The 144,179-nt window shown below is 36.3% G+C and overlaps 2 protein-coding genes across 2 annotated transcripts; both read left to right on the forward strand.

The window, feature by feature from the left end:
• Positions 1-109,420: 109,420 nt before the first annotated feature.
• LOC149265962 (uncharacterized) lies at positions 109,421-110,665 on the forward strand. The gene has a single exon (XM_089406666.1). It carries the CDS (start codon positions 109,421-109,423, stop codon positions 110,663-110,665), a length of 1,245 nt encoding a protein of 414 aa, XP_089262792.1.
• LOC149265963 (uncharacterized) lies at positions 110,662-113,433 on the forward strand. Its single transcript, XM_089406668.1, has one exon. The coding sequence runs from the start codon at positions 110,662-110,664 to the stop codon at positions 113,431-113,433; it is 2,772 nt and encodes a 923-aa protein (XP_089262794.1).
• The last annotated feature ends 30,746 nt before the right edge of the window (positions 113,434-144,179 follow it).

Consider the following 144,179-nt stretch of genomic DNA (forward strand, 5'->3'; position numbering starts at 1 on the left):
TATATCGGAGTCTATGTCTTTCTAGTTTTTGTCGAACTGTTGCTTTTTCTGAAGCAACATATGTATATCCTGTCTATTTTGTACCATGCAGACTCTTTTATATCTCTTATATAAATAATATTACGCTTTTTCTGCCCTGAAAAAAAGGATGTAACCTTGTCATACTATCACACAAATTTCATGTAACCTTCTAGTGTTAGTCGACAAATTTCTCATCAAATACACGTGAAATTTTCATGATTTATAAACTTTTAAACATAAATCTGTTACAACAAGATTTTAGGCATACATGTACCAAAATCTAACAAGGTTAGAAGAGAGATATTGTGTTGAAGGTTTGTCCACATATATGAATTTCTACCACTCAATTGTATGCACTCACTAGAAGTGTAAGTTTTTTGAGAGATGCACATTACCTAAAACATTAAATCAACCTTCTGCACCCATGAGGAGAGTAACACTGTGCCAATAAAGCTTATGCACCTAGGAGAAATGTAAGCTTTTTGCTAGATGAGCACACGTACCTGCCAAGAGTTTTAAGATTTTGAGTGTTTTATGTTTTTGGTGGTGCTGAATCTATTTCCACCGTCAAACACAAGATTCGAACATTCTTATTATCAGATTTTTTTCAAAATCCCCTCGTTACTGTCTTCCAATCAATTTACTCTATAAGTAGAGAAATTTGTATGTATGTATCTCCATGGTGGCTGGATAAGATGAATATGACTTTATTCTTGTTCAAAAAAGTAAAAACAAGTGAATCAACTATTGAATTACTTAATTGTACTTAATATTTACCACTATAACTACCCTATAAAATGATGTATATGTAACATTTAAATTGGATGTTATTAGGTGATTTGCTTATTAATAGTAAAAAAATTTCTTATCACTATTTTTAATAAAATGATAAAAACAAACATAAAAGTCCTAAAAATCTATCAAATTTAACAAGTGTTTCAAATTTGATGAGTGCTTCAATTAGAAATTCCTACCAAGCCTATTTGGATTGTGTACATTTATAGAAAGGTTACATTTCCCATCAATAACCATCCCAAGCAGATCAGCCACAATGGCATAAAATGAATATGAATTTATTCTCATTAAAAGAATAATAAAGACAGGTGAATCAATCATTAACTTACTTCATGGTACTTAATATTTACCTATTACAACTACTACATAAAATGATGTATATGTAACGTTATGATATATATGTAGCATTCAAAATACCTATTGTTGGGTGATGATTTGCTCATCAGTAATAAAAAAACTTCTTATCACCATTTTGTAATAAAATGATAGAAACTCGTAAAAATCAATCAAATTTGACCAATATTTCAAATTTGATGAGTGCTTCAATTAGAAATTCCTATTCCTACCCGGACCTAATTGGATTGTTTACATTTATAGAAAGCTTACACTTCCCTATGATCAATAACCATCCCAAGCAGAGCAGGAGATCAGTCACCATCCATGGTCGAGCATACCACCCGAGACTTAATGCTCTGCCGTGGATTGTTATTGATGTCAAGTTTAAGCTGCCTGATAGACTTAAAGCATTGAAGTAACATATTTATGGTAAGAAATTTGAACTTGTTATTTTAATATTAATTTTTGGATTTAAAGGGGGGTTAGTCCCCTGAAGAAGCTTTATCTTAGGCTCATTTTACCATATTTACATATATACAAGTCACATCAATCACACATACAATCCATATTAATTTTGGGATTTCTTGTTTATATTTTAGAGTAGTTTAATAAGGTTACAAATTAGTTTAGAAAATTGTGGAAATTTTGGCATGATTTTTGTTAAAATTAAGTAGAAATTTTGGGAAATCTTGGTTACAGTTGTAAAACTTCAAGATTTTGAGTGCCTATGTCTATGATTAGAATTTAAAAAACAAAAAAAAAAAACAAACAAACAGAGAAAAAAAACTTTCTAAGCCAAGTTGTGGCCTCTATAGACAAGGCCTATATTTCTGTATTACACTTCAACCTATAATGTGAAATAGATCGCTTAAGATCAACTGAAGTATCTGCTGCTGGTGTGCTAGAATTGGAATTTCAAAATAAACCCATCTGTCAAATTTGATAGTTTTCACACCCATCTGTCAAATTTGACAACTTTCACATCTCTCCATCTTGTTGTCACAATTTCAATATAAAACCTTGATGATTTTATAAAATTTTAAACAATATTTGGTAAAATCACCCAAAAAAACCAATTTGCCCATCAAATTCTATCCCTAATTGGTCCCTTCACCGTACACTTTAAACAGTGAAGCAACCGATTCAAAGTAAGAAACTTGAATGTGTCATCTCAATATCAAACCAGACTTATTGCCTAAAATTTGTAATGTCATGCTTTATTCCTCTATTACAATCATGGATCTAAATCACACTCACAATGGTGTTTTTTACAATTTTCAATTATTTAACTTTATTCCTATCTGTTTGTTAAATTTTAAAATTATATCAAAATGTGTAATGAAAAATTTAACTTCACCCTCATTAATCTTATTATTAAAGCTAGCATAGATCCAAGCATGGATCTAACATGAGCCGAGAAGGATCAAATTTCTTTACATGCAAACTTCTTTAGAGTGCAAAATACAATGTGTAATTTTTTCATCTATATCTATATATATATATATATATATATATATATATATATATATATATATGTGTGTGATATACTATGTATACATAATTGACATTAAAATATTTTACATAACATGTTAATATAGATTTTAAATAGTTTATGTAAATCTTCTATTAAAATGCAATTTAATTAGCATAGATCTTATATAGTTTATTTAAATCTCTTATTGAATGCAAATTAGTTAACATAGATCTTAAATAGTTTATTCAAATCTCCTATTAAAATATTTTTGAAAAATATAAAGTTTATACATCTCATTCACTTTTTTTACTTCTAATTACTTTAGAGCATATTCATTTTTATTATTATTATAATCGACATCATTTTTCTATTTAAAACACATGTCAATTTTATAGATGAACAAACTTGCACATCTACTCATACTAAACTATACTAGACCTTTCAAATTAATTAAAAATATTATAAAACTATTAAATATAAACCATCAAGATTCACCGTGGGTTGCCTCATATTGACGTAGTCAATTATTATTAGTGAATCGAATATTTGGAATTTATTGCACGCTGACAGGCCTTGATGCCACCTCTACCTAAAACATCTTTAACTAACCAAACGTGTTCATGTATTATACATGTGTTGCTCCTAATTGAGCGCTCACTCTAAGACTTAAAATTCAGAGGATTTTATTGTAAAATTATTTTTAAGAATGACTTATCTAAAAATATACATAAGCAAATTTAATCTCTTCAAATATGGTAAGTTATATATACATATATATTTAATTTTTTTATTTTAGAAAAATATTATATTTTTTCTAAATAAATATAAGATTAGTTTGTTTATATATAACTAGTAAAATTTATGCTCAATTTTATATATAGATATATATATATATTTTATTATTATTTTATATAAAGTTAATAGTGAAATATCCAAATTCTATGTGAATTACATATCTATCTTCTTAACAACACACCATCTAAATAAAGAATTTAACTTGTAATTGTTTTATAGAGGTAACCACTTAATATTAAAATAAGTTTGAAAAACATTACGCGTCTTCGTAAATTCATATGTCTTCCTAACAACACACCATCTAAATAAAGAATTTAAATTTTATTTATTTTAAAAGATAACCACTTAATATTAAAATTTGAAAAAATTTACGCGTCTTCGTACAGTGTATTACACGTGGTATCTAAAACAGAATATTAATAACAAAAATAATAATATTAAAAATCAATATATATATATATATATATATATATATATATATATATATATTATTTTTTTATTAAATACCGATGAAATTACATATTTTGGAAATAAGTACATAATTTTAACATAATTTTAACATAATGGTTTCGAAAAAGCAGGAGAGTATTAATAATAAAAATAACAATATTAAAGAATATTCGTATTTTTCCATTTTGAGAGAGAAAATATTAATAACAAAAATAATAATATTAAAAAATAATAATAATATTATTTTTAAATTTTTTCTCTTTGTGTATATGTATAGTTAATTCTTATACATTTTATCTAAAGAAGACATTGAGGTATTTTATTTAAAGTTCATAAAACACTCACAAAAAGTTTATAGTCCCAAAAGTGGAAACTGAGTGCATAGAAACATGTTCATATAGGAGCATGTGCACCTTCTTAGAAACACGTGTTCTTAATCCTATAGACTCAGTGCTCCTCAAACTGCCATGCATGCTTGCTACTTTGGATCTTTCAAGAACATGACTCGTAACTAAAAGAGTGCATGCATGCTCTTATGTCTATAATACTTGGGAGGGAGGAGGGAGGAAAGAAAAAAGGCTTAGAGGGTTTGTTGTGAAGGAGGGACTAAGAGAGGGATAAAGAAAGAGAGGAAGAGAGGGTGGAGAAGGAGGGGAAGAGATGTGTGAGAGAAAGAGAGAGAGAGAGTGATCTAGGTTGTTAGGACTTCGAGTTGGGAGCACCCAGGGGAGTCGAAAAAACTGAAGCCGTAGTACGAGCACGCCTAGATGTGCGCCAGGTGCTCGCGTTCGATTAAAGGCTATTCGAGTGGAGTGTTTGATTAAAGGCGACTTGGAGGCGAGATGTTCGGTTTTGTACGACCCATTGTAGGTTAAAGGCGACTTGGGTGTAGCAGTTAGTTATGTGTGACAAGTGAGAAAGCATGTATAGCAGGCACGTCGTGATGGGTAAGCACCTGCGCGACGAAATGAGAAACCGATGTTTGATGGGAAATTCGTGTGCGACAGGCGACCGATGTGCGATGAATGAGTTTTGTGTGATGAGCGACCAATTTGCGATGGGTGAGTCGTGTGTGGCAGGAAACCAATGTGCGATGGGTGAGTTGTCTGTGGTGAGCGAGTTGTAGGTCGATTGGGCATTTGGGCGAGCCGACCTGTGAACGAACATGCCAATTCATGAATAGGTGTGTCGGGTGCAAGTCAGTTGCACACATTTGTGGATGGGCTGACCCATGGGTAGAGCTAACCAACATATTCGTTGGAGGAATGCATTCGACGGAAGGTGTATAAGTATAACATGAGGTGATGGAGTGGAGGCATCATTGCAGAGTTCGATTATCAACAGAGAACAAAGCAAAGTGGAGTTAACACAGTCATAAGGCAAGGGCCAAGTCGAGGAGGCAAGGCAGACTGCAACGTGGAAGGAAGTGCGGAAGTCTAGGTAGTTCGGGCGGACGACAGTTTAGGTAGAAATGGGTTGTCTGCTAGGTGCGATAGGGCACAGGTAGGCAAGGTGCAACAACACTGTGGCTGGGCAATGTGCCCACCCTGCGAGCAATAACAGTGAACATTGCATGAAATGTTTTGGCAGACTGAAACTTGGGGTTCCCAACGACAAAACGAGTCAGTGCGAGCAACGCAATGCAGATAGTGGCAGCGACAGTGCGACAGGCACAAGTTGAACGACCGATGCATGACCATCAGTGACTTGGGAAAAGTGTGCAGGCTGACTTTGGGTGGATGCACGATTTTGTAAAACTTGTATTTGTAAAGTATTTGCAAATTTATATATTATTGGGCAGACTTGACAGGGAGTTTCCCCTCCCATATAAATGTGTGTAATTGTGTTATGATGATGATTTTATTCTGCTGCATATAATTGAAGATAAATAAATGAATGTTATTTCAGATGCATTGTGAACACTTAGAGAAAATCGGTTAAGTGTTGAGTAGGCGTAGTCTGTGTACTTGAGTAGTGGTCAAATGAAAAAGTTCAGAGGTGTCTCTCCTGCCTATGTGTGGTTGGAAGACTAGCACCGGGTAAGGTTATGATAGTTGGTATCAAAGCTTGGTTTAGGGTGAGCCGAGCTGATTTCAAATTGTGAAGCAGTGATACACCTGCCACTTCATGACAGGTGGTATCAGATATTGTTTTGCAGAAAGTGGGATTTTTTTATTAAAGTTATGAAGAAGTGATACAACTTCCACTTTGTGATAGTTGGTATCAAAGGTTGGTTCAAGGAGAGCCGAGCTGACTTAGGATTTGGTTGCAGTGCGACATAGTTGAGCATGGGCAAACGAATGAGCTTGGGCCCAGCTGAAAGAAGGAATATGGTAGATGTAAGGGTTGTTCGAAAGCTTGAAGACATGACAGATTATTGGAAGGACAAGAGGCAACAACACTATGAAGCTCTTGTGCAAGAGTGGGAACTCTTGGGGCACATTGGAGATGGAATAGTGGATATACAGAAGGCCTTGAACAATCTTCATGGGAGGTCTGCTGAACTTGAGGAGCTTGACGAGAAGATACAATAGGGCGACCGAAGACTCCAAGAACTCATGGATGAATGAGTTCACTTAAGGGAGAAGAGTTCCGTGTTGCAGGATTAAGTCAAGGGATTTGAGTAAGAGATCAAGAGGGACTTTCTTGATTGTAAACCCATTTTTATAGGAGAAGCTAAGATTTAATACATTGAAAAGCTTGGAGCTTACTGCTGGGCCATGTAGGATGACTTGCAGATGGTTGGAGCACTCCGAGTGGGGAGATTGATGTGTGCCAAGTAGGTTCAATTGAGCAGCATGTGAAGAAGGAGAAGCTTGATGGAACTCAAGCTAGACCAGGATTGAATTACTCAAATGAATCGAAAGAAGAAGTTTCTTACCTTAAGAGGATAGTCAATTCGAGGCATAAGTCGAAAGACAACTCTGAGGTGGAATTATTGAAGAATTTTGTTAAGATAAGATGCAAGACAAAGCCTATGGAGGATGGAGATGCATTGAGCTTGAGTTTTGTGCAGGTGATCGTATGTGGGAAGATGTTTGCTGCATTGGTTGATATAGGGGCTACACATAGTTTCCTTAGTAGGAAGGCAACAACATCCTTGGAGAAGAAAGCTGAAATGGAAAGGGAGTTGAGTGATTTCAAAGCTATTAACTCAACCATGAAAGTCGTGACAGGGGTTTTGAGGAACACACAAGAGTGGGCTCCTGGTTTGGAAAGTTGGATTTGAGGGTGATTGAGATGGATGATCATGCTATGGTCTTGGGGCAGGATTTCTTGGTAGCTACACAAGCCATACCGATGGTGGACCATGACATTTTCTTGATTACAGTTGGTGGGAAAACCATGAAGGTTCTGATGACAAGGAAGAGTCGCTTGGTGTATAGGCTAAGGATTGCTTCGATGACTTTGTATGAGAAGGACCCGAATGTGAAGCATGATTATGTGGAGCAAAGGGAACTTGGATGTGTGACTCAAGTAACGAAGGAGAAGAGGATGGTCGACTTTGTTGCGAGAGCCATGAAGCAAAAGAAGGATGGAGGTGGAAAGGAAGTTCCACCCATCATGGAGAAAGTGACAGGTGCATTTTCTACTATGAGACTTCACCATGAGGTTGCTGATGAGAGAGGAAATCCGAGAACTTCTTCAAAGGCAAAGAATGGAGGGGAGTATGCAAGTATAGATACAATTGACATTGTGGACTATTGTAGGTATGTTATGGGCATATATGAATTTTAGTTGACGGAGGAAAATCTTGGGAAACTCGGTTGTATACATGAGGAGATTGTTGTTGTGAATGAGTACATGAGGACACAACATCAATCTGATACATGGGTGGATGAGATTCAAGGAGGCAACTTCCTGGCCCTTGTCATGCACTAGAACTTTGGAGATGGGTGGGTGCAGTACCTTGATGTGGATATAGGTGACTGCACCACCATGACAAAGGGGCCTTTGGGGAAGTGATTTGAATTTGAAACTACTTGTAATTTGTTTGCAAGGTATTCAATTCATAATTATACATGTTTAAAAGATTTCCATGTCTTGCAAAAAGAAAACAAATGAAATTTTCAGCTGTTCATGACCCATTTAAGCATAGCAGATTTATTTCCTTTTACTGTTTAACACACTAAAACTAATTTGTTCTGCAAAATAACTCAACCATAGATGCAAAAGAATTTGATAAATTAGTTCACCCCTCCTGGGCTATGTCTACTGGGTCCAAAGCTCCCAACTGGGCTTGTCCTTGTTTTCATTAAATGCTCAAATTGAAAATACAGCTGAATAGAAGCATCTACAGGTGAAATAGATGGTAAAAATGGATTCAGAACACTTGAATCCTTCAGGATTGACTATTGGATCACCTCCAATGGATACCTGCAACCCTATACAGTCTTCACAAAACTGGGCCCTAGTGGCTCCTAGAATTTTCACGGCTCCAAAACCTCTGCAAATGACCTCAGATGGCTGTAAGACCTGCACCAATGGCTTCAGAAGGTCGAAAATACCCAAAAAAAAAAAAAAATCGTCCAAAACCGCCTTTCCTAGCCAAAGTTATGGCCATTTAATGATCCCCTCCAGTTTAGCCTAAAAGAACTCCAGCTAACTTTAGTTAATGTCCAATTAGGCCCGCCAAATATGGTGGGCCCACAAATTTTGGCACTCCTGCCAGAATTTCCGCCAAAAGTTGCAGTTACATTTATTGATGTGGTTTATCTCGGAGTTCGTGCTGGCGGTTGGGGCTTAAGCCCTCGGTTCTGGGTCGCGGTCATATGAAAGGGGGGCTGGCCCCCTTTGGTTTCCGCCCCAACCAACTTTAACGTTAAAGTATCATTTGTTTCACCCATTCAACAACAACTGACCGTGTGGACTAACAGTAAAGTGCTTGGCTAATAGGTTGGAGGTTGCGGGATCAAACCTCACCACCACCCAAAAGTTTTAACATGCGCCATTGAGCTTGCTGACGTCATCTGGGGGCCACGTGGCGGCCTCCAGGCCTGCCACGTGGAAGCCTGTGATTGGTTGCTAAAAAGGAAATATTCCCTAGAATATTCCAAGGAATATTCTACAGAATATTCCTTTTTTAATTTTTTTTTTCAAAAATTAAAATTTCCAATGTTATTGACAAATTCTTCTTTTTGCCATAACTTCCTCATACGGCGACCGTTTTTCGAACCGTTTGTGGCACCGGAATCAGGAAGACGAGCACTTTCCGATCGTTCAACTTTGAACCAGTTCTGAGCACTTTAAATTTTGAGCATTTTACGACACTTAGGACATGAGCACCTGATCACGCCTCCCCATTGGGAAGCTTTTGGACCCCAAAAGCCTTCAACTACCTGTTAAAGAGGTGAGGGTACAGCTCCCTCACTCTGTCCACCTCCATCCACTTTGCCTTGTTCGGTTTGCTACCTTTGAAACCAACCCGAACATAATCTACACCGCCCCTTCTTGAAGTGCGTGTCCTTCTATCAAGGATTGTATCTTCTTTCAGCTCATCTAAGAATTCTGGCGAGAAATCTTCTATAGATGGTAGTTGAACATCACTTTCATGATTAGCAATCAAAGGAGGTTCATACAAACGTAAGTTCTCCACATTGACAACAGAATACATTTGCATGTAGGAAGGCAAAGCTAATTGAAAAGCATTATTTCCAACCTTCTTGAGGATTTTGAATGGACCATAACGAATAGGCTTCAGCTTTTTACCTTCTCCTTGCCTCCTTTCCTTACTAATGTACAGCCATACCTCATCCCCTTCTTGAAACTTGTGATCGACTCTATGCTTGTCGTGTCTTTCCTTGTACTTGTCTTGACTCTTCTCAAGCTGTTCTAGAATTTGCTGAATTCTTTCAATGAATGAACGAGCTTTGTCAATATCACTATGTCCCTCAATGGCAACATCTTTCTCAAGAATGAAATCAAGAGGTGATTTTGGCAAGTAACCAAAACAAGCTTCAAACGGTGAGGTGTTTGTGGAAGAGTGCTTGGCACGATTGTAAGCATGTTGTATGTAGTGCAAATGTTCATCCCAAAGCTTGGGATGCTTGCTGCAATAACCTCTCAAGAGGTGCACAATGGTTCTGTTCACAACTTCGGTTTGTCCATCTGTTTGCGGATGGAAAGCAGTACTTTTCTTCAACTTTGTGTCCATCATCTCCCATAGGTTGGACCAAAAATTCCCCACAAATTTGGAATCCCTATCACTAATAATGGAAGTAGGCAAACCAAAGTGAATCCATACATGATGAAAAAATAATTCATCAGTTTGTTCAGCAGTTATAGTTTTCTTACAAGGCATACGTGTACACATTTTGCTGAAATGATCAACTACTACATATAAATAATCATGCTGCTTTCTAGATTTTGGCAAACCTCCTACAAAATCCATAGAGATGCTCTCCCATGTTCTAGAAGGTACCGGAAAAGGAGTATACAAACCAAGCTTCCTATTTCTAGGCTTGCTTGTAGCACATAATGAACATCCTCTTATGAACCTTGAAACAGAATCTACCATACGAGGCCAATAGCAATACCTCTGTAGATGTGCAACTGTTTTGCTCACACCAAAATGGCCAGCAATAAGAGAAGAATGAGCTTCTCTTATGACATTTATCCTCTCCCCGTGTGGTATACACAACTTGCCCAAATGAAACAGCAAATTTTTATGCATGTGATAGTCATTTTCCTCTACATGATTCCCTTTACTCAAGTTAGCATACACATCTTTAAAGTCATCATCAAATGCATATTGTTCTATGTAACTATCATGTACAATGGAATCATTCTTAAGTAAAGTAACAACACCAATAATAGGCCTTGAAAGCATATCAGCAACCTTATTCAAAGTACCTTTCTTACCAAATGGAACTGTTGCAAGAAGCCCATCCATCTAAAGTGTCGTGACTGTTGTAACTTGCTTTGTGATTGCAAGTACTGTAAGGGTTGATGGTCGGTATGTATAACAGTTTCTTTGCCCATCAAATAGTGTTTCCACTTTTTGACGCTTTGTATAACCAACGCATACAACTCCTTATCATATGTAGGATAATTTACAACAGCACCATTAAAAGTTTCAGAATGAAAAGCAATAGGCTTACCATGCTGTAGAAGAACTGCACCCATAGCATAATCACTAGCATCAGTTTGTATCTCAAAGGGCTGTCTCAAATCCGGTAATGCAAGGACTGGAGCTGAACTAATCTTCTCTTTCAAATATTCGAAATCTTTTTGCTGCTTGCCTCCCCATTGGAAAGCATGCTTCACATTTGTCACTGCATGCATAGGAGCTGCTATAGAAGAGAAGTTAGAGATAAACTTCCTCCAATATTGAGCTACACCCAAAAAACTTCTTACCTCTGTTATGGATTTGGGAGTAGGCCACTTCACAATAGCCTCAATCTTAGCAGGATCAATTCTCAAAGCACCTCCTCCTACTATGTGTCCCAAATAAACCAAAGAAGTCTTTCCAAATTCACACTTTGACATTTTAAGAAATAACCGATTCTTCTTCAAAACATCAAGTACTTTCTTAACATGCATGACATGATCTTCTCTAGACTTGCTGAAAATTAAGATGTCATCTAAGTAGACAATAACGAAATCATCAAGAAAAGGACGCAAGACATCATCCATTACCCGCATGAAAGTTGCAGGTGCATTGCACAAACCAAACGGCATCACAAGCCACTCAAAGAGTCCTTGTTTGGTTTTAAAGGCTGTCTTCCAAATGTCACTTTCTTCAATTCTTACTTGATGATATCCACTGCGCAAGTCTAGCTTAGTGAAATATCGAGCATCTTTCAGTTGGTCTAGCAAATCATCTATCCTTGGGAGTGGGTAACGATTCTTTACCGTTATCTTGTTCAAGGCCCTGAAATCAACACACATACGCCAAGTGCCATCTTTCTTTGGAATCAATACAATCGGTGACCCACATGGCGAAGTACTTGGACTTATGAAACCCTTGTCCAACAAGTCCTTGATTTGCTCCTTTATTTCAACATTCTCCATAATAGACATGCGGTACATGCCTATGTTTGGAAGAGGACAATCTGGATGCAAATGGATTTCATGTTGAATCTCCCTCTTAGGAGGCAAACTTGTTGGCTCCTGAAACATCTCATGATATGCATCAACTACATCATATAGATCTGATTTAAGTTTTGGATCACAATTGTCAAATGACTCATGATTCACATCAACCTTGGGCTTAATCATAAGAAGAAAAAAATTCTTACTTGAATTGACCAGCCTTTTTACCTGTCCTGCATTCACCATCGCTATATTTGTCTTCTTGCGATGAGCTCTAACAATGAACTCCTTGCCATCTTTGAAAAGATGATATTTGTTTTCATGGCGATGAAAGATAGCTTTCCTGTCAAACAAGTAAGGACTTCCCAAAACAATTCCTGCTATATCAAAAGGTACCACATCAAGTTCAACTGTGTCAATAAAATGTGCAGTAATTGCAAAGCACAATGTGCACTTTCTTGAAACTTGTAAATTTGCATCCTTGCAAATCCATCCAAGTGGATATGGCTTCGGATGTGGAACGGTCTCAAGTTTAAGCTGCTTGACCAAGTCCTCTGATATAAGGTTTGCTTGTGACCCGCTATCAAAAAGTGTGTCAATTTTAGTATGTTTTGAAATCACCCTCACATGAAACAGTTCAATTCTTTCTTCCTCATTAGGAGCTTGTACATGGCAGTTTGAGGTACTAGTGCTGGCTTGAGTTTCAATTTCTTTTCCCTTCAAGTTTTTCAAACCCATGGCTGCAATTTTGGTTTCATCACCTAATCTTCCCCTAAATCCTGTGGTGTAGATGTAGTAGCAACAGTTTTCTGTTTGCCTTTGGATTTGTTAGATTGAGGTCTTTTTTCAGGATGTAATTTCCAACAGTTTTTCTCCTCATGGCCTGGTTTAGAACAGTGTTTACAGATCACTTTCTCACTCTCCTGTTTGACAGATGCATTCTTTTTTCCCTTTCCCTTGGAGGTTTTCTCTTTGTTTTTCCCCTTGGGGGGCTTGTTTCTACCCTCTTCAAATGTGTTTTTTCCCCTTGCCTCTAAATGGGTAGCTTGGACACAAACCTCGTCCAGGCTAGTAGGGTTAAACATCAAGATGGTGTGTCTAAGGTAGCTATGCAAGCCACCAATGTACTTCAGCAAGGTTTCCTGGGTCTATAAATCTACCCCTAACAAGATAGCTCTTCTCCTGAATTCTTGGGTGTAGTCTTGGACACTCTGACCCTTAAGTTGTCTGAAATTTTGCCAATTCATAATGGCTTTCTGCATGTGAGCTAGAGGATAAAACTGTTTTTTAATGGCTAACAGAAATTCAGGCCATGTTAAGGTAACCTTACCAAATTTCTTGATCTCCTCTTTAGTCTTGGCCTCCCACCAGACCAATGCTGCTCCATCCATTCTCAAAGAAGCCAACTGAATCTTTATGGCATCATCATGCATATTTTGGATCCTCAAGTAAACTTCCAACTACCTAATCCAGTTGTCAAGCTTTTCTGCATTCACTTCACCATTAAACATAGGTAATTCGAATTTTACATCAAGCTTCAAAAAAGGACTTTTTCCAGAGGATCTATGCTTATGAACAGAAGAAGACGAGGATGAAGAGGAAGAAGGTGAAGATGGGGGTGGTGGATCACCATTTCCTCCATGTCCTTTCTTGGAATGATCATCATCCTTCTTACCTCCTGAAGAGCCCTCTCCTTCATGTGGATGTTTGGACCCTTCTCCAGCCAATTTCTCATTTCTTTCTTGGTACAATATCCTCACCATTTCAGTGAGGTCCAAGAAAGCCTTTCTGAAGACTCTTTCTTCTTCTTTTGGATCCATGTCTGCAGGAATTTCTCCTTCATGTGCAGACATTCTTGAAGCTTCTGCTGAGACTCTTGAGGGTGAAATTGAAGGTGGAGGTGATGGCTCTCTGGCCTTCCTTGACTGAGGATTCTCTCGTTCTCTAGTCAACTGTCCTTCCCCTCTTTTAAGTTTCAACCTAGTAAGCATCAATACTTTGCAAGACAGTTAGAAGATCTTTTCACAAAACCCTGAGCTCTGATACCAACTTGATCTGAATTTGAAACTACTTGTAATTTGTTTGCAAGATATTCAATTCAGAAAATGAAATTTTCAGCTCTTCATGACCCATTTAAGCATAGCAGATTTATTTCCTTTTACTGTTTAACACACTAAAACGAATTTGTTCTGCAAAATAACTCAACCACAGATGCAAAAGAAGTTGATAAAGCAGTTCACCCCTCCTGGGCTACGTCTGCTGGGTCCAAAGCTCCCAACTGGGCTTGTCCTTGTTTTCATTAAATGCTCAAATTGAAAATACAGCTGAATAGAAGCATCTACAGGTGAAATAGATGGTAAAAATGGATTCAGAACACTTGAATCCTTCAGGATTGACTATTGGATCACCTCCAATGGATACCTGCAACCCTATACAGTCTTCACAAAACTGGGCCCTAGTGGCTCCTAGAATTTTCATGGCTCCAAAACCTCTGCAAATGACCTCAGATGGCTGTAAGACCTGCACCAATGGCTTCAAAAGGTCGAAAATACCCAAAATAAAAAAAAAAAATTCGTCCAAAACCGCCTTTCCTAGCCAAAGTTATGGCCATTTAATGATCCCCTCCAGTTTAGCCCAAAAGAACTCCAGCTAACTTTAGTTAATGTCCAGTTAGGCCCGCCAATTTTGGTGCTCCTACCAGAATTTCCGCCAAAAGCTGTAGTTACATTTATTGCTGTGGTTTATCTCGGAGTTCGTGCTGGCGGTTGGGGCTTAAGCCCTCGGTTCTGGGTCGCGGTCATATGAAAGGGGGGCTGGCCCTTAGGGGCTGGCCCCCTTTGGTTTCCGCCCCAACCAACTTTAACGTTCAAGTATCATTTGTTTCACCCATTCAACAACAACTGACCACGTGGCCTAACGGTAAAGTGCTTGGCTAATAGGTTGGAGGTTGTGGGATCAAACCTCACTGCCACCCAAAAGTTTTAACATGCGCCATTGAGCTTGCTGATGTCATCTGGGGGCCACGTGGCGGCCTCCGGGCCTGCCACGTGGCAGCCTGTGATTGGTTGCTGAAAAGGGAATATTCCAAGGAATATTCTGCAGAATATTCCTTTTTTAATTATTTTTTTCAAAAATTAAAATTTCCAATGTTATTGACAAATTCTTCTTTTTGCCATAACTTCCTCATACGGCGACCATTTTTCGAACCGTTTGTGGCGCCGGAATCAAGAAGACGAGAAATTTCCGGTCGTTCAACTTTAAACCAGTTCTAAGCACTTTAAATTTTGAGCATTTTACGACACTTAGGACATGAGCACTTGATCAGGAAGGGCCTCTCACACATATAGAGATGATGATTGGATGTATGTGGTTGATTGGTAGATCACCATGGGCAACACATGGATAATAAAATTGATGGAAAACATATTGTAGATGAGATGGAGACTACTTCATAGACCTACATATGACTTAATTAGATAATTTTGATAGAGATGGGATGGATTCTTGATCGAGTTGATGGATGTGACATGATGAAAGAGAAATGACCAACAGTGGCATGAGGAGGAGCATTCTCATGGATTGGATGTGACAGTTGGACTAATCACCCGACTAGTTCGAGCCATGGGGGCATGTAGTGCACCGAGCTATGTCTGAGATATGTCGAGGTTTTATCGAGATGTATTTTGTTGGGATGGAGTATCATGGCAAAGATTCACTTTCTGATGATACATGGTGGATTAACATGATATATGTTCCAGTAAGAGCATGTAGTCGAGTTGGAAGGATCAACTTTCCATATGATGAGGTAAAATGAGGGGATTGCGACAAATGTGGTTGATGACCATGGATTGAGGAAACTTACCCATTTATCGAGTTATGATCCTTGGTGAAGGTTTATGCGATGGAAGCAGGGAGTTAGGTAGCATAAACACTTGTGTTGAGCTAGTGACACTTTGCAACATTTTGGTCTTTGTGATGGAGTTGTCGAGGATGACAACCTTATTTAGAGTGGGGGAGGATGTCAGGAATTTGATTTGGGAGCACCCAAGGGATTCGAAAAACTAAAGTCATAGTACGAGCACACCTAGATGTGTGACAAGCACCCGCGTTCAATTAAAGGCGACTTAGGTGGAGCATTTGATTAAAGGTGACTTGGAGGCAATACATTTAGTTATGTGCAACCCATAGTCAGTTAAATGTGACTCAGGTGTAGAGGTCAATTATGTGAGATGGATGGGAAAGTATGTATAACGGGCATGTCGTGATGGGCGGGCACCTACTCGAAGAGACGAGCGACCAATTTGCGATGGGTGAGTCGTGTGCGATAGGCGATCGATGTGCGATGGACGAGTCATGTGCAATGGGGAGACCAGTGTGTGATGGGCGATTCATGTGCAGTGAGAGAGCCGTGTGCGATGTGAGGGTCATGTCGTGTAGGTTAGATAGGTGTTTGGGTGAGCCGACATGGGAACAGACATGACGGTTAATGAATGGGTGTGTCGGGTGGCAGGTCAGTTGCACACATCTGTGGATGGGTCGACCCATGGGTAAACCCAAACAACACGTTTGTTGGAGGAATGTGTTCGACATAAGGCATAAAAGTATAACATGAGGTGATGGAGTGGAGGGATCATCACAAAGTTCGGTTATCAACACAGAACAGAGTGAAGTGCGAGTTAACACAATCGGAAGGCAAGGGCTGAGTAGAGGAGGCAAGGTAGACTACAACGCTAAAGGAAGTGCAAAAGTCAGGGTAGTTCGGGAAGAGGCGGGTTATTCGCTGGGTGCAGTAGCGTGCGGGTAGGCTAGGTGCAGCAGCACTACAGTTGGGCAATGCACCCACCTTGCGGGCAGAAACGGTGAACATTGGACGATGTGTTTTGGCAGACTGAAACTTGGGGTTCCTAGCGGTAGAAAATGTCGGGGCGGGCAAGTCAGTGCGGACGGTGGTAGCCGCAGTGTGACGAGCACAAGCTGAACGATTAGTGTACGACCACCGAGTGACTTGGGAAAAGTGTGCAGGCTGACTTTGGGTGGCTACATGGTTTTGTAAAACTTGTATTTGTAAAGTATTTGCAGATTTATATATTATTGGGCAGGCTTGAAAATGATTTTCCCCTCCCATATAAATGTGCGTAATTGTGTTATGATGATGATTTTATTCCATTACATATAATTGAAGATAAATGAATGAATGTTATATCCACTACATTGTGAACACTTAGAGAAAATTGGTTAAGTATTGAGTAGGCGTAGTCTGTATGCTTGATTAGTGGTGAAACAAAAAAGTTCGGCAGTTCCTCACCCACCTATGTGTGGTTGGAAGACTACCACTAGAGAGGGGCATGACACAAGTGGCTCTAGAAACACTCAGAGATCAAAAAGGGCTTAGAAAAGGATAAAAAAATTAAAGTTATTAGAATGTCATGAAACCATAGTCATATCAAATATCTCATCGCAATCTTTCAAACGATGCAAATGACACCTCAATCCTACATCTTATGTGAAAGTTATGGCCAGTCAAATTTTTGGTCAAACTAAGACCCTTGGCTAAATTAGGCAGAGTGCCAACTAAGTTTGGAAGTTGGTTAAATCTAGTGTAGCCAGCTAAATTTGGAAGCCATTAACAAGGAAAAAATTTGGCACTTATCGGGGACGGATTTCGGTGGTTGGAACGGGTGAATTTGTCACCTCTTAAAAATTTCGGTGACCCCAAATTTCGCTGATAGTTTTTTAACTAAATTGTTAAAAAAAAAAAAAAATCAAAATTTAAAAAAAATGGGTGGTAGGCCCGACGAACCCACCGCCCTTCCACAAGTAATTATATATATATATATATATATATATATATATATATATATATATATATATATATATATATATATATATATATATATTACCGACCCAAGTGGGTTGACCGTTTAACAACGACCCTAACCATTATTTTGATTGCTAAATTAAGGGGGTCGTTGGGACTTGAACCTATGCCGACCAGTGGCCAACCCACCCCACGAGGCAACCGAAAAATTATACCGCCAAACTAATAAAATCTGCCACCATTAATTCGAGTGCAATCAGTTTGAACCATTGACCTCCCATAAACCAATGCCTTAAAATAATTCTTCCAACCGTGTGGCCAATGGGCACAACTTGGTAAAGTTTCCTTGAGTTTTGTTATATAAACCGGTTTAGTCATGTGCTCGGGGACCAATGGAGGAGGAGCTTCCAACGAAACCTTGAGTCGGCATGGAAACCGAGGAGGTGAAACCTTGACACAAGGATATGCCACAAATCTAAAAGATTCCCTTAATGCCAAATTTTCATAGTAACATAATTATTTCAACTTTATACTCGTACGAACCAAAATTTCGCAATGAGTCTAATGGCGTGATCAGATTTCTAATATGAGTAGTGTAATTTAAGTGAACTCACTGTCTAGTCAATTTAACGTCTTAAATTGCTCTACATAAATTATCAATCCGGGTATCATAAACTGATGAAGTGTAGTGCACCATATGTGCTTAGTTAACCTTTCTCTTACTTCGTTGTTTTATAGTTTATGTTGTTTTTGGGGTTTTGTTCTTGTTGGTTTTTTAAAGTGTTTAATGCAAATGGAAATCTTATTCTAAGGTCTTAAGAATACTTTTAAAGGACAAGTATGGATAAAGATTTCAAAACAAGGCCTATGTCCCTAATGGTAACTTCCAAAACTTAGCACTTCAAAAGAACTTAAAACATGTTATTGATGGAATTAGTATTTAAACAAAAGTGTAAATATACATCTAGTTCAATCAAAATCAAATGCAATAACCAAACAATGAGCTAGTGACTATGAGACCCAGTATCCTTGTTGCTTCAGCAGAAGGACAAGATGATTCTATCATGTCATTAGTCATTAAAAGGCTATGTGCATCACTAATCTACAATCAACCGGTTGAACACACTTGCATGAATTAAAATTGCATGAATGAAAAATCTAATCTATCAAACTTGAAAGCAATTTATGTACAGCTAATATACAGAAGCATAACAAAATTAATGTAAAACAACAGTAATCAAAACAGCTTGTTATGTACAGCTAATGTACAGAAGCATAACAAAATTAAATGCAGAATTAAATGAAAACTATACAAGGCTTTAGTGTGCAGGGGCCCTCTGCCACTTGCATGAATTAAAATTGCATGAATGAAAAATCTAATCTATCAAACTTCAAAGCAATTAAATAACATAATGAAATCAAAGCAATATTTACAAAATGAAATCTACTCTACCTTACATTCTACAAAGCAATATTTACAAAATGAAATCTACTCTACCTTACATTCTACAAAGCAATATTTACAAAATGAAATCTACTCTACCTTACATTCTAATATGCTCCATGACATCTACTTCACATCTCCTTCCATGTTGAGAATATCAAAGCTTTATTCAAATTCTTCAAAAGTACAAAGTACAACAAAGCTCTCCAAAGCTTTCAAAAGCCATCAAGGAAGAACTACAAACTTAAGAACTAGGGACTAAAAAGCTTAAGCTAAATAGACCAACAAATGAAGAAGAGAGATCTCCTATTTATACAAAAAGATGAGAAGCCATCTCATTAATGAGAGTCCATGAATCTCTCCCTCTACCTCTAGAGTCCTAATCAAAATAGGAACTGATAAGACACGTCTTCTTAGAGTTACAATACAATTAGGAGATGTGACACATATCCTCATGATCCCATGATTCTTTCCAACCAAATTCGAATTTGGCCTTAAAGTGCCACATAAGGGTCTTCTAGAAGTCTCCTTTCAACCTACACATATCAACAACCTCAACCCATTTGTTAGGTATAAGCATATGCACATTATTTTCTCATTTTTAACCACAAATTCACTTAAAAGACTTAGAATTAATAAATATTGGAAAAACATAAATGTGGCCCAATGATAATGAAAGTGGGATGAATGTGGTGACATAGTAGTGAAAAGGAGGTGAAATGGAGGTGATATAATGGACATAATAGTGAAAGTGTAATGGAAATGGATGACATTTTCAAGACTCAACATACCCCCCAACTGAAGCTATTGCATGTCCTCATGCAATATATATTACATCAACTCTTTGATCCTTGAGCTTTGGCTTAACTTTGCATGATATTGTTTGATAACTTCATATTTCTACAAAGTGTTTCACTTGAATTGCAACATGGTTGGTTCTTGTGTTACAACCATTTTTTTTTTTTTTTTTTTTTTTTGTTGTTGCCTTCTATTTTGATCTTTGAACTTTGCATAATGATATTTTGATTATTGTTGAAAAGTATATCTTTATTGGATTGCATGATGGTTGGTTCTTGTGTGACAACCATGATTTTGTTTGTATCCAATTTATCCTTTAAGCACTTTTTTTTTCAAAAGCCATTGTATGCTCATAATAGCAATGTAATAATTAATATATGTTGGAAGTATGTGAGCTCCTGAATATGATATGGACATGGCAAGATATGAATATGAATGTATTCCCCTCCCCCCAACTGATGGTATTGGCAATTTTATGAAATGAGGAAGAGAAATGTTTTTCCAACAATTATCATTCTAGCTTTTTATGGAATTCTATGGTCAAAAGTTAGAAAATGACGTACCTTCACTTACCCTTTGGAATGGATGAGTTGTATGTGTGGTGGCTAAAAATTCTGATCATATTCTTCTTCAAGTGGCTGAACAAGAGGAGTCATGGATAGAGAGATAAGATGACTTTTATTGCTTCTACTAAAACTTGCTGAATCTGCTCCAAAATGCTGAAAATAATAGTCTTCATGTCTTCAAAACTCATTGGCACAATTCCTACTATGTGAAAAGATGTTCTGATGTCGAACATAGTAGGAAATTGTTGGCTTAGTGGCCATTAATGGATGCCACTAGTCAACACGAGAACTCTCACCATTGATGACAATGAGAGTCAAGATGCCCAAACACATCTTGCTAGGTACGAATGAATTTGCTGATGTCGAGTCATCTAGAAGATCTAACGAACAAGGGACATTAATGTATTCCCATTGTTTGTCAGCATGAGGACTTGCCATTAAGGCATGCAAGCCTCAAGGTGTTTTTACAAAGAACTTAGACTCAAAGGACTATGGACTCAATAATTTGCATTGAAGCAGGGCTTATTTGCGGAATGAAAATGACAAGGAATGGAAGATGAAAATGGAAGATGGCAATGGAAAATAGAAATGGTAATGGGCAATAAGCATATGAATGAGCCTCTTGCTTTTATTTGTGGGTTATGAATGGACAAAAAGAGATAGAAAGTGTATGTGAATGTAAATGGAAAATATGGAGGAAAATGAGATGAATGGTTTATTATGAAGTATGGATGTGATGGATGGATGTGATGGAGACAATAGTATCTGAAAGTTTTTCAAGTGTTTGGATCTGATTTTGCATCAGCATATTTCCTCTTTGTTGCTGATCATCCTCTTATGAAACAAATTGGTCTCTTAGAGAGACACCATTCTCTTGCAGTCATTTGTCCTTCCTCCTGGAACCTGCAAAAAAACTAATACTTCTTCTGCAATGGAATGTAAGATTATCAAAGGAGAGAGGTGATCAATCTCTCTAGTTATGATATTTACACACAAAACAAAGAATTTGTATTAATGAAACAAGTTCTCAAAGGAAAAATCAAAATAATTTATACCTGCTTCGAAATTGGTGCCCCAAGTTGAATGTTGCTTTCTTTCAGCAATTTATTTCATTATTTGCCATTTCAAACTCTAATGATATATTTCTCATTGTGTATATCTTGTTGAGATCTTTCCAATGGTACTTAAATCATCAAAATATGATTTTGTATGAGAAAGATAGGCTGATTTGAACAATGAGGTTTTCTAGCTGCGGAATTGGAGAACAGCTGCGGAATTGGACTTTAGCTGCGAAATGTGCACAGTTTCTGTAGCTAAAAATCTTGAATAAAAAGTTAGCCATTCATCTTTCATCATCAATCCAAAATTAATCAATACTTTCAGAAAAGTGAGAAAATAACTTATTCATTTCATTGATTCAAAATTATTATTTTTTCTTGACATGCAGCGACTTAGTGTGGCGACTCTGTGTGGCGACTCTGTGATAACACTCAACTTGACTTCCCTTTGACCAGGGTCTTTTTCATCAAATTTGACCAAATGAATAGGACACCATCCATGTACTAACATTCCCCCAGCTACCCATGTGGCTTGTTTTGCTTCATGACACCTGCAACCTAGAGTTTAACAAAACAGCTGTGGAAAGTTGAGCCAACTGCGGAAAGTGGCTTGTTTTCGCAGCTAATGAAAACAAAGTGTAGAAAGTACTGTGAAATGGAGTGGTTGTGTGCGTGGAAGAGAAAAAAATGTGGAGGAGTGAAGGTTGTAACAAATTGCTGTCCAACCTCAATAGATACTTCATATCCAACAAGATCTTGCAATCATTCCAAAACTTGTGATGACTTTGTCTATTCTATAAATATCTGCACCAAGAATTGCCAACATATGAGCTGATTGAGTGTATGGAAAGAACATTTGATTGACAGCAAAGCCGATGCAATTTCCCACCACTATAGGGACTTTCTTTATATTCTTTCCAACATTTATAAGGTCAACAATAATCTGTGGTGAAGTTTTCTCTGTTCAAACAATTTCAAGGAGTGGCATCACATGTGCAGGACTGAAAAGAAAATGTGCCCCTACTATACGGTCTTGAACATATGTTTTTGCACTAATGGGATTGAGATCAATCGTGGACGTATTAGAGGCTAAGATGCAGTGTGCAGGACAAATCTTTTCCAGGTCAATAAATATTTCTCGCTTCAATGGAAATTTTCTCTCTTACAACCTCTATCACCATATCAACATTCCTAAATTCTGCATAATCTACAACTCCCGTGCATTTAAATTCTTGAAATCATTTACTATTGTCATCTCCCATTGATGGAACCAACCGACAAACTTCCCTCTTGCTTGGCGGAGTTTTATGGACACGTCATTGCTGTGAAGAGCCGTATGTAATGGAGTTAGACAGTGCCGTATTCAATTCAGATTGTTGTTAAACAGGTGTTGGATTGCAAACGGGTGGCATAAGGGCAGAAGACCTAGTGGCAAAGGGTGGAAGACGTGGTAGAGGTAGAGTAGGTGCCAGCACAGAGCCGAATTAAATCACTGTCCGCTCATTTAATTGAAAATTTCGTTTTTTTTTCACGCGGCAGTCAAAAATGCGCTCCAAAGAACTGCAAATTTCTCCCAAACCGCCACAAATATCTTCAAACAATTTCTGGGTTATCTAACTGACCCACCTGGAAACAAAACCCATGTTTTATTTTCTTGAAATTCGTCTCTGTTTGGGAAAATCGAGCATTTTAAATTTGACGTTTTTATGTTGTTTACGTTTTTTTGAGTTATCAGTTCTGCATTCGGCCTGTAAAATTTTGGAATTAGTGGTTGGATGATACAAATTTGTGCATTCTTATACATGTCAAGCTGTCCACCACAATTTTCACCTTTTCACAGCAATGAAAAGAAGAGTGAATCCTCAAAAAGAGTTCGAGTACTTGCCTGTTAAGCCTCTGCTGTTTACGCATTTTTCTGAGTTTTTCTTTCAATGTATTTACTAATCTTTTTTGACAGAGGTTGATAATCCTCCTCTATGGATTGCTCGGGGGATGGATAGACTTCTTGAATGGTTCTTTTGCCTTTTTCTTTCTTCTGTTTCTTATTTTTAGCTCTATCTTCTCCTTCTTTTTGGACAGTTTCTTGAATTTCTATTGCAGGGGAGTCTTGGACTGTAATGTTCTTTTCTTTCTTCCTAGTTTTCCTTGGAATTTTTGGTGGACTGCTAGACGGCTCTGGGAAGTGGTTTCTTGTCAAGAATTGCTCCCAAGTATCCTTAGTTTTCTTCAACTGGTCCTTAATAAGGATTTTTATGAATCCATGATGGTAGAGATGAGATTCAATGTTGCCTACGTGTTTTTGAACTGTAAAACTCATCTTTTTCAAACTCAATAGCAGAAAATGAGGCAAATTGAGAGTGTGACCCTCTGTTTCTAATTGATAATGTAGCTATCCAAAGGTGAAATCAACTCAGAAATCTGCCACTAAATGATGAATGCCTCCTACAGGAATCAACCTCCAAAAATGCACAATTCGGTCCTCAAACAAGGAGCACAATCCACCTGAACAATAATAAATTTCAGCCTCTAAAAAGAAATTTCGAGGCCCCTTGATTTCATTCACCTCCTCGTTGTTACCCAATCATTTTAACATTCAATCCCCTTTTTTTTCTCACATATACAGTGCATTTTTTTATGTTGCAGGTTTATTTCAGGCCAAAGCTTGCTCAAGGAGGCATATTTTTTTGTTAAGCCCATAGTGGAAGCTAGGGTTGTTTTTCTCTTTTCTTCTTCTCTGAAATTGTAAAATTTTATAAAAAAGATTAATGATTTTCAATTTCAGGCAGCAAATACTTCAAGAAAAACATGTTAAAAACAGGACTTTGACTGAAGTCTTAGGCTGGTTTTTCATTGATCTGAGCAGGGTGACTAGGATAGGATTCATGTCGGGATAATTCCAGAGATGCCCATGTGGTCGGTTTTTTCATTGGATGCCTGTAACCTGCTAAACCTTGAAACAGCGGCGGAATTCTCAGCTAGCTGCGGAATCAGGGCAGTTTCCGCAGCTAAGTTCCAAAACCTTATTAAAACAAGATACAGTGTTTTGAAAACCACTACAAAGCATAACCAGACAATTTTGGACAATTTGAACCTATCAAAGCAGTTGAGTTTCATTTTTTTTTTCATTTTTTTTTTATTGAATCAATTGAAGTGATGAAGTTTATTTTGTCTCCCTTTTTTTTTCTTTTCTTTTTTACATAACAATTCTTTTTCTGATCATCCAGATCACACAAAGTGCAAGAGGAGAGCATACTCAAGAATTGTTAATTTTTTTTTAGATGTAAGAAATAAGGTCTCCTAATTACACTTCCCCGGCAACGGCGCCAAAATGTCTAGTCAATTTAACGTCTTAAATTGCTCTACATAAATTATCAATCCGGGTATCGTAAACTGATGAAGTGTAGTGCACCATATGTGCTTAGTTAACCTTTCTCTTACTTCGTTGTTTTATAGTTTATGTTGTTTTTGGGGTTTTGTTCTTGTTTGTTTTCTAAAGTGTTTAATGCAAATGGAAATCCTATTCTAAGGTCTTAAGAATACTTTTAAAGGACAAGTATGGATAAAGATTTCAAGACAAGGCCTATGTCCCTAATGGTAACTTCCAAAACTTAGCACTTCAAAAGAACTTAAAACATGTTATTGATGGAATTAGTATTTAAACAAAAGTGTAAATATACAGCTAGTTCAATCAAAATAAAATGCAATAACCAAACAATGAGCTAGTGACTATGAGACCCAGTATCCTTGCTGCTTCAGCAGAAGGACAAGATGATTCTATCATGTCATTAGTCATTAAAAGGCTATGTGCATCACTAATCTACAATCAACCGGTTGAACACACTTGCATGAATTAAAATTGCATGAATGAAAAATCTAATCTATCAAACTTGAAAGCAATTTATGTACAGCTAATATACAGAAGCATAACAAAATTAATGTAAAACAGCAGTAATCAAAATAGCTTGTTATGTACAGCTAATGTACAGAAGCATAACAAAATTAAATGCAGAATTAAATGACAACTATACAAGGCTTTAGTGTGCAGGGGCCCTCTGCCACTTGCATGAATTAAAATTGCATGAATGAAAAATCTAATCTATCAAACTTGAAAGCAATTAAATAACATAATGAAATCAAAGCAATATTTACAAAATGAAATCTACTCTACCTTACATTCTACAAAGCAATATTTACAAAATGAAATCTACTCTACCTTACATTCTAATATGCTCCATGACATCTACTTCACATCTCCTTCCATGTTGAGAACATCAAAGCTTTATTCAAATTCTTCAAAAGTACAAAGTACAACAAAGCTCTCCAAAGCTTTCAAAAGCCATCAAGGAAGAACTACAAACTTAAGAACTAGGGACTAAAAAGCTTAAGCTAAATAGACCAACAAATGAAGAAGAGAGATCTCCTATTTATACAAAAAGATGAGAAGCCATCTCATTAATGAGAGTCCATGAATCTCTCCCTCTACCTCTAGAGTCCTAATCAAAATAGGAACTGATAAGACACATGTCTTCTTAGAGTTACAATACAATTAGGAGATGTGACACATATCCTCATGATCCCATGATTCTTTCCAACCAAATTCGAATTTGGTCTTAGAGTGCCACATAAGGGTATTCTAGAAGTCTCCTTTCAACCTACACATGTCAACAACCTCAACCCATTTGTTAGGTATAAGCATATGCACATTATTTTCTCATTTTTAACCACAAATTCACTTAAAAGACTTAGAATTAATAAATATTGGAAAAACATAAATGTGGCCCAATGATAATGAAAGTGGGATGAATGTGGTGACATAGTAGTGAAATGGAGGTGATATAATGGATATAATAGTGAAAGTGTAATGGAAATGGATGACATTTTCAAGACTCAACACTCATAGAGAAGAATCTTTGAGGAATCACGAGGAATCTAAAAGATTCCCTAAGGGCCAAATTTTGGCAATTTTAGAACCAGACCGACTTTATACTCATTTTACTCAGTTTTTCACAAAGAGTGCAGTGGTGAAATTAGATTTGTCATCTAAGCAACATAATTTTAGTCAACTAGTGAGAAGGCATCTTTGGGGAATCTTTAAGATTCCCGAGGGTCCATATTTTGACAGTGTCAGAAAGGGGTTGAGTTTACAGTAATTTTTCACGATTTTTCGCTAGCAAGTCAATGTTGCAGCCCATTTATTCAACATAGTAGTGCATTTTTAGGCCATACTTGGAAGTGGAGGTATAAGATGTATTTTACACATGCATGTAATTTGATTTTTGCTGAAGATTAATGAAAGCGACCTCCCCACTTTGAGCATAGTCGGGAGATGTAGCCCACACTGGGTGAATTCCATTAACAACCTGCTATATCTTTGCTTCTCATGGTTGCCTTTCATTTTCGCTTACGTTATGTGTATGCATTTTATGGTTACATGCGATTTTGAATGCATCAATGAAGTAAAAAGATATGGAGCAAGTTTGGTATCATATCAAGTCTTCTGTTGATGTGAATTGTAAGTGTATGATAACTAGGGGAAAGCTCCAAAGATGTGAAGGAAAAATCAATTCCTTTGATTTAAAAGTGGGGCGTGCAACAAGAAGAAGGAAAATGGCAAAGAAGATGTGTGGTTGAAGGAAGAGCGGAATTATCGCAAGGCCTTCTACACGATGGCAGAAAAATTAGAAAATTTGTTTGCGGAATATGAGAAGACAATGAAGCAAGAAAAAAAAGAATTGCATGATCATGCCTTAGTGAATCATGAAGGAGGAGGAGAAGAGCCTCTTGAACCTCCTCTCCATCTTCCAGCGAAAGTTATTTTTCTTCCTCTTCTCGTCATTCTAAAGGTAGAAAAACTCATAAGAAATGCTTTTTCAAGCTATATGTCAAGTTTTATTTACCTATGTTTGGTGGAGAATTTAGTGCAGAAAAGCTAGATAACTGGATCAGACAGGTTGAAGTATATTGTCATAGACAATGAATCAAAAAGGATGAAGCCAAGATCCAGCTAACATCCCTTTGATTGAGTGTCACTGCTCTCACTGGTGGGAGTGAAAACTACAGAAAGGTGGTAAGAGTAGTCGTAAACTTCTTTCATCTTGGTCTGAGTTCGTTTTTATTTTAAGAGGACAATTTTACCCATTGTGTTACAAACAGAAGACCATGATGGAATTGGAAACATTTGAAACAAAATAAAGGTCAAATTGTTTAGAATTTTATAGACGAATTTAGGAAACAAGCATTAGCATTGAATGTTCCACTAGACACTATTGAGATGTTGATGAAATATATTGGCTCTTTGCATAGTTATTTGCGTCAATAATTGTTATTATTTGAACCTAAAACTCTTGATAAAGCTAGTGCGAAGGTTTTACATCATGAAAGCAGGGGGAAGCTTGACCAAGAAAATCACCCAAAGAGGACAACGACAACTAAGATAAAGGAAGAAAATCCCTCTTTCCCTCATTGTGAGAAAGAAGGGCATGATGAGGAGCATTGCTGGAAATTGCATTTAGAATTGAGGCCAAAGAGGAACGATAGAAAAGAGAAGTAGAAGACAGTTGCAAATGTGCAACAAGACCAAGAATCTGAATTAGAGGATGATGAGAAGATCACAACTATAGGATTTGCAAGTGTTGGACCAATTGAATTGGGATCGGACTTAGGTGATGAAATGAAGATTGCAACTCTTGGGATTGCATAAGGTGGACCTATTGAATTGGGTTTTGATTAAGGCGATGAGACAAAATTTTAGCAGACATTGTTCCAAAGTTGAGAAGGGAACCAAAGAAAGCATGGCTCCAAGAACTCGAAGAGATCAACCAAAGAATTAAAGCGAAGAATTATGAACTAAAGATACTCCTACAAGAAGCAGAGAAAGAGAAACAAAAGTTGCAACATCAACTACAAGCCAAAGATGAGGCCTTGGAAAATTTGTAGCATAACAAGCCCAAGGTAAAAAGTGATTCTTCAATTTCATGTTCTTTTTATGATGATGATTTCACTGCTTTTGAGAAACATACTACAAGAATTGGATCAAAATTGTTGAAGAAGATGGGGTATCAAGGGAAGGGCCTCAACATTAATGGATAGGGCATTGTGAATCCCATCAAAGTGGAGGAATTGCCTCATTATGCAGGACTTGGGTATGTCAAAAAATAGGTTGGAGAATGCTCCAAGAGAACTAGTGACTAACCAATGATGGATGATGGGAGTACCTCATCACATTCTAGTGATAATGAGGATTGCATTGGCACTTATCAAAGGTGCGCCAGGAATAAGCGTTCCAAGATGATCCAACAATTTTGTAGGAGAAAGAATCATTGTAGTTACTGCAACGAGGATGGACACTAGAGAGCCACATGTCATATACTCTATGCCCAGAAAGCACCTATGAAGAAACCAACTGGTAAATATGTTCGACAAACAACTTAGCCACAAGGAGATGACCCATTCACTTTGTTGAGTGAGAGGTGGTTTTATTAGTTATGTAGCTCGTCATGGCCATATTATTGTAAATCATATGTTGTGAAATGATTATAAAAGTGATGATGTGTTTTCCATCACTTATGAAAACAACATAACGATGTTTTGGCATCTTTTTATTGATAGTTGGCGTATTGGTTTCTACTATGATGTACACTTAACTAAAGAGTGTGTGTGTTATAAACTCTTGGAAAGTATGGGGATGCTTGGGTCATGATTGGTCTTTTAATTGAACATGAATTTTTCAAGTATGTACTGCAGGTTTGTAGAGGACATAGGTGTCGGTTCATCACTTATGGCTCCGAAGAACAAAGGTGAAGGAGAAGTAAGTGTGGCCTTTCAGGGAAATCGTTGTGCAGAAAAGGGAGTACAAAAGATTGCAGATTATGTTCATGCTTTTGGAGGACCAAAATATCCTCAGTGGGGAGGAATGATCTAGGTGGCTCCTGAAACACTCATAGATCAAAGAGGGCTCATGAAAGGCTCAAAAATCAATGTTTTTGTATTGTCATGAAACCAAGTTCAAATCTACGATCTCATTGCAATATTTTCAATGCTACAAATGACACCTCAATCTGGCATCATATGTGAAAATTATGGCCAGTCAAAGTTTTGGTCAAACTATCCCCCCTGGCTAAGTTTAGAAAAGCACCAACTAAGTTTGGAGGTCGGCTAAATCTGGAGGATTCGCTAAATTTGGTGGCCCCTAACGAGGCAACAATTTGGCACTTATCAGTGACAATTTCCGGTAGTTGGAACAGGCAAATTTGTTGACTGTTTAAAATTTTTGGTGACCCCAAATTTAGCTGACAACTTTTTAAACTAAATTGTTTTAAAAAACAATAAAAAAAAATGGGCGGTAGGCCCACTAGACCCGTCGTTCTTCCACAAGTCATTATATATATATAGATATATATATATATATATATGTGTGTGTGTGTGTGTGTGTGTGTGTCTCTATGTATATATGTGTGTGTGTGTTGTGTGTGTGTGTGTGTATTATTAGCCTAAGTGGGTTGACCATTTAACAACGACCCAAACCATTATTTCGACCACTGAATTAAGGGGCCCAACGGGACTTGAACCCACGCTGGCTGAGTGGTCGGCCCGCCTCACGTGGCAGCCCCAAAAACACATCGCCAAAAAATGAAATGTACCACCATTAATTCGAGTGTGACCCATTTGAACCACCGACCTCTCATAAACCAACACCTTAAAATAATTCCACCAACCGTGTGCCCAATGGGCACAACTTTGTAAAGTCCACCCAAGTTTTATTATATAAACCGGTTTAGTCATTTGCCCGGGGACCAAGGGAGGAGGAGCAACCAAACATAACCTTGAGCTGATACGAAAACCAAGGAGGTAGAACCTTGACGAAGGGAATATGCTAAGAATCCACGATATAAACTTTAAAATGAGAACTGTATTGAGTTTCCATTTTTTTGAGGTAGCAAAAAATCATCTGAGTTTGAAAAGCGTTGATTCAGAATACACCAATTTTTTTTTGGAGCATATTTTTGGCACTTTAAATTTTATGATGTATCAAATATGAACATTTTTTTTTTAAATGTTAATGATTTTCATGTTGATTTTGAAAAGTGTTGATGAGACATCAACCCCTTTTTTTAGAGGGCTTATTTTTTACACTTAATTTTTATTTTTTTTGTTAAGCTTGGTAGATCCTCCTTTCATTAATATAAAGCAAATTAACACCACATATAACTGGATAAGTGGCCTCAAATTTCCAGTGGGAAACCAAGTCTATTGGCCACCTATACACATAAATGCCATCCAGTAGCAAAAAATATTAAGTCTCTCTATCCAAGCAATATAAGTTTCAGTTTCCTGTCCACTTCCATACTCTAGAGTTCTACATACATATGTAAATGCATAGACAAATTTAAAATCTAGCCGCATATATAAACAAAATTATCAGTAAGTAGGCATGCTAATCATGTTGTTCAGCTGACATTGATTCAATCGGTGTTGGATCTTTGGCATTCAATCTGGGCAACTCTGTCTGAACCAAAATGCATGGCAGGTGCTGCTCAATTCGACCAAGGCATATGTCTTGTTTGTGTAGTTGAAACTGCACCTTTTGAAATTCCTGCTTGTAGTTTGACATTCCCTAGACCGTGACTTCCATGCCTACCGAGATTTTCTCCATCGCCTTTCCCAACAGGCTTTTCATCAACTAGTACAAGTAGAGGGTCTGTTTGAACTGGGTGATTCTCCCTCTTGTGTTCCCAGGATCCGAGACGAGGACTCTCCAGTCCTCCAACTTCGTATCCGTCTCACTCTCCTACTTCACTTCTGCCTCCCATTCTTCTAACAATTTCTAATTTCTTCATTGGTTCCCTCCCGGTAGGCAGTTTTCGCCTCGCTGATTAAATGCTTAACATACTTCCAACCTCGTTGGCCACCCAAGGAGCCAGGGTATATGTTGTGCTTAGCCTCCTGTGGCCTCTTACCTCGACCTTGGTTCTTTGCTAGTCAAGCCATGATCTCTCTAACCCAACCCTTTGTAATGCAAGGTGAATAAGTCAGCTTACGAGCTGTAACCTAGTCAGTCCTGTAATTTCCTTGTGTCGGGGTGGCTTTACCATGCAACGAAGGACTATGGTAGGATTGTGCTGCTCTATCCCCCCAACTTCAAACCCCCCCTGACGCTTGCAGTTGCATGCCCCTCATGGCCCCAGGCAGGATACGCGAAGATGCCTTGCTCATGCCCTGCACATGTGGGTCCAAGTCCCAATTGAATCCCCTCCTTAGCATCGCTCATGCATGCATTATCCCTCCAGTCCCAGTTACAGTGACCCAACTGCCTTCCATCCAACAACCCAACCTGTTTGAATTTCCCTTTGTCGTCAGCCCGGGAAGAAAAATGGGTACCCAACATAGGCAACCAGCCATCCCCGAGCCTTGTAACACAACCATCGTCTCCCCTCTTTCCCATTCTACCATAGCCAGTCTCAATTCCCTACTAGGTTTCATGCCCACGACATTTCTCCTCCTTCTCCACAATTCCCAGGTCCCTACAATCTGCCCTCCAGTTGTGCATGGCCAAAAGACAAAGGTTTCCTCCTAGAATGTGGGTGTACAGGCAGACATTATCCCCATAGCCAAACCCCTAGGCTTTTCCAGCGACGCGAGTGCATGCTCCTACACTATGTTTCCTACCTAAAACCAACATACATCTCATACGGGCTAGGAGAATCTCGAAACATAGTGAGATGGTTAGGATACCCAACAGATTACAAAGGCGGAAGCAGGCTACCACTACCAGCCTATGCCCCCAACCCCTATCATCCCTACACCCCTTCCCCAATTTTCTTTCCATCTCCCACAGACGAAACCAGAAATAGGGTAGCATAAAGAGATGAGAGAGGTTGCCAATTACATACTCAGTTTCCTTCGCTTGCAGATGATGGGTTCTCTGCTACTCATGGAGCCGTTGCACCAGCTTGCTGCTCCAGTCTCCTTGTACTCGGTCGTTCTGGTGCTCACTACACTTCTCTCCAGGGTGATTACAGACTAAAACTCTTCCCCTCCTCTCACTACCACCTTTCCTTAATACTCTGTCCATCATCATGCAAAGGGCCACCGCACCCATCGCCTCAAGCATGTGGGGGGTGGTGGTTTTGTACCTCATAGTACATTCCATTAGCATTGCCTTAATGAGGTGATCCGCCGGCTCGCACCCTGATCGAGGGTTTGGCCTACTGGTTGGCCATTCTGAAAGCTTTGTCTTTGATCTTGCTCTAGTTTTTCTTCCAGGTACTGGTAATGTTCGTCCAGAGATTGAATTGGCCATATTTTCTTGACATGGTCGTTTTGGTGGTTGCATCCCCAATTGGCTAGGAAATCCACCGCTTTCTTTCCCTCATGTCTAACATGATTGACCATTATGTAGTCAAAATTGTGAATCACCTCTCCTATTTCTTGGATTAGTCTGGTAGTTCTGCAACTGTGGCTGAGCTTATCCCATTTGGTACCGTGGTTCAATTTTGTCATCGTGTTAATGACCAGGCTGGAATCCCCCTCGACCAAGATTTTTCTATATCCCATTCGAATAGCTATTTGTAGGCCTTGTTTGATAGCAGAAAATTCAGCTTCATTATTACTAGCATACCCACAGTAGTCAGCATAAATTAGTCAGGTGTTGGTCTGTGGATCCTTGAAGATACCACCCAGTGCCGCCAACCCTGGGTTTCCCTTTGAGGCACCATCGAAACTCAACTTTATGAACCCCTCCACTGGAGCTGTGAAGTGGTCAAGTGATGTCATTCCCAACCTGATTTTTTTCCAAGATGAGGGGGCTATCATCGCCGGTGATAGATTCAGCCTCTGCAAGATTCGTGCTTCCTGGGGAGGTACCTGCCAGTCCTCCTGATGCCATTGTTCCGCTAGGATTGTTTCCCGGATGTTCTGGATGACTCCTTCCCAGACTTTCTCTTGGGGCAAAGGTTGGTTCTTAAAGATTCGGTGATTTCACTCCTTCCATATGGCCCATAGAGTTAGTCCCAAAGCCAACCCCCATGCTCTATTTACCACAGGGCTGGAGAATATGTTGGCTCTCCATAGGAGTATTTTTTCGTGAATGTTGTGGTTATCCCGGTCCATTCTTCCAAATACTTCTTGCAACTATCACCATTTTTGTTCTGCAAATGGATAGGAGTTGAGCATGTGTTCAAGGTATTCGTTGTGTTGTTTGCACAACAAGAAGAACGATGGACCATGGAACCTACTTCTTTGGATTAGTCCCATGTTAAAATGTGACCCTTACTTAGCAACCATAAGAAGTGTGTCACCTTTGGCCACCACCCTCCCTTTCATATCTTTTTCCAGATCAAGTTTTGTTGGGTTGTGTTATATTCTTTCCATGACTAGCCCACGTAGTTAACCGGGGGGTTAGAATGGGGGCATTCCACGACCAGCCCACGTAGTTAACCGGGGGGTTAGAAGGGGGGCAGAGCCCCCCCTTCATTGCGTTGATTGCGTATTTAGTGGGGGGGCTCACAGGGGGTTTGAGGGGTGCAGGTAACCCCACTCTATGGTTTTGTGCATGATTTTTTGCACATGGTTTTGGACGCGATGGTTTTCGGTCCATGGTATTGGATGCTTCAGCATGTATAAATATGTATTATAACATTGATAGGAAAATAATGAAAAATCAAGCTGGTAGTCCCGGTTTTGGGATCCAAGGGAAAATCTCTGTGTATATGTGTTTTATGGGTTATGCTGTTGCATTGTTTATTTTTTGTGTTTTAGAATTCGTATGCAGGGAATTTCTGTATGGGGTTAAAACCTACATTTGGTATTAGAGCTGTTTTCGCTTCAAGGGGACGCCTTTGTAGCTGAGGGGTTTCGCTCAGGCCTGTGGTAGACCCTATTCAGTGGGAGATCTGTGGGATTGATTCTGGCGGTGAAAGAAGATGGCAAGCAGTGGAAAGATAGAGATCAAGAAATTTAATGGTCAGAGTTTTGAGTTATGGAAACTCAAGATGGAGGATATGTTGGTGGATAAAGATCAGTGGATCGCGGTAGATCTAGGTACTAAACCAACGGGAATGTCCGATGAAGAATGGAAGAAGTTGGATTGGAAGGCAAAGAGCACAATACAATTGTGTGTCTTAGATTCAGTATTGTTGAATCTATCAGGGGAAGCTACGACGAAGGCTTTGTGGGACAAGTTAGGGACTTTGTACCAATCTAAGTCTCTGGTGAATAAATTGTTCCTAAGGAAAAAGTTGTATAAACTGAGGATGAAATATGGAGACTCGATGACAAAGCATCTGAATGCATTTAATACTGTGGTAAGTCAGTTATTGTCTGTTGATACTAAAATTTCAGATGAAGATAAGTGCATTAGTTTGTTGTGTTCTCTACCAGATTCATGGGATAGTCTGGTTATTGCAATAGGTAGAAATGCAACTGCCTTGCAGTTTGATGAAATAGTCTCATCCTCGTTGATGGAGGAGATGAGACAGAAAAATATGGAGAGCCAGAATGGTGATTCCTTGTCTGTACGAGGACGGTCCCAGAACAGAAACAAAAATAAGTCATCGAGTGGGAGATCTAAATCTAGAGGTAGATCTAAATCTCTAGGAAAACCTGTAAAGGTGGTGTGCTGGAAATGCAGAAAGGAAGGGCGCTACAAAAGGGACTGTAAATCTAAAGCTCCTGAAAAAGGAAAGGGATCTGATGATGCTCCTTCTGTAGAGGCGAAAACCACCTCAGATGAAGGTGGGGATGTGTACTTGGCTTCTTCAAGTACACATGTAGATCATGAGGCATGGTTGATTGACTCAGGTGCATCCTTTCACTTCACTCCCCATAGAGAGTGGTTCTGCGAGTATGAGAAATACGATGGTGGTGACGTCTTCTTAGGGGATGATAGGAAGGCTAGAATCGTTGGTTGCGGAAAAGTAAAGTTGAAGCTCTAAGGTGGAAGGGTTAGAACACTTCTGGGTGTTCTGCATATTCCTACATTGGCCAGAAATCTGATTTCTGTAAGCAAGCTGGATGATGTAGGTGTAAAAACAATGTTCGATAAGGATATCTGCAAGATGGTTTGGGGAGCACTGGTATTGATGCGGGGAGTTCGGATTGGAACTCTGTACAAGCTGCAAGGTAGCACTGTTGTTGATGGGTGCAACAATTTTGTGGTTTCTAAAAGTGGAGCAAAAAATATAGTGGTCTCTGGAGAGAAGACCATGTTGTGGCATTAAAGGCTTGGACATATTCGAAAGAAGAGCCTTCGAATACTTCATGGTAAAGGTATGGTAGAAGGTACGAGTAATAGCTCTCTGGATTTTGATTTTTGTGAAAATTGTGTATATGGGAAGCAGAATCGGGTGAGTTTGCCCTTTGGTGGTAAGAGGGCGAAACAGATATTATAGCTTGTGCATAGGGATGTGTTTGGACCTGTGAAGGTTCCATCACTAGGTAACTCTGTGTACTATGTATCAATTATAGATGACTTCTCAAGGAATACATAGATATATTTCCTTAAGAAGAAATCTAAAGTCTTTGACAGGTTTAAAGAATTTAAGGCTCTGGTGGAAGACCAAACAGAGAAGAAGATAAAGGTGCTGAGGACAAATAACGGTGGAGAGTTTTGCAGTAAGGAATTTGAAGAATTTTATAAGAAGTGTGGTATAGCACGGCAGAAGACTACTCCATATACACCTCAGCAAAATGGAGTTGCAGAAAGAATGAACAAGACATTGATGGAAAGGGCAAGAAGCATGCTCAGTGGTGCCGGGCTAGGACAAGAATTTTGGGTAGAGGCGGCAGAGACTGCATGTTACCTGGCCAAAAAAATCACCTTCATCAGCATTGGAGGATAAGACTCCACAAGAGATATGGACTAGTAAGAAACCCTCTCTTTCACATCTGAGGGTATTTGGATGTGATGCATATGTACATGTTCCAAAGAAGAAAAGAACCAAGTTGGATAGTAAATCTGAAAAGTGCATCTTTATTGGGTATAAGGATGGTTTAAAGGGTTATAAGCTTTGGAACCCAGTAACAAGGAAGGTTGTGTACAGTCGAGATGTGGTGTTCAGAGAGGTGAAAGATGTTATTAAACATGAAGTCCAACCAAAGGAACCTAAGAAGATAGAGTTTGAGCTAAAGGTGGAAGAATCAAACTCTACAGTAGAGGAGGAATCAAAAGGTGAAGAGCCACAAACACGGGTGTGAGAAGATAAGTTCAAGAAAGAAGGCAGCCAGAAAGATATAGTCCATTTGCTTTCTGTTCAAATTTTTCTTTATCTATTACTGATGATGATCCCAGAACTGTGAAGGAAGCAGTAGATTCAGAGGATGGAAAACTCTTGAAAGAGGCCATGGTTGATGAAATAGCATCTTTGCACAAAAATGAGGCATGGGATCTGGTGGAGTTGCCGGCTGGAAGGAAACCCATTGGTAGCAAATGGGTGTTCAAGAAGAAGACAAATGTAGAAGAAAAGGTGGAGAAATACAAAGCTCGGTTGGTAGAAAAAGGTTATTCCCAGCTGCCAGGAATTGATTTTGGTGATATTTTTTCTCCTGTTGCCAACGTAACTTCTATTAGATTACTTTTATCTGTTGTTGCTGCTTTTGATTTTGAGGTAGAATAGATGGAAGTGAAGAAAACATTTCTTCATGGGGATCTGAAAGAGGAGATCTACATGAAGCAACCTGAAGGTTTTGTGGTGAAGGGTAAGAAAGAACTGGTATGCAAGTTAAAGAAGTCTATGTATGGGTTAAAACAATAACTAAGGATGTGGTATCAGAAATTTGATACATTTATACGGGGACTTGGCTTCACCAGAAGCAAAGCAGATCATTGTGTGTATTTTAAATTAATTGGTGACCGTGTTATTTATTTGGTCTTGTATGTGGATGATATGTTGCTGGTTGGAAATGACAAAGAAATTATCTAGGATTTGAAGACCCAATTGTCCTCCAAATTCGACATGAAAGATCTTAGTGCTGTAAACTATATTTTGGGCATGGAAATTAAAAGAGATTGAGCAAAGAGGAAGCTCTGGTTAAACCAGAGGAAGTATGTCGAGACAATATTGCAGAGATTTAATATGTAGGATAGTAAACCGGTGAAGGTTAGTATTCCTGTAGGTGTAAAGTTATCTGCTGAACAGTGTCCCAAGACATAGGAAGAGGAAGAGGACATGTCCCGTGTTCCATATGCAAGTGCAGTTGATAGCTTGATGTATGCAATGGTATGTACTAGACCCATGGAAAATTTTAAGAACCACCCTAAACTTATATGTATAATAAATGGGCGAATCCCCATGATACATATGAAAAATGGGAGGCGATTTTATCAATAACATAATATGTATATATAATTTTTTTGACGAATCTCTCATTAGATTATATTATCTTGTAAAGTCATGGCGAATCTATCACTGAATTATAAAATCTTGTAAGATATTGGAAAATCTTTCACTGAATAATAAAAAGTGAAGTCTTGCCGAATGTTTTGTTAAAGTATGAAACCATATATGATAATAGGAAAACATATTCATTAAATTGTAATATACTAACATACATGTTTGGAAAAAAGAAACATAATTTTCTCTTCCTACAAGCAATGTTGCAAGTTTCAGTGGCCATGTTTGTCAAGGTTCTCACTGTACACTCTTTCATATCCTTCTATTAGTTTTGATAATATTCCACAACAAAGTTCTTGTAGGTGTTGATCTTGACCACTAGTTCTGTCAAGGTAGGAGAGATTAATCTTTTCTCTACCACTTTCGTCAAGCTACCACTTTTGTCAAGCTATCAAATTTCTTTCTTATTCCATAGAGTCCAACTACGAGATATAAAAAAACATATTTTGTACCACTTTTGTCAAGCTATCAAATTTCTTTCTTATTGCATAGACTCCAACTGCGAAAAAAAAAAAAACATTTTGTTTACCCCAACACGCCAACAAGTAGCAAGCCCCAACTATATAATATAATAAAGTATTAGGTATCCCAAAGGCCTGAAGGGGATCTAATGGAAAGAAGTGAATATATACATATAGATTTATTATTATTTTAATTGGAAATCTTCAATTAAATAATAAAATTTAATTACGTGTCTCCCAATCTAAATTGCTTATTAGCATAATTCACTACCTTCATATGTCTTGCATTTTTTAACAACATTGTAACATGTGGATTAATTTCCTTTTTGGTGCACAATCTCCGCCTTTTAGGACAATATGGTGCACTGGCCCAACCCCTACAGATCATTACGACAAATTAAAAAAAACAGAGAAAATGAAAGGTTGTACAAACCATCATATTTTTCAAGCACTGGCCCAACCCCTACAGATCATTACGACAAATTAAGAATAATAGAGAAGATGAAAGGTTGTACAAACCAACATATTTTTCAAACAACTAATCCAACATCAGTACCTTAACTTTTTCATGAAGATATCATATTGAGAACGTTTGAAAAATGGTGGGAAATCTGGGCACTAACTATCTCTCTTATGCGAGGGAAAGATTGATAAGATTTCACTATTTTGATTTTTATTTTTTTTGGTTAAATTAGAAAAACCAATATTAATGGAGATATTGGTATTTTTTACTAAATTTTGTGAAGTGACTAAATGTAGCTTTAACCATTCACCTTAAGATGTTTTTTATAATATAATTTCCTAAGTCTATTTAATATCTTCATTATCATAAAAACCAACCTATATCCATCTTAACTCCACTTCTACCACTCTTGGAGGGATGAAATCTATTTATCCCTCTCAGTAGTTGGTAGACGCGGAATTAAGATGGATCTAAGCTGATAGAATTTCCCCTTTAAATAGTCTATGCTCACATGAATACCATGATATTATCATGGGTCAATACCGTGGGTTATCATAAACTTGGAGCTTAAAAACTACTATTAGTAATTTATAAAAATTAATAAAAGCAATAATTGATTTTTATTTTAACCAAATTAAAATGTTTAAGTGACATTAAATTACAAGATCTATTTTTACCTTTGATCTACCAATCCCGACGATCAAATATTTTTTCATTATATGCTAGTTTGCATATCACGATATTTGATCCCTCCCGGGGCTTAGATCCAGAGTAAAGATGGATCTATGTTGGTTTAATTCGCCCCTTTAAATAGCCTACATTCCACGTGAATACCATGGGTCAATACCATGTGCCATCCTTTTTAATTTATTAATACTAATATTAGGGTTAATAATGTTTTTTTGCATGGTATTAATAATAATTTGGCCCATGGTATTTGGCCCATAGGATTCACTTAAATAAAACCTCTTTTTTGAGCCTTCTTAAATAGAAAGATGGTTATGGACTAAATATAAAAAGGGGTTTTATTTATTTACCATACCTCTAGTTTATTTATATTTATATTTATTTACCATACCTTTGGAGTAAGTATAAAAAGAGATTTTATTTATTTACCATACTCCACTTTATTTTTATTTTATTTATTTACAGGTAAATATAAAGTGACTTGTGGAGTAAATATAAAAAAATGTTTTCCATTATTCTTTATATAAATATTATATAAAGAATATTTATATGATTTCCATTATTCTTATTATTATTATTATTATTTAGATGATTATGACTAAATGCAAACTTGGAATACGGTAAGAACATTATTCAGTCTTTAAATAAACATGAAAATAAGAGACTTGAATTTTTAAATAAAATGAATTATTCTTTTGTATTTGTTCCAAAAAATAAGGTTTTTTTCTCGAAAATTAACCCCAATACCATGAAATACAGGAAAATGAAAGAAAAAAATGGTGAAATAACTATCATAAATACCTATGCTTGAAAATTAGGATGAATGGAAGGTTGTAACTCCTAATTTCAAGGGCTAAATTTACTTTTTTTACTCTCTCCCTTAAAATAAGGTGGGCTAACCTCCATACCCAATTTTTTTATAAAATAAATTTGAGGTGATTTGTAACAATGTACTGTGATACAAAATATTCGCCTAGGCCTAGGCCCCCTTCCATCTTGTTTTTTATGAGATTAGGCCATGACACCAGAGCCCACTTCTTGACTTGCTGTGCACCTCCCCATAGAAACTTTTTAAAGATGTCCACCATTTTGGAGCAGGCCATTTTTGGGGCTGCCATTCCTGAAAGTTGATAAATCAGAATGGATTGAAGTACTGCTTTGAGAAGGATTGTCCTTCCCACTAGGTTGAGGAATCTAAAGGACTAGTTGCTAAGTTTTCCACTGAATTTTTGAAGCATGGATTGCCAACAAGAAGTCTTCAAAGAATTCACCGATAAAGGAATTCCCATATATTTAAAAGGAAGGGATCCAATACCAAACCCCAGGATTTGGGCAACGTAGGAATGAACATTCTCCAGGGTGTTGAACAAGAAGATGCAATATTTTTCATTGTTGATCATTGTCCTAGATGCCTCCATGAAGGTGTACATGACCTATTTTACTCGACGGGCTTCTCTCAGCGAAACATGGAAAAATAACATGATATCATCCATGAATTGTTGGTGGGTGATGGGCAGGTCATTTCCCCAAATCCTCAGTCCTTTGATCCTTGAGTTTCAGACTTCATTCTTAATGAGGCGCCCCAGCCCTTCCGCCGCAAGAATAAAGAGAAAAGGGGAGATAGGGTCCCCCTGTCAGAGACCGGGAGGGGTTGAAGGTAGGAGAAGGGGAATCATTAAGAAAATTGGAGAACACTAGGGAGGAGACCATAACATATATCCAGTTTATCCAGCGTTGGTCAAACCCAAAGGCCTTGAGAATGTTATTTAGGTAGGCCCAGCTTAAACAATCATAAGCTTTAGAGAGGTCCAACTTAATCATCATCCCCGAAAGTTTTCTCGTCTTTAGCGAGTGCACTATTTCTTGTGAAGTTACAAATCCATCTAGGATTTGTCTTCCTTCCACAAATCTAGTTTGCTTGGGTGATATGAGGTTGGGTAGCAAGGGTTTGAGACGCTTTACAATCATAGTAGCTATGATTTTATATATTACATTGCATAAGGCAATGGGTTAGAACCCTTGCAGATCTTCAGACTTCGAGGTTTTTGGAATAAGAGAAATGAAAGTGGCATTTAGGCTAGGGCATACCTTTTGATTTCGACGTGATTCTTCCACCACCTCCAATATGTCCTGTCCCATGAAGCTCCAAGCTGCCTGGAAGAATTCCGTTGTGAAACCATCTGGGCCAGGGGCCTTATTTTTTTTCATTCCTTTTACTACCTCTTCGACCTCCTCCAGCGTGACTGCTCACATCAGGGTTAAATTCTGATCTCTTGATATGAGTTGAGGAATATTTCTTGTAATCCTTTGTATAGCTTCTGAGCAGTCCTTAGGTGGTTCAGTGAGGAGATCTTTGAAATGATCCACTAACAGTTTCTCCATATCCTCGTGTTGTACCATTCGATTCCCCCCGACATCTTTTAAGGAGTAGATTCGATTATGTTGCTTATGTTGAATCATGGATTTGTGGAAGAAACATGTATTTCATTCTCCTTCCCGCAACTAGTTAACCCTTGATTTTTTCTTCCATAGTATCTCCTCCTGCTTTCTTCTTTCCTCCAACTAGTTAATTAGTTGGCCTTCTTCTTTCACTAGGTTATCTGATCTTCCTTCCTGAATGATATGTTGTTGCAACTCCTTGATTTTATTAGTCAGTTGGTTTTGGTCTTTCATAATATGCCCGAACTCTTCCTTGTTCCATTTCCTTATCTTATGTTTAAGTTCCTTCAGCTTTAGTTGAAAGGTGTGCATACAATTCCTCCCTTTCTCTTCATTGTTCCTCCACCATTCTTCAATTTTTTTTAGCAATTCTGGATCCCTTAACCAGAAGGCCTCAAATCAGAATGGGTGGTTCTTGGGCCCTAACTTCAAGTCTACCTCCAGTCTTATCGGCTAATGGTCAGAGCCCATGCAAGGGAGGATTGAGGCTTCCATGAATATATCCTTGCTTATGGTTTTCTCTGAGATCAGATATCTGTCTAGGCATGAGGTGATCTGGTGGCTTCCTCCCCATCTATTGTTCCAAGTATAAACTCCATTAATCGTTTGCAGGTCCACTAGGTGCAGCTCCGCTATAAGGTCCCCGAAAGCTTCCATATCTGCTTTTGTTCACCTTATACCCCCCTTCTTTTCTGCTAGAGAGGTTATCATGTTGAAGTCCCCTCCTACTACCCATAGATCATCTGGGTACAAATTCCTCAGCTTTGTCAAATTCTGGAGAAATACCCCTTTTTCCCCTGGAATGTGAGGCCCATAAACCCTTGTTAGGAGAACTCGCTCTCTGGATCCGATATGTCAGAAATTTCCAAAAAGTATTCTCGGTAAACTAATCCATTCTTAAAAAATTATCTCTCCAGGATTCCAAAGGATAACAAGACCTCCCGCACTTCCATTGCCATCCTGAGCGATTACTTCATACTAGGGTTTGAAATTTTTGAGGATCTCCTTCAGTTTGCTTTCATTGATCTTTGTTTCTTGTATTATCATAATACTTGGCTTGTCTCTTTTTAATCTATCCTTAAGATACCTTTGTTTGCCTCTATTGTTGAGGCCCCGTACATTCCAGGATGTAATGATCATTTCAACAGTTTGTTGAGTTGGTGGAATACCTCTGACAACGACACCACCCTTCCAGAGTTTACCAACAACTCTCCAACCATCTGGATGGACTCGTTCAGAGTTCTTCTTCCTCGCTTATTTCCTCCTTTCCCTTGGGGTCTAGGGTCTTGGGCTTGGCTAGCTTGGGAGCCCAAATGCTCTGGTTGATCTATGATGGTTGTACCCTGCTTAGCTTTATATTGTTGAAAAGTTTCTTTGTACAATTGCTTTTGGTCTTCTAGGATGAATCGTTCATCTAGGTGCCTCCATTCCTGTAGTAGACGTTTCATCACTTGTTCTTCAACATTGAGATCTTCCTTCTAACTATCAATCTCCATATGGACTTGTTCTGCCACTTGCATGGGGGTTTCTTTCCCCTGAGGTTCTGCTTCCGCCTTTCGCTTAGGCTTGTTCCCCTCTAAGGGAGATTTTTGGGCATTTTCCAATTCCATTGTATTGTCTGGGATTGCCTCTCCCTCCTCCTCCTCTTGTAGGATTTCATAGCGGTGGCTCCCCATATTCCTCTGGTTTCTTTTTCGTCTTTGAACTTCTTGGAAACCCTCGCCATCTTCTTTTGCCTTTGTTTCCCCATCTACTTTAGATGCTTCATGTGCTTCATTCTGGTTTAGCGGACATGCTTGGAACAAGTGCCCATATTCATGGCAACGCCGACATCTGAAAGGTATATGCTCGTAATCCAGGGGTTGTTGCCATACCTCGTCATGGTATTCCATCTCTATGAAATCAGGTAGTGGCTCTGTGATATTCATGTAGACACAGATCCTGGCGTAGGAAGTATACCTTCCCCGTCTCATGGAGTCTGCAACCTTGACAAAGGTTCCAATAGAGTTGTCGATCCCCTCCAAGATTTTTGGGTCCTAGAAATCCACTGGTAAGGAAAATAGTTGAACCCACACTAGAGCAACAAGGAGTTTTTCCTGATCTGGGTTGTAACATTCCTCCCAGTGTCTCATAAAAAGTCCTGCATTGTTGAAAAAATATGGCCCATCCTCAAAAACTCTTTCCTTGTCCTCCAGGTTGGAGAATATCACTGTAAAGAAGCCTTTCGCTCCCAGTTTGAGGTTGATGTGGCCCTTCGGCTGCCATCTGAGTTGGATCCATTTGATCAGGTCCTTCTCTGTCGGCCAGACTCCAATAAATTTGCAGATGAGGGCGTGGTCCTTCATGTACTTCCTGTATTCCTCCAACTTGTTATTGGGGATGACGAATCTTGGTTTCTTAGCAGCTCGTGGTAAGCATTGTCCTCTCAAACTCGCTTGCCACTGAGCTCCCAGGATCGGGGGTCCTTTACCACGACCGTTGTGGTTACCTGTTGTCACTCCATGCAAACTCGTTTCGCTTGCCGCTACATTTTGGTAGGAGGGGATCTCCCCCCCCCGTCAGATGATTCATGACCCCGATCAAAAGGCGTGATCAGTGTGATGTGATTGCAGTGGTTTCCTCCGCCAAGGGTTTCTGCAGAGATGTTAGGGTTTCTCTGTTGAAACCCTAGCCGCTCTTCGTCTTCTCCTTCCCACTCCCCCGTATTCGTACTTATCCCTTTCAATGTTGAAACTTCAAAATTTTTAATGTATTAAGTATGGATAATTTTTTTAAAATTTTGGTAATTTTCTTGTGGATTTTGAAAAGTATCAAAATATTTTTTTAAAACATATTTTTGGCGCTTTAAATTTTCTTATGTTGTAAGTTTGCACAATTTTTTTTAAATGTTGATTATTTATCTATTTTTCAAGTTGTCTAGTTCCTGACAAAAAATTAAAAATATTAAAACATTGAGAAAAACAAAAAAACAATAACAAGAAAAAATTAAAAAATAATAATAAATAAATAAAAATATATATTAAAACATAACAAAATAAAAAACCATGGCAAACAAATAAATATAAAATAATATATAAAAAGAAAAGAAAAAAAATTGAATATAGAAATGTAAAAAAAAAAATTGAAATTAATTTATAAATGATAATTTTTTAAAATACATATTAAAAAAAACATAAATTAACAAAAATAAATAAAAAATTAACAAAACCAAAGATTAAAGAAAAAAAATATTAGATAATTTAAATTAATAAAATAATAAAATAATAAAAACGTTAACTCCCTCCAAATCATGACACGCTCACATGGCACCCACATGATCCCATGTGGTTCAACATGGCTCCTTTCCTCATGCCACATCATCTTTCCATTTTTCCTTATGGCCATGCCAAGGTTTAAATCCCCAGACGAAACTCCTGGTGTACTTATTGTAAACCCTATGAACCCTGGTGGGTCTCTTCGCAAATCCATTCAAACTATCAATGATCGGGCTAAACTTCCTATTATGTTGACTAATGGTTAAGTTTCTCATCTATCGGCTCACTGCCCACTGGCTCACTAGCTCACTGGCCTCTCAGTCAGCCATGCTCTTGCGCACCCAACGTTCTCCTGGTTGTGGGGGTTCCAGGGCAACAATTCTCCCGTATGATTGCCAGATAAAATTCCATCCTCTAGTCTCTTTTCGCTGGCTCACACCGGTACCACACTTGCTAAGTCGTCCTGGCATGACATCAACGCGCCATGATGTCAGCCCCGCATGTTGACATCACATCCTGCACGTGGACTCCTCTGGGAATGCCACATGTCAGTTGATTCACTTGGCCTTCAAGGTGCCACATGTCATGCCATGAAACACTTTCATGCCTCTGTTTTTGTCACACGCCACGTTGGTTTGGGTTCCAACCCTTATAAAAGTCCCTTTTCTTTGTTATAACGAATTATTGCACCCCTGGGCCAAATTATTGTTAATATTGTTCCTATCCCCTAACAGTGATTTCTACCTTATCAAATGGAGGATTCTCCATCTATTGGAGTATGTCTCCACGGGCCCTTTGGTACTTAACATCCTCCTACACCAGTCTCAGTGGTCTGGTGCTCGGGACAATGATTTTTTGTCACCTGTCGGGCTCGCATTCCTATCTCGGCCTTCGTCTTCTGCTTCGCACCCATACTCTCTTCTGAGGGCTCATGACTGGCGGCTTGTGATGACACCTCCCGTGTACTGGCGACCTTAGTTTCTCTTCCCCGACATGGAAAAAGGGTCCTGCTCTCCAGCGTTTAAACGAGTTCCGCCCGGACCTTGGCACTCAGCCCCCCTCGGCATACCTCTGTTCAACCTTGGTATGAAACATGCCCCTTCCGGAATTAGCAAGGTTTCGATCTTCCCTGCCCAAGCATATATATATATATATATATATATAACGTTATCCCGCATGAGCTTATATTTTACATTCATAAATACAACAGCCCAATGCTCAAAACAATTCAATTCCAACATTTAGTTATCAAACAGAGATTCATCCATGTCACTGATGCCCAAGTAACTCACACAAACATCCCAGACTCAGATACTAGCAAGATTCACATAACTATTGCATTCAAGCCTTTAGACCATTTCCAGATTATTATTGACACAAAAAAACACTCATGGAACATTTAGGCAACCGATCCAAACTCATGCACCAATAATAAATACAAGGATTTAGTCATTGAATCCATCATAGGCACTCATCCATAAGCATGACATAATTAATAGAAGGCACGTTCCTCACAATAAGTACTCCACACATGACTATTGACATTATACAGTTTAAGCACACATGATTAACTTAGGTGCAGAGGTCCAACCACCTCATGCACCTAGCAAATATACTACATTGTAAGCTCCGAACACATATAGAGATCAGGATTGCAATTATTTCTCCTAATTCACATCGAGCCACTCCTTTTTCCCAAAGTCATGCATAAATAATTCCACGCATTCATAATGGCATATAAATAGCATAATAAGAAAGTCATGAGATCTTCATGCATAGAGGGGTATACAAACACTTAAGGGGTATACAAATACTTATTTGGTAATGAAGAAATTCAAGAAACTAAGATAGGGATTCTAACTCTCCACCCAACCTTAGAAGAGCTATAACCATACTTACTTGCAAACTGTCACCCCAAGCCATATTTTAATGCTCCAGAAAGAGTGTTCAAAGGAGATTCTTACACCTCCAACACAGCGGAAAATCCATAGATCCTCCTATCTCCACCCAGCGACCAAACAATTGAACACCCTAGTGCCTTCACCCTAAGTTGGGGAACCAGAGGCCACCAAACACTGCAAATATGTCGTTGAGCTGATATCTCTTTCTCTCTATTTTCACAATAAACCAGTCCCCGCTGCACTCAAGCTTCCTATCTCCACGCTAGTCTCTCTCTATGTTATTCCTCCTCCAAAAGGCGCTCTCCCCTTTCTCGTGCTAAGTCCCACTCATCCTAAGTTTTTCAGAGCGTCACTTGTCTCTTTCTCCACCCCAACATTACATGCAACCATTGAAGGTTGTGGGTGCATTGCCCTGCTAGTGCAACCCCACTCCCCTTTCAATTATTTCCTTTTCTTTTCTTGATACTTCCCCTTAGGCTCCTCCCATGTCATGGCTTGCTTTTACTGATTCTTCCTACCAGCACGATCCACTCTTTAATTTTTTCCTCTTTGCCTATGAATTTTCCCAAACAATGTATGGGTTTGTCTTTATTTTCTAGCTAAATTTAATATACAGTCATCTCCAGTAAGGTGCAGTAGTCAACCCATAATTGACATTAATAACCACTTCCTCTAACTTCGAAAGAAACCATCACCCTACACTCTGAAATATGTGTCCCATCTAATCCTTATTTATAATTTATTACAACAATATTTTATATGGCATCCACAAATGCATTAAATAAACATTAAACAATCATGCTTCCATAAGGATGTTCCATGACAAAACCCTCACACATATTGGAATTTTATGTACACATATTTATAAGCTTGATCATGGGCACAACACACACTGACATATGTTAAATAAAGTAAAAGTTTAGATAACTCCCTGCATTTATTGAAAACATGCCCAGGATTTCAACAACGATTGCCAACATGGCCAGATGAATTCTTTTATTCTTAATCTTGCATTTTACCTCTTCATCTTTTTGTTAATACCAGTGATTTAGCTGCACCACTTTAATTGATTCTTGCAGTTGTGTACAGACAATTTATGACCCATTTGATAAACTAGTGTACCATATTACCTAGAATTGGCTAAATAGTCTCGACATGTTGTCCTCGATGCCATGCATGCACAACCTAATTCCCAAACTTCCTCAATTCCTCCCTTGTTTTTTACTTATAGATTGGACCTTACATTGGTCACATAATTCCGTTGGGTTCCACTTAGTCTATTCCCCAAACTTGGTGGCTTTCCTTCTACACCCAAAAAATGCTCTCAAAGCCCTACGAAAAAAACACGAGGGGGAAAATCAAGAAAGATGAGGTTAACTAAGAAAACATGACAACAATCATCAATTTGCAAACAAAAAGTGGCATGACCATGAATAAAATCAACAATCAAAATGAAGGTTTAAAGTGTAGTTTTCAATCATGAAGAATACACATGCAACATTCAACCATTTGTAATCAATTCAATCCCATGAATTTTGGTGTTAGTTGTGTACTTCACCTTCATATATATATATATATATATATATATATATATATATATATATATATATATAGATATATATAATTGATTAGACCAATTTTTTTCCCAAAGTCATTATGTCAACTCTTTAAAGTTTCATCACCCCTTGAAATAATTCATGGGAGTGGGCCTCCCAATATAAATATACATATATATACATGTCAAGGAGCTTGAGGGGGGGCTTCCTGCTCTCCTCTAGCATTATCTTCTATTGACTCATGTATCGAAGGCTCATGCGAGTTGCTCTCTTTCTTCTATTTTCAATTGGGATAGTCCCTTTTTAGGTGCCCCCATCCACAAAGCCAACATGAAAACGACTTATTTTCCTTCTCAACCTTATGAGGCCTCTTTCGGATCTTTTTGGAATCGATTTTGTCCACATCTTGAGAGGTTGATGCATGTTGCAACAACCCTTGTATGCATGACAAGTTATCTATCAACATTATGCTTAATCATTCCTGCTCGTTTTTATCTTTTGAGGAGTCTTCTATTTTTTTCCTCGTAACTTTCTAGTTCAACCTTCAAGCTCTTTATATTTTTTTCTCTTTCACTGAAGGTCCTCCTCTCTTGTTGATGATGGACTCTATTGTCCATGCCCTATTCTTCTTGTTGAAATTGATTTTTCTATGTGTCGCCATACACACTTAGTTGTTAGTGCATTAATAAAATACAAACAAGTATACCATCTACCACTCTTCCTTGCCAAGCCAAGCACATTACCCTGCCACTATTCACACATCTTTGAAATTATCATCAGACACATGTCTCAACGAGGGCACAATTAAACATATACATCAACTCAGTTTTAAAATTTAGAAGCACATATATGTATATATTCATATTAGCATGGTTACAATCATGCCATTGCAGTTTTTAAAGATCAATATTTTACCAAGACCATCATCAGTTATTAAACTTGGTCATCATTACCAAGTTTTAAAAACAACCCTAGAATCTTAAAATTCAATCTGTAGAATTTAAAAGTCAAACTTATTTATAAGCCAACATTATCAAATTTTCTTTTTTTTGTAAACATTATCCTTCTTACTGAAGCCAATAATACTCATTAAGTTCAACCTCTTTATCAGGGTTAGCATTCATGGCATCTGCAATCTCAAAGGGTCAGTTAAAAAAAGTCATATATCACATAAACATCCACCATCTTTGCAACATACAATTATCACATTTATGTAATGCATCAAAGGTATATATGCAATTTGCAATTCATGCATAACCACTCAACCCTAGTGCTATTTCCAACACCCACTTGCACACACAAGCAATCAACATACAATCACCAATCATAGTGCTAGAACCAACACAAGCAAGCAATCATCAAAACACATCACTCTCAAACAAAGTCACCAATCCTTTATCTCCATGGTATAACACAAGCAAGTGTTGAGCATAAATGCTCTATCTCATGTTGAGATAGCAACCATTATAGGTTTCAACTAGCCATTCCCATATGATACAAACCATTTCATGAACAAGGAAGGTATTAACCACTAATGACAAGCATTCATAACAAAACCATAATAACTTGATTACATTTTTTTTTTACCAAGGCTCTTGACCTCATACAATGTCCATACCATGGGATTCCCACAAACACACACACACACACATTCAATTTAATAGAAGCAAGCCATGTTATGTAGTACAAACAACATAGGGATTCCCAAATCCCTCATATCACATAAACATTCACATGTACACCTATTCGAGGTGTGCAAGCATACACCACTTGACTAACAAAGTTAGTGCACTACAACGATCCCACACAACCATGCAAGTAGTTATGCAGGAGTTAAAGAGAGACAATCATCCCATGCCACAGTAGTAAGTTGTCCAGGCCTTCGAGACGCCTAATAAAAACCACATGTAAAGCCATTACATTTATCTAACAAATCAACCATCATTTCCATCCGCATGCATCCTCAATCAGTGTTATAAATAACACTCAATAATATTTACAATTAGCCATTATTCTCCGAGCTAGAGCTCCACTCCATCTTTAGAGATCCAAGCATTGGACCTACTACTCTATTAATATTGTAAAAGGGCACAAATTTATTCCAAAAGGTCTAGAGTTGAACCTATGTTATGATACCACTCCTTAACATATCCCCTTACCACCCCTAGACCACACTAAAGGTAAAATGAGGCAGTTACTATGTTGACCTGACCTCTAAGGTCATGTTATGGAAATGGGGTAAAAAAAATGTTCTTTCTCAAACTTCTTAAAACCCAAAACAAGCATTTCCATTGCATTCGTCTTATCGAGATCTTTCCGGCGATATAAATTTTATTGAAAATCCGCTTCCGAGATCTAAAGTTATGGCCTTTTAAAGCCTTGCCATTAACTCCCTGCTCCAAGTCATCACACTTTCCCATGTAGCACCCATGGAATCCCCACATTGTGCCCACGTGGCTCCTTTTCTCATGCCACACCATCTTTTTGTTTTTCCCCGTGGCAGCCACCGTGGCCCTGCCACATCATGCTCGATTTTAAGTCCTTAGACGAAACTCCTGGAGTATCTATTGTAAACTCTATGAGAATCCAACTAGCAGTACAAACTCCTATTACATCAACTGATGGTTAAGTTTCTCGTCTGCTGGCACACCTCCCACTGGCTCACCAACTCACCGACCTCCTAGCCAGCCACGTTCTTGGGCACCCAATGTTTTCTTGATGGCTGGGGTTCCAAGACGACAATTCTATTTATTGATTTTACATGTCAGTGTCAACATCATATTTGGATCTAAAAATCATCTAGTTTTTATTTTCATTTTCAAATACTTTATATATATATATATATATATTTGACACATCTTCCTCATTTTCAAATTGAATTGTAATCATATACATCTAAAAAGTACCTTTGTAATAAGATTTGTATTTATAATATTAATGATAATGATTGACATCTACAACAGTTTATCTAATCTTAAGAAGGTAAAACATATACAAGAATTCTTTAACATTTTATTTCTATACTTAAAATGTTAAAAAAATTAGTAGTATTACAAAAAAAAATTGAAAATTAAGTAGAATATGAATATTAGATAGATAATTAAAACAAAACAAAAAATTGTTTTTCATTCTTTTAATATTACAAACTTTGGTAAACTAATTAACATTTAAATAAATATTAAAAACATATAATATAGTGAAAAATGTTTACTTTTAATTATTTTTTATATTAAAAATTTGTATAAAAATGAAAAATGAAAAATATTTTTTAAATATTATATGTAAAATAATTATACATCTTATATTGAAATATTAAAAACATACAATATAGTGAGAAATGTTTTCTTTTAATTATCTTTTATATTAAAAAATTATTTAAAAAATGGAAAATAGAAATATTTAATCTATGAATGTATTGAAATGTTATTTTTGTTATTCTTAATTTTTTAATTAATGAATATGAATTCAAATTGAGTATGTAAAATATAACTTTAAAATACAATAATCTAAAAAAAATAAAAATAAATAAGAATAGATGATAAGATCAAATGATGAGAGATTATTATAAAACGATATTTTAAGATCCACGAGACTAAAAATAACCTTTCATATTATAGAGACTTCATATTCTACATTTCGACCATCGACATGCCGATTATTCTTTCGACAAACCGTACATGAAAGCAGATGCACCTTGACAAGCGTCACTTAACGTCTTGGCCTGGTACGCAATTCTTCGTCCAGCGTACCGCAAATCGCACGGAAGATTCAAATAATGTCATGCAAAAGTATTGTTAGCCACTGAGTTTATTTTAATATTAAAGTGCTTTATGGGAATCTCGCATTTCAAATTTTGATTAATGGGCACTCACTTGCAATTTGGCTAGTACATCAACACGTGGATTTAACAATGTTCCCTTTGCAAATTATTCTTTCTCCGACTAAAATTAAAATAGAAATGGTATTTCATATTTATTTATTGAGTTTGGAGTATGTTTTAAAATTGGGTTTTGTATTTATAATTTACAATTTTGTTAGATGGTAATTTTTTTTATTGGAATTTGATTTTGGCAAAAATTCATAATGTAAAAGTGTTTCAATCATTTTTTTGATGGTGGAGATAGATTTAGCGCCATAAAAAAAATTTGGGGCCCTTAAAGTCATGACGCTTAACAAGTGTAACTCAAATTTCTAAAACTTTGTTGGAATTTTTATGGTTTTTTGGGGAAAATGTAGACTATACGCTAAAAGTGCTTATGCTTGGCTAAGAGTTGGACCTAAGGAAATAGGTCAACAACCCAAGAGGCATCTCACAAGAGTGAAAGCCTACCTCCTTACAGACCACCAATTGGGTAATTACAAATAGTGTGGTTTTACTCGAATAACATAGATGAGTTAGATTGTATAAACAATAGCAACCAATAATGGGTGTCCTCAAGGTTGGTTTGACCAGAATTATAATAATTTTCCCAATATATAAAAAACAACAACATCCCTCTCGATTTCATAATATATTCTCAACTATTATTTCAATTTTCAAAAACAAATAAATTATATTGTGCATAATAAATATATATTAATAATATAAATTATAAAATTATTTAATATAAATAGTTCAATTTAAGAACTAAATTAAGTTTTAGGTTATATTACTTTTAAAAAATAATTCAAAATATATGAATGAGTTATGCTCTTTTTATTATATCATTTTTAATCTAAAGAAATTATCATTTATTTCGTGACTCATAAATATGTATATTTTTCTCATGCATATAAATATTATTATTATTATTATTATCTAATTTTAAGGTTATGGTAAAGCCGGACACCAAATTAGTGTATGAGACACATTTGTGAGACAAGGGACCCACTTTTGAACAACCATTTGACTGCTAAGTCTACGAAGGCATACATACTCTACCCCCATATGGAGATAAATGTATATGTTCATGAACTTTTGTTTTATGGTAAATGGTGCAATGTCATGGGATAGGTGACTACTTCCAATCACCTGTGGGTATTGACTTCAAAAAAAAAACTTATATGATATGACCATTATAAATATGTGTATTTTTCTCATACACATATGATTAAGATGGAGATAAATGTATATGGTATGGTAATTATTATTGAGTATTTATTTATATAATTTAGATATGTATTAATATTACTAAAGTTAAATTATAATAAATATTTTATATAGGTATAATTTAATTTATAGGCGAAATTATTTTATCTAGGACATATTTTTGGTTAATTTTAATTAAAATCATACAATTTTTTTTAAAAACTTGAATTTAAGTTGTTTAATCTATAAAATTTCAATAACACAAGGGTTGAATCCATTTATGGGTTCAAAAATATATTATAAATAACAAAAAATCACATTCTTACTTAAAATTGTATCACTAGATTTAAGTAAAAACAACTATTTTATCTATAAATCAGCCTACACCTTTTATATATGAAAAAATTTAAAATTCATATCATAATATTTATTATATTTTAAAGCGAATGAATATATTTGATTCCATGCTTTTCAAGTAGATTTGGTATTTCTTTTTTTTTTGTTGATAAGTGGGTGAATCTTGAAAGTCACGCTTACCCTGTGGCTGAGAGAGGGCATCTAAGCCGTCAAAGTCACCCGGAGATCGCACCCAGCCTGAGCCGCACCAGCGGAAACCATGCTATATTTTTGGTATCGGCGAGACTAGAACCGATAACATTTACATACAGAGCACCATAACAACGCGCTCCTTCACCCACTATTCTAAATCTCTTTGATAAGTAGATTTGGTATTTAAGATTGTAAGAGGAACTTATAATTTAGAAATTCTATTGAATATTAAACTTTATTTAAATAATTTTTTTTTATAATATTAAATATAAATCATATTTAATGAATATTTTAAATGTAATATTATATTATGAACATGCAAGTATATATTAGGAACGTAGATAAAATTTATAATTAGCTTTCTATTTTGTATATTAATAAATATGTTTGAAATGTATGTTATATATTAATTTTAATATACTAATTAATATATTTCAAAAATTAAATTATGACGTGTAAGAGTTTATAAATTAAAGTTAAAATTAAAAATTGTGTATATGTTTCATATTCATTTTATTTTTATTTATTGAATAGAGTGAATTATAATATTTAAATATGATAATTTTATTATTATTTATTTTATAATTATATATATAATTTATTAATATGTTATATAAAATGGGATTTAAAAATGAGTGGAGAGTAATGAGTTTTAGTTATAATTATGAAAGCTATATTTTTAGAATATTTAGGTGGATGGTGGTTTTACAATTGGTCATATTAATAGTGACTAATTATATGGTTAAAGAGTTACTTTAACTAGCAGTTTCAAATATTGTTGGATATTAATCTAGTTTTATAATAGGAGATGTCTATTACGTTCTAAGGAAAACTGAGCAAGATTTCTCTTCCTTCTCAAAATATATGGATGGAGAGGAATGAATTTATTTATTCCACATGGGTCCCTTACCATTAGGGGAAACATTTACATATTCACTACCTAAAGGTTTTTTATGAAATTTCCCAAAGAAATAAATAAATAAATGTGTGTGGGCTCACACACATATACACATGTACATATATATAATTTAGGAGGATAGCTTAACTCATTGTTGTTAATTTTCTAAGCATTTGGCTAGTTTTATGCCACTAAGTGCTTAGTACTAATCCACCTAGGTTAAACACACTCATGTATATTGATGTTTCCTTGAAATATGTGTGTGCACATGCACATATGAGCATGTAGTGTAATAGGAAAGCAAGAGGACTTTTCTCAGAATGAATTCAAATCAAATTGTGAAATTCGTTCTAATAAGAAAAAGGGGGATCTTTAAGCCTATTCAAGAAAACATGCGAGGTTAATGTAAAACTCTCTCAGTTAATAACTATGGGGCCTAAGGTTAATCACTTTGTTACAAACATTTGAGCCCTAAGGATTACCTAAAGTGGTTTGAGTTGCAATACCAAAGCTATAATTATTAAGGACACAAAGTCAAGTTTTTTTGTGGTAAGTGTCTATGACTGCACCCATGTTACGCGCAAATGTTATCTCAAATGGTTGGACTTAGGACGCCATAGTCATTTGGCCAAAGAAGTAGCTATGTTGAATCCACATGGGTTCTTAGGGTTAAGTATACATGTTGTACACCAATGACAAGTCCCTTGAGATGTGTCTTTTAGTAATTATGGAAAATAATTGGGATGGTTTTTCCAATGAATTGTTTTAATCTTGGAGAGATAAATCTCTTTCAAAAAATTAAATTAATAAATCAACAAACTCAACTTTTAAACAAAAATTACAGATCTTATAAGCTTTTTTTTTAAACTATAGTTATACTAAATTAATAAGAATTTTATTTTTAAAATATTGTGTTACTTTTACAATGATTTCATTAAAACGAATAATTTCACTAGAAATATTATGTTTATCTAATTATTAATTCACATTTTTCTTAAATATAATAACATTTTATATTACTAAAAAATAAAGTAATAATCAAAATATTAAATAATTATATTTAAAGTTAAAATGTATTAAAATTCAACTAAAACAAAATTAACACATAAAAACTAAAACATAACATTAAAATCTATATTTTAACAAGCACCACTGGGTAGTGTAGCCAATCTGAATATGTATGCATGTATACGTTAGAGGAATAAACAATTAAACATGTAACATAATAATCTCATTATTACTCATTAACAAATGCAGTTATTGCTTTAGTATGAAAATTCTTTAAGAATCATGGTAGAAAACTCTTGGACATAAAACATGTAGCTAACCTATCTATACTGATAATACTCATAAAAATTGAGTCTTTCTGGGTTAGAATATAAAGAGAAGAAAATAAGCAGAGCCCATCAAATAAGTAAAGGAAATCAGATAAGTAACCAAGATGTTTTGAATGTAACTCTTTAAGAATTATATTTTCAATTTATGTGATGACTAAGAAAATGGTAGAGAATGGTTGTTTAAGCAGGAAATAAGAACATACTATTAGGTATAAGATGTCAACGAAATTAAATATTTGCGATTATAATTAGAGAAGATTTGAATCACAAAAATTAGCTTTAGAATATTAAAAATTTGGAAAATTTTATTAATGTTTAATATATTAATTATTTTTGTAAAAATATTCAAAATTTTAATAATTTTACATAATTTAAATCTAGAAAAATTTGATGATAATATTAAAATAAAATTTTCAAGTCCCACTAGCACAATCGGTTGAGGATGGGCCCTGTTAGCAAGGCAGTCCAAGATGAAACCTCACAGGGGGTGGTTGTGCCCTGTGCTAGGGGGGAGACATGCTAAAAAATCCAGTCAACTTAGGGCTAGTGTTACCCAGGCCGGGTGCCATCCCGAGTGACTTTCACAGATTAGATGCCCCTAGGTCTAGGCTCCTCAAGCCACAGGTCAAGCCTCGAGTATCACAAACAACTTGATTAAAAAAAAAAAAACTGCTTTGTTTTGAAACCTGCGTGCACCCTCCTCCCTTGGATATCGGAGCCTCCTGATCCCAGTGGGCTCAGCCTTGCGCCAGAGCTATAGATGGTCCCTCCAGAGCCTCCTCTGGATGGTGACTCAGTCCTTGTCGTCTCCTCAGAATCTTCAACTCAGCAAGATGAACATGTAGCAGCCTTTGCTTCATTGCTCTCCTCCATTGGACCTTCTCGACCCAGACCTTCAATCTCTAAGTTTGTGAAGAAAATAGAAGACATTCCTGAAATAATATTACCACCTTCCCTTCCACATCGTGCTTCTCTTTCTCTCTCAGAGCGAGGCCTGGTTGGACAGTTCACTGGCCTTTGGCCATCTCCCCGCTCTGTTCTTAAGTGGGTAGAAAGAAACTGGGCCTCCTTCATCAATGGGAAAATCTCAATAAGGTTTTGTGGCAGAGGATACTATACATTTCACTTTGAAACAAAAGAAGATAGAGATCTTATCTTCAGAAATGGCCCATACTTCATGGACACAAGGGGCCTTTATCTAAATAGGTGGACTCTAGACTTTGACCCTGAGATGGATGTGCCGAATGCAGTGCCAGTTTGGGTGAGGCTTCCCCATCTCCCACTTCATTACTGGGGAGATGAATCAGTTAAAGCAATAGGAAATGCAGTGGGAAAATACATTGACAGAAGCGAGCCTAAGGAGAATATGCATGCATGCACAAGAATATGTGTGGAAGTCGACCTTGGAAAAGGGCTACTGGAAGCAATTAAGATCAAAGTAGACAGTTGGGTGCACATTCAACAGCTTGACTACGAAAAATACCATTCAAATGCAAGGTATGTCACGAATACGATCATTTTGCTAATAGATGCTCTAAAAAACAAGAAAATGAAGAAACAAAAACTCAGGACCCAAAATGGGAACAAGTAAAGAAGAAAAAGATAACAAACAAATATACCATTCAACCCTCTCCTTCCTCCCAACTTCCTTCTCATATCCCCCTTCAAAACCCCTCTATTATTCCCCCTATCTCAGCTCCATCTCTCTCAGCTCCCCTTTCTTCCCCCTCTTCCCTTAGGCATGTGTCTATCCCCCTCCTCCCTCCTCTACTCTCTTGGTTTCAAACCCTTTCAGTCCTCTTGAGGATTCTGATCTCCCCTCCTCTCCTCCTCCCCCCCCCCATTCTCCCCTTTCCCTCTATCCCCTCCCCTTCCTCTCCCCTTCTTTCCCTTAGACCCCCCCGCCTCCCTCCTTTGATCGAATAATCACTTGAACCCTGTCCAAAGACCCTCTCTCCTCTCTCGACCATCCTAAAAGATCAGGAAGGAAATCCAATAGAGAAATCAGAGATGAAGTGGCAGCCAAGGAAATGGAAATGGGCACCCAACAACCTTTGGACACCTTTTTAGAAAAGAACAAAGAAAAAATTATCCATCCTACAAGAGGGAAAGGTCCCTCTACCCACAATCAAAAGTGATAATGAATATAGTCTCTTGGAATTGCAGAGGAATGGGAAGTGCTCTAAAACATAATGCAATGAAAGATTTAATTGCATTGGAAAAACCTAATATTCTCATGGTCCAGGAGACAAAAATAAGTGAAAATGAAATGGAGAAAATGATTCAAAAAATAAGAAGTTACGAAGGCACATCAATTCCAATAGTTGGAGCTTCAGGAGGAATATGTACTCTATGGAAATCAGAGAAATGGGAGATGGTTCAACAATTGAAAGAGCAACATTGGATAAAAACAGACATAAAAAACAAAATTACAAAAGATCAATACTGCATCATAAATGTTTATGCCCCAAATCATTATAGAGACAAGGAAGTATGTTGGAATACTTTAAAAAATTATCTCTTACAGGTACAAAACAACAACATAATAATAGGAGGATATTTCAATTTAGTTCTGAATGCAGAGGAGAAGTTTGGTGGGAAATTTCATGTTGATCCTTCAAGGGAAACTATAGAAACAATTATGGACTCCTGTAATCTAATGGACTTGCCTCCAATCAATGGAAAGTACACATGGAGTAACAAAAGGTTGGGGAAAAATAACATCAAAGGAAAGGTTGGATAGAATATTAGTTCAAGACAAAATAGTCACCAACTTCAGTGATATTAAATCAAGGATTATACACAACACAACCTCGAACCACAAGCCGGTGGTGATATCTCTTGGGAATATGGGGAATCTAGGCCCAACTCCTTTTCGATATAGCCCTATATGGAATGAGAGAGAGGATGAAAAAAAGATAATAGCTGATGTGTGGGAAAATCAGATAATAGGTTCACCAAGCTATGTATGGGAGTCCAAATTAAAAGCTCTGAGAAAGGAACTGAAAAAATGGGCAAAGAACAATCAAATAGAAACTCAAAAAAGGAAGGCAGAGATATTAAAAAAAATTGAGAAAGTACAAGAGGAAAAAGAACAGCAAGAAGAGACAAAGGAAAGCCAATGTTAGGAAAAGAAAGCATATTGGGAAATGTATGGGAAAATAGAACTGAAGAAGAGGAGTGGAGATTAAAATCTCGAAGTCTCTGGCTGAAGGCAGGTGACAAAAACACAACATTCTTTCATAATGCTGCAAGGATGAGGAGAATTCATAATCAAATTGATAGTATAAAGGATAATGAAGGAAAATAAATTAGAGGACAAGAGGAAATAAAGAAGGAGGCATACAGCTATTATAAAAATCTTCTAACAACTACAACAACAAATTCTGATTATGAAGCTTTTATACAACACATTCCCAAAAAAATCAGTGAAGAAACAAACAAAGAACTCACCAAAGAAGTCGAAGAAAAGGAAATTTACTCAGCTGTGTGGGATCTCCATCCGGACAAGGCTCCAGGTCCAGATGGATTTACCATTTCATTCTATCGAAATAACTGGAATATTATTAAAAAAGATCTGATTAGAATGATAAGAAATGAATTTAGGAAAAATAAGGTAGGAGGATTCACAAATTCCTCCTATCTAGCACTGGTACCAAAAGAGGCAAGGGCATCTACATTCAGCATATTCAGGCCTATATCTTTGTGCAATTCTTCCTATAAAATCATTACAAAGATAATAGCAAACAGAATAAAAGCTATCCTCCCAGATATAATCTCAAAAAATCAAGGAGGATTTGTTCCAAGTCGACAAATTCTTGATAACATTATGATAGTGCAAGAAGCATTGCATACTAGTTTACTGAAGAAGGAAAAAGGAATGATATTAAAGCTAGATATGGAAAATGCTTTCGACAGGGTCAACCTCACCTTCCTCTTTGATGTTCTTCAGAAATTTGGATTCTCTAAAGGGATAATTGACATAATAAAAGCATGTACAATAGGTCCTTGGATCGCTCCTTTGATCAATGGAAGACCAAGTGATTTTTTCCAAAGCTCAAGGGGACTAAGACAAGGTTGTCCCCTCTCACCTTTTCTTTATATTATCATGGCTGACTCTTTGAGTAGAAATCTTGAGAAATGCAGGCGAGATCGTTTATTAACTGGTCTCACAATCTCCCTAGAAGTAAAAGGTATCAACCATTCATTATTTGTAGATGACACTCTAGTGATGGGAGGTGCCTCCTACATTATAGCAAGAAGGATAAAAAAAGTTCTCAATAGATTTATGGAAGCCTCAGGAGGCCTTCTAAATAACAAAAAATGCAGAATTTATGGGTGGAATACCTCATCTCGCTCTCTACAAAAAATATCTCAAATACTGGAAATCCCTTCTCAAGAAAAATGGAGTCATTTTCACTACCTTGGCCTCCCAATATCCAAAGAAAACTTGAAGGCAGAGCTTTGGAATAAATACATAGAGAAAATGAAAAAAAATGTTCAAAATTGGGGCATGAACTGGCTTAATTTAGCGGGAAGAGTGACATTAATCAAGTCTATGCTCACAACACTACCAATATATCAATTTGCAGCAATCTTAGCACCAACAAGTATTCATAAGCAAATAGAGTTAGTAATAAGGGGGTTTCTCTGGCAAGGTGGAAAAGTTGACTCAAAAAAGTTCAGTCTAGTTAAATGGGACCAAGTAACACAGCCTTATGAGAAAGGAGGACTGGCTATAAGACTCCCAGGACTCTTGAACTTGACACTTGGAGCTAAAATAACATGGAGGCTCATCACAGGAGAGGACAACTGGTGGAAGAAAGTAATGGAAGAAAAATATATGAATCATGACAGAGCTCTCCTTCTAGAAAAAGGCTTCCCAATAAGGCCCTGCTCTCAGGTATGGAGCTTGATTAAAAAAGATCTTCCCCTCATCAAGGAAAACTCCTCTAAGATTCTAGGGAATGGCAAGAGCATCAAAATTTGGGAGGACAACATTATGGGAAACCCTCCCATAGCCAACCAAGTAAATCTCCAAGACTTAAGAGGTTGGATGAAAGAAAAAGGAATCAACACACTTGAAGATATCTCTCAATGGCTAGATGGGGAGTGGGCAGATTGGAGGATCTATAACCTTCCCCAAAACCTTAAAACTCAATGGAAGTCCTTATTAACTCTTCTCAAGGGAGCAACTCCCCTGAGCCATGACATCAAAGATTCATTCAGATGGGATCTGGATGGTGGAGACTATACAGTAAAGTCTGGTTATATTACTATACAATCTCAACAAGTAACTCAAGAATGGGATTATTGGAGGAATGTGTGGAAAATCGAAAGTCTGCCAAAAGTCAAAGTTTTCATATGGACCCTCAAAGGAAAAATTTTAACAGCTGACAACCTTAAAAAAAAAGGATTTGCAGGCCCATCTCGTTTCCCTATGTGTCAGGCAAGTGAGGAAAGCATCCAACATCTATTTCTTGAGTGTGCCTTTGCACAAGAATGTTGGCACCTTCTAGCAAGTCCCTTGGAGGTCAGAATACAACTATCTCAGCCTTTTAATGAATTCTTCTCTACATGGAACATGAATTACCCATACTCTTTAAAAAACAAGGAAACAATAAAAATATATTGGAATAGCCTTCCCACATTCTTGTGTTGGCAACTATGGTTGGCTAGAAATCAACGAATATTCAAAGATCGACCTCCAAGTATTAGCAAAGTATTGGCAAGGACATGGAGTCTGACAACATAATTTTTAACATCAAAAGGAGCAAAAATAATAGATACCAATCAAATCCAACAAGAGGAAAGAGATTGGATTGAATTTTCTCTGAGTAAGCACAAAAGACCAAACATCATCAAACCAATTCATAACATACATAACTGGAAGATCAGATTAAAAAGAGAGGAATTCAACTTGTGGATAGAAAATCTAAATAGACCATGTCTTCTGTTTGATGGTGCATCCAAGGCAAACCCGGAGTTGGAGGCTTCCTATTCAACCCAGGTGGAATTAATCCAATTACATATGAATGGGGGTTAGGGGAAATCTCAAATAATAGAGCAGAAGCTTATGGCTTACTATTAGGAACAGTGATATTAAGACAAAGAAACATGCAGAACCCAATAATTCTAGGAGACTCAACCATCATTATTCAAGCAATGGTTGAGAGAAATACTCCCACGAACAAGGCTTTGAGTCAAATTATTAAAAGGATAAGGAAAAATCTGGTGCATATGGGAAATGTCACATTTAAACATATATTGAGAGAAAACAATGGAACAACAGACAAACAAGCCAATCTGGCAGTATCTTGTCCTACAGGAGGATCCCGAATATCGAATGAGATTGCACAAATATCAATTCCATAAGTGGCCATGCTGCCAAATGCAGCGAATGTCTCGTCGGCCATGGGAGTGGTGGTTGACAAAAGTCTTATCAATACAAAATTCACTGAATACAAATCTATGGAAAATCCTCATCGACATCCATATCTGTCAGATTTCGCATCCCAAGCAACCTGAGATTGCACATGACTCCTGTGATCTCTCAATGGTCATCCTCTCAATTTGGTTTATCGCTCTATTATTTAAACAACCATCCCCCTTGCATTATCTCACCTCTGGAAGAAGTAATCTCCCCTCTGGCAGCGTAGTGTTCTTATCTCATTTTGAAGTTTTGTCTCTGCTCCTTCAGTTTGTTCTAAGCCCTCCTCAATCCCTTCTCTTCAGCCTCCTGGGATACCTCCCAATCAGATCCTGGTCCTCTCTTTTACATCGTGAAATTCTCTCTTTGAGTCTTCACTACATCGGGGTTATCAAGATCAATTTGATCTTCTCATCATCAAACAAAGTCCTTTAGTGCGTTGTAGCGTCCTCTGCGATATATTATCCTCTCAAAATTACCGATACCTACCCTCACTTGCTGTGCATCTCGCATAAGGGTCATTTTACTTGTTGCTACTCGACAATCTCTTCCTTGTTGTGGAGTGTAATTCTAAATCTTGTTGTTGTCTGCTATTTCCTCTTGTTGTTGCTAGTTCTTGTACTCCTTCCCTGGAGTGTTGGCACAAATATCAGTTTTGGCATGGAGATGAACCCTCTGGATAGAGCATCGCAGAACAAGAAGTGTGTTGTCTACAGGGCTAATAAATACATGATAGACCAGCTCAGAGAGACAATCAAGGATTACAGAATCTAGTCTAAGTCTGAGAACTCTTTTCTCAAGAAGCAACTGGATGATCAGAATAAAGAAATGGCTGCTCTTAAAGATAAGTGCAAGCATATGGAAGAATCTGTTAACTACCTCAAGGGATTGATCTTCAATCAGACAGGAGAAAACTCCAATTATCAAAGCAGCAAGATTCGATCACAGCAGGAGCCCTCAGTTAATAAATATTAGAAGATTCAAGATCAAGCCTTCCTTCAGCTCTATGTCACAGTCTCTAAAAGTTATATATGCACTGTAAATGTAAATATATGTTAAACCAGTTTGTTCAGATATACAAGAAAAATGTACTAGGAAATCCAAGAAACAATGGAGGTGAGGCATGGAATTCAGGGACTGTGCTCCCTCTCCTTTCCTTTTTGAATGCCTACCTCCAGAATGCTTTGATGTAATGGGAGAAAGCTCCCTCTTGTTCTTTTTTTTTGGAATAGAAATATCAGTAACCGATCTTGTTAAAAAAAATGAACAAACCTTTTTTAATTTAAAACTGCTATATATATACATATATGAAATTTACTTTATTCCACACATATATAGTTGAGAAATTATTTTTTATTTAAAAATGAAATTTATTTAATACCTTTTGTATAATTGGAAAACGATTTTTCATTTAAAAACTGAGATTTATTTAGTACCATTTACCTAAAAATAGATGTCGGTTTTCAAATTTGATAAGTCGGTGCTAAGTATAAATAAAAAAAACTCATTATAACATTGCACAATAAAGTGCATTACTACACTATTAATGCAACAACATACGAGGGCACTTTATTTATTTGAATAATTTATTCTAGGCATTTGAATAAGATCTATTTGATGTGCACTTTAATTTCTATATCATGTGTAAGTGTGAAACTATCTCCCTGCTTGTAAAACATCTGCATATATCTTGCATTGTAAAAAGTGAACCTCCTAAATTTGTTCGACAAGTCTTTTGCACCCTTGAAATTTGTGAGGGTGTTTTCCATGAGACTATAAACATGTTTGAGAGCTTCTTCCTATGACAATTTGGGATAGTTCTTCATGTAACACTATATGGCAGAAGCCACCTCGCCTTCACCTCTCTCTGCTTGCATTAATAATAGTTAGCAATAATTCAAGAAAATTAGAAGCATCTAAGGACATGGATTATATATTGGAATATAAAAGATTGAGTACCATGCCTGGTAAGTTTTGGTATCATTCACTAAAAGTTTGGTCAAGCTCACCAGATATGCAAATTTGGATCGATAATCAATTTGGGAGAGTATGTGATTTGCTTGTTGTTAAAAATATCAAACAGAACCAAAACAATCCTAAACTATATATGAAGGAATGGAAAATCTGAAAACTTGTTGTGATACAAAGAAAGACAAATTAAAACAACACAAGAAACACTATAAAACACTATGTACATATACTTTACAATGAATGAAAGAACCCAAGATATTCATAAGATTTTTTTAGAAGAAAACTCAAAAACCGACATACTCATATCAAAACTTATTATCAATGAAGAATCCAATGTTTTGCAGTGACCATGTCATTAATTGTCACTAACTACAGTTTAACAGTTGGAAACAAAAGGACAAAACCAAAAGAAAAATATACATCCAAATTGTTAGGGCAACCAATTAGGTTATAAAATTGTAAGGCTATGACTGTTGGTAAACCTCAACTAGCCATGTAGTATACATGTTGAACATATTTGTTTTGGGGAAGCTTCTTTTGGTTTTCATGTTGTTTTGAAATATATGAACAAAATATTATTATATTTTATATCCTTAAAAACATTATATAAAATAAACAAAATGGTTTATTTTCAACCTTGAAAAGCCTTCATCTTTTAATTGTCTATTATGACTTGCATAAATTTTTGGTGGATGGTAGCCACTACTAAGTTTGCACATTTACACTTTTACTCCTATATAAGAAAACATAAATAATGGTAGGTATATTTATTTCCATCTTGTTCTTATTCATTACTCCTACTTGTTAAAGCTTTGAAGAAAACATAAATATGGTAGGTATATTTGTTTCCATCTTGTTCCTATTCATTTTTTATGCAAATATTTGATTAAGTTATGTTGGGCAATAACTAATGGTAAATAGGTGATGGTTATCCACATCGCACAAAAAGTACAAAAAAAAACCTTCAAAGTTATGATCCAATCATATATTTGAAACATATTATTTTTTCAAATTTAAACATTATAACTTGCATTAATTAATACTAAATTAATAGTGATCAATAAACAAATCTATTGCTAAAGTCTACCTTGACAGGAATACTAATAATAAATATATTATTAATTTATATTATAAAGTTCTCAAACTATTATAAATGTGCCACACTAATTTTGTAAAACTAAACTATAGAATAGCTTTGGATAGCATCTATTTATTTTCTTGCCACTTATGTTCGTTTGAACGGTTTGCATTTTGCCGGCCATCCAAGCTGCTCTATGTTTTTCACGTTGTTTACATTTTAGGTACGTACCATCATCAACCTCAAATTGTAAACACTAATGCCACTATGTTCCTAATGTTTCAAAAGTCGAATCTCCACCATAGGAAATTGTATTTGGTGTTGTGCTCACTCACCCGGGAATAGGGACATACTCTCTACACTTAATTAACTCTTTACAAGTATTAAGGAGATTAATACTCTTAATGAAAAATCAGAAACATGTAAGACTTGAGACACTTTCAATCTGAAATACGTTTTACATCGTCTAAAATTAATTATTATGTAGAAGTTTAAACATTTCAAGTTTTAGTCTTTGTAAAAACATTTGAAGTTTTAGTTTTTCCAATGGATTTGGATTTGGTGATACAATGTGAGATTATAATTTTGAGTTATTTAAATTATATTTTTAGTATATAAATTTTTATTATTATTATTTTTTAATATATAAATTGAAAAAAATAATTTAATATTTTTTTGTAATTTTAAATAAAATTAATTAAAAAATACAAACAAATATTTATATTTATTTATATTTTATTTAAATAAATTTATCAATTATATATCACATCATACTAGTTTCTATCACTCTTTTCCATTTTTCAAATCAACGATCAAGGTATATTAATGTGTAACTCAATTTATATAACGATAGTGATTAGAAAATCATAAACTAGAAAGCCTAGAAGATGATGAGGGATAAAGGAAAAAATAAGTCCCATTTAGAGTATATGTAGATAATAATAGAGAAGGAAATGAAATATTTGATAATAAAGATATTTATTTATTTATTTTTTGGTGAAAGAGGGAGAAGGAATTGATTATATATTAAAGAATTTAAAACATTCGTATAAATTGAACAATTCAAAAATAAATATTATAATATTGTTTAGTGGATATATGTTAAAAAGACTAAAAAACAAAAATTCATATAAAGGAAAGTATATCACTCAATGATTATGTATTATATTTTTTTCTTAATTAGATAGTCAAATTGTGTTAGTTTGTAGTACTCATCTCTATTTCTCAAATAAATGATTTGTAACTCAATTTATATGATGATGATGATTGTTATTAGGACAAATCTATGGAAGAGGCTACAAGAGATAATGATTCCTATCTAGTTGAGGGTTGTTGTGACAAAGTTGTACAAGAATGTTATTCCCAAGCTTAGGATCATTGAGCGTTGGTCGAAGAAATTAAATGCAATATCGAAGTCAAGCAAGGATGTCCCTTATCCCCTATCCTTTTAAGCGTATACATTGACAAGCTAGAACAGTTTGGAAAATGTAGGTTATGTTGCCCCAACACTCATTGTTATAGTCGTAACTCTTCTCCTTTATGTTGATGTTATTGTTATTTTAGCGAGGAACTAATATGATCTCGACAAGTAACTAAGAATCCTCCAAGATTCATGCTCCAACATGGGTATGATTATTAATACCAACAAAAATAAAGTCATGATAATTAAATCCAAGAAGATCACATATGATACATTCATATATGAAAAAAAATACTTAGAGGAATTTCCTTCATACAAATATCTTAGAATTGACATCCATTAAAGGCTCAATTATAATTATGACATTGAGAAAATGATAGATGGAAATTGAAAATCTTACTATGGGCTTGAAAATGTTTGTAAGTTAACATATCTTTGGATATGTGATTAAAAAAACTCCTCTTTGAGACTCTCGTCACTCTTGTTATTTTATATGGATGTGAAGCTTGGGGTGGAGGAAAATTGAATAGATTCAAAAGCGGTAAATATAACCTCCAATATCAAGATTAAATAATATGCTCCCTACCCTATCCTCTTGATTGAAACAAGCATTCCCTTGTGATTGAAACAAGCCTTTCTCCCATTGAAAGCATGAATATGAATATGTATATTATGTTTAAGAAGAAGTTATACAACATGGAAGCCAAGAGCTTTCCTAAAATTGCTTCTAACTCCAACCAAAACCCCATGTCTTGACTAGACTATTGGGGGATAAAGGAGGAGATCATTTTGCAAAATAAGGATAATACTAAAACTATTATTACTTCAAATTGAAGGATAAATTGTGGGGCTATAAAGAGTTAGAGGGAAGAAGGACATTAAGATATTATAAGGATTTTCTCAATCCCAATCACCCAAATAAAAAATATCTATGTAATCTTGAAAATCAAATTAAAATATCTATTTGTCTTGACTAGTGTTAAGAAGAAAATGAACATTGTTAAGATAATAACTAATCTTCATATTGAAACTAGGCATTGACCAATTCATGGGATTAAAGAATTGTTCCTATATTAAGAAGGTGGAAGATGAAAAACACTTCTCTTATATTGTCCTATCTTATAATCACATTAGATATAATTTTCCAAATATTTGTCACACAAGTGAGGGAAACTATGGTGATCTTGGAATGCTTCTCTCAATTCCTATCCTATAAACCAAATAGGTCTGAGTGGAAGTTAATCATCATCATATAATTGTGATACCGTGAAATCTTAAATAAGTGCACAAATAATTAAATATATTTTTATTATGTCATCTAATTTGAATAAGTTAATAAATAAATTGGAAAGAATTATTAATTAAATATTTTTAGTGGTCTAGTTTAAAGAGTTAATTTTTATTTTAAAATACTATTTCATGATAACTATCTTATTAAAATTTCCCAAATAATAATAATTATCATTATTTTTTATTTTTGTAGAGTGGTAAAACTTATCATAACTCAGTTGTCAAACAAGTAGTGGGGACAATCATCATTGCTATCCTCAAATGAAGGCACTGCTACACCTGGAATTACAAGTTGGTCGTCCATAAGGGGGCATAATTTATGGGCCATTAACTTGTTTCCTTATGTGGTAGAAAGACAAGCTTTTAACCAAGCAAAAGCACTTTAGCTATTTGTTAGACTATTTGGAGGATCAAAATTGCTTAAAATCCTGCAGGACTTTGCTGGAATCACAATTTTGAGTTTTAAACTCTCCACAATTTGAGTGTTGGAATCACAACTTTGAGTTGGGAACTCTCCACAATTTGAGTGGCTAAATTTTTTTTAGGGTATTGAATTTATATATGTAGCAAAAAAAACCTAATTTAAACAACACAAGATTTGAAAATACAACCAAAAACTTAAAAAAATCTTATAATTAAACAACACCCTCCCTCAAATGCGTAATCCTATTAACAATTATCCTTATTAGCCATTAACAATTAATTTATAATTTGATTTAAAAAAATTATCATATATAATAAGTATTACCTATTTTCTTTTTATCATTCAAGTAAATAAAAATGCTAGTGAGGGAATAGTTTCAAAACCCCGCATGTGAGGAAGACGAATAAATGAATTACAAAGTGCTATGATAGACCTCTGGGATGCTTGGAATCTGGGTGGCGAAAATTCGAAAAGAAAAATTGCGGAAATTTGTACAAATTATTTGATGCTCAGCGATATTTATTTATGGCGTTGTATGCACACGAGTGTATGATGTAGCAGTTGGGGCAGTCTGTTTGCACGCACCTTGGCCGTGTTCGATTCCTATGGAGCTGCACGGATGCTGTAGCATATGTGGTGTATATTCGCTGTAATGTGAATGTTTCGATGTGACAGATGTCAGTATATTCTGACACATATATGTACAAAAAGAGGGCCCATAATACTTCTAAAGGGAACTAGCCCCTCTCATTCTTAAAAAAAATTATTTATGGGGTTGTCAATCGAGATTATAAATTTGTTTGGACAGTACATTTTTCGTTAAAATTTTGTAAAAAAATTTAAAAATCAAAATACTGGAGTGTTTGAATTTTCCAAATAAATTTAATACATCAAAAATATTTTGACTTTTTTTTTGAAAATTTCCATATATATTTGTCTCATGGGACCAATTTTCTACCTATCATTTGTGCCTTTAGTAATTATCTCTCCATATGAACTATATGTAGCAGAACAGAAAATGATATTTTGAATTTTTTTCATTATGTGACTTTGATCCACATATTTTCAGCCATATCTAATGGTTCCCATATAAATATTGCTGTACATTTGTTTCTTCGATAAATATAACTTTTTTTCGTGCCGAAAACAAAATCTTGAAATTTTACAATTATAATTTAATTTTCAAACATTTAATTTTTTTTTTTATCATAATCTTATTCTAATTTCCATTTTTTCCCGAACTAATTTATAAATTCTTTAGACTACGCTTTTATTTACAATGTGTCGCTTGTATCAATTGTATATGGGCCAGGATGTACGTGTTGTAATACTATCAGACAATGTTTTCATAAATACACGTGAAATTTTGATGTCTTATAAAACAATAAACAGAAATATGTTCCAGCAAGATTTTAGGCATGGATGTAACAAAATATAACAAGGTTATAACACAGATATATCAAGGTTTTATCTGTGCTTAAGGTTTGTCCACACATAATTTCTACCAGTCAATTGCACGCCCTCAGGAGAAGTGTAAGTTTCTGAGATGCACTGGACTTACCTAAAACATTAAATCAACCTTCTGCACCCATGAGAAGTGTAACGTTGTGCCAATCAACCTTGTGCACCAATGAGAAATGTAAGTTTTCTGGTAGATGGGCACACTTACCTGCCAATCAATCTTTATGCCATGGTAGACGGTCAATAACCAGCGGTAGGTTGGCAATATATTAACTCCATGATGTATATTTGTTTTGGCTTGGCAATGTATTAACCACCCATTAAAATTTTTACAAGGAGCAACTTAAATACAAACATGATATTTAGGGTTTCATTTTGTCAAATACTCATCAAATTCCAAACCTGCTTCTCACGGGATCAACAACCAACCAAAGCAGAGCAGCAGATCAGTCACCATTCACCGCCAACACTTCCTAAGCATAGCAGAGGAGCCTCTCGTCGATAGATCTCGGTCCATTAACAAATTCACAAAGTTCATTCCTAAGCTTGTAACCAGGGAAGACAACTACAATCTTGACAGGCCAGTGTCTGAAGAGGAGGTTAGTGAAGTTATTAATGAGATGCAAAATGGGAAAGCTCCTGGCCCTGATGGTTTCAATGTGGACTTCTTCAAATCTTACTGGAAAACAGTCAAACAAGATATCCTTGATGTTTTGGAAGACTCTAGAAGATCCAAAACTATTTTGAAGGCTCTTCATGCCTCTTTCATAGCTTTGATTGCAAAGTAGGAAAAAGCTATGACACCGGATAGATTCAGACCCATAACCTTATGTACTGTGGTGTAAAAAATTATTTCCAAAGTGATCGCTAATAGACTCAAGCCCCTTCCTCCTGCTCTCGTCTCAGAGGATCAAACTAGTTCTGTTGAAGGAAGACAGATTCTCAACAACATCATACAAGCTCACGAGGGGGTACACTCTCTTAAGAGAAATAAGCAAGCTGGTATGATCATGTAGCTTGACCTAGCGAAAGCTTATGATAAGCTAAGCTGGTCTTACATCAGGGTAGTGCTAAGAGCTTATGGCTTCGACCACAACTGGATAAGATGGGTTATGGCCCTTGTATCCACGGCTAGCTTCTCCATTTTGCTTAACGGTTCTCCCTCTAGAACCTTTATGCCTTCTAGGGGTCTCAGACAAGGGGATCTGCTTTCCTCCTTTCTCTTTGTTCTCATGATGGAAGGGATAGGCAGAGTGATCAAAATGGAAAATGTTGAAGGAAGAATCCAGGGTCTGAAACTTACCCCGGATGGTGCTGCTTCTACTCATCAACAATTTGTTGATGACACAATGCTGCAGGGCATTCCTATGGTCAAGGAAGCCAGAGCTTTCAAACAAATCCTGAACAACTTTGCTTTGGCCGCTGGTACAGAGGTAAGCCTTGACAAATCAAAGGTTTTCTTTTTTAACACTAACATTGCTATTTAGAGGAACCTCACCAGAATTCTCAAGTTTCAAAGGGATCAATTACCTTCCAAGTACCTTGGAATGCCTCTTACTAACAAACCTCTGAGCAAGGGAGTGTGGGAGCCGGTAACTAATAAACTTCAGGACAAAGTCAGGAAATGGACCTGCAGGTCTTTGAATTTGGTGGGGCGTCTTGTGCTTACAAAGGTTGTCCTATAGGCTATACCCATTTTCATGTTTTCATCTCTTCCTGCTCCTAAAGGAGTTATGCAACAAATCAGGAGTATTCAACAGGATTTTCTTTGGGGCAAAGGGGAAGAGAAAAAGAAGTGGGATTTGGTAGTTTGGGACAAGCTCTGCAAACTTATGGCCCATGGTGGTTTGGGGCTTCATGACCTTGAAACCCTTAGCAGAGTTTTGGGAGCCAAACTTTGGTGGAGGTGGCTCAAGGAAATGACAACCCCTTAGGCCAAGCTTTGGAAGTAGAAATATGCAAATAATTTGCAGGAGAGGGATCATATCCGAATGTCAAGGCTCATCAAGGGCTCCCACATTTGGAACCTTGCTTGGGAGAATAGAGCCATTGTCCAGCAGCATAGTTTCTGGGAGATTCGAGCTGGGAACCTTGCACAGTTTTGGGAGGATAACTGGCAGCAGGAACCAAATTTGTTTAGAGAAGAATTAACCGCTCTCAAAAATGACACTGACAACAAAGGTTTACTTATGGTAAGTGACTTCTGGGATCAAGTAAGGGACAATGGTAAATGGAGAATGTGGAAGGATCTTGGTTATAGTGAAGAGAGTCCTTTGAAGGCCCAGGCAGATTCTCTTGCTCTTGACTTGGAGTAGAGGAATATTTTGGTGTCATCCTCATCTGACCAAATAAGATGGGGTCAAAACACCGAAGGCACCTTTAACCTTAAAGAAGCTAAATGAATGGCCCTAGTTTTTGATTATCCAAACTCTGATCAGGTTTGGAATGACCTTTGGTAAAACTCGCAATGGATGGAAATCAAGTTGTTTATGTGGTTGGTTCACCAAAAGAAAATTCTCACATGGGAGAATCTTATGAAAAGGGGATTTGTTGGCCCATCTGAATGCCATCTATGTGGCTTACAGGAGGAGACAATGGAACATTTACTATACCTCTACCCCTTCACCTCTACCTTGTGGGATTGGGCAGCCTCAGTCTTCATGTAAACTGACACGGACAGACTCAGCATCACCAACACTATGAAGAATTGGAGGAAAGAATTCTCAGGTACTGAAATCATTAGCAAGGCTTGGACTCTGGTTCCAAGCTTTATTATTTGGGATGTCTGGAAAGAATGCAATGGCAGGATTTTCAAGAACAAAACAAGCTCGACCCAGAACATCATTGTCCAAATTTTACTATAGCTCAAAGATATAGTAGGAGCCCTTATGTGTAAAATTCCTGAGAACCCTCCTTCGCACCAAGATGCTTGCATACTACTGCAATTGGGTCTCCATTCTATGGTTCCCCAAGGCACTAACAAGGGTGTGAGCAAAACAACTATTGGTAAAGATATCTGGCAGCCTCCTCCTCATGGTTTTTTGAAAATCAATATAGACGTGGCCTCTAAGAGCAACCCAGGGATGGTTGGATTTGGCAACGTCATAAGAGATGAGCAGGGGTGCATAAAGGATATCTTTCACAGTCATTTGGGGACTGCCACTAATAACATTGCAGAGCTCATGGGCTTAGAGCAGTGCCTGGAAATCCTGATCGAGTCAAATTTACACAACGCCATCATTCAAGTTGACTCTGAATTGGTCATTAATGCGGCCAAGAAAATGTGTAATGTAATGACAATTGGAAAAGTGTCGAAACATTGGAGGCTATTGCAGGTATTTCAGCGTATTCATTCCCACTTGCGAACCCTTAGAATTGTCAGCTTCGCACATGTGCGAAGAAAAGTTAATATGTTAGCTGATCATCTAGTGAATGAAGGAGTGCTATGTAAGGAAATCTATATTCGGTACGATTTGGATTCTATACCCTCTGGTAAATTGCATGATGATTGTCAACGACAGGCAGCCAAAGATATGGAGTACTTCCAGACCATGAATAATGAGCAGGAGGAAGACTAGCGGAAGTAGGAGAGTGCCGCAGTAAATCCTAACCGTCGATCCCACAATCAATGCTTAAGTCATAGCTAACTACGGGGGATGAGTATTTGGTAAACAACGTGCTAGTTGAAGGGCCGCAGGCCATAGGTTTTGATGGCCTTCGTTATCGAATGGCTATCGAGTTTGAAAATGGTCAGAGGTTAAGTCTACAAGCGGACCCGAAGATTTATAGATCAATGGTTTATAATCTTTATCGGCTCCATAAAGCGGGTAAATGTCGCGCTAGTTTCCGATCCGATATCATTGAGGACTGTCGGATCAAAAGGGGCTTGATCGAATGGATATCGGGTTTTAAAATGATCGGAGGTTAAGTCTAAGAGTAGACCCGAATTTTTATAGACCAATGGCTTATAATCTTATCGGATACGTGAAGCCGGTAAGTGTCAGGGAAGTTTCCGATGTGATATCATTGAGGACCGTCGAATCATTTGAGTTCTTGATCGAAAGGATATTGGGTTTTAAAATGGTCAGAGGTTACGTCCAAGATCGGACCTGAAGTTTTATACACCATTGGTTTATTTTCTCTATCTGCTTCGTGAAGCAGGTAAGGGTCACGCAAGTTTCCGATGCGATTTATTTGAGGACCGTCGGATCAATGGGGTTCTTATCGAATGGCTATCGGGTTGTAAAATGGCTGGAGGTTTTATGTGTAAGGTTTTAGGTTTTGTTGACCATGTTGACTGTTAATCATCAACGGGTCTGTCTTTTGTTGGTTTTTACACTTGTAAAGACGTGTACCATATGTAATATTTTTATCGATTAATTGAAGGCTCCACTCTTAATTGATGAAAAAATAAATAAATAATCTTCATGACCTTATTTTACTTTTATTCTAATGGATTTCATGTGAATATCTCATTTTGAGTATTAATGTCTATAAAGTAATTAAACATGTAACTTTATTATGTGGATAAGTTTTAAATTTAATAATGTTGTTGTTAAATCGATAAAATTTTGGAATAGAATTATATTATGATAATATTATGTGTATTAATTAAGGGCGAATAGATTTATTGGAAATGGATGAGTTATGAAATAGTAACTCATATATTATTAGGGTTTGATTAGTTATTAGTTATTAAGTGGAAAAGTTTTTAGATTTTTTTTTTTGAATGAGTTTTATAGAGTTTTGGAATAAGATTTTTATTATGTATATTGATTAAGAGCGAATTGATTTATGGGAAATGAATGAGTTAAGAAATAGTAATTATTTAATGTCTTTCAATAATGGTTTCCACGCATTGCTAAGTTTTAAACCATTGTCTCGATTTAAGTCGTTTTTTCTTTTTTTCTATTTCAATGGCTTCTTTGGCTTTCCTTTTAAGATAATGGTCTTCTTTTTTAATTAACTTGGGTTGTTCCATACAGATGTAGTGTTGGGAAGAGTGAACATGATCTGCTAAGGCAGATTTTGAGGTTATTTCTCTTCGTAAATCATCGGTGTGCTCTTTGATTGGAGTGTTAAAAGATCTTCTCGTTAATTAAGGGCGAATAGATTTATTGGAAATGGATGAGTTATGAAATAGTAACTCATATATTATTAGGGTTTGATTATTTTTTAATGTTTGATTAGTTATTAGTTATAAGTGGAAAAGTTTTTAGATATTTTTTTTGAATGAGTTTTATACAGTTTTGGAATAAATTTTTTATTATGTATATTGATTAAGAGTGAATTGATTTATGGGAAATGAATGAGTTAAGAAATAGTAATTATTTAATGTCTTTCAATAATGGTTTCCATGCATTGCTAAGTTTTAAACCATTGTCTCGATTTAAGTTGTTTTTTCTTTTTTCTATTTCAATGGCTTCTTTTACTTTCCTTTTAGGATAATGGTCTTGTTTTTTAATTAACTTGGCTTGTTCCATACAGATGTAGTGTTGGGAAGAGTGAACATGATCTGCTAAGGCAAATTTAGTGTTTATTCACATTTTTTTATTGTGAAAGAGGGGAGAAGGATTTGATTATAATCATATCAAAGAGTTTAAAACACTTGTAAATTGAACAATTTAAAATAAATAGAATAATATTGTTAGGTGGATATATGTTAAAAAGAGAAGAAAACAAAAATTCATATAAAGGAAAGCACATCACTCAGTGATTATGTATTATATTTTTTTCTCAATTAGATAGTCAAATTGTGTTAGTTTGTAGCACTCATCTCTATTTCTCAAATAAATGATTTATAACTCAATTTATATGATGATGATGATGATCGTTCTTAGGACAAAGTTATGGAAGAGGCTGCACGAGATAATGATTCCTATCTAGTCGAGGGTTGTTGTGACAAGGTTGTACAAGGATATTATTCCCAAGCTTAGGACCCCTGAGCATTGGTCGAAGAAATTAAATGCAATATCGAAGTCAAGCAAGGATGTCGCTTATCCCCGATCCTTTTAAGCATATACATTGATAAGCTAGAAAAGTTTGGAAAATGTAGGCTATGTTGCCCCGACACTCATTGTTACAGTCATAACTCTTCTCCTTTATGTTGATGTTATTGTTATTTTAGCGAGAAATTATTACAATCTTGAGAAGTAACTAAGAATCCTCCGAGATTCATGCTCCAACATGGGTATGATTGTTAATACCAACAAAAACAAAGTCATGATAATTAAATCCAAGAAGATCACATATGATACATTCATATATGAAAAAAATACTTAGAAGAATTTCATTCATACAAATATCTTAGAATTGACATCCATTAAAGGCTCAATTATAATTATGACATTGAGAAAATGATAAATGGAAATTGAAAAACTTACTATGGGCTTGAAAAGGATTGATCTTTGGATATGTGACTAAAAAAACTCGTCTCTGAGACTCTTGTCACTCTTGTTATTTTATATGGATGTGAAGCTTGGGGGGAAGAAAATTGAATAGATTCAAAAGAGGTAAATATAACCTGCAATGTCAAGATTAAAGAAAATGTTGTCTACCCTATCCTCTTGATTGAAACAAGCCTTCCCCACTAATTGAAGCAAGTCTTTCTCCCATTGAAATCATGGCTATGAATATGTATATTATGTTTAAGAAGAAGTTATATGACATGGGAGCAAAGAGGTTTCCTAAAATTGCTTCTAACTCCAACCAAAACCCCATGTATTGACTAGACTATTGGGGGATAAAGGAGGAGATCATTTTGCAAAATAATGATAATACTAAAACTATTATTACTTCAAAATTGAAGGATAAATTGTGGGGCTATAAAGAGTTAGAGGGAAGAAGGATATTAAGATATTATAAGGATTTGATCAACCCCAATCACCCAAATAAAATATATCTATGTAATCTTGAAAATCAAAATATCTATTTGCATTGACTAGTGTTAAGAAGAAAATGAACATTGTTAAGATAATAAATAATCTTCATATTGAAACTAGGCATTGACCAATTCATGGGATGAAAGAGTTGTTCCTATATTAAGAGCGCGGAAGATGAAAAATACTTCTCTTATATTGTCCTATCTTATAATCACATTAGATATAACTTTCAAAATATTTGTCACACAAATAAGGGAAACTATGGTGATCTTGGAATGCTTCTCTCACTGCTTTTCTAACATAGAAACAAAATATTGAATAGTTCCTATCCTATAAACGAAATAGGTATGAGTGGAAGTTAATCATCATCATATAATTGTGATACCGTGAAATCTTAAATCATTGCACAAATAATTAAATATATTTTTACTATGTCATCTAATTTGAAGAAGTTAATAAATAAATTGGAAAGAGTTATTAATTAAATATTTTTAGTGGTATGGTTTAAAGAGTTAATTTTTATTTTAAAATAATAGTTGATGATAACTATCTTATTAAAATTTCCCAAATAATAATAATTATCATTATTATTATTTTTTTATATAGTGGTAAAACCTATCATAACTCAATTGTCAAACAAGTAGTGGAAACAATCATCACTGCTATCCTCAAATGAAAGCATTACAACACGTGAAATTACTGAGTTGGTGGTCCATAAGGTGGCAAAATTTATGGGCCATTAACTTGTTTCTTCATGTCCTAGAAAGACAAGCTTTTAACCAAGAAAAAGCACTTTTAGGGCATATTCGAGGTGGTTGTAGGCTATTTGTTAGACTATTTGGAGGATCAAAATTGCTTAAAATCCTGCTAGACTTTGCTGGAATCACAATTTTGAGTTTTGAACTCTCCACAATTGAAGTGTTGGAATCACAACTTTGAGTTGTGAACTCTCCACAATTTGAGTGGCTAAATTTTTTTTAGGGTATTAAATTCATATATGTAGAAAAAAAACCTAATTTACAATATTTTACAATACAACCAAAAACTCAAAAAAAGAATCTTATAATTAAGCGACACCATCCCTCATATGCGTTATCCTTATTAGCCATTAACAATTAATTTATAATTAAATTTTAAAAAATAAAATAATTGAAAATTATCATATATATAATACGTATTACCTATTTTATTTTTCAACAATCTTTTCGCACTGAGTACCCTTTCCACTTCCTGACCCACCCAAAACAAAAACTGCATGGAGCTTTTTCTCCTCAGACACAACTCCATTATCCTTCTTTTCCAATACTGCAGCTGTAGGAGCTTCTGCCATCTCAGTGGCTATGAAGTTTGACTTAGAATGGAACCAAAATCGTGCCTGGCTTCTGTATGCAGAATTGCTGTCTTCACCTGGCAGAATATAGCTGCCAAAGATTTCAAGTATGGCTGCCTTTTTTGCCTGATTTGTAATTGAAAAGGCAGAATATGGAAAACGGACATAAGATGAAACTGGGAAGAGATTGGATCTCGACAACGTCCGTAATCTCAGATTTCAAGTATTACCTATTTTATTTTTATCACTGAATACAAGTAAATAAAAATGGCACAGTGGAAATAGTTTCAAAACCCCGCATGTGAGGAAGACGAATTAATGAATTTCAAAGTGGTATCTCAATCAGCTCCCAGGTTCGACTTGATAGACCTCTGGGATGCTTGGAATCTGGGTGACGAAAATTCGAAAAGAAAATTTGAAGAAATTTGCACATATGGCGTTGTCAACAGAGATTACAAATTTATTTGGATGGTAGAATTTTTTTTTTTCAAAATCTTATAAAAGTAAAAAAAAAAAAAAAAATTCAAATAGATTTTGTACATTAAGAATAATTTTTTTTGATATCCAAAATCCTGAAATTTAACGACTATAACCCAATTTTAAAACGAAATTTTATCATTAAGCTTTTATTTACCATGAGTCGCTTGGGTCAATTGTATATGGGCCAGGATGTACGTGTTGTAATACTATCAGACAATGTTTTCATAAATACACGTGAAATTTTGATGTCTTATCAAACAATAAACAGAAATATGTTACAGCAAGATTTTAGGCATGGATGTACCAAAATATAACAAGGTTATAACACAGATATATCAAGGTTTTATCTGTGCTTAAGGTTTGTCCACAGATAATTTCTACCAGTCAATTGCATGCCCTCATGAGAAGTGTAAGTTTTCTGAGAGATGCACTAGACTTACCTAAAACATTAAATCAACCTTCTGCACCCATGAGAAGTGTAACGTTGTGCCAATCAACCTTGTGCACCTATGAGAAATGTAAGTTTTCTGGTAGATGCGCACACTTACCTGCCAATCAATCTTTATGCCATGGTAGACGGTCAATAACCAGCGGTGGCTTGGCAAAGTATTAACTCCACGATGTATATTTGTTTTGTCTGGGTAAGTAGGTAAATTTACAAGGAACAACTTAAATACAAACATGAGATTTAGGGTTTCATTTTTCTTTACCTCTCTGACTTTTCATAATTTTTGGTAGCTGTCAAATACTCATCAAATTCCAAACCTGCTTCTCACGGGATCAACAACCAACCAAAGCAGAGCAGCAGATCAGTCACCATCCACCGCCGAGTATATACCGATTAATGCTCTGCGGTGGATCATTATTGATGTCGTCAGAAGTGTAAGCTTTCTGATAGACTTACACTTCAAGTAACAGATTCAGGGTAACAAACTTGAACTTGTCATTTCAATATTAAAGCGGATTTCCTTCTTAAAATCTGAAATGTCCTGCCTTTCATTTCTGAATTACACTTCAACCAGCGATGTAGCTAAGTATCCACCATCGGCATCCCTGCCCCTGCTGGCAGGGATGGTGGTTATTGGTCCCTTAAGGAGTGTAAGCTTTATGATAGACGTACACTTAAAGCAGTGAAATAAGAGATTCAGAGTAAGAAACTTGAACATGTCATCTCAATATCAAACCGGATTTACTGCCTAAAATCTTTAGTGTCCTGCCTTACTTGTGTATCACAACTCAGGCAGAAAGAGATTTATATATAATTATGATTGTTTTTTTAAGTTGTTGTTTTACCATTATATGTTTTGTACTGTTTGCAAACCCTGCCAAAAAAATGGTTGGTAAAATCTTATCATTATGTGTTTTATGTTTTGTACTGTTTGGAAATCCAGTCAAAAAAATGTTGGTAAAATCTCAAATTCAAAATTGTGATTTTAACAAGTCTCTGTAGATTCTGGGTAAATTAAATCAGATAATAGGCCAAAAAAAACTCTCTAAAACTTAGAAGAAATAAACCGCTTTTTTTTACCATGTGCTATGGATTGTTTGACTTTATTTCTACTCCTTCGGAAGATTTTTGAAATATTTCAATATTTACCATGAAAAATTTAACTTCACATCTCTCATTCGCAAGTTATTGGTAAGAGAAATGAAGTCCCTTTTCTGCTTTACAAGGTCAATCTAAATTCTCTATAATGGATAAATAGCAATTTGGCATCACTTCTATTCATGTATTTAATGGTTGAAAGTTGGGTAGTTTAACTACTAAATCAGTATGTAAAGATAGGAAATTTCCAAAATCTCTCTTAAAAATCCCTCTTAGGCATCAATATTAATGTTTCTTGTTCTCTTCTCTTGTGTTGAAGATTATTGTTTGTTGTTCTCTTCTCTAGTGTTTCGCAATATATATATATATATATATATATACACACACTAGTACAACCACATTAAAAATATTAATGTGGTTGATATAGCAGAAGGCTTAATAAAAAAAACTATTGTAACATGAAAAATGCATTACTCATGCACACATTTACTTGATTAACCATATATAAAAAGGTTATGGGTCAACTTTAACTTAAAAAAAGGAATTATAAATGAATGTTATAAATAATAATGAGGAACCTATCATGGAGGAACTTATTAGAATGGGAATAATATCAAATCCTTAGGAAATTGGTGGGTAGTGACACTAATTTAATTTTTAAAATTTATTAAAAGTAATGGAAATTGGTGAGTGGTGACACGAATTTAAATTTCAAATTTATTAAAAGTAATAGACAGTATGGGCCCACCTCCCACTGGGTCATTAGTGCACCGACCTCCTAGCCAGCCACGCTCCCACGCACCCACAGTGTTCTCTGAGTCGGTGTGGTTTCGAGACACCAATTCTATTTATTTATTTACATGTTACATGTCACTTTCAACCTCATATTTGGATGCAAAAATTATCTATTTTATTTTATTTTCAATTACTTTGAATATGTGTGTAAGAAAGTGAACACCAAAAAGAAAGGAAATTACACATCTTGCTCATTTTCAAATGGAATTGTAATTGTGCAGAGAGGCACTCTATAGCTTAGTATAGGGTAGATGTGTAGGTGTTAGATGTAAATATTTTTTAAATTCAATTTTTTTACATTTGTAATTTGTAATTTTTATTTTGTAAGCTTGGCAAGACCCTTCTATTTCATATCAAAAAGCATACAAGAATACATACACATCCAACAATTGTTAGATGGCATCAACCTGTTCATTGGGAAATTGGATCTGTTGGCCATCTAACTGCATGATAGGCCATCCAAAATTCAAATGTTTTCAGATTGTCTAAAAGTGCAATATAAGTCTGAGTATCATTAATATTCTTAATATCTAGATATCTAAAACAACAATTAAAGTTCTATAAAGCCATCCAAAAACACTACTCGATTTTTTCACAAAAACAACCATGCTAGTGAGTCCATTACTCATCCGAAGAGTCAACAGGCGCTGGATCTTTGGCGCTAAAACCCGATTGATCTATCTATGGGAGATAAGTTATATGCTTCTCAATCTGGCTAAGACGAACATTTTGAAGTTTGATTTGACGCTGTATCAACTGAAATTCCTTGTGAATTTCTTTGAGCTCAGAATTTGGTTTAGATGGCCCAACTGAGCTGGACCCAATTGCTTTTGCCACTATGTTCTTCATAAGCCAATATAAGTAAACTTACTATTGGAATTGGGTGTATCTGCCCCTAGAATGACCAAGATCTTGCACTAAGGATAGCCACTCTCCTAAATCATGATCAATGTTTTTAGCTTGCCTCTTTAAATCCGCTTCCTAGCTCGATATCAATTGAGAGACAGGAGGAGGAGTGTTACTATAATAAGCCTGAGCAGCATCCCGAGCTTTGCCCACTATACCATGACAACCTCTGCCCCTAGTTGGAGGAGGTGGGGCCTGCCTTTCCCCACGCCGATGACCTCTACTACGACCCTGAGCATTGCCACCCCAACTAAAATTCCTTTTGGAAGAGGTGGGACAAGCCATTATACTGAAATTCAAACAACATAGGTGACCACTGAACCTGAAGCAAACCACACGAAGAGACAGTGAACCTGGACTTCCAAGAATTACTGAAATTCAAACAACATAGGTGACCACTGAACCTGAAGCAAACCACACGAAGAGACAGTGAACCTGGACTTCCAAGAATTTCAATGTCTTTCAACCAGAAACGCTACCAAGCATACACCCAATCTATTACAAGACAGAGAGGCAGTGGAGAAAAACTTGGATGGAAGCATAAGATACATGTATAAATACGAGAGCATAATACAAAATAGGGATAAGCAGTAAATTCAAAATACCCATAAACCTCCCTGGCTTTAGCCCGACCATAACTCAAAAGGCTGTAAATATTTTTCATGAGAGGCCAAGACCCTTTTGGAGATAGGGGTGTCCGCCATGCAGGGTTACCATCTGCCCAATTTACCCAGTCCGCTTGGAGCGGCTAGTAAATCCTTAGGTAGCTATCATAATTGTAAGCCCATACCCCCATTACATTAGAAAGGAGCTCGACCTTAATTTCTAAATGCAAAGTCATCAAGGATAGAATAATTTTATAAAGCATAGAGAGACTAGCAAAGTGCATAAGTTTGACTTCACATTTCATGAGACTTTCTTCAAAAACAACCCAGATTGCCTCAGGACTTTCCAAAATTAGTAATTTAGAAACAATCACGAAACTGGCCGAACAAAGACACATAACCAGGTTGACAAGATGAGATTATGGGTGACAAGAAAAGCATACCCACACCAGTTGCTCGCCCCATGGAAGCCACAAATGTGACCGAGTCTCCTGCCTGCTATTGTTCTTGAGAGAAAGAGAGAAAACCTATTTCCAGTTGACGAGCAAATTATCAAATTGGAGTGAAACCATAGAGAAATCTAGATCTTGTGGCCCCACATCTCTCAAGATATCCTCTTTCGTTGGATGCCACCTTACACATGCAGACGATTGAATGCAAGCCATGGAGTGAACACCTCTCATTATGGTCCATCACCCCACCGAGGCCATTGCACCATCTCTCACCCCGATTGGGATATTGTAATTTTACTTTTATTAATAAAATTACGAAACATTTTTTAGATATAAGAAAATCATAATATCTATATCACATTAAAATATATAATATATAAATGGTAGTTATAAATTAACATCCATTTTACCATATAAACTAAAATAATGATTTGGTAACCATATAACAAGATTATTAACCATGAATATTCACCACCATTTTACCATGGATGATATTAATTTCAAAATAGGATTTCTTACAAATCATCAGCCAAAAACATGGCTTATCAATACCACATACCCAAAACCATAGCTCATTTCAAAATAGAAAAACATTATAAATATTATATTTTAATTAATTTTGTAACGTTTTCTAAATTAAAACTCAATACTTAAAATAAACATAAAATATAACAAGATTTTTAACCATGGATATTCCCCCAAATTTACCATGGATATAATTAAGTTGTAAATAGGCTTTGTTACAATACCATGGACCAATATCATGGCTTATCAATACAACTTTCCCAAAAAATGCAACTCATTTCCAAATCTAAATATTTTATAAATGTTTTTTTTACACCATTTTTAAATTAAATCTAAAAGCGAAAATATATGGGGAGATGTTGTAGTGGTGTATATGTTTGTAAACATATACATTTGGGCTCAATTAAAAAATAATAAAACTTTAAAAGTAAGTTCTCATTTCCAAATCAAAATATTTTATAAATGTTTTTTTACACCATTTTTAAAATTAAATCTAAAAGAAAAAAGATACGGGGAGATTTTCTAGTGGTGTAAATGTTTGTAAACATATACATCCGGGCTCAATTAAAAAATAATGAAAGTTTAAAAGTAAGTTCCTAGAGATGCGCTCACCAACGAGTATGTAGAGATGTTGGAATGTCCTATAAAATCTTTGACTTAGTTAAAATAAAACATAAATATAAATATAAAATACAAAAGATTAATAATGGTAAGTATCAATAAAACATTTTGACTTAGTCAAATTACATAAAATAAAAAAATATAAGATTAATAATTTTAATTAATAATAAAACCAACCTAGATCCATCTTAGCTCTGGATCTACCAAACACCAAGAGCGATCAAATCTCTTGAGATGCAAACCTCTTTTAGAGTGAAAGGAGATTTGATCCCTCTCTTGGTAGATACAGAGTTAAGATGGATCTAGACTGGTCTTATACATCTAAAAAGTACTTTTGTAATGATATTTTTGTTTATAATGATGATGCTAATGGTTGACATTTACACAGGTTTATCCAATCTTAAAAAGGTTAAAAAACTATAGGATTTTTTTTAACATTTTATTTCTATACTTAAAAAGGTGTGAGAGAAGGTCATCATAGTGTTGCTAACTTGAAAGGTCAAGAAAATTGGTAATGTTACAAAAAATTTGAAAATTAAAGAGATTTCGAATATTAGATGGACAATTTAAAAGAGAGTGTTTTTCGAATTTAGGCTTCTGTGATCCAATATATTTGAATAATTGAGAGAACTTCCAACAATAATCACATAGGAGATGTTTTGTTAACGAGTTTATAACCATGTGTGGTTCATTGTTAGGACAAGATGGAGAATCAAACCTAAGGGAGTTTCTAACCATGTGTGGTTCATTGTTAGGACAAGAAGGAGAATCAAATCTGAGCATACCATTAAATAGAGAGAGCAATGTAGAGACCACTAATTTTAATGGTTAAAATATAACGACTAAATTTGAATAGGTAAATAAAAATATATATTTTAGAATGTGAAATATGATTGTTAGAGTAAAATAGTTCTTCTAATATAATATTAAGTCAACAATTAAAAATATAAAGAAATTATTATCTTTGTGTCAAAAAATGAAAGTAAAAATAAAATGATTTTTAAAATTGAGTAAATCATTTTATTTTAACTATAAAAGTAAAAATAAAATGATTTTTAAAATTAAATAAATCATTTTATTTTAATTTTTTATTTGATTTTATTTTTGACACAGATAATAATTTATTTATATTTTTTTACTCTTGACTTATATTAGAAGAATTGTTTTACTCTAACAATCATATTTAACATTCTAAAATATATATTTTTATTTATCTATTCAAATCTAGCTTTTATATTCTAACTGTTAAAATTGATGGTCTCTACGTTGCTCATGGTCTCTACGTTGCTCTCTCTATTTAATCGTATGCTCAAATCTCATTCTCCATCACTGAATCACATTAGATGGTTCAAATCTTGTTATGGTGATGAACTACAGTAAATGGTTCAAAAGACCTCAACAAAACATCTCCTATATGATTATTGCCAAAAAAAATCTCAATTATTGAAATGTTTTTCATTCTCTTAATATTACAAACCTAATAAACTAATTAACATTTTAATATTTTTAAAATATTATATGTAAAATAATTATACAACATCCTTATAAAATGTTAAAAACATATAATATGCTTAAAAATATATATATTGTCCTTTAATTATTTTTCTATATTAAAAAATTATATAAAAATAAAAAGTGAAATATTTAATTTATTAACGCATTGAAATGTTATTTCTGTTATTCCTAACTTTTTAATTAATGAATGTGAATTTCATATTGAACATGGAAAAACATAAAATTAGGGTATAATAACGCCCAAAAAAATGGATGAGTATATCGAATGATGAGAGAATATTATCATCTTACAGTGTAACCAGGACTTCCTATTCCACTCTTCGACCTGCTCATTATTCTTTCGACAAACCGTACACTCAGAGCTCTCCACGGATTCGAACAACCGTGGACACGAAAGTCACAGATGCACGTTGAAAAGCGTCACCTAAGATGTCACTGACGCACCTTGAAAAGCGTCACCTAACATCTTTTTGGCGACGTATGTTTGTACGGCAAGATAAATCGCATGTAAAATTATGAAGTTTGACAACTATAATTAAGTAAATCTTATGTAAAATTATGAAGTTTGATAACTATAATTTAGATTTTCAAATTTTTGTTGGAATTTTTATGGATTTTTTTTGGAATTTTTGTGGATTTTTTGGAAAAAAGTGTTTATGTGTCGCTAAGAGCTTGAGTTAAAGAGGTAGATTAACAACCCAAGAGGTATTTTACAAGAGTGAAAACCTACCTCCTTACAAACCACCAACTAAATAATTATAAGTAATGTGATTTTAGTTGAATTACAATGATAAATTAAATTACATAAACATATAACAATCAATGATTAATATCGTCACTGCTGAGTAAAAACAAAAACATCTCTATTTTAATTTTCAAAATCATATAAATTATATTGTACATATAAAAGTATACTAATAATATAAATTATAAAAATATTTTATATAAATGGTTCACTAAGAACTAAATTAAGTTTTAGATTATATTACCTTTAAAAAATAATTCAAAATATATGAATGAGTTATACCCTCATATATCACTCCTAATCTTAAAAAAAATATCATTTATTTCCTGGCTCATAAATATGTGTATTATGTTAATATGGAGATAAATGTATATGCTCATAGGTTTTGGTTCTATGGTGAAAGGTGCAATGTTCAGGGATTCTATCGAATAGGTGACTAGTTGGAATCCCTTGTGGGTGTTGACTTAAAAAAATATGGTATGACCATTATAAATATGTGTATTTTTCTTATGCAGATACGATTAAGATGGAAATAAGTGTATATGCCTCAATAATTATTATTGAGTATTTATTTATATAAGTTAGATATGTATTAATATTATTAAATTTATATTATAATAATTATTTTATATAGGTATATTTATATGGTATTATCATTATAAAAATGTGTATTTTTTTCAAAAATACAAAATTAAGATGAAGATAAATGTATATGATATGGTAATTATTATTGGGCATTTATTTATATAAGTTAGATATGTATTAATATTATTAAATTTAAATTACAATAATTAGTCTATATAGGCGTAGTTTAATTTATAGACGATATGATTTTATCTAAGGCATTTTTTTTTTAGGCAAAATGATTTTATGTAAGACATTTTTTCTGGTTAATTTTAATTAAAATCATATAAAGATTTTTAAAAACTTGAGTTTAAGTTATTTAATCTATAAAATTTTAATGACACAAAGGTTGAATCCATTTATATATTCAAAAATATATTTTAAATAACAAAAAAATACATTTTTTTTGAAATTGTATGATTAAATTTAAGTAAAAATGACTATTTCGACTATAAATTAAACTACTTAAAAAAATAAATTTAAAATTTATATTATACAATTTATTATATTTATTATATATTTGATTCGAATAAATAGATTTAATTTCATAGTATTTATTATATATTTTGAGCCAAATGAATAGATTTGATTCCATGATTTTGAAGTAGATTTGGTATTTCAAGATTGTTACTATGTAGGTTGGTTGAAGTAAAAGGATCTTATGATTCAGAAATTCTATTGACTATTAAACTTTATTCAAATAAAATTTATTTTTAATAATATTAAATATAAATTATATTTAATGAATATTTTAAATATAATATTATATTATGAATATGAAAGTATGTAGGAATATAGATAAAATTTATAATTAGTTATCTAGTTTGTATATTAATAAATAGGTTTGAATATATATCTTATATTAATTAATATATTTCAAAATTTAAATTATGATGTTTATGAATTTATAAATTGAAGTTAAAATTAAAAATTGTGTATATATGTGTATGTTTGATATTTATTTTATTTTTATTTATTAAATAAGATGAATTTTAATTTTTAAATATTATAATTTATTATTATTATTATTTACTTTATAATTATATATAATTTATTAATATGTTATATGAAATGAGATTTAAAAATAAGGGGAGAGTAATTAGTTTTAGTCATAATCATTTTAGTTAATTTTTTTAGAATATTTAGGTGGATAATGGTTTTATTATTAGTCATATTAATATTGATTAGTAATTACATGGTTAAGGGGTTATTTTAACTAGAAGTTTTAAACATTGTTGGGCATTAAGCTAGTTGTATAATAGGAGATGTCAATTTTATTTTAAGGAAAACTGAACAAGATCTCTCTTCCTTAATAGAGTTCAGGCTTCTGTGATCCATATCAATTTAGAAAGAATTCTTCGGTGAAAATCACAAGGAATATCTGACAAATGATATTCCTTGTGATTTTCGCCGAAGAATTCTTTCTAAATCTCTCTTCCTTCTCAACATATGTGGATGGAGAGGACCAGGGTCTTTTACGTTTAGGGGAAACATTTACATTGGGTGTTATTCACTACCTAAAGGTTTTTCACTAATTTTCCTATAGAAATAAATAAGTAAATGTGTGTGTGGGCTCACACACATGCACATGTACATATATATCATTTAGGAGGTTAGCTTTACCAATTGTTGTTAATTTTCTAGGCATTTGGCTAGTTCTATGCCATTAAGTGCTTAGTTCTAATCCACCTAGGTTAAACACAATATATATTGATGTTTCCTTGAAATATGTGTGTGAACATGCACATATGAGCATGTAGTGTAATAGGAAAACAAGAGGTCTTGAAACTCTTTCTAATAAGAAAAAAGGGGATCTTTAAGCATATCCAAGGAAACATGCAAGGTTCATGTAAAGTGCATACATACTCCCTCAATTAATAACTATGGGGCAAAGTTAATCACATTGTTACAAACATTTAAGCCCTAAGGATTACCTAAAGTGGTTTGAGTTGCAATATCGAAGTTATAATTGTCAAGAACACAAAGGCAAGTTTTATGTGGTAAGTGTATATGAGTGGGTTAGGCACAAAGGTTAGCTCAAATGATTGGACTCAGAACGCAAAGTCATTTGACCAAAGAAGACGTTATGTTGAATCCACATGGGTTCTTAGGGTTAAGTATACATGTTGTGCACCAATGACAAGTGATTTGAGAGGTGTCTTTTAGTAAATATGGAAAATAATTGGGATGGTTTTTCCAATGAATTGTTTTATGGAAAAAATGCAATTATTTAATCTTGGAGAGATAAATCTCTTTTAAAAAATTAAATTAATAAGTGAACAAACTCAACCTTTAAACAAAAATTACAAGATCCTATAGTTTTTTTTTTGAAATTATAATTATACTAAATTAATAAGAAATTTATTTTTAAAAGGTTGTGTTCTTTTAACACGTAAAAACTAAAACATAACATTAACATCTATATTTTAACCAACACGGCATGGTAGTGTAGTATGTATGTATAAGTTAGAGGAATAAACAATTAAACATGTAACATGAACCTCATTATTACTCATTGACAAATGCAGTTGTTGCTTTAGTATGAAAATTCTTTAAAAACCATGGTAGAAAAATCTTGGACTTATATGTATAAGTTAGAGGAATAAACAACTAAACATGTAACATGATAACCTTATTATTAGTCATTGACAAATGTAGTTGTTTCTTTAGTATGAAAATTATTTAAGAATCATGGTAGAAAACTCTTGGACCTAAACGTGTAGCTAACTAAAATGTGTAGCTAACCTATTTGTACCAATAATACTCATAGAAATTGAGTCTTTGTGAGTTAGAATATAAGGAGAAGAGAATTAATAAGTAGAGTTGATCAAATACCTAAAAATTAATAAGTAAACGAAATTGGATAAGTAACGAGGATATTTTGTACGTAACTGTTTAAGAATTATATTTCCAGTTTATGTGATGACCAAGAAAATGACAGAGAATGGTTGTTTATGCAGGAAATAAGAACATACTATTAGGTATAAGATAACAAAAAGTTTACATATTTGTGATTATAATTAGAGAACATTTGAATCACAAAAATTAAACCTAAAATGTTAAAAATAAATGGTAAATTTTTTAATGTTTAATATATTAATTATTTTTGTAAACATATGCAAAATTTTAATAATTTTACATAATTTAACTCTAGAAAAATTTGATGATAATATTAAAATAAATTTGTCAAGTCTCACTAGCACAAGTGGTTGAGGATGAGCCTCTTTAGTAAGGTGATCTAAGATCAAACCTCATAGGTGGTGGTTGTGCCCTCCCCTGGGGAGACATGCTAAAAAATCTAGTTAGCCTAAGGTTGGTGTAGCCCAGGCCCCTGGGTCAAGGCTCCATAAACAACTTGATAAACACAAATAAAATTATTATTAATATTATATAATTTTAATTTTTTTTTGAAATAAAAAATAAGACCATGTATAAAATATAATTTTTAATTTTTTTTGTTTTTAATAAAAAATTAAATCATTTATACAAAATATACAAACGTAACTCTTAAAATTTTTTCAATCTTTTTATATCAATGAACAAACAATTTTTATATATATACTTTATTCCACACATATATATAGTTGAGAAACTATTTTTTATTTAAAAATAAAATTTATTTAATACCCTTTGTATAATTGGAAACAATTTTTTATTTTAAAACTAAGATTTATTTAGTACCATTTACCTAAAAACAAATGTCTTAGTTGGATTTCAAATTTGATAGGTTGGGGCTAAGTCCAAATAAAAATAACTCATTATAACAGTGCACAAAAATGTATGTTAAAGAAACACCATAAGAAGGCACTTCATTTATTTGAATAATTTATTCTAGGCAACTAATTTAAATAAGATCTATTTGACGTGTTCTTTAATTTCCATATCATGTGCAAGTGTGAAACTGTCTCCCTCTTTGTAAAATATCTGCATCGATCTTGCATTATAAAACATCAACCTCCTAAATTTGTTTGGTAAGTCTTTTGCACCCTTGAAATTTGTGAGGGTGTTTTCCATGAGACTATAAACATGTTTGAGAGTTTCTTCCTCTCACAATTTGGGATGGTCCTTCATGTAACACTATATGGGAGAAGCCACCTCCCCTTCAATAAAATTAGAAGCATCTAAGGACGTGAATTATATATTGGACTATAAAATATTGAGTAGCTTACTTGGTAAGTTTTGGTATAGTTCACCAAATGTCTTGTCAAGCTCATCAGATATGCAACTTTGGATCGATAATCAATTTGGGAGAGGTATAGTTCACCAAACGCCTTGTCAAGCTCATCAGATATGCAAATTTGGATCGATAATCAATTTGGGAGAGTATGTCATTTGTTTGTTGCTAAAAATATCAAACAAATTACAGAACCAAAAAAATCCTAAATTATATATGATGGAATGGAAAATCTGGAAACTTTTTGTGATAAACAGAAAGACAAATTAAAACAACACAAGAAACACTATAAAACATTATGTACATTTACTTCACGATAAATGAAAGAACCCAAGATGTTTATAAGACTTTGTCATAATAAAAATAAAAACTTACATACTCATATCAATACTTACTATGAATGAAGAATCCAATGTTTTGCACTGACAATGTTATTAACTACAATTTAACAATTAGGAATAGAAGGACAAAACCAAAAAAAAATTGCATCCAAATTGTTAGGGCAAAGACCATGACTGTTGTACTTAAGCCTCAACTAGCCATGTAATAAACTTGTTGAATTTGTTTGTTTGTTTGGGGAAACTTCTTTTGTTTTCCATGTTGTTTTAAATATATGAAAAGAATATTATTATATTTTATATCCTTAAAAACATTATATAAAATTAAAAAAATGGTTTATTTTCAACCTTGAAAAGCCTTTATCTTTTCATTGTCTATTATGACTTGCATAAAGTTTTGGTGGATAGTAACCACTTCTAAGTTTGCGCATTTACAGTTTTATTCCTACATGTTAAAGTGTTGAAGAAAACATAAATAATGGTAGGTAAATTTATTTCCATCTTGTTCCTATTCAATTTTTTTTCTAAATAAGGTTAATCTATTGATATAATACAAAAAAGTTACATAATAGCCTGGCTGTAGAGGGTTCTGGCCTTAATTAGCACACAACCATGAAAAATGTCTGAGACTGCCCCTACAAAGGGGAAACCAGTCCATTAAACATCCAAAAATTAACCCACAAGTTCCTGAATAAACCAGCCTATCAGCTAACAACAAAACCAACCTGAAAACGAGCAAAACCACCCAGAAAAACCACAAATTGTCCTGACTGGACCGCCCAGCCATCAAATTTCCTTGAGGACACAAAAGCAAGACAGAAAAAAACCAGAACTAAGTGAATTGCCACCTGTCAGGAGTGACATACGACGCTAGGTCATCCGGAGCCAGGTCATCTGGAGCGGGTACCTCCACGACAGGACACGCCCAGTCATCCGGGTTGTCTGCCCCTCCACGTCCCTTAGCCTGACGACCTCCCTCCCTGCTACCATCTGCATCCTGCTGGCGCGACATGTTCTCCAGACGGCTGTCCACTGCCCGCGTGTCACTAGGAACGCCTAAAGCATCATGTGAGCTGCCAGCAATGGCTTTTCCATGTCTTCTATGCCGACCTCCATTACCATTCAGCTCGTCAATGTTATCTCTGTGCCGGCTTGGACTGGCTTTGTTCGTCTCTTCCAGGGAAGTAGTCATGGGTATTTGCGGCTCAGGCTCTTCAGAAATGCAGATGGAGACGGTGGCGACTATGACCGGGCAATTCATGGAGCTCCGGAACCGGAACTGCGTCGTGTGGGGGACATGATGCGGAGGCAGAGGGAAGGTAGCAGTGCGCATAGCTGCCTCATCGCATCTGGAGCAATGGAGGCAGGCTCTGCCTCTACCACTTCTGGTGTTTGGATAATGACCAGCAGAATTGAGGGGAAGCTGAATTGTGGCTATGTAAAGCAGAGGAGCAGGAGCTACCACCGCGCGTGCCACCGCGACGGCTGCGCATGCGGTGGCGGACCATGGTGGAGGTAGGCGCAGTTGCAGAGTCAGGGGGGGTGGAAGAAGAGATGACAGAGGAATGCTGAGCGGAATTTACAGAGTGCTGAGGGGAATGGTGGAAGCCAGAGTACTGAGCAGAAGAGCAGAAGTTAGTATGGGAATGGTGGAAGCCATTACCCAAATCCAGACAGCAAACAAGCCAGCATCTGCGTCCCGTGCTGGTTCGCTCAGTCGGCGCTTCCGCCTGCGGAGGGCATGCACAATGAAACAGGGGGAGAATGATCGGGTGAATCACCGGAGCCATGGTTATGCAGTTGATGATTTTGCCTCGGCAAGAGCAGGCATTAAATGCCGCTTGCGAGGTGCCATGAGGATTAATCAGGCTGGTCTTGGAATGGTTGCAGGGGGCCAAGTGGCCATCTTGCCCGCCGTCGCCCCGTATCATAGCCTTAAATGCCTTAATTGCCACCCGCACTCGGGGATCTTGTTTCTATTCATTACTCCTACAATGGTAGGTATATTTATTTCCATCTTGTTCCTATTCATTTTTTATGCAAGTATTTGATTAAATTATGCTCGGCAATAATTGATGGTAAATAGGTGATAATTATCCATATTGCACAAAAAGTATAAAAAAAATCTTCAAAATTATGATCCAATCATATATTTGAAAAATATTATTTTTTCAAAATTAAACATTTAACTTGCATTAATCAATACTAAATTAATAGTGATCAATAAACAAATCTATTGCTAAAATCCACATAGTCATTACTAATAACAATATATTTACTATTAATTTATATTATAAATGTGTCAAACTAACTATTGATTTGTATTATAAATGTGCCACACTAATTTTGTAAAACTAAACTATAATTTGGATAGCATCTATTTATTTTCCTGCCACTTATGTTCGTTTGAACGGATTGCATTTTGCCGGCCATCCACGCTGCTCTATGTCTTTCACGTTGTTTACATTTTAAGTACGTGCCATCATCAACCTCAAATTGTAAACACTAATACCACTGTGTTCCTAATGTTTCAAAAGTCGAAGCTCCACCATAGGAAATTGTATTTCGTGTTGTGCTTACTCACCCGGAATCAGGGCATACTCTGAGCTGAACTATACACTTAATTAACTCTCTACAAGTATTTCTCTATTTTTGTTGTGGTGACCTTTTTAAATATCACAGGATTAAGGAGATTAACACTCTTAATGAAAAATGAGAAACATGTAAGACTTGAGACACTTTCAATCTGAAATACGTTTTACATGGTCTAAAATTAATTATTATGCAGAAGTTTAAACATTTGAAGTTTTAGTCCTTGTAAAAACATTTGAAGTTTTACAACGGGAGATTATATTTTTTAGTTATTTAAATTATATGTTGTAAAATATAAATTAAATTAATATTGGAAAAATTAATTTAAATATTTAAATATTTTTTTTACAATTTTAAATAAAATTAATTAAAAAATATAAATTATTTAAATAAATTTCTCAATTATATAGTCACACCATACTAGTTTGTATCACTCTATATTAATTTGTAACTCAATTTATATAACTCCAGTGATTAGAAAATCATAATTCTCATTAGGTTGATCTTTTAAAGAATTAGAAAGCTTAGAAGATGATAAGGGATAAAGGAAAAAATAAAAAATATTTGGAGTATAGGTAGATAATAATACAAACCGAAATGAAATATTTGATAATAAAGATATTTTTAAATAATGAATTTATAGAAGTGAGGAGAAGATTTTTAGATAAGTGAGGAATAACCTGTTAATGAAGTTTAATTAATCCAATGTTTTAAACTTCTAAGTGAGCCCATCTTTAGGGGATACACTAATAGTCCGAGAGAAGATTAACTTCTAAGTAAGTCCATTTTCAGGGTATACACTAATAGTGTGAGAGAAGATTAATGATGTATTATAGAGCTAAAACTTATGTATGTATATAGAATTTGGAAAGAAACAATAAGAAAAGATTTAGTCGGCCAAATTCATTTGATATTAGGAAAAAATATTTATTTTATATTTATTTACTTATCTAATAGATGATTTAATTTAGAATTAATTTGATTTTTCTATGAAAACTAGGGTTTGCTTAGTTATTAGGGTTATCCTAGAGAAATATTAATGTTTTAAATTATTTAGTATATTGAATTTTAATTTTAATGTATGACCTAATTAATGTATTTAATTATAATGATATCATATTCTTTTAATGGAATTAAATATATAAAATTTTAAATTATTTTAAAGTTTGTAAGTATCTAAATAAAATGTAGATTCATAAGCTTTAGTTAGTTATTTTGAATTGTTTATGGATGAATTATGTTTATTTAATTTGTTAATTACAATTATTTTTTTATTAAGTTTGTTTTTTTTTTGTTAAATTAATTTGTAGTTTTGATTTAATGATGTAATATTAGGTTTTGAGAGTATGAAATTTGATTTCTCTATTTTTTTGATCTAATATGATGATCCTTAGTTTAATTATTAATATGATTAATTTATTATGTTAATTCTTCATGACCTTCTTTTGAAAAAATAAGGGCTCTGCAATATGAACTATGGTTTTGCGTTAGGGTTTTGTCACTGGTCACCATGGCAGGGCATGGAGGAGGGAGTTCAGCTCCATCCTACAGTCAAGTGGTTGCGGATAGAAGCAAGGGAGTTGGATCGCATTGCTTCAAGAAACCGACGGAGGTGGTAGCAAAGGCTATGGATACTGAAAAATCAGAAACTATCAGACCTCAAGGACAGGAAGAGAATCATGAGGAAGCTAGTAAGGAGAAGAGGACATAGGTTAGCAGTAAGAAATTTGCTCCTATGAGTACAATTGGGGTCTGTAAACCCAAGTCGACCACTATTCCTCAGGTCGTTTTAAGTGACCCAGCGCTACAGGTGCATAAAGACCACATGGCGGAATATGGCGTTATCTGTAAATTTATGGGGATTTGGCTGACAGAGAAGGCTTTGCAAACATGGATAAGGAACCACTGGAAACCAGAGGGGGAAATTAACCTTCACCTTGGGTCCAAGGACTTCTTCACGGTGGTGTTCACAAGCTTAGAGGATAAAGACAGAGTGTTCGAGGGAGGACCCTATTTTTACGCTTCTGCAGGCCTTTATATGTGACCATGGGTAATGAACTTTGTTCCATAACAAGAAACTTTCACATCGGTACCGGTATGGATAAGACTCTACTTCCTTCCTCTAGATTATTGGCTGTCGGAGTCTCTAAAGGCTATCGACAACAAGCTAGGGCATTTGATAAAGATCTCAGATGCTACTCTAAGAGGAAAATACACTTCCTTCGCCCAAATATGTGTGGAAATGGACTTATTTGGGGCACTTCCAGATGCAATCATTTTAGAAGTGTATGACAAGGAATGGGTGCAGGTGGTGGACTATGAACACGTCCCATTTAGGTGCCGTAAGTGCCATGAACATGGGCACCTATACAGGGACTGCCCATTGAACAAGCTGGAGAGCAATACGAAAGCCACTACAGGCAAAGATCTCGAGGGTTTTACTAAGGTTGGGGGTAAAGGGAAAGAAGGCAAGCTGTACCAAAAGAAAATTAATGAAGACAGATAACCGAGCCACAATAGTTTCAAGATCTTATAAGAACAAGTCGAAAACAACGGGACAAACCAGGAATCGGAGAATATTCCCACTGAGAAGGAAAGGGATGCTAATATGGGGGATATATGAGAAAACAACAAATAAAAGGATGATATGTCGAGCGCTATGGAGCTCAGTAGGGACCATGAGATGACCCCAAGTGAGGCTGGAACGAAAGACCATGAACTGTAGGAGATTCTAGAGAGGGAGAATTTAGATCTAGAAAAGTTTCTGGAGTAGGGAATCACCAAAGGGGTAGACTCTCTGCCAAAAGAGGAGTTTGACAGGGTTCAACAACTCTTCCTCTGGAGATCACAAACGAAGTGTTCTGGAGTCAAAAGAAACCATGATAGCTAGGAGAATAGAGGAGTGAAAACAATGGAGGATACACCGATGCATTCTTCCAAGAACCCGGGTAGGAAAAGAGGAAGAAAAAAACAGAATGAGTTGTTGACCGAATGTGGGAAACTTATGATTAACTCAGGTAAGATGAGGGATCTTACCAATTACTCCTTTACAAACCTTTCTTAATGAAGCTTACAACTTGGAACATTAGGGGTCTAGGAAGTAAAAGGAAACAAAGAAATCTTAGCAGTAGAATAAAAGAAGAAAAACTAGATATGGTTTTTATTCAAGAAACAAAATGTTCGATGGAAAAGATCAGAGAGATACACAACAAATGGTTAATCAAGTATGAGTATCTAGAGGTTAAAGCAAACAACTCGACGGGTGGGATTCTTACTCTATGGGATCCTTAAAAAATTGGAATCCTGGATGCTAAAGCTTTTAGGAACTATCTATTGCTGGTGATTCAAACTTTGGGTGATAAGGAGATCTACATGATCACTAACGTCTATGGTCCTTAAAAACTAGAAGACAAACTTAAGCTTCTCACCTCCCTTGAGGAGCTCAGAGAGGGATATCTTGATATGCCCTAGATTCTGGCAGGGGATTTCAATATGATCAGATCTCTTATAGAGAAAAAATGCAGTACCAGAAAACTAGGCAGAGACTCTATTGCCTTCCAGAACTTCATGAATAACATGGGGCTAGTGGACATCGAAATAGTAAATGGCACATTTACTTGGAATAATAAGAGGGGAGGGGCTTCTCAAGTCGTCTCTAAACTAGATAGATTCATAATCTGAGAGGACCTCCTTCTCACAGACCTTGATATGTCAGCTTTAATCCTTCCCTTAGGAGGCTCGGACCACTGGCCTATCCAGCTTGAATTTATTTTTATGGGTACACCGAGGAACATACCTTTTAGGTTTGAAAATGTGTGACTCTCTCACCTTGACTTCACCAGCAATATTGACAATTGGTGGATGGAATATATGCCCGTTCAAGGCACTAAAATGTTCATGTTGTAGCAGAGACTTAAACACATCAAATCTAGGCTTAAAGATTGGAACAAAAAAGAGTTTGACCTAATATTTTGAAAGCCAAAAGAGAAGTTGAGTAGAAACTCCAGGGGATTAATCAGATCATCATCTTAGAAGGTTTTACCGAGGAACGGAAAATTCAGGCTGACTCTCTTCAGAATGAATGGGAAGATCGGTGCATACAAGAGGAGATTTTATGGAGACAGAAATCGAGGGTGCAATGGATTAGAGAAGGAGAAAGAAACACAAAGTTTTTTCACAGATCAACCTTGGATCACAGATCTCATAACAGAATTTCAAAACTTAAAGATTCTCAAGGGAAAGAACTCGTCTCTCACAAAGAAATGGAATCTATCCTAGTTCAACACTTCCTAAGCATAGTAAAGGAGCCTCTCGTCAACAGATCTCGGTTCATTAACAAATTCACAAATTTCATTCCTAAGCTTGTAACCAGGGAAGACAACCACAATCTTGACATGCCAGTGTCTGAAGAGGAGGTTAGTGAAGTTATCAATGAGATGCAAAATGGGAAAGCTCCTGGCCCTGATGGTTTCAATGTGGACTTCTTCAAAGCTTGCTGGAAAACAATCAAACAAGATATCCTTGATGTTGTGGAAGACTCTAGAAGATCCAAAACTGTTTTGAAGGCTCTTCATGCCCCTTTCATAGCTTTGATTCCAATGTAGGAACAAGCGATGACACCAGACAGATTCAGACCCATAGCCTTATGTACTGTGGTGTAAAAAAATATTTCCAAAGTGATCACTAACAGACTCAAGCCCCTTCTTCCTGCTCTCGTCTCAGAGCAGCAAACTAGATTTGTTGAAGGAAGACAGATTCTCAACAACATCATATAAGCTCACGAGGTGGTACACTCTCTTAAGAGAAATAAGCAAATTGGTATGATCATGCAGCTTGACCTAGCGAAATCTTATGATAAGCTAATCTGGTCTTACATCAGGGTAGTGCTAAGAGCTTATGGCTTCGACCACAACTGGATAAGATGGGTTATGGCCCTTGTATCCACGACTAGCTTCTTCATTATGCTTAACATCTCTCGCTCTAGAACCTTTATGCGTTCTAGGGATCTCAGACAAGGGGATCCGCTCTCCCCCTTCCTCTTTGTTCTCATGATGGAAGGGCTAGGCAGAGCAACCAAAATAGGAAATGCTGAAGGAAGAATCTAGGGTTTGAAACTTACCCCAGATGGTGCTGCTTCTACTCATCAACAATTTGTTGATGACACAATGCTGCAGGGCATTCCTATGGTCAAGGAAGCCAGAGCTTTCAAACAAATCCTGAATGACTTTGCTTTGGCTGCTGGTACAGAGGTAAGCCTTGACAAATCAAAGGTGTTATTTTTTAACACTGACATTGATATTCAGAGGAACCTCACCAAAATTCTTTGGTTTCAAAGGGATCAGTTACCTTCCAAGTACCTTGGAATGCCTCTTACTAACAAACCTCTGAGCAAGGGAGTGTGGGAGCTGGTAAATAATAAACTTCAGGACAAAGTCAGGAAATGGACCTGCAGGTCTTTGAATTTGGCGGGGCATCTTGTGCTTACAAAGGTTGTCCTGCAGGCTATACCCATTTTCATGTTTTCATCTCTTCCTGCTCCTAAAGGAGTTATGCAACAAATCAGGAGTATTCAACAAGATTTTATTTGGGGCAAAGGGGAAGAGAAAAAGAAGTGGGCTTTGGTAGCTTGGGACAAGCTCTGCAAACCTAAGGCCCATGGTGGTTTGGGGCTTCATGACCTTGAAACCCTCAACAGAGTTTTGGGAGCCAAACTTTGGTGGAGGTGGCTCAAGGAATCGACAACCCCTTGGGCCAAGCTTTGGAAGCAGAAATATGCAAATAATTGGCAGGAGAGGGATCATATCCGAATGTCAGGGCTCATCAAGGGCTCCCACATTTGGAACCTTGCTTGGGAGAATAGAGCCATTGTCCAACAACATAGTTTTTGAGAGATTCAAGTTGGGAACCTTGCACAGTTTTGGGAGGATAACTGGTAGCAGGAACAAAATTTGTTTAGAGAAGAACTAACCACTCTCAAAAATGACACCAACAACAAAGGTTTACTTATGGTAAGTGACTTCTGGGATCAGGTAAGGGACAATGATAAATGGATAATGTGGAAGGATCTTGGTTATAGTGAAGAGAGTCCTTTGAAGGCCCAAGCAGATTCTCTTGCTCTTGACTTGGAACAGAGGAAGATTTTGGTGTCATCCTCATCTGACCAACTAAGATGGGGTCGAAACACCGAAGGCACCTTTAACCTTAAAGAAGCTAAACGAATGGCCCTAGGTTTTGATTATCCAAACCCTGATCAGGTTTGGAATGACCTTTGGTAGAACTCGCAATGGATGGAAATCAAGTTGTTTATGTGGTTGGTTCACCAAAAGAAAATTCTCACATGGGAGAATCTTATGAAAAGGGGATTTGTTGGCCCATCCAAATTCCATCTATGTGGCTTAGAGGAGGAGACAATGGAACATTTATTAAACCTCTGCCCCTTCACCTCTACCTTGCGGGATTGGACGGCCTCAGTCTCTAGGAAAACTGACAAGGACAGACTCAGCATCACCAACACTTTGAAGAATTGGAGGTAAGAATTCTCAGGTACTGAAATCATTAGCAAGGCTTGGACTCTGGTTCCAGGCTTTATTATCTGGGATGTTTGGAAAGAACACAATGGCAGGATTTTCAAGAACAAAACATGCTCGACCCAGAACATCATTGTCCAAATTTTACAATAGCTCAAAGACACAGTAGGAGCCCTTATGTGGAAAATTCTTGAGAACCCTCCTTCGCCCCAAGATGCTCGCATACTGCTGTAGTTGGGTCTCCATTCTATGGTTCCCCAAGGCACTGACAAGGGTGTGAGCAAAACAACTGTTAGTAAAGATATCTGGTAGCCTCCTCCTCATGGTTTTTTGAAAATCAATATAGACAGGGCCTCTAAGAGCAACCCAGGGATGGATGGATTTGGCAGTGTCATAAGAGATGAGCAGGGGTGCATAAAGGATATCTTTCATAGTCATTTGGGGACTGCCACTAATAACATGGTGGAGCTCATGGCCTTAGAGCAGTGCCTGGAAATCTTGATCGAGTCAAATTTACACAACGCCATCATTGAAGTTGACTCTAAATTGGTCATTAATGAGGCCAAGAAAATGTGTAATGGAACGACACTTGGAAAAGTGTTGAAACATTGGAGGCTAGCGTAGGTATTTCAGCATATTCATTCCCACTTGCGAACCCTGAGAATCGTCAGCGTCATTCATGTGTGAAGAAAAGCCAATATGTTAGCTGATCGTCTAGTGAATGAAGGAGTGCTATGTAAGGAAATCTATATTTGGTACGATTGGGATTCTATACCCTCTGGTAAACTGCGTGATGATTGTCAACGACAGGCAGCCAAAGATATGGAGTACTTCTAGACCATGAATAATGAGCAGGAGGAGGACTAGCGGAAGTAGGAGAGTGACGCAGTAAATCCTAACCATCGATTCCACAGTCAATGCTAAAGTCATAGCTAACTACGGGGGATGCGTATTTGGTAAAAACCGTGCTAGTTGAAGGGCTGCAGGCCATATGTTTTGATGGTCTTCGTTATCGAAGGGCTATCGAGTTTGAAAATGGTCAGAGGTTAAGTCTACGAGTGGACCCAAAGATTTATAGATCAATAGTTTATAATCTTTATCGGCTTCGTAAAGCGGGTAAATGTCGCGCAAATTTCCGATCTGATATCATTGAGGACCATCGGATCAAAAGGGGCTCGATCGAATGGATATCGGGTTTTAAAATGATCGGAGGTTAAGTCTAAGAGCGGACCCGAATTTTTATAGACCAATGGCTTATAATCTTTATTGGATACGTGAAGTGGGTAAGTGTCGGGCAAGTTTCCGGTGCGATATCATTGAGGACTGTTGGATCATTTGAGTTCTTGATCAAAAGGATAAAATGGTCAAGGTTAAGTCCAAGAGTGGACCCGAAGTTTTAAACACCATTGGTTTATTTTCTCTGTCGGCTTCGTGAAGCGGGTAAGGGTCGCACAAGTTTCTGATGCGATTTATTTGAGGACCGTCAGATCAATGGCGTTGTTATCGAATGGCTATCGTGTTTTAAAATGGTCGGAGGTTTTATTTGTAAGGTTCTGGGTTTTGTTGACCGTGTTGACTGTTAATCATCAACAGATCTGCCTTTTGTTGGTATTTGCACTTGTAAAGACGTGTACCATATGTAATCTTTTTATCAGTTAATTGAAGGCTCCACTCTTACTTGACCAAAAAAAAAATATATATCTTCATGACCTTATTTTACTTTTATTCTAATGGATTTCATGTGAATATCTCATTTTGATTATTAATGTCTATATAGTAAGTAAACATGTAACTTTATTATGTGGATAAGTTTTTAGATTAATTATGTTGTTGTTAAATCGATAAAATTTTCGAATAAAATTATATTATGATAATATTATGTGTATTAATTAAGGGCGAATAGATTTTATTGGAAATGGATGAGTTATGAAATAGTAACTCATATATTATTAGGGTTTGATTAGTTTTTAAGGTTTGATTAGTTATTAGTTATTAAGTGGAAAAGTTTTTAGATTTTTTTTTTTTTGAATGAGTTTTATATTTAGAATAAAATTTTTATTATGTATATTGATTAGGAGCGAATTGATTTATGGGAAAAGAATGAGTTAAGAAATAGTAATTATTTAATGTCTTTCAATAATGGTTTCCACGCATTGCTAAGTTTTAAACCATTGTCTCGATTTAAGTCGTTTTTTCTTTTTTCTATTCCAATGGCTTCTTTGGCTTTCCTTTTAAGATAATTGTCTTCTTTTTTAATTAACTTGGCTTGTTCCATACAGATGTAGTGTTGGGAAGAGTGAACATGATCTGCTAAGGCAAATTTTGAGGTTCTTTCTCTTCGTAAATCATCGGTGTGCTTTTTGATTGGAATGTTAAAATATATTCCTGTTAATTAAGGGCGAATAGATTTATTGGAAATGGATGAGTTATGAAATAGTAACTCATATATTATTAAGGTTTGACTAGTTTTTAAGGTTTGATTGGTTATTAGTTATTAAGTGGAAAAGTTTTTAGAATTTTTTTTTTGAATGAGTTTTATACAGTTTTGGAATACATTTTTTATTATGTATATTGATTAAGAGCGAATTGATTTATGGGAAATGAATGAGTTAAGAAATAGTAATTATTTAATGTCTTTCAATAATGGTTTCCACGCATTGCTAAGTTTTAAACCATTGTCTCGATTTAAGTTGTTTTTTCTTTTTTCTATTTCAATGGCTTCTTTGACTTTCCTTTTAGGATAATGGTCTTCTTTTTTAATTAACTTGGCTTCTTCCATACAGATGTAGTGTTGGGAAGAGTGAACATGATCTGCTAAGGCAAATTTTGAGGTTCTTTCTCTTTGTAAATCAACGGTGTGCTCTTTGATTCGAATGTTAAAATATCTTCTTGTTTCTCCTATGTATTCTTTCCCGCTTTAACAAGGTATGATATAAATGCCTTTTTGATGGTTTAGGGTTTATTCACATTTTTTTATTGTGAAAGAGGGGAGAAGGAATTGATTATAATCATATCAAAGAGTTTAAAACACTTGCAAATTGAAAAATTTAAAATAAATAGAATAATATTGTTAGGTGGATATATGTTAAAAAGAGAAGAAAACAAAAATTCATATAAAGGAAAGCACATCACTCAATAATTATGTATTATTTTTTTTTCTCAATTAGATGGTCAAATTGTGTTAGTTTGTAGCACTCATCTCTATTTCTCAAATAAATGATTTATAACTCAATTTATATGATGATGATGATGATCGTTCTTAGGACAAAGTTATGGAAGAGGCTACACGAGATAATGATTCCTATCTAATTGAGGGTTGTTGTGACAAGGTTGTACAAGAATATTATTCCCAAGCTTAGGACCCCTGAGCGTTGGTCGAAGAAATTAAATGCAATATCGAAGTTAAGCAAGGATGTCGCTTATCCCCTATCCTTTTAAGCATATACATTGATAAGCTAGAAAAGTTTGGAAAATGTAGGTTATGTTGCCCCGACACTCATTGTTATAGTCATAACTCTTCTCCTTTATGTTGATGTTATTGTTATTTTAGCGAGAAATTATTACAATCTCGAGAAGTAACTAAGAATCCTCCAAGATTCATGCTCCAACATGGGTATGATTGTTAATACCAACAAAAATAAAGTCATGATAATTAAATCCAAGAAGATCACATATGATACATTCATATATGAAAAAAATACTTAGAAGAATTTCATTCATACAAATCTTAGAATTGACATCCATTAAAGGCTCAATTATAATTATGACATTGATAAAATGATAAATGGAAATTGAAAAACTTACTATGGGCTTGAAAAGGATTGTAAGTTAGCATATCTTTGGATATGTGATTAAGAAACTCCTCTCTGAGACTCTTGCCACTGTTGTTTTTTTATATGGATGTGAAGCTTGGGTGGAAGAAAATTGAATAGATTCAAAAGAGGTAAATATAACCTGCAATATCAAGATTAAAGAAAATGCTCTCTACCCTATCCTCTTGATTGAAACAAGCCTTTCCCCCTAATTGAAACAAATCTTTCTCCCATTGAAAGCATGGCTATGAATATGTATATTATGTTTAAGAAGAAGTTATACGAGATGGGAGCGAAGAGGTTTCCTAAAATTGCTTCTAACTCCAACCAAAACCCCATGTATTTACTAGACTATTGGGGGATAAAGGAGGAGATCATTTTGCAAAATAATGATAATACTAAAACTATTATTACTTCAAAATTGAAGGATAAATTGTGGGGCTATAAAGAGTTCGAGGGAAGAAGGACATATATTATAAGAATTTGATCAACCCCAATCACCCAAATAAAAAATATCTATGTAATCTTGAAAATCAAAATATCTATTTGCATTGACTAGTGTTAAGAAGAAAATGGACATTGTTAAGATAATAAGTAATCTTCATATTGAAACTAGGCATTGACCAATTCATGGGATGAAAGAGTTGTTCCTATATTAAGAGCGTGGAAGATGAAAAATACTTCTCTTATATTGTCCTATCTTATAATCACATTAGATATAACTTTCAAAATAATATCACACGAATTAGGGAAACTATGGTGATCTTGGAATGCTTCTCTCACTGCTTTTCTAATATAGAAACAAAATATTAAATAATTCCTATCATATAAACCAAATAGGTATGAGTGGAAGTTAATCATCATCATATTATTGTGGTACCTTGAAATCTTAAATCATTGAACAAATAATTAAATATATTTTTATTATGTCATCTAATTTGAATAAGTTAATAAATAAATTGGAAAGAATTATTAATTAAATATTTTTAGTGGTATGGTTTAAAGAGTTAATTTTTATTTTAAAATAATAGTTGATGATAACTATCTTATTAAAATTTCCCAAATAATAATCATTATCATTATTTTTTATTTTCTATATAGTGGTAAAACTTATCATAACTCAGTTGTCAAACAAGTAGTGGGAATAATCATCACTGCTATTCTCGAATGAAGGCATTGCAACACGTCTCGAATGAAGGCATTGCAACACGTGGAATTACCGAGTTGGTGGTCCATAAGGTGGCAAAATTTATGGGCCATTAACTTGTTTCTTCATGTCCTAGAAAGACAAGGTTTTAACCAAGCAAAAGCACTTTTAGGGCATATTTGAGGTGGTCGTAGGCTATTTGTTAGGCTATTTGGAGGATCAAAATTGCTTAAAATCCTGCTAGCCTTTGCTGGAATCACAATTTTGAGTTTTGAACTCTCCACAATTTGAGTGTTGGAATCACAACTTTGAGTTGTGAACTCTCCATAATTTGAGTGGCTGAGTGGCTGAGTGGCTGGGTGAGGGCTGCTAGGCGACCTGGAGCAACCTGGTAGTGCGCGACGATCGTTCATGGGGTTCCGGCTTATGTTCAGGCCATATGTATCGGTATGTTAATGACACCTGTTGTTTCTGGCATATTGCATGAACATTCCTCTGTCATTCCCTGTGCGCTATTAGCCACCTCCTGCAAAAGTCTGTGCGCTATTAGCCACCTCCTGCACATTATGACAGTCTAGTTCCTTGTGCTAGCTCCTGCAAAAGACCGTCGACACTTGGAGTCATCTTATGTCACTTTGCATGCAGCTCTTTATCGATAAACTACCCTCGATCCCAAGGATTTAGTTTTCTTCCTGAACTTTTCATTCTCGGTCAATAGAATCTTATGAACTCCTTTTCTTACCATCCTGCTGGTCTGCTCGTAAAGTGCATGAATGACGGATTCAATAGACTTATTCACCGCTTTTGTGCTCCCCATGTTCGATTGGTCGGCATTACCAGGTATGCATTTAAGCTATCTCCTCTCTTTCTCTACATATAGTATGTTTTAGAATCATATTTTGGCATCATAGTTCCAGTCTTTCTGGCGTTCTTCAGCACGGATTATCTATTATATCAGGTTTTACTTTTGTGGAAGCTCGTTTTCGCTCTTTCATAATTTAAAGGGTCTTGCATATGAATTGTTGGAGTTCTCGGTGCTGGACTTGGATTAATTGCCTGAGTGTTCAGTGTAGCTGTTTCACTGTCTAATCCTTGCTCAGATTTCAGATGCAAATAGGGCCCTCGATGGTGAAAATGCATATTTTGTTTTTGCGGATGCATCCATTGCCACTCTGATATCCCCTGACCTCGCTTTCCTTATTCCATGGTTTTCCCTTCTGGTTATCTGGTTTTCGGACTCAGCTGCCCCTTTTGGCTGGTTTCATCCTCTGGTATAGTGGTTTTCCGCCTGGAATTCAAATTTCACTTCCTTGGGATCGGAGGTATTGATTCCAGCTGCTTCCCCTGTCAGAAAGGACTGTTTTCTTGATTTGTAGATCTAGTCCGCAGCCGTTTTGTCTGGAAATCTGTCCTTCTTTACCTACTTCGATTCTGCTATTATTTCTTGAGGGTGACATGATTGTTTTTTATTCATCTCCTTTATAATGTCGGATTTTAAATCTGACTCATCTGCCACCGAGGCGATGGTCCTTGCGGCCATACAAGCTGAATCTCGTCTCCAATTGACCAAGCCTTCCTCTGACTGGCCATCCACCTTGGATGACTTACTTGTCCATCCTTCGATTCCCTCTCAGTCAGCATTCGATGAGTCACACCAGAATTCAAAAATTCTATCAGGGGGTCGTACTAGCAAATCTTTCAAGCCGGCGAAGACATCTCCTTCTCCTAATGCTATTAGGATTGACAGCACTCAGTTATCGGACCGTATTGATAGCCTTCAGGGTAAGGCTCTGATCGGGAAATGGTATTTCCCGGTTCTGGATGAAAATCAGATGCGTGCCTGGTTAGAAGCTCGCTGGAAGCCCTTAATTGGATATACCCCCATTATTGCTAAGTTGCTGAAAGAGTGGTTCTGCTTCCATTTTTTAAGTGCTGAAGATCGGGATGCCATCTTGAATCTCCAATGGGTATGTGGCCGCAGCTTTCTCTCGCTGCACAGATGGTATCTGGGATTCAATCCTCTCAGTAATACCCCGACAAACAATCTCATTTGGTTGAAACTCCCGGGTCTTCCACTCGACTTCTGGACTCCTGAGATTCTATCAGAGATCGGTAATGCCGTTGGTAGAAGTGTATATGTAGATCCTTGGTGCCGGGCTGAGAAAGACAAGCGGGTCGCTTGGATATTGATCGAAAGATCCTACAGAGGCGGCTTCCCTGAGCATATCGACATTTGCTGGAGGGATTTATCGATGAGACAAAGGCTGGATTACTGGGGTATACCGTTTCGGTGTGCTGCATGTCACCATACTGGTCACCTTTTTTCGAACTGCCCGAATAAGCGGGCTAAGGGTAGAAAGCATCATCGTCTTACTAAGTTTGCCGAATTTCCCTTTTCTTCATCGCGGCCTTCTGCTATCCCAAATGATCCTCTGTCTTCTGATGTTTCTCCGCATGACTGCAGTCCTGTTTCTCCATCCGAAGGGCTGATGCCTTTATCCCACCGATCTGATGTCCCTGATCCTCTTTTGAGGGTATCCCCTTCGATGCCGGATTTAGAGACTGCTTCCGAGTATGAGCTTCCTCTTCCCCCGGTCCAGCCCATCGACCCATCCGGTGATGATACTGTCCTGATTCCGCCTGACATCACTCTTTCATCGGCAAAGATTAATTCCTCCAATCATTCTCCTATCTTGATCGATCCCTCTCCGGAGGATAAAGGCGCCTCCCCAAATTCACCTACCAATTCTATTGGTAGTGACTTAGACCATTTGTTGTCCAAGAAATCGCTGGAACTAGCCCCTCTGACTGTTCATAAACCTCCTGCTCCTATTTCACCTCGTATTAGCCCCTCTTCTGCTATGAATATCACTGTTCGAAAGAAGGAAAAAAGAGGCAGCAGACATTTTCGGGGAAGGGGATTAGTTTCGGACTGCTGCTTCAGAAATTTATCCCTGGTCGACGTTCCTATCTCTGATATTCCTGTTAATGGGCCTCTTAGAGCTGGAAAGGCCGATTTTCCATCTAAATGAATTTTATCCTTTCTGTAAACATCCGGGGCTGGGAGCTGAGATGAAGTTCTTAGCCTTAAAAAATCTGTTCTGGTCAAAATCTCCTAAAATTATTGTAATTCAGGAGACTATGCATCCTGTTCATGTTACTATCTCTTATTTCCGCAAAATGCTTCCTTCATGGTATATATCTGCTACAGATGCTGTTGGTCTTTCAGGTGGCCTGGCTGTCATTTGGGATCCTCGGTGGATTAATGCAAAGGCATATAAATGCATTGCTGGTATTCTTATCTCTGCTCATGTCAGAGGTCTAAATTGCCGCATCAACATACTGAATATTTATGCTCCTTACCGGAACAGATCAGACTTTTGGGTCCGCCTCTTTGCATCTGAAGTTTTTGATATTGGCTCGTTATTGATTGCAGGTGATTTGAATTTAACTTTATCTTCTGATGAAGTATGGGGGAAGGGGAAGAAGTCGGACTCCATTGCTCCCATGGTTCGAAATGAATTTCTCAAGAGGGATTTCATCGACATTCTCCCTTCCTCTATCTGTCCTACCTGGGACAATGGGAGATGTGGGGAGGCGTACATTGCAAAACGGCTCGATAGATTTCTTATTCACGCCTCGCTGATTGATATCCTTGGAATGCCCTTTTCATCAGTGGATATCTCTCTTATATCAGATCACCGACCGATTCTCATGGGCTGGCAGTCCTTGGCTTTCAATAAAGGTTTGCCGTTTAAGTTTAACAGACAATGCCTTGGGGATCCCGAATTTATCGACATGGTGGTTAAAGCTTGGCGCGATTACGAACCTAGTGGAACGTATTCGCATCAGGAGTCTTTTTTGAACAAGATGATAAATATTCGGAAGGTTGTTAAAAATTGGCAGAAACTGAAGAGATTAGCTGACAGGAGAGAATATATGGACATCATTGATCAATTACAGCAATTGTCGGTTTCTTCAGATTATAATTCTCTATCTTTTGAAAAGAGACAACTTGTTAAGGACCTTCAGAAAAAGAAGATGCAATTTCTAAAAAAGGAAGAAATTTATTGGCGCCTGAAAAGCAGAGCTGTTTGGATGAAAGAAGGCGACAAAAACTCAAAGTTTTTCCAGAGGTATGCTAACGCCAGAAGGCTAAATAATTCCATATGGAAAATTAAAGATGAGAATGGGGTGGAGCTCTTATCTCAAAAAGATATTGCTGAGCATGCAGTCTCTCACTTCAGGAAGCAATATCAGAGGATGGATCGAAGAAGTTTCCAGGATATCTTATGGGGGATCGAAGCATACTCGGTGATGTTTAATGAAGAAGAAAATGTCCGGCTTTTCGACCCATTTCAGAGGAGGAATTATTGGCGACTATGAAATCTTTCAGCCGGGACAAAAGCCCTGGACCAGATGGCTGGTCTATTGAATTTTTTATACATTTCTTTGATTATATCAAGTCTGATCTTCTAAGGATGTTAGAGGAAATCAGAATGGGGGGGATGATCAGCAGGCAGCTCTGCTCAACATATTTGACCCTCATCCCAAAGAAACAGGAAGCCCTGACTTTCTCGGACTATCGGCCTATTTCATTATGCAACACCACTTTCAAGATAATGTCAAAGATCATTGCTCAGAGGCTGAAAGATAAATTATCAGATACTATATCTAAGGAGCAGTTTGGTTTTCTTAAGGGTAGGAGCATCCATGATGCAGTAGCTGTGACTCAGGAGGCATTATTTGCTATTCATTCTAAGAAAAGTGAAGCGGTCCTTCTTAAAGTTGACCTAAGGAAAGCATATGATTGTATTGATTGGGCCTATATCAAGTGTTTATTGGCAAAAATTGGGCTGAACAGCAACATGATCAGATGGATTATGGCGTGTATCGACCCTGTGGATTATGCTATAATCATAAATGGCCTCCCGACTTCCTTCTTCAGAGCTGAGAGGGGGCTCCGACAGGGATGTGCTTTGTCCCCATTATTATTTATTTTAGCCATCGACTCCCTCAGTTTACACATCCAAAAAGCCGTTGATGAGAACATATGGCGCCCTCTTAATATCTGCAGGAACATATCACTGTCTCACAATTTATTCGTCGACGACATATTATTATTTGCAATGTTTTGCAGGGCTACCTGGTTACATATTCATAAGATTTTGAATAATTTTCAAAGGGCCTCGGGACTTCAGATTAATCTGGACAAATCTTCTATTTTCCATTCTGACCTAAAGCTGGATGATGTTACTTGGCTATCTAATCTTTTTGGGGTAAAAGCATCCCATATCAGCAATGGTATTAACTATTTGGGGTTCAGGATCAAAGCGACAGGCTATTCCAGAGCTGATTGGTCCTGGCTGGTGGACAGATTTTATAGAAGAATCTCAGGTTGGGAATTCCGGTGTCTTTCTCTGGCTGGGAGAATCGTTTTAGTTCAATCCATTCTAAATCAACTGTTCGTTTATTGGGCTCACCTTTTCCACCTACCAGCGAGTATAATCAACAGTATGAACAGTCTATCGGCTAATTTCATTTGGGGGGGTCGGGCAGAGAAGCATAAATATCATCTTGTTAAGCTTTCTGGCATCTCATCTCCTAAATCTTTGGGCGGTTGGGGTTTATTAAATCTGAAAATCTTCGGCAGAGCCCTCCTTTGCAAATCATTATGGAGAGCTATTCAAGGGGATGGTCTATGGAGCCGGCTGATTAAATCCAAATATCTTGCCAATAAGGATTTGGATGCATGGTATCGAAGAGGCAAATTAGGTGTTCAATATGGTTCTCCCATTTGGCGTAGTTTTCGAAAAGTTGAGGCTATCGTTCTGGAGCAGCTGATATGGCAATTTCATAAGGGCAACAAAATCATTATTGGCAAAGATCGCTTTAGGTGTGGATCAGAGGTTATTGAAATCCCTAGCTCTCTCATTAATCATCTCCATAGAGGCGGTATTTTTTTCTGGGACAAGTTGATCGCTGCATGGGATGGTCCTGTGCCGCGTTGGAAAGTTTCTTCAGACCTGAACATTCCAAAATACTGTGAACAGATGTGGTTTAGCATTGTCCGTCGTCTTCAAAATGGGGGTATCACCTGTACAAGAGATTCAGATTGTTTAGCTTGGGACATTTCTGGTGATCCGAATAATATATCAGTCAAAGGTTTATATCAGCTGTTGATTGGGCAGCATTCCTCCTGGTCCCCATCATTCCCCCTCATTTTCTGGAAGGACGGCTGTCCTATGAAGATGGTCCTTTTCGCCTGGCTCGTTTTCCATAATCGGAATTTGACATGGGAAAATTTATTGAAGAGAGGTTGGTTTGGTCCTAATGTTTGTTCTTTATGCAGGGAAGAGGCGGAATCGAACCTCCACATCTTTCTGAATTGCAAGCATTCACTTCATATATGGCAAGATTTAGAACACGCCTATGGTTTCAAGATTGATAGGCTGTTATCGATTCAGGAGTGGCTCATGGATTGCAGCAAGAAAAAGATATTATGGCGCAGAATTGGCATCTTATCATTATGGTTTATATGGAAATGGCGAAACTCTTGCATTTTTAACCATTCCAAATTTTCCCCAGCTAAGGTTTTTGATCTAATCTCTGTTTATGCTGAATCATTCCCTCAGGAACCAGCGAAGAATTTAATCTCATCCTCAGACAGGCTTTCTATTGTTCGTCTTCATCAGCCATCAGCCTTTTTCGATGGGGCAGCTCAACAGGGTCAATGTGGATGCGGCTTCCACATAAATATTTCTGCAAGCTCTCAATTCTCTGCTTTTTGGCATGGGGGCCAGGGATCCAATAATATGGCGGAAGCTATGGCTCTCTCTGGCCTTCTGAAATTTTGCATATTCCTAGACATTCAGCAGATGGCTTTTTATGGTGATTCAAAGCTATGGGTTGATTCAGTTAACCAGAAAAACTTCATTCAGGTTCATCATCTGTCTGGTTGGAGAGATAGGATACAGTTCTACTGGTCCTGCCTGGAGAATTGCTCTATTCAGCACATCAATAGGGAAGAAAACAGTACAGCAGACGGTCTCTCAAAAAAGGGACTCTTTTCTTCTTCAGAATTTTGGCATCTCGAAATTGTATCTGATGATTCCCATTATCAGATATCTGATTTTGCCCTTCCAGATTTGTAAAGAAAATACATGGCTGTCGTATTCTTTTTTGAGTTTTTGATATCAGACTTTATCAGAATCGAATCCTGAGTCAATTAGCTCTTCAGATATAGGTTTTTTCCTCATATACTTATGGGATCATATCTCTGTTTCTGCCCAATCAGAGAAAGAATGTATTATTCAGCTCTTATATATTTCATATAATACATAAAGCTTTTTTTTCTTTGAAAAAAAACAAAAAAAACCTAGTTTAAACAACACAAGATTTGACAATACAACCAAAAACTCAAAAAAATTCTTATAATTAAACAACACCATCCCTCATATGTGTTATCCTTATTAGCCATTAACAATTAATTTATAATTAGATTTTAAAAAATAAAATAAATGAAAATTATCATATATAATAAGTATTACCTATTTTATTTTTATCATACAAGTAAATAAAAATGCCATTGAAGTTTCAAAACCCCACATGTGAGGAAGACGAATAAATGAATTACAAAGTGCTATCTCAATCAGTTCCCAGGTTCGACTTGATAGACCTCTGGGATGCTTGGAATCTGGGTGGCGAAAATTCGAAAAGAAAATTTGAAGAAATTTGCATAGATTATTTGATGCTCAGCGATATTTATTTAAGGCGTTGTCAATCGAGATTATAAAAATTTTGTTTGTACAGTGGGTAGAACTTTTCTTAATTTTAATTTTATTTTTTTTCTTAAATTAGATGGTTGGAGTGTTTGAATTTTCCAAAGAGATTTAATATATTAAAAACATTTCGAGTATCAAAAATTTTGAAATTTAACAACTATAATTTAATTTTTAAATTTTTATGTTTTTTCCAAACTAATTTATAAATTCTTTACACTACAGTTTTATTTACAATGTGGGGCTTGTGTCAATTGTATATGGGCCACGATGTACCTGTGGTAAGACTATCAGACAATTTTTTCATATATACACGTGAAATTTTGATGTTTTATAAAACAATAAACAGAAATATGTTACATCAAGATTTTAGGCATGGACGTACCAAAATATAACAAGGTTATGACACAGATATATCAAGGTTTTATCTGTGCTTGTCCACAGATAATTTCTACCAGTCAATTGCATGCCCTCATGAGAAGTGTAAGTTTTCTGAGATGCACATTGCCTAAAACATTAAATCAACCTTCTGCAGTACCCATGAGAAGTGTAACATTGTGCCAATCAACCTTGTCCACCTATGAGAAATGTAAGTTCTCTGGTAGATGGGCATACTTACCTGCCAATCAATCTTTATGCCCTCGTACCATGTGGACGGTCAATAACAAGCGGTGGCTTCGCAAAGTATTAACTCCACTATGTATATTTGTTTTGTCTCGGTAAGTAGGTAAATCAATTATTGACTTCATAGTAACCACATAAAATAGTGTATATTTAGTTGGATCATGTAATTTATATACATTTTCTATCAGGTTTAGAATTTCAAATTTTCCTGGTCAGTCATTTTAAGTTTCAAGTTTGGAATGTCATTTATTTTTCACGATTGTAACTTTATATTTTATGTAGGTTGGTGAGAGTCAATTTTTTTGTTATTGTTTTATGTAATTTTTTTAAAGTAGGTTAGAAAGTAGTTAGTCTTAAAAGAAAAAACATAATAGTTCACTAGTCTATTTTTTATAAAATGTATGCCAATTATGTCCAATTAAAAAAATGCCATTGCTCCAATTTTTTTTATTCCTTTTTATATTCGTAAAAATCTCATTTTTAGAAAATCAATCAAAAAATGGTGACAAAAAATAAATTCTACAACTAAGCAGATTGTGTAACTTGAATTCTATTTAAACCACTCATTAAAACTTTTAATGAAGAGCAACTTAAATACAAACATGAAATTTAGGGTTTCATTTTTCTTTACCTCCCTGACTTTTCATAATTTTTGTTAGCTGTCAAATACTCATCAAATTCCAAACCTGCTTCTCACCGGATCAACAACCAACCAAAGCAGACCAGCAGATCAGTCACCATCCAAAGCAGAGTATACCCTGGTCAATGCTCTGCGGTGGATCATTATTGATATCGTCAGAAGTGTAAGCTTTCTGATAGACGTACAATTACTTAAAGCATTCAAGTAACAGATTCAGGGTAACAAACTTGAACTTGTCATTTCAATATTAAAGCGGATTTCCTGCTTCAAATCTGGAATGTACTGCCTTTTATTCCCCAGTGACGGGATGGGCAATTCCTATTTCCACCCCCATAGCAAAGTTAATGCTATGGGGGTACCTGTGTCAGAGCCCGTCGATTGCTGTCGCCGGCATCGATCATACCCCTCCGACCTGCCCGCAAAAAGCCCTCCGACCTGCCCGCAACCCATACTTGACCCATGTTATAAATACCATCTACGCATAGGGATTTTCCGGCGACTACACTGCACCGGCTGCAGCATGGTTCACTGCTCAGACTTCCCGCTCTCTGATGTAGTTAATGACATGTACCCACATGTATTTAATGTCAAATTCTGTGTGGAGGAGTTCAAACTCCACAGTTGGGCGCGCAAATTTCATATCAAATTTCACAGATGGGCGCGCACATTTTTGAATTGAAAGTTCAAACCTTCCACGATTCATCCGGACTACTTATTCGCAGGGCATGTTGTGTTAAACGATAAGTTCTGCAAAGGCTCTCCACGACATTAGCAATTTGGAAGAAATCCGCGCCTCGGCAATCAAATCTGCTCTCATGACTACAAGTATGATTCTGGGAAGCTCAAGTTATCAACAAATTTGAAAGCCTGGGGTCAAATTCCAGAAGCCCAATTTCAGTTTTGATTCATTTTTTCTCATTTCTGCAGCAACCACAATGGACAATGCGAATGCTCATATAACAAATGACACGGGCTCTTCAACCACAGGATTTGACTTGGGAACAGGGGAGCTAAATCCCGTGAAGCTCTGGACCCCGGGCTGGTCTATGAAAGCGATTCAAAGGACCATTTTCTGTTCCTCTACTATTTTGGTTACAATCAAACCCAGATCGGCAGCATAAGTGGGAACAAATCCTTTGTCTATCCCCGGGATTCGAAACCGGAACTCATCAGCAACCTCAACTATCCATCATGGAAGGCAGATGGATCCTGCATTGTTAGTGACTGCAGCGCATGGAGGCCTCCTTACAAATGACCAGTGAAATCTGTGTGGGCGGAAAGTACACTGGCAATGGAAGAGGAGTACAGTGGCGGGAGAGGGATTTTTGCCAAACAGAGAATTATTAACAGTATCTAAGACTAAATGAATGAAGCTGGTTTGCCATTTCGATCATCTGTAACCTAAATACATGTATAAAATTCAGACGCGTTGGCTGCTTGCAGTGGTTAATAAATCGGGAAGTCCATTGATTAGATGCATCCAGTGGAGTCCGGACAGGCCTGACAGAGAATTGTTGCACAATACAACTTGCTGGTAGAAACACATGACTGCTGCTGCACGAACCCAACTTGCCCATGTTCGACCTCTCAGTGTCTTTCTTCGTCGAATCTAGTAGTTGTTTGAATGCTTTTGGATACGAAGTGGGGATTTTTGAGTCTTAAATTTACTGGGAGGATAAATTAAATGAAGTGGATTAAGATGCAATGTTTTGGGTGGTAGTTTTTATTTTTAAATCTAGTTAAGTTCATAGGCATGGTCTTTTTAGAATGGGGTTTCAGAATTTTCATTGATAGGGGTGGTCTCTTTAAAATGAAGTTTTAGAATTTCCATTCTTTAAAAACTGAAAAATTATGAACTTATGGATTTAGTTTAATAATTTAAGAATATGTTTAGTGATATACATAATTTAAAGATGAAGTCAAGAATTTCCAAATTAATTTTTTGTTTTCCGCCTTTATTCTTAACCAGCCTCACAAATTCTCAACCTTATAAATCTTTTGATAGCTATCAACTTTCATCAGCCATTCTAGCGTGAATTTGAATGGTTGGAATGGTATAGTGAAAGTTTGCAGTTTCACAATTGAATTCATTTAAAACGGCTCCACGAGAATTAAGGAGATCCACCGGGTTTTCTAAACGCGGAAATGAGAGATTTTGACTTGTCGCCTTCCAATAGGTTTCTTCTATTCCATGGAGAATAATCTCGCACCGTTAACGTTTCGGCCCAAGAAAAACAATGTTTGAAAAATATACCCGGAGATCAATGAAGATGTATGGACGTGGGGAGCTCAAGATTCTGACTGTAGTGCTGTTTTCTTCCTTTGAGTTTATTGCATAAAGTATGTTGGAGATTTGAAACGGAGGAGATCTTTGTGAATTTGCCCAAAGCTCAAAGAAGTCGCCTAGACATGACCCATGAAGTTGCTCGACGATTCAATTATTTAGCACTGTTTACATAAAGCTGTTGGAAAGGTAGAAAACACAAAGTATGAATTCACACATCAAACATGATAATTATAATGAATCTGGTGAAGGGTATTTATCCTTTCCAACTAACTACTTGCCTAAATATCTTGACATGCAACCACACACTCAAAGTGGTCTGTCACTTAATTTGACTTGACTCAACACTCAACCACTCAATCACTTAGTTAATTGACTCTCTATGTTTAGCCAACTCCACATGCCGGAGTAATTACTATTTCTAACAAAAGCGAAGAGAAATTGTAGTTTAAGCCTTTATATAAACTATGAAAGCAATTGTCTATTAAGGTTTTAAATCAAATTACACGGATGGGGTGTTTTTAAGGTTTCCAACCACGTGAGCATGCATGATTGACATGTGTTATAAGGCAATGAAGAAGAAGGACGAAGAGAGCTGAGGTCACCACCTATCTAGCTATGACCTATGTGTGGTGATTTTACCCTCTTAGGGCTCAACCACAACAAACTTTGTCAAATTGCCATAACTGTAGGCAAGTGGCGGGAGAGGGACCTCTTGGTTTGCAATTTCTAGCTTTCGAGTTTGATCATGGATGCATTTTAGAGGAAGGTTCACATGAAGTGGGTGTGTAATGCGAGTGTTAAGTGAGTGTATATAACGAACACTTATCCCTCTTTGGCTTATGATCGTTGAGGCAGTTTTGGGTTTTCTTTATAAGCGCAGGAATTTAGCCCCATGGTTGCGAATCTTCACTAGGGTTTCCAGGATTGCAGTGGTTGACACAATATTTTGTTGGCGCTCTGCAAATTCGCTAAATGTCGCTCTATATAACTACCTCCTTGTTTCAGTGTTTGTTTTCAATTCATGGGTCACTGTGTATCTCTTTGGTTTGGTAGTTTGGCTTGTTATTGCAAGTGCCCATGTTTTTTGTTCTCTTTCTACACAACACAATGATGGGTCCTTGTTTTGAGCTGGTCCTTGTGTTGCCTTTTGCATCCTCCCAAATTTCTAACTTTGGATACATTTCATTTAGTTTAGTTGTCTAGTCATGGTATGTGGTCTCTAGTACTTGGGCACATTTTCAATTTGGTTCTGAACACATTACGGGCCTAGTCTTCCCAAGGCTAGTTGGTACAATCCTCATATGCCTCTCCCTACTACAAATACACTCCCAAAAGGAATTTTCCATTCATAAGAGTATAAGGGTGTTTACATTGTTCTTGGTTGATGATGCCCTTTACTTTAGTTTAAATATCTCATAGTATACTTTATATGTATCATGTTATCACCTTCTATGTGCAAATTTTCTAGCAACATAATCCCTATTTTCAATGGCAAGGACTATGCTTCCGTGTAACACTTGTGTAAGGTTTATTTTTGATAATAAAGAATCATACCTCCATTAAATCAATTTTTGAACCTTAATGCCAAAAAAAAACATGTAGGTAATTTTCATAGCATTATTTTTTTGTTAATAAGAAATCATACTTTGGTTCAATTAGTTTTAGTCCCTAGTGCATCTTCATATTGAGTAGGCATAAAAAACCCAACAAGGGATTTCAAATGGGGAGCAAATAAAATAGATAAAGGCAAGATTATATGCTAGAATCAAAATGTTAAATGATGCTATTTTTGAGTGTACAAAGATTAATGACTAACGAAGCAATAGTTTCTTTAAATGTATTAAAGTTGTTGAAGATATTCAAGGGTCAAGAATGATTACAGACTCCATGTTAGTTCCAAAAGATGTGCTACAAGAATTGGAAGTTATTAAGACATTATGGGGTAATGAGTTCGACAACTTAACAAATTCTTTGAAGGAAGAAATAAAAAAATGGTTAGTTACATATAATAATGAGAATGAAGACCAACTATCAGTCATCAATCAATTATGTTCAAATACAAAAGAAACATATGAGCATACTTTTGCATTAGATGTAAGACACGACATAATCGTCCTTCCTATGGATTATATTAAAGAATGGCTTAGAAAATATTTAAATGAAATTGTTAATCCTGAATAACTTCCCCATTGGTTAGATTAACAAATATGCAAAGACTAATGTATACTCAAACATTTGATGCTATAAGGGATAGATAATTCATTAAGTCGGTCATCCTTCTACAATTTTGTGAGTGTTCTATATTTTATTTGAAGCAATTCCCATTTATTTCTCCCTAGTCTTAAATCATCCAACTTTGTAAAGTTTGTTATACATTTGTAATTCTGTCTGCATTCCTTTTGCTTTCTTCTAGCTTAATATATACCATTTATTGTTCCTCAAGAGTCCCATTCGAGTTCCATTCTAGTCCCTTAAGGATGAATGCATTCAATTTACATTTAAGTATTAGGAATTTTGTAGAGTACTTTACACACCTGCTCTATTTGAACTTAAAGTTTGTAATGTCTTTTTGACTCTTATAGAGAGCTATTTCCAAGAGCGCATGGAATTTGTGGTTTCGTATACTTTTAATTAAGCATTGAAATCTCATGAATGTTCTCCTATGATTGTTTATGATATTGAATGAAATCATTTTAGAGCTCTTTAAAATATTTGGACCATTTCTTTATTTTTTGTCTATGTATTTGTTTCAAATGTGTCTCCCTCATGATATGTGAATGGATATGTGCCATGGAATGACTTAATTAGATAGTATTTACTTCTTTTTGTTTTTATTTATTTTCTTTAAAATCACATGGTCCACTCAAAGGTGAATATGTTGAATGTTTAATTCCACATTTTTGAGTTAATCAGAAAATGTGAGTGTGTGAAAGAGGAGTATCACCTCTATAAAAACACCATAGAATATATAAAAGTCCCTAGGATGTTGACTTTTATCGTTGACGGGAAACGAGATCAACAACATTGTGTCTTTTGATATGAGGCTTATAGGTATTCTTCAAACAAGTTTTCATAATTTTGTGAAAGAGCCAAATCCTAGTGAGTTGCCCAATAAGTCTATGATCAACAAGGGCCAAGATTTTGTATCTTCACATGGTAGGATATGTGGGCATATACGGAATGTGGGCATATACGGAAGATGTAGGCATATACGGAAACTGGGCATATACGGAAGATGTGTGCATATACGGAAACTGGGCATATAGGGAAGATGTGTAAATATACAGAAGATGTAGGCATATACGGAAACTGGGCATATACGGAAGATGTGCGCATATACGGAAAATGTGGGCATATACGGAAACTGGGCATATACGGAAACTGGGCATATACGGAAGATATGCGCATATGCCCAAACTGGGCATATACGGAAGATGTGCGCATATACGAAAGATGTGGGCATATACGGAAACTGGGCATATACGGAAGATGTGGGCATATACGGAAACTGGGCATATACGGAAGATGTAGGCATATACGGAAGATGTGGGCATATACGGAAACTGGGCATATACGGAAGATGTGGGCATATACGGAAACTGGGCATATACGGAAGATGTAGGCATATACGGAAATTGGGCATATACGGAAGATGTGGGCATATACGGAAGATGTAGGCATATACGGAAACTGGGCATATACGGAAACTGGGCATATAGGGAAGATGTGCGCATATACGGAAGATGTAGGCATATACGGAAACTGGGCATATACGGAAGATGTGCGCATATGCGGAAGATGTGGGCATATACGGAAACTGGGCATATACGGAAGATGTGGGCATATACGGAAACTGGGCATATACGGAAGATGTAGGCATATACGGAAACTGGGCATATACAGAAGATGTGCGCATATACGGAAGATGTGGGCATATACGGAAACTGGGCATATACGGAAGATGTGGGCATATACGGAAACTGGGCATATACGGAAGATGTGCGCATATACGGAAGATGTGGGCATATACGGAAACTGGGCATATACGGAAGATGTGGGCATATACGGAAACTGGGCATATACGGAAGATGTGGGCATATACGGAAGATGTAGGCATATACGGAAACTGGGCATATACGGAAGATCTGTGCATATACGGAAACTGGGCATATAGGGAAGATGTGCGCATATACGGAAGATGTAGGCATATACAGAAACTGGGCATATACGGAAGATGTGCGCATATATGGAAGATGTGGGCATATACGGAAACTGGGCATATACGGAAGATGTGGGCATATACGGAAACTGGGCATATACGGAAGATGTGCGCATATACGGAAGATGTGGGCATATACGGAAACTGGGCATATACGGAAGATGTGGGCATATACGGAAACTGGGCATATACGGAAGATGTAGGCATATACGGAAACTGGGCATATACGGAAGATGTGGGCATATACAGAAGATGTAGGCATATACGGAAACTGGGCATATACGGAAGATGTGTGCATATACGGAAACTGGGCATATAGGGAAGATGTGCGCATATACGGAAGATGTAGGCATATACGGAAACTGGGCATATACGGAAACTGGGCATATAGGGAAGATGTGCGCATATACGGAAGATGTAGGCATATACGGAAACTGGGCATATACGGAAGATGTGCGCATATGCGGAAGATGTGGGCATATACGGAAACTGGGCATATACGGAAGATGTGGGCATATACGGAAACTGGGCATATACGGAAGATGTAGGCATATACGGAAACTGGGCATATACAGAAGATGTGCGCATATACGGAAGATGTGGGCATATACGGAAACTGGGCATATACGGAAGATGTGGGCATATACGGAAACTGGGCATATACGGAAGATGTGCGCATATACGGAAGATGTGGGCATATACGGAAACTGGGCATATACGGAAGATGTGGGCATATACGGAAACTGGGCATATACGGAAGATGTAGGCATATACGGAAATTGGGCATATACGGAAGATGTGGGCATATACGGAAGATGTAGGCATATACGGAAACTGGGCATATACGGAAGATCTGTGCATATACGGAAACTGGGCATATAGGGAAGATGTGCGCATATACGGAAGATGTAGGCATATACAGAAACTGGGCATATACGGAAGATGTGCGCATATATGGAAGATGTGGGCATATATGGAAACTGGGCATATACGGAAGATGTGGGCATATACGGAAACTGGGCATATACGGAAGATGTGCGCATATACGGAAGATGTGGGCATATACGGAAACTGGGCATATACGGAAGATGTGGGCATATACGGAAACTGGGCATATACGGAAGATGTAGGCATATACGGAAACTGGGCATATACGGAAGATGTGGGCATATACAGAAGATGTAGGCATATACGGAAACTGGGCATATACGGAAGATGTGTGCATATACGGAAACTGGGCATATAGGGAAGATGTGCGCATATACGGAAGATGTAGGCATATACGGAAACTGGGCATATACGGAAGATGTGCGCATATGCAGAAGATGTGGGCATATACGGAAACTGGGCATATACAGAAGATGTGGGAATATACGGAAACTGGGCATATACGGAAGATGTAGGCATATACGGAAACTGGGCATATACGGAAGATGTGCGCATATACGGAAGATGTGGGCATATACGGAAACTGGGCATATACGGAAGATGTGGGCATATACGGAAACTGGGCATATACGGAAGATGTAGGCATATACGGAAACTGGGCATATACGGAAGATGTGCGCATATACGGAAGATGTGGGCATATACGGAAACTGGGCATATACGGAAGATGTGGGCATATACGGAAACTGGGCATATACGGAAGATGTGTGCATATACGGAAACTATTGGAATTTTTCTCATATTTCACTTCTATCTGTTGAATGATGTCTAGTATTTGTCTATTTTGGAAAAGAGAGTGGCTATTGAGTGATGTTTTCATTGATAGGAGAGGGTTGAAAATGACCTGCATAGGGATCATAGAAGCGTTTAAATATGGAAATAATTGTGCTTTTTCCAAATCCGTTATGACCAACAGGTGTTATTGTCTTGCCAGCATGAATAGAAAGGTAAAAATATTGAAAGACAATTTGTTTTCGAGATGGATATCTAAACCAAATATTCTGCAGTTCTACTCAAAATGCATCGATAGGGATGACCAAAAATATAATGATCCAATTTGGATCACACCTCCCCATTTTGAGAGGATTTTTGTCTCCAAACGCTTTTACTGAATGAGTTGAATAAATTTTTCCTCCGCCTTCTCTCTGGTGTACCCTTTAGCTTTGCCTGAAAGTTGTCCCTTCAACCCAATCTACCAAAGGCCTTGTTGCCCTTGTCTTGTAGTTTTGGACCTCTTCTACAAAATTGTATCTTCTATCAACTCTGCCTGAGCGTCTGTTCCCAAATCCTCCACAAAAGGTAGGACCTGTTCCTCTTCCTAATCTAGCATGGAAGGCTCACAGAGTTTCAAATTCTCCACATTTACAATTGAGTAGATGCGCATATATGGTGCTAAACTGAGTCGCTAGGAATTATCACCAACCTTTTCCAGTGTCTTAAAGGGACCATACCTTAGAGCCTTAATTTTCTTACCAGTCCCCTACAGCCTCTACTTGTTCAACTGTAGCCGTACTTTGTCTCCCACCTTGAATGATTTCTCTATTATGTGCTGATCAACCTGGCCTTATACTTCACCTATGAATTTTGCAGTGTTTCCTATACCTGTAGATGGATCTGCGTGATCTTCTCTATAAAATTTTCAACCCTCAAAGCATCTCTTATAATGTCTTCCTTCAATCCTCCTCATTACCCATATGTAATATCCGAAGGTGAAGGTGGAAAATATCCAAAACAAATTTCAAATGGGGACTTTCTTGTAGAAGTGTCAGCCACTTTGTTATAATAATGATGTATATATACCATATTTTCATCCTAAGCCTTCGAATGCTTCTCATTGTAACTCCTCAAAAGCTGCACCAAATTCATGTTAACCACTTTTTTCTACCCATTTGTGTGTGGATGGAATATTGTAGATCTCTTCAAATTCGTGTCGATCTTCTTCCACAATGTACTCTAGAATGCACTGATAAATCATGTATCCCTGTCTAAAATGATGCTCCTTGGTATCCCAAAGTGTACCTAGACTTTTCCAAAGAACAAGTTTGTTGCTTCTTGTTCATTCATGGTATTTTTACTTGGCATCACAACACACATCTTGCTAAACCTATAAACTACCACAAACAGGTAGTAATGTCCCTTCCTGGTTGTCAGTAAACCTCCCACAAATTCCATGGAAATGATTTCCCAAGGACGAGTAGGTACAGGTAAGGGATGATTCAAACCCTGTTTCTTGTTGCTAGGCTTGCTGGTAAAACAAAGCATGCAACCTCTTATGAACCTAGCTACTTGTTCTTGCTTCTTGGGCCAATACACATACCTCTACAAGTTAGCCACGATCTTCCCTACACCAAATTTCCCTAGAACCTTGGAGGTACGAGGCTCTCTAATCAGCGGTAAACACTCACCTTTAGGAACACATAGCATAGCCAACCTATAGAGTAACCCATCCTAGAGATGGTAGTCAATGGTGATGTCACCATTGTGCACATGAATCTGACTCTGCAAATGCTGATACACCTCCTTGAAATCCTCATCTTCTCAATATGCCTCTCTATATGCATCATGGGTGAAAAGCTCCATGTGCATAAGAGTCCCCAAATCTTGTAATATTTGATGTGGGTGGCCTTGGAAGCATATCAGCCAACTTGTTTGTGTTTCCCTTCTTATACTTGATCACCAAATGAAACTGTTGTAAGAACCACATCCACTTGTAATGCATAGTCTGTTGTAATTTATTCTGGGTCTGAAGGTATTGTAATGGCTGGTGATCCATGTGGATTATTGTCTCCTTTCCCATCAAATAGTGCTTCCACTAATTAACATATTGCACCATGGAATAGAGCTCCTTATTGTAGATAGGATAGTTAAGAACTGCCCCATGAAATACTCTAGAATGGTAGAAAACAGGCCTTCCTCCTTGCATCAAGAGAACTCCCAAAACATACCCACTTGCATCTGTCTCCACTTCAAAGGGATGTTGCAAGTTTGGTAATGCTATAACTAGTGCTTCACTGATCTTCTTCTTTAAATCGTCAAAAGCCTTCTTCTACCCTTTTCCCCACTAGAAACTCTTGACACTTGTTGTTATGGCATGGAGCAGTGTTGCTACTACTAAAAACGAGGCTATGAATTTCCTCAGGTATTGTGTTGCTCCAATGAAATTCCTAACCTGAGTAACATTAGTAGGCATTGGTCATTTCATGATGGCCTCCATCTTGGAAGGATCTATCTTCAATCCTCCTCCACCAATCACATATCCTAAATACACCAAGGACTGCTGCGCAAACTCACACTTCTTGAGAATTGCTAGAAGTTGGTGCTTCTTCAATGTTTTGAACATCTACGACAAATGTGAAATATGCTCCTCCCAAGTAGCACTATATACCAGTACATCATCCAAATATACAATACCAAATGAATCTATAACAGGGTTCTGTACAACATTCATTAATCTCATAAATGTAGCTAGTGCATTACATAGGCCAAATGGCATAACTAACCACTCATACAAACCTTGCCTGGTTTTGAAGGCGGTCTTCCATGTATCTTCTTCTTTGACTCGAACCTGGAGATATCTAGGCTTTGAGTCCAGCTTGGTGAAACATTTTTCTTGCTACAACTGATCTAGTAGATCATCTATCCTGGGAAAGAGGTATCTGTTCTTGAGTGTGATTTTATTTAATGTCCTGTAATCTATACACATCCGCCAAGTCCCATCCTTCTTTGGCATAATGATGATGGGTGACCCACATGGTGATGTACTTGGTCAAATGAAACCCTGCTCCAGCAGTTGCTGCAGATGTTTCTTCACCTCACTTGCTTCTATAACTGATTTCGTATACAACCCAGTATTTGGCAATGGGGAGTCTTGCAATAGATGGATCTCATGCCTTAATTCTCTCCTTGAAATAGTTGGCATTTACCAGTGAAATTTTCGACTTGCGTTTATGCGCATTGATGATGAATTATTTTCCATCCTTGATGAGCCATTACTGGTTAGCTCTCCTCATAAATATTGCATCACACATGTACATGTATGGAATCCCAAACACGACTCCACATACATCAAGGGGAACCACATCCAGATCTACTTCATCAATAAAATCAACACTAATAACAAATCTAATTTTACATTTTTATTACCTTCAGCTCTACATTCTTATGTACCCATTTGAGTGGATATGGATTTGGATGACCACAAACTTCCAGCCCCAACTTCTTGATCAGATATGCTGCAATGAGATTTCATTGTGATCTTGAGTAAAAAAGAGAATCAATCTTCGTCTTATTGACCTATACCTTTGCATGGAAGATTTTGGTCATTCTTTCTCTTCCTGTTGCTGAAGGCTAATCAAATTCACCTCCTTCTGCATTGATGTACAGATGATCTTCTCATCCACGTCCGAGCTACTTTCAACTTGGTTTCTCAAATTAGTGGCCATGAGATTCTTCTTCTTATTTTCTTTCTTTTGGTTCTTCGAGTTTAGCTGTGGATGCAACTTCCAGCACTTCTCCTATGTATGGCCATCAATGTTGCAATGGTTGCTAAGATCTTTGTACTGGTGTGTTGTGGCTGTCGTCTTTCTATCTTCTCCCCCTTTCTTCTTCTTCTTCCCATCCTTAGAAGCGTCTTGTTGCTCCTTTTTCTTCGATCCACTTGATTGCACTCTTTTCAGGCCTATGTTCTCTAGGTATTGTGCCTGTACACAAGCCTCGTCCACCATTTTGGGCTTTAACAACATCAATTTCTCATGCAGATGGAGGTACAGACCCCCAAAAGACTTGAGGAGTACATCTGGGTTCTCTGGAGAGATACCCAACATTATAGCCATCTCTCTGAATTTTGTGGTGTACTCCTACATGCTTTGGCTTGGCTTTTGCCTAAAGTAACGCCACCAGATCCACTCATCTTCCACATATGCAATGGGATAAAATTGTGAATTAATGAGGGTTTTAAAATCCTCCCACTTAGTCACTGGAGGTTCTCCCTCCAACGTCAGGGTTTTTGTGTGGCTCACCCATCAAGTCTGTGCATGACCCTCCAATTTTAGTCATGCGAATGAGATCTTCTGTCCTTCCTCGATCTAATGGACACTGAAATAAACTTCTAGTTGCTACAATGAGTGGTTCAGCTTCAGAGAATCAATCTCATCATGGTATGGCTTGATATCGACTTTTTCTTCCACTTTAAAGAAGGATTGGTTCACGACACTCAAACTAGGTGGATCTTTTCTGGGTTCTTTCTTCGAATGGTTATTTGCATCTTCACGATCATATTATCCCCATTCTTATTTGTCCTCTACATTCGAACCGCCTTCTTCTCCAAATATCCCCAGCTTATTTCTTAGGGTAGCCATGAGTAGGTTGACATTGTAGTTCATATCCACGAGTTTTTCTTCGAGATGCGAAAACCTCACCTTTGTAGGATCATGAGGTTCGTTTACAGATTTGTCGCCCATGATTAGGGTTCTACGATTTTTGCCCTCATCAATATAGATCCCTACAACATCCACAAAATAAACAAATAAACCTGCTCTGATACCAAATGATCCGTAAACTACTGTGGATAGTTCATCACAACATATATGTTAATATTATATTAAAAGTATGAGATTCTACACTATTACAGTTTTATTTAATTTCTAGATCTGTAAAGTTAACTGTAATTAGTGCATGCATGTAAACGTAAACCAAGAAGAAAACTAGATAACTACAAAATAAGCTCACACAAGCATAATACATAAGATATTCTCTCTGGGAAATCCTTTCGGGAGAAAACCCAGCTAGAAGGTGAGGTCGCTTCGCTCTCTCTCTGTAAATATGGATACAAATACAAAGAAGTAATGTATGTGGCCCATGGGCTGCTATAGTGCACAGATCCTCTCTGTGTGTGCTACCTCCTATCTCTCTTGGCTATCTTTTCTCAACTATGGAACAAAATTCTCTCGAAAGAAGGTGATGCCTCTTCCTCCTAGTGGCCCGTTTATAACACCACCCGATAGCCTACTACATCAACTCTTAAATAGAGTTACAAAATAGACTCTTCTAGAGTCTTTTACATCAAAAACACGTGGCTAGCCCCTTTTCCATGAATAATGGGGGCTTATGCGACATCCTCCCAAACTATAGCTGTGAAAACGAGAAGGTCAAATTTTGAGTGGCATAAATTTTGCATATGGCCTTGGATTGACGCTATTCTTGCACAGTTGGAAAGCTTTATGGGTGTAGAATAACATGAAAAGGTGTTGCATTTATGCGGCAAAGTTTTACCTCCAAAAAAACATCATTTGATGCCTTAAAATGTTCCTGAAAGGTTTCAGACCCCGTTTCGCAAAACTGGGTTCCACCGGTAAAAACAGTCCCTTGAGCTGATTCCTCCACTTTTTCTAGTCCAAATGTATTGAGATGGATGGAAAAAAATATAACGATCCAATTAGGATTAGCGTATGAAGCCAAAAATAGGTTTTTAGCCTTGGGATCCAGGAATTTCATTCTCTTTGGGATAGTTTGGATTCTAGCCTTGCAAGGAGATGCTTTGGAAAAAATTGATGGGTACTGAAAGATCCAAATCAATGGTCATTTGCCTAATGTGACAAAATGACATGTAACATTTATTTTTATTTCTATCTCTATTTTATTATTTATTATTTCCGTTTACCTAATAGGAGAGGACAAGACATTACAACATCTCTTCCATATGGAACGGAGAGCACCTCTTAGTGAAAAAAGAATTAATATAGTGGAAAGAGATTTGATCCCTCTTGAAGCTTGGCAGAATTAGAGTTGAGATGGATATTCTCATATGTAATTATGTAATAATTGAATTTACAATGGTAATTTATCTTTTCTAGATTTTAATTTTTTTAGTATATTCTTTAACTAATTTTACTTATTATAAAATTGCACGAACCGATTAACATCAAAATTAAATTAATGTTTAAAAACACAAAATTAAGTAAACCCTTTCTCAGTAGCGATTTCTCCTTGAATTATAATATCTTAAACAATATTCTAAAAGAATAACTCAAAATGCATTGAAAAAGAAAAGGTGAGCATATTACCTACTATTCAATGTTATGACTAATGTAAGTATCATTTTAAGAGAACTTTTATATTATTAGTTTTTATTAAAGCTATTATGATATGTGTGCATAGATTTCTCTCTATTTTATATTTAAAATAATTTTGTAAATGTTTCTTTAAAATAATTTTTATTGATTTAAAATATTAAACATATTCTTGTATCTATTTGTGCAGTAATTGAATTTAAAGTGTAATTAAAATTTTCTAGATATAAAAACCTTTTTTGAGTATATTTTTTGGCATAGTCTAACTTATATCTGAAATGGCCATTTTTCAGAGCATTTTTCTGGTTAATTTTAATCAAAATCTGAGAGGGATTTTAAAAACTTGAGTTTAAATAGTTTATCTGTAGAATTCAAATGTGGAGGGGTTTTCCAGTGTGTTGAATCCATTTATGTATTCAAAAATGTCTTCCAAGCAACAAAAAACCACAATCTTGCTTGAGATTATGTAGAGTCTTGATTAGATTTTAACTAAACAAACAAATTTCCTATAAATTCTATCAAATTAGATGCAAGTACATATTTGATTATCCCTTATGATGTCAATCAATGGTTGGCATTTCTTCAACTCATATGCTTTCATTACAAACCGACTAATTCCTCCCTACCTATCTAGGATCAACCTTGTTAATTCCTAGATCTAGAGGACTTCGGGATTGAAGTGTTCTAGCCCTTGTGCCCAAATCTCCAAGAACATTTTCCCATTTCTTTTATGTTTTCAATTCAATCTCGAGCATCAAGCTTGTCCCTCGATTCATACTAATCCTCCTTTGCAATTCTCTGTTTTTATCCGTCTCCCTTTCCTAGAACCAAAGAACTACCTCTTGAACCCCACATTGACTCCCCATATCATCACCATCGATTTCCTTATATCAGAGAGGTTTGTTCCCCGCTAAGCGACTTCCCCACTGCCTCTATGCAAATATTATTTTAATTCATGATGGTCATCACCTTCTAATACTATTTTGGAATTTGATCATATATGTCACCTCCATTTAGTGATCCAGCTTGTAGTTAATAGGGATGTGTTTAGATATGTTATTATGCAAGTACGATGCCCTTTCCGGTGGTTTGAGGGCTTGCTTGATTAATTGTTCTTATATGCATAAGAATTCATTCATGTATAAAAAGTATATTGTATGATATTGGGTAAGTTAACAAGTAACGCACTTTGTTATATATTGAATTTCGGGTTTTTTTGTTAAATTTGATATAATATAAACTATATCATTGAGTGGGTTTATCACAACACTCTATCATCAATGTTTCTTTAATATAACATCATTTTGTATATGTTCACCCATATATATAACTGCCGTAGGTATATAAAAATTATATAATTGATATTACATTGAGATCAAAGTACCATTTATCAATTATAATGTAATGGACAAATATGTGCAGTGATGAGTAAGGATTTAACTCCTAAATGAAGGAGTATTATTTTATCAAATATTTACAATCACTTAGTATGCATGTTAGTGCAATGTATGTGATGCATGCATATGTAGCTATCATATGCATGCCTAGTATGCATGCTAATAATCTTATAATGCTCATAATTTGAGATAGACATTACAGATTGCATCACAGGATTTTGATGAAAAGGTTATTTCATCTATAAGTTAGACTCCGCCACTTTTTTCACTAATTTTACTTTTTGTTAAAGGAAAATGTCTGAAGACACAAAATTAAATAAACATTTTGTCAGTAATGAATTCTTCTTGAACTATAAATATCTTTAAAAATAATATAAGAGAATTGAGAATTAAATTAAAAAAAAAGTCAATATATTATCCATTGTCCAACGTTATCACTAATGTAAGTATCATTCTAAGAAAATTGATAAGTTGTTTATTAATTTCCTAATGAAGATGTTTTAATTATTAGTTTCTATTAAATCAATTATGATATTGGTTGCCAAAAACCCAGAGCCCAAAACGTAATTGACTACTTTACCTCAATTTTATTTTAAGTATTTAATTTATTTTTTTATTTGATTTAATTTTTTTAATATGACCAATGCAAAATGTTTACATAAAAAGATAAGTCAAGACAAGAACATGACATGACATGACATTACAACATCTCTTTCACACTATCGGTGCACTAATCCACTTCATATGACACTTGTTCATGACTTTTTTTCTTAATTAATCAATTACCAAAAATGGCATAACTATTTTGGAGATAAATCTCGATCTTTTATTTGTGTATACTACAAAGAATATTCTTAGAGGTTAAATCCCTACCATCCACTTAATAATTATTTATAATTAAACTAAAATTATAGAAACCCTATTTCAAAATAGACATACTATATATACAATTAAAAGAATTGAAAATTGAACACAATTTTTTTGGAAATTAAGTATGTACAAGCAATTTTCTTATTGTGCACTTTCCAATGTTGTAATGTAATGTTTTACATTTTGACTAACTTGTGAAAAAAATAATAAAAAATCTACAAAAATAAAATTAAATAAAAATATTAATGTAGTGCACCCAATATGGTAGTGACGTTCTAATGCAATGTAACATTTAACATTTTGGCTAAGTCAAATTACATAAAAAGGAAAATTAAATAAAAAATAATGTAAATATTTTAACTCGGTTTTAAAAAATAAAACTAATGAAATAAAAATAACCTTATAAAAATAAAATAAAAATAAAAATGGCTTATGGTATTGACCCATGGTATTCATGTGGATTGTAGTCTATTTAAAGGGGGAAATTAAACCAACCTAGATCCAAGCCCAGAGGGATCAAATCTCTTTTCACTCTAAAAGAGGTTTTCATAGATCCAGAATTGAGATGGATCTAGGCTAGTTACACACACCCACCCTAATTTCAATTTCAAAATATTTATTATATTATAAACTTTTTTATATATTATAACTTTAAAAAACCTCTTAAAACATTTCAAAGTATAAAATTAAAATTTTACGGAATAAATTTTGAATTAAATAGATATTACTCAACATAATCATCACTAATGTAAAACATCACTTTATATTTTTTCGAATATATATTTAAAAAATAATAAATTTAATTTAATTTAAAAATGTAACTACATGCTCCCAAAATATTTAAATTTGATTTAAAACCCTTTTTTTTGTAAGCTTTAGAAATATATTTATATTATGAAGCAAAGTTTGTGGGATCGCATAAACAAATAGACTGAAGAAATCATATTCCATGATCGTCGGTTTATCCAAAAAGAACAACAAGAATAAAACGTAGCCCATTAGTAGTTACATACATGGGTGCATGTTGGGCAATCTCACAAAATAGTGCACACATATAAAATTCAGAGGCATATCGAAAGCCATAAAACCATAGGAGAAGTAGACATAGCATATACAAAAATGAGGAGCCAAGTGCTAGAAAAGACCATTAGTCTACTATAATTCGTCGAGAAAGAGCATTGGATTTGCCTTGTGGTGGAGCTTCTGCTGGTACATTGATAACAACTAGGTTGTGAGGTTGTGAGTGTGATCCATAGTCTGAATTAGACACAACATAATGTTCTACCCATGTTAATGTCGTGACAATATAGTCTAGATTGTACCTAATATCTTCGAGGATCCTCCTAATCTCCTCTTGTCCTCCAAATAACTAGTAGTGATCAACTTTCTTATCAATCACGACCATTTGAAGCAAGGTTTCTAGTTGATAGTGCAGAGCCAGAGAGTGGAGAAAATGAAGTCCCCTTTTGTGAAATTTTTAGAATCTAGATTCCACCTAAAGGTGTTGCGACTAATTTCAGTATCATAAAATATATTTGATAACTGAATTCCTTGGCTTCTAAGTGAAGGATCTCATTCCTCACTTACGGGGGCAAAAATCAAAGTGGTAAGCCACTTAGTGCCACCCAAATAGATACTGACAACGAGAGGTGGATGCTCCTCTCGCACCACCTTGGCAACTCGCTTAGCACATCAGAGGAGCCATGAAAACAAAAAGTATAGAAAAACTTAATTGGGTTGATGAAACGAGGGTGAAATAAATGGTGTAAGAAGACATATTTGATATGACTAGAAATTGAACCCAAAGACGACAAGAGTAAAGGGGTGATAGTTCGGTAATGTAGGGACTCGAATGAGAGTGTAGGCGAAACATTAGAAGGACATCATCAACCAAGAACAATGTAAACACCCTTATACTCTTATGAATGGAAAATTCCTTTTGGGAGTGTATTTGTAGTAGGGAGAGGCATATGAGGATTGTACCAACTAGCCTTGGGAAGACTAGGCCCGTAATGTGTTCAGAACCAAATTGAAAATGTGCCCAAGTACTAGAGACCACATACCATAACTAGACAACTAAACTAAATGAAATGTATCCAAAGTTAGAAATTTGGGAGGATGCAAAAGGCAACACAAGGACCAGCTCAAAACAAGGACCCATCATTGTGTTGTGTAGAAAGAGAACAAAAAACATGGGCACTTGCAATAACAAGCCAAACTACCAAACCAAAGAGATACACAGTGACCCATGAATTGAAAACAAACACTGAAACAAGGAGGTAGTTATATAGAGCGACATTTAGCGAATTTGCAGAGCGCCAACAAAATATTGTGTCAACCACTGCAATCCTGGAAACCCTAGTGAAGATTCGCAACCATGGGGCTAAATTCCTGCGCTTATAAAGAAAACCCAAAACTGCCTCAACGATCATAAGCCAAAGAGGGATAAGTGTTCGTTATATACACTCACTTAACACTCGCATTACACACCCACTTCATGTGAACCTTCCTCTAAAATGCATCCATGATCAAACTCGAAAGCTAGAAATTGCAAACCAAGAGGTCCCTCTCCCGCCACTTGCCTACAGTTATGGCAATTTGACAAAGTTTGTTGTGGTTGAGCCCTAAGAGGGTAAAATCACCACACATAGGTCATAGCTAGATAGGTGGTGACCTCAGCTCTCTTCGTCCTTCTTCTTCATTGCCTTATAACACATGTCAATCATGCATGCTCACGTGGTTGGAAACCTTAAAAACACCCCATCCGTGTAATTTGATTTAAAACCTTAATAGACAATTGCTTTCATATTTTATATAAAGGCTTAAACTACAATTTCTCTTCGCTTTTGTTAGAAATAGTAATTACTCCAGCGTGTGGAGTTGGCTAAACATAGAGAGTCAATTAACTAAGTGATTGAGTGGTTGAGTGTTGAGTCAAGTCAAATTAAGTGACAGACCACTTTGAGTGTGTGGTTGCATGTCAAGATATTTAGGCAAGTAGTTAGTTGGAAAGGATAAATACCCTTCACCAGATTCATTATAATTATCATGTTTGATGTGTGAATTCATACTTTGTGTTTTCTACCTTTCCAACAGCTTTATGTAAACAGTGCTAAATAATTGAATCGTCGAGCAACTTCATGGGTCATGTCTAGGCGACTTCTTTGAGCTTTGGGCAAATTCACAAAGATCTCCTCCGTTTCAAATCTCCAACATACTTTATGCAATAAACTCAAAGGAAGAAAACAGCACTACAGTCAGAATCTTGAGCTCCCCACGTCCATACATCTTCATTGATCTCCGGGTATATTTTTCAAACATTGTTTTTCTTGGGCCGAAACGTTAACGGTGCGAGATTATTCTCCATGGAATAGAAGAAACCTTTTGGAAGGCGACAAGTCAAAATCTCTCATTTCCGCGTTTAGAAAACCCGGTGGATCTCCTTAATTCTCGTGGAGCCGTTTTAAATGAATTCAATTGTGAAACTGCAAACTTTCACTATACCATTCCAACCATTCAAATTCACGCTAGAATGGCTGATGAAAGTTGATAGCTATCAAAAGATTTATAAGGTTGAGAATTTGTGAGGCTGGTTAAGAATAAAGGCGGAAAACAAAAAATTAATTTGGAAATTCTTGACTTCATCTTTAAATTATGTATATCACTAAACATATTCTTAAATTATTAAACTAAATCCATAAGTTCATAATTTTTCAGTTTTTAAAGAATGGAAATTCTGAAACTTCATTTTAAAGAGACCACCCCTATCAATGAAAATTCTGAAACCCCATTCTAAAAAGACCATGCCTATGAACTTAACTAGATTTAAAAATAAAAACTACCACCCAAAACATTGCATCTTAATCCACTTCATTTAATTTATCCTCCCAGTAAATTTAAGACTCAAAAATCCCCACTTCGTATCCAAAAGCATTCAAACAACTACTAGATTCGACGAAGAAAGACACTGAGAGGTCGAACATGGGCAAGTTGGGTTCGTGCAGCAGCAGTCATGTGTTTCTACCAGCAAGTCGTATTGTGCAACAATTCTCTGTCAGGCCTGTCCGGACTCCACTGGATGCATCTAATCAATGGACTTCCCGATTTATTAACCACTGCAAGCAGCCAACGCGTCTGAATTTTATACATGTATTTAGGTTACAGACGATCGAAATGGCAAACCAGCTTCATTCATTTAGTCTTAGATACTGTTAATAATTCTCTGTTTGGCAAAAATCCCTCTCCCGCCACTGTACTCCTCTTCCATTGCCAGTGTACTTTCCGCCCACACAGATTTCACTGGTCATTTGTAAGGAGGCCTCCATGCGCTGCAGTCACTAACAATGCAGGATCCATCTGCCTTCCATGATGGATAGTTGAGGTTGCTGATGAGTTCCGGTTTCGAATCCCGGGGATAGACAAAGGATTTGTTCCCACTTATGCTGCCGATCTGGGTTTGATTGTAACCAAAATAGTAGAGGAACAGAAAATGGTCCTTTGAATCGCTTTCATAGACCAGCCCGGGGTCCAGAGCTTCACGGGATTTAGCTCCCCTGTTCCCAAGTCAAATCCTGTGGTTGAAGAGCCCGTGTCATTTGTTATATGAGCATTCGCATTGTCCATTGTGGTTGCTGCAGAAATGAGAAAAAATGAATCAAAACTGAAATTGGGCTTCTGGAATTTGACCCCAGGCTTTCAAATTTGTTGATAACTTGAGCTTCCCAGAATCATACTTGTAGTCATGAGAGCAGATTTGATTGCCGAGGCGCGGATTTCTTCCAAATTGCTAATGTCGTGGAGAGCCTTTGCAGAACTTATCGTTTAACACAACATGCCCTGCGAATAAGTAGTCCGGATGAATCGTGGAAGGTTTGAACTTTCAATTCAAAAATGTGCGCGCCCATCTGTGAAATTTGATATGAAATTTGCGCGCCCAACTGTGGAGTTTGAACTCCTCCACACAGAATTTGACATTAAATACATGTGGGTACATGTCATTAACTACATCAGAGAGCGGGAAGTCTGAGCAGTGAACCATGCTGCAGCCGGTGCGGTGTAGTCGCCGGAAAATCCCTATGCGTAGATGGTATTTATAACATGGGTCAAGTATGGGTTGCGGGCAGGTCGGAGGGCTTTTTGCGGGCAGGTCGGAGGGGTATGATCGATGCCGGCGACAGCAATCGACGGGCTCTGACACAGGTACCCCCATAGCATTAACTTTGCTATGGGGGTGGAAATAGGAATTGCCGACGGGATGGTGGTTATTGGTCCCCTAAAGAGTGTAAGCTTTATGCTAGACGTACACTTAGAGCAGTGAAATAAGAGATTCAGAGTAAGAAACTTGAACATGTTTTAAGAAATGAGGGGCCGAGAAGCTATATATAGTCCATTTTTCACAATTTTTTTACATATATATACATTATATCATATGTACCGAAAACGTGATTGACACTAAAAGCTGCCCAAATAACCTACAATATGCTACAGAACAGCCAACATGCAGCAAGAGTTGAACCCAGATGGAGAAACAAGGTGATAAACCCGCCATCTCAACCACTGGGGCTACACGACCATGTAGGCGAGAAACTTGAACATTTTATCTCAATATCTCAATATCAAACCCGATTTACTGCCTAAAATCTGTAGTGTACTGCCTTACTTGTCTATCACAACTCACGCATAAGGAGATTGGTATCTAAATCATGCTTGCTTTTTTTTAAGTCGTTTTACCATTATATGTTTTGTACTGTTTGGAAATCCTGCCAAAAAAATTGTTGGTAAAATCTTACCATTATAATGTTTTATGTTTTGTAATGTTTGGAAATCCTGTCAAAATGTTGGTAAAATCTCAACTTCAAAATTAAGTCTCTGCATATTCTAGGTAAATTAAACCAGATAATATGCCCAAAAACCCTCTAAAATCCAGAAGAAATAAACGTCTTTTTTACCCTTTGCTATGGATTGTTTGACTTTATTTCTACTACTTCGTAAGATTTTTGAAATATTTCAATATTTACAATGAAAAATTTAACTTCACATCGCTATTGGCGAGAGAAATGGGTTCTTTTTCTTGGGTTACAAGGTCTATCTAAATTCTGTATAATGGATAGATAGCAATTTGGCACCACTTTTATTCATTTTCTTAATGGTTGGAAGTTGGGTAGTTCAAATACTGAATCAGAAACCTAGAGCATTAAGTAGCTATATATATTTTTTTTTTCAGAAGAAAAAAGCAATATATGTTATATTGAGAAAATATAAAGTTCAGGATTACATGGAGGCAGGGGGCCTCAACCAGAAGGATAGCCGCATATCATGTTCAGGAAATACAAAAAGGCAGAAAGTGGCATGTTCAGGAATACATGGAGGCGTATAGCCGCAAACCGAAAAACCCATAATAGCCGTCGATCAAGATTAGGAATACATAGAAGCCAGGAAATAGCTGCATATCGTGTTCAGGAAATACAAAGAGGCAAAATGTGACATGTTCAGGAAATACTTAGAGGCGTATAGCCGCAAACCGAAAAACCAAAATAGCCGCAGATCAGGTAAGGAATACAGCCAGGAGTGACCGGAAGAGGCAGCGGAGAGTTCTGTGGCCGCTGGAGCGGCAATCCTGGAAAACCATTCAGTCAGATCCAGATGGATAGCCCACCAAGAAAAGCATCAAGATGTAGTGAGAAACAAAATGAGAGCCTGAAGAGGAGCCCGCCTAGTCCTATGAAGGCATGAGCGCTGTTATTGAAGACAAAACAGAATTTAGAGGTAGAGAGCAGCCCTGAAAGATTGTACGATTTTGCCATTTCCATAGATGCCAGCATGTAAGAATGAGAAGAGCATGCCAGGCGGGACATTGAGCGCTCCACCATGCAAAAGCATCCTGAACAGTAGCAAAGGATCGAAGAGGAAAACCATAAGAAAGAGAGAGATCATACCAGATAACTGAGGAGGCGGAACAGTCAAAAAACATATGATGATTTGTTTCTGCCGCATCTGTGCAAAAACGACAAACACTTGGACCCTGCCATCCTTTTTTTTGGAGGACCTCCCAGGAGAGGTTCTTGTTCGAAAAAAGAAGCCAAGAGAAGAGAATGGATTTAAGAGGGCAGTGGGCTTTCCAGAAACAGGCAGGGAAAGGAGGGGAGGGGAGCGGGGCAGGAGGGGAGAGAGCAGAGTAGAGGCTTTTAACCAGGATAGGGCGGATAGCATTGTCCAAAGACCAAGTCAAAGCATCTGTTGTCCCAATTTGAGAGAAAGCAGAGAGAGAGAAACGGTTGGTGAAAGAGAGCCAAAAGGGGCGAAGGTGCGGAGGTAAAGCTAGTTGGAGATCAGATTTCCAAATGGGCTCCTGAGAGGACCATGCATGAATAAGTTTGTCCCAGGTGATAAGACCCCTTGCATGGAAAAAGGAGAGCAGAGGTAAAGGAATCATAGATTCAAGGTTATGGAGGGTACGGTCAATACCAATGTAAACATTAGAACCAGAAGAAATAGTCCATTTCAAATGCATCAGGAAGAAAGGCTGGAGCTTTCTGAAGCAGATCCAAATAGGGGAGCCCGATCGAATGCCAAGAGATGATCTCCTGTACCAGTAGGATAAGGGTTTGCCTTTGAGATATCTCTGTTTGATGAGGGCGCTCCATGGGCTGGAACCAAAGATGGCTCGAAGCAGAGATTTGCAAATGAGCGCCTGTCCAAAAAATTTCATATTAAGAAGGCCCCAACCGCCAGCTTTTTTAGGCCGAGAGATGGAGTCCATAGAAGCTAGGTGATATTTCGTTTGATGTGAATGGCCGCCCCACAGAAAATTAGCAGCTATAGATTTCAATTTCTTTGAGATGGAGGCCGGGAGAATAAAGAGATGACCCCAGTATACCGCAAGCTGGGAGAGGACAGATTGCACCAGAATAAGTCTACCTGCAAGAGAAAGAAGACGCAATTCCCAGCCTGCGATTTTGCGGAAGAAACGGTCTAACAGCCAAAGCCAATCTTGACTGCGGTATCCCCTTGCTTTCAGTCGAAAACCTAAATAAGTAAAACCATCCTTAATCAAAGCAAGGTTAATACCAAACCGGTTTGCAATCCACTGTGCCAGAGCAGGATTGGAGTCGTTGTGATATAGCACTGTTTTACCCTTATTGATACAGAGACCCGTAGCCAAATGAAACTTATGGAGAATCACAGAGAGGGAGATCCAAGTGGACTTGCACAACATTGCAAAAATGAGAACATCATCCACGAAAAGGTTGTGAGAAAGGGAGATGTTTCTGCACATCTTTACCGGCCTGCATCGACCATCACTGACAGCAAGATTAATGTGGCTGCTGAGAGAATTCATAACCAAAATAAAGAGAATGGGGGAAAGTGGGCAGCCCTGTCGGAGCCCCCTCTCAGCTCGAAAGAAGGAAGACGGAATGCCATTGATGATGACGGAGAAGGATACGCTTTCAACACACGCCATAATCCAGCTGACAGCCCGGGACCTTAAACCGATTTTGGCAAGGAGGATTCTGAGGAAGCCCCAATCCACACAGTCGAAAGCCTTTTTAAGGTCGATCTTGAGAGCAGCTGCATCCAGGATGAGCCTATCCTTTAGGAAAGCGTGTTGATCCTTTGTGATAAAGGAGCAGAGGACTTTCTTCAATCGCTCAGCTATAATTTTAGATATGATCTTGTAGAGAGAGTTGCATAAAGCAATCGGCCGGTAATCCCCCAGAGATAAAGACTTTTCCTTTTTTGGAATGAGCGCGATGAAAGTGGCCGATAAGGCACATACTAGTATAATCACATTAATAATATTAATGTGGTTGATATGGTTGAAGGTTTCATAAATATAATCAAAAAAGATATTGCAACTAATGCACACATTTACTTGATTAACCATGTATAAAAAAGTTATAGGTCAACTTTAAATTAAGAGAAAAATGAATTATAAATGAATGTTATAAATAATAACGAGGAACTTATCATGGACAAACTTATTAGAATTGGAATAATCTCAAATCCCTAAGAAATTGGTGGGTGGTGACAGGAATCTAATTTTTAAAATTTATTAAAAGTATGTCGGCCCACCTCCTCCATCGACGCTCCCGTGCACCCAATGTTCTCTCATTGGTTGTGGTTCCGAGACAAATTCTATTTTTATTTTTTTTCATGTTACATGTCACTTTCAACCTCATATTTGGATGCATAAATCATCTATTTCTTATTTTATTTTCATTTACTTTGTATATATATATATATATATATATATATATATATCTAAGAAAGTGAACATCAGAAAGGAAATTACACATCTTCTTCATTTTCAAATGGAATTGTAATTGTGCCAAGAGGCACTCTATAGCTTAGTATAGGGTAGATGTGTAGGTGTTATGTTAGATGTAAATATTTTTTAAATTCAATTTTTTTATATTTGTAATCTTTTTATTTCTTTTGTAAGCTTGGCAAGACCCTTCAATTTCATATCAAAAAGTATACAAGAATACATACAACTCCAACCGTTGTTAGATGGCCTCAAACTACCCACTTGGAAATTAGATCTGTTTGCCATCTATCTACATGATAGGCCATCCAAAATTCAAATGTTTTCAAATTGTCTAAAAGTGCAATATAAGTCTAAGTATCCTTAATATTCCTAATATCTAGATATCTAAAACAACAATTAAACTTTTGTAAAGCCTTCAAAAACATTACTCGATTTTTTCACAAAAACAACCATGCTAGTCAGTCCATTACTCGTCTGAAGAGTCAACAAGCGCTAGATCTTTAGCGTTGAAACCCCACAACTCTTTCTATCGGAGATAAGTGATATGCTTCTCAATCCGACTAAGACGAACATTTTGAAGTTTGATTTGACGTTGTATCAGCTAAAATTCCCTGTGAATTTCCTAGAGCTTAGAATTTGGTTTAGATGGCCCAATTCGGTTGGACCCAATAGCTTTGCCACTATGTTCTTCATAAGCCAATATAAGTAAACCGACTACTGGAATTGGGTGTATCTACCCCTAGAATGACCAGGATCCTACACTAAGGATAACCACTCTCCCAAATCAGGATCAATGTTTTTAGCTTGCTCCTTTAATTCTACTTCCTAGCCTGATATCAATTGACAGACAGGAGGAGGGGTGCTACTATAATAATCCTGAATGACATCCCGAGCTTTTCCCACTATACCATGGTAACCTTTGTCCCTACCTGTCGGAGGTGGGGCCTGCCTTTCCCCACGCCCACGACCTCTGCTATGACCTTGAGCATTGCCACCTTGACCAAAATTCCTTTTGGAAGAGGTGGGATAGGCCATTATACTAAAATTCAAACAACACAAGTGACCACTGAACCTGAAGCAGATCACATGAAGAGACATTAAACTTGGACTGCCAAGACTTCCAATGTCTTTCAACCAGAAACCCTACCAAGCATACACCTGACCTATTACGAGAAAAAGAGGCTTTGGAGCAAAACCTAGATGGAAGTAGAAGATACCTGTACAGATACGAGAGCATAATACAAAATAAGGATAAGCAATAAATTCAAAATACCCATAAACCTCCCTGGCTTTAGCCCAGCCACAACTCAGAAGGCTGTAACTATTTTTCGTCAGAGCCCAAGGCCCTTTTGGAGATATGGATGTCTTCCATGCAGGGTTACCATCTGCCTAATTTACCCAGTCCGCTTGGAGCGACTGGTAAATCTTTAGGTAGCTATCATAATTGTAAGCCCATACCCCACTACATTAGAAATGAGCTTGACATTGATTTCTAAATGCAAAGCCATCAAGGATAAAAAAAAAATTGTAAAGCACAATGAGACTAGCAGAGTACATAACTCTGGCTTCACATTTCATGAGACTTGCTTCAAAAACTACCCAGATTGCCTCAGGACTTTCCAAAATCTGCAATTTAGAAACAACCATGAAATTGGCCAAACAAAGATACATAGCTAGGTCTAACAAGATGAGATTATGAGTGACAAGAAAAGCATACCGACACCAGTTGCTCACCTCCTGGAAGTCCCAGATGTGATTGAGTCACCCGCCCTCTATTGTTCTTGAGACCAAGAGAGACCACCTATTCCCAGTCGACGAGCAAATTATCAAATTGGAGTAAAACCATAGAGAAATCCAGATATTTTGGCCCCACATCTCCCAAGATATCCTCCCTCGTTCGATGCCACCTTACACATGCAGACAATTGAATGCAAGCCATTGACTGACACCTCTCCTTATGGTCTATCATTACCCTGTCCTTGGCTCAGATCCCACCGAGGCCGTTGCACCATCTCTCACCTGATGAGGGGTATTGTAATATGAAGCATTTTTTAGATATAAGAAAATCATAATATCTATATCACATTAAAATATATAATATATAAATGGTAGTTATAAATTAACATCCATTTTACCATACAAACTAAAATAATTATTTGGTAACCATATAACAAGATTCTTAACCATGAATATTCACCACCATTTTACCATGGATAGTGTTAATTTCAAAATAAGATTTCTTACAATATCATGGTCCAAAAACATGGCTTATCCATCCCACGTACCCAAAACCATAACTCATTTCAAAATAGAAAAACATTATAAATATTATATTTTAATTTAATTTTATAACATTTTCAAATTTAAAACTTAATACTTAAAATAAACATAAAATATAGCAAGATTCTTAACCATGGATATTCCCCCAAATTTACCATGGATATAATTAAGTTGTAAATAGGCTTTGTTACAATACCATGGGCCAATACCATGGCTTATCAATACGGCTTTCCCAAAAATTGTAACTCATTTCCAAATCAAAATATTTTATAAATGTTTTTTTAAATATATGGGGAGATGTTGTAGTGGTGTAAATGTTTGTAAACATATACATCTAGGCTCAATTAAAAAATAATAAAAGGTTAAAAGTAAGTTCCTAGAGACGCATTCTCCAATCAGTGTGTAGAGATGTTGGAATGTCCTATAAATTTTTTGACTTAGTTAAAATAAAATATAAATATAATATAAAATATAAAAAATACTAATCGTAATTATCAATAAAACGTTTTGACTTTATCA

The sequence above is a fragment of the Pinus tabuliformis genome, chromosome 6, assembly GCF_031772625.1.
Source record: "Pinus tabuliformis cultivar Carrire ecotype Pingquan chromosome 6, CPIR1, whole genome shotgun sequence".
NCBI classification, from domain to species: Eukaryota; Viridiplantae; Streptophyta; class Pinopsida; order Pinales; family Pinaceae; genus Pinus; species Pinus tabuliformis.

Bases quoted from the DNA above. Each gene is read 5' to 3' on its own strand.
- LOC149265963 (XM_089406668.1), top strand. From the start codon at position 110,662: ATGAAATCTTTCAGCCGGGACAAAAGCCCTGGACCAGATGGCTGGTCT.
- LOC149265962 (XM_089406666.1), top strand. From the start codon at position 109,421: ATGCATCCTGTTCATGTTACTATCTCTTATTTCCGCAAAATGCTTCCT.